This window comes from Microcebus murinus, chromosome 19 (assembly GCF_040939455.1).
Source record: "Microcebus murinus isolate Inina chromosome 19, M.murinus_Inina_mat1.0, whole genome shotgun sequence".
Lineage (NCBI taxonomy): Eukaryota > Metazoa > Chordata > Mammalia > Primates > Cheirogaleidae > Microcebus > Microcebus murinus.
This window is the reverse complement of record NC_134122.1, coordinates 38,088,416-38,195,063: the sequence shown is the minus strand read 5'-3', so window position 1 is coordinate 38,195,063 and position 106,648 is coordinate 38,088,416. Positions and strand designations below refer to the sequence as shown.

At 50.3% G+C, this 106,648-nt stretch overlaps 8 protein-coding genes and 1 long non-coding RNA gene across 25 annotated transcripts; 2 read left to right on the top strand and 7 right to left on the bottom strand.

Moving 5' to 3' along the window:
- Nucleotides 1–975: 975 nt before the first annotated feature.
- On the bottom strand, nucleotides 976–6,686 carry LOC109729591 (putative protein T-ENOL). Of its 7 annotated transcripts, none has more exons than XR_012913540.1 (7): nucleotides 6,187–6,395; nucleotides 5,836–5,920; nucleotides 5,353–5,503; nucleotides 5,045–5,078; nucleotides 4,796–4,853; nucleotides 1,731–1,841; nucleotides 976–1,166 (listed from the first exon to the last, which is right to left on the bottom strand). XR_012913540.1 is itself a non-coding variant. In XM_075995435.1 (7 exons), exons 2-6 carry the CDS (start codon nucleotides 5,914–5,916, stop codon nucleotides 1,763–1,765), a joined length of 348 nt encoding a protein of 115 aa, XP_075851550.1. In that variant the 5' UTR covers nucleotides 5,917–5,920; nucleotides 6,187–6,395; the 3' UTR covers nucleotides 976–1,166; nucleotides 1,731–1,762. The 7 variants fall into 7 exon arrangements, 6 of the variants coding, with proteins under 6 accessions (XP_075851550.1, XP_075851548.1, XP_075851549.1 ...); XM_075995435.1 differs by having other exon boundaries at nucleotides 1,731–1,786; XM_075995433.1 differs by lacking the exons at nucleotides 1,731–1,841; nucleotides 6,187–6,395 and adding an exon at nucleotides 6,465–6,686.
- A 254-nt stretch (nucleotides 6,687–6,940) lies between these two features.
- CDIPT (CDP-diacylglycerol--inositol 3-phosphatidyltransferase) lies at nucleotides 6,941–10,857 on the top strand. Of its 2 annotated transcripts, none has more exons than XM_020281538.2 (6): nucleotides 6,941–7,390; nucleotides 7,485–7,619; nucleotides 8,304–8,457; nucleotides 9,213–9,294; nucleotides 9,660–9,741; nucleotides 9,851–10,857. In XM_020281538.2, the coding sequence occupies exons 1-6, from the start codon at nucleotides 7,348–7,350 to the stop codon at nucleotides 9,994–9,996; spliced, it is 642 nt and encodes a 213-aa protein (XP_020137127.1). In that variant the 5' UTR covers nucleotides 6,941–7,347; the 3' UTR covers nucleotides 9,997–10,857. The 2 variants fall into 2 exon arrangements, with proteins under 2 accessions (XP_020137127.1, XP_012619716.1); XM_012764262.3 differs by having other exon boundaries at nucleotides 6,942–7,390; nucleotides 7,570–7,619.
- A 7,740-nt stretch (nucleotides 10,858–18,597) lies between these two features.
- Nucleotides 18,598–41,723, bottom strand: MVP (major vault protein). The gene is made up of 15 exons (XM_012764250.3): nucleotides 41,622–41,723; nucleotides 33,583–33,727; nucleotides 33,204–33,399; nucleotides 29,679–29,802; nucleotides 29,439–29,570; nucleotides 28,185–28,279; nucleotides 27,650–27,886; nucleotides 24,639–24,920; nucleotides 22,826–23,070; nucleotides 22,550–22,747; nucleotides 21,230–21,616; nucleotides 20,295–20,411; nucleotides 20,004–20,130; nucleotides 19,330–19,518; nucleotides 18,598–18,880 (listed from the first exon to the last, which is right to left on the bottom strand). The coding sequence occupies exons 2-15, from the start codon at nucleotides 33,705–33,707 to the stop codon at nucleotides 18,656–18,658; spliced, it is 2,679 nt and encodes an 892-aa protein (XP_012619704.1). The 5' UTR covers nucleotides 33,708–33,727; nucleotides 41,622–41,723; the 3' UTR covers nucleotides 18,598–18,655.
- A 306-nt stretch (nucleotides 41,724–42,029) lies between these two features.
- Nucleotides 42,030–44,853, bottom strand: PAGR1 (PAXIP1 associated glutamate rich protein 1). Its single transcript, XM_075995429.1, has 3 exons — nucleotides 43,995–44,853; nucleotides 43,704–43,786; nucleotides 42,030–42,453 (listed from the first exon to the last, which is right to left on the bottom strand). The coding sequence occupies exons 1-3, from the start codon at nucleotides 44,474–44,476 to the stop codon at nucleotides 42,254–42,256; spliced, it is 765 nt and encodes a 254-aa protein (XP_075851544.1). The 5' UTR covers nucleotides 44,477–44,853; the 3' UTR covers nucleotides 42,030–42,253.
- Nucleotides 44,854–45,042: 189 nt separating this feature from the next.
- PRRT2 (proline rich transmembrane protein 2) lies at nucleotides 45,043–47,932 on the bottom strand. Of its 2 annotated transcripts, XM_012764257.3 has the most exons (3): nucleotides 47,042–47,932; nucleotides 46,524–46,656; nucleotides 45,043–46,351 (listed from the first exon to the last, which is right to left on the bottom strand). In XM_012764257.3, the coding sequence occupies exons 1-3, from the start codon at nucleotides 47,930–47,932 to the stop codon at nucleotides 46,341–46,343; spliced, it is 1,035 nt and encodes a 344-aa protein (XP_012619711.1). In that variant the 3' UTR covers nucleotides 45,043–46,340. The 2 variants fall into 2 exon arrangements, with proteins under 2 accessions (XP_012619711.1, XP_012619710.1); XM_012764256.3 differs by having other exon boundaries at nucleotides 46,345–46,656.
- Nucleotides 47,933–49,870: 1,938 nt separating this feature from the next.
- MAZ (MYC associated zinc finger protein) lies at nucleotides 49,871–54,990 on the bottom strand. 5 transcript variants are annotated; one of them, XM_075995428.1, is made up of 7 exons: nucleotides 54,874–54,990; nucleotides 54,154–54,240; nucleotides 53,220–54,070; nucleotides 52,765–52,828; nucleotides 52,313–52,484; nucleotides 50,834–50,996; nucleotides 49,871–50,033 (listed from the first exon to the last, which is right to left on the bottom strand). In XM_075995428.1, exons 1-7 carry the CDS (start codon nucleotides 54,907–54,909, stop codon nucleotides 49,889–49,891), a joined length of 1,518 nt encoding a protein of 505 aa, XP_075851543.1. In that variant the 5' UTR covers nucleotides 54,910–54,990; the 3' UTR covers nucleotides 49,871–49,888. The 5 variants fall into 5 exon arrangements, with proteins under 5 accessions (XP_075851543.1, XP_012619709.2, XP_075851542.1 ...); XM_012764255.3 differs by having other exon boundaries at nucleotides 49,871–50,996; nucleotides 54,874–54,985; XM_075995427.1 differs by lacking the exon at nucleotides 54,874–54,990 and having other exon boundaries at nucleotides 54,154–54,433.
- A 667-nt stretch (nucleotides 54,991–55,657) lies between these two features.
- KIF22 (kinesin family member 22) lies at nucleotides 55,658–70,890 on the bottom strand. Of its 2 annotated transcripts, XM_012764251.3 has the most exons (14): nucleotides 70,795–70,890; nucleotides 63,394–63,589; nucleotides 61,906–62,033; nucleotides 61,662–61,816; nucleotides 61,229–61,438; nucleotides 60,914–61,144; nucleotides 60,658–60,811; nucleotides 60,393–60,528; nucleotides 58,074–58,242; nucleotides 57,393–57,561; nucleotides 56,944–57,011; nucleotides 56,018–56,230; nucleotides 55,864–55,923; nucleotides 55,658–55,781 (listed from the first exon to the last, which is right to left on the bottom strand). In XM_012764251.3, the coding sequence occupies exons 1-14, from the start codon at nucleotides 70,883–70,885 to the stop codon at nucleotides 55,734–55,736; spliced, it is 2,028 nt and encodes a 675-aa protein (XP_012619705.1). In that variant the 5' UTR covers nucleotides 70,886–70,890; the 3' UTR covers nucleotides 55,658–55,733. The 2 variants fall into 2 exon arrangements, with proteins under 2 accessions (XP_012619705.1, XP_075851541.1); XM_075995426.1 differs by lacking the exons at nucleotides 56,944–57,011; nucleotides 57,393–57,561.
- Nucleotides 70,891–71,005: 115 nt separating this feature from the next.
- Nucleotides 71,006–83,830, top strand: LOC105871101 (uncharacterized). Of its 2 annotated transcripts, XR_012913539.1 has the most exons (4): nucleotides 71,006–71,180; nucleotides 71,373–71,764; nucleotides 76,823–76,915; nucleotides 83,577–83,830. It is a non-coding gene; the product is annotated as an uncharacterized LOC105871101 (long non-coding RNA). The 2 variants fall into 2 exon arrangements; XR_001153891.3 differs by lacking the exon at nucleotides 76,823–76,915 and having other exon boundaries at nucleotides 71,008–71,180.
- A 3,901-nt stretch (nucleotides 83,831–87,731) lies between these two features.
- ZG16 (zymogen granule protein 16) lies at nucleotides 87,732–94,528 on the bottom strand. 3 transcript variants are annotated; one of them, XM_075995424.1, is made up of 4 exons: nucleotides 94,423–94,528; nucleotides 89,262–89,323; nucleotides 88,934–89,066; nucleotides 87,732–88,145 (listed from the first exon to the last, which is right to left on the bottom strand). In XM_075995424.1, exons 2-4 carry the CDS (start codon nucleotides 89,314–89,316, stop codon nucleotides 87,830–87,832), a joined length of 504 nt encoding a protein of 167 aa, XP_075851539.1. In that variant the 5' UTR covers nucleotides 89,317–89,323; nucleotides 94,423–94,528; the 3' UTR covers nucleotides 87,732–87,829. The 3 variants fall into 3 exon arrangements, with proteins under 3 accessions (XP_075851539.1, XP_012619714.1, XP_075851540.1); XM_012764260.3 differs by lacking the exon at nucleotides 94,423–94,528 and adding an exon at nucleotides 92,554–92,694; XM_075995425.1 differs by lacking the exon at nucleotides 94,423–94,528 and adding an exon at nucleotides 90,216–90,237.
- Between the last annotated feature and the right edge of the window lie 12,120 nt (nucleotides 94,529–106,648).

Genomic DNA, 106,648 nt, shown 5'->3' with positions numbered 1-106,648 from the left:
TGGGCTCGAGCGATCCTTCTGCCTCAGCCTCCCGAGTAGCTGGGACTACAGGCATGCGCCACCATGCCCGGCTAATTTTTTTATATATATATCAGTTGGCCAATTAATTTCTTTCTATTTATAGTAGAGACGGGGTCTCGCTCTTGCTCAGGCTGGTTTTGAACTCCTGACCTTGAGCAATCCGCCTGCCTCGGCCTCCCAAGAGCTAGGATTACAGGCGTGAGCCACAGCGCCCGGCCTTATTTTACCTACTTTTGAACACTATAAGGAATTTCTAGCCTGTTTATCTAAAGAGTCTTTCTCTAAATTAACTGAATTTTAGGTAATTAAAATTTTATATTTAAAGACAAATATTTTAGGACACTTGAAAAAATGTTGAAGTACTCAGAATGCCGTTGAATTTTAAAACGTGAGGCAAACTGATCTTGGTAATAGCTTATATTTTTTAGTATCCTATGCAGACAATGCACTAAGCACTTTGTATGCGTTATATTTTTTAACCCTCACAAGGACCCTGTGAGACAGGGACAATTTATTACTCTCATTTTTCAGATAAGGAAACTGAGCCTCAGAGATGTGAACTGACTTCCCCAGGAAGCTCCAATAAACGCAAAGCTGAGATTCCCATGCACACTCCACAAAGCGCACTGTACCGCTTTCTGGCTGGTGTGCCCATAGGCACAAGGTCACAACTCAGGGTCCTCAGTACCGACAGGGGTGGCAAAGGTGGCTCCTCAGAAGCAAGAGTGGGCCTTCCCTGATGCCAAAGACCTAGGCCTTAAGGTATTAGAGTTTGGCTAGGAGGCTGGGTTTGGATCCATCGACCTCTGCCAACAGGCTGACAGATAACTGCCTGAATTAAAATATTAATAATATGCCCACACCCAGCATCCACGTCTGGGAAAAAAAAAAAAAAAAGGCTCCCCTCCTCCCACACCTCCACACCAGAAAAGCCACACCAGAGCACTGCCTGAGTCGGTGAGAGGGGAGGATCCCTGCCTCTTTATTGACGCCTTTACTCCTGGCGGTGTCCTTGCTGGCTGAGGGTGGAGAGTGGTGTGATGGTTCCAGAACACTTTGGAGGCTTCAGGGTGATGCTGCCCATGACCAGAAGTCCCCCCCAAAACTGGTGTTTAACGAGTTGCAAAAGAGTTTTGAAGAATGCTCTAGGGACAAAATGGGAGAGGACATGAGAGACCAAGAGTAACACCAAAGAGGGTTGGGCTCATCCTCCAGATGTCAAGCTATTAGGAAGAGCTCCCCAGCAGAGATTAAGAGCCTTTTGACTCTGTAGACCCAAGGCTCACATTCTTTTATCCCTCCATCCTCCACCCACCCATCCAAGCCCTGTCCAACAGTCATGCATTCATCATCCACCATTCACCATCTATCCATTCACCCATATATCTACCCATCCACCCACCTTCTTCTATCCATTCATCCACACATCTATCCATCACTTCCCATCCATCTGCCCATCCATCTATCCCTTATCCATCCACCCACCCACTCACCTCTCTTCCATTTAATTGCTCACCCCCCATTTAAACGTCTTGAGCACAAGGACTCTATTTTTTTTCCACAGTGACACTCCACCCCTAGTGCAATGTTGACACACTGTGCTTAATACATTTTCAGTGAATTTATCCATTTATTCCCCCATTTACCTACCATCTCATCCACTCACCCATTCCCCCACTCAACATTTTTGACCAGCTACAATGTCCTACCATTCAAGATCTGTAGGCTTCCACATTCTTTCTTAAGGAAGGAAAAGTCCTGGGGTCTGGCAGGTGGATGAGGGGAAGGTGTTAACTCAGGATGAAATCCTCAATCCATTACTATTTGGGAAAGGGGGGAAAACGTACTGGATGGACAGACAAAGCCCTCACAGAGAGCATCCTGATAGATCGGGTGGTGGGAAGCAACCTGTATGATGCTATCAAGCTGATAGCATATTAGTGAGGCTGAGGCAGGAGGATCGTTTGAGCTCAGGAGTTCAAGACCAGCCTGAGCAAGAGTGAGACTCTGTATTTACTAAAAAAATAGAAAGAAATTAGCTGGACAACTAAAAATATATGGCAAAAATTAGCTGGGCATGGTGGCGCATGCCTGTAGTCCCAGCTACTTGGAAGACTGAGGCAGAAGGATCACTTGAGCTCAGGAATTTGAGGTTGCTGTGAGCTAGGCTGACGCCACGGCACACTACTTAGGGCTACAGAGCCAGACTCTGTCTCAAAAAAAAAAAAAAAAAAAAAGTAGCAGATTAGCTATTACGGCCCAGGCTTTTCTGCTACTTCAAGCTGCTTCTAATACCAAAACCCCATTGGGAGAGTTCAAATGTGCCAAAGGCACTAGAATGTCAGCTCCTTGAGGACAAGTACAGTGGTTTATTCTCAACTGTATTACAGTGGCACAAATCAGAGAAATGCCTATCCAACTAGTCCCAGGGCTTGATGGACCTGGCATGTAATAGACACTCGGTAAACATTTGCTGACTGTCAGTTTCTTCTCTGCCTTCGTGAACCCCTCTCTCCTCCTCTGCCAGCCTCTCACATGGAGAGGTTCTCTGGGGCTCCATCCTCAGCTTTCTGTTCCTGCTCACTCTATACAAACCCGCCCCCATGGGGCAACCACACACCTACTCTTCAACTGTCAGCGCCGCCCTGCTAACCTCCAGATCAGCTCTCTCTCACCAGTCCAGGCCTCTCCCTTGTTTCAAACCCGTATTTCCAACTGCTACAGGGTATTTCCACCTGGAGTTCCCATGAGCACCTCAAACCCAATGTGTCCAAAGGCAAGAGTATGCCTGCCACATGCCAGGAAGAATGAGAAGGTGGGTGTGGAGGAGTGGGGGAAACAGGAGAGCAGTTACAGACAATGAGAGCAGGGAGACAGTGGGCTGGGGACAGGAGGTGACCATATAGGGCCCTGTAAACCACTGAAGGACTTTGCCCTTTACTCTGAAATGGGAAGCAATTGTAGAGCTCTGAGCAGAAACAGGACATGATCAGACTTTGATTCTGCAGTCAGAAACCTGGCAGTCTTATGACTCCTTTCTCCCTCCTGCCATTTCTACTGTGTTTCCCCCAAAATAAGACAGGGTCTTATATTTATTTTTCCTCAAGAAGACACCCTAGGGCTTATTTTCAGGGGATGTGTTATTTTTTTTAAGTATGGTACAACAATCTACATTTATTCAAACATAGTTAAGTCATCTTCTTCTGGAACATCATTGTAACTCTCCAAACCCCGAATTCCATTCTGAATTTCTTGCGACTCTATTTCCTTTAGAACCATTGGCCCCAATCTCTCATGTAGGGCAATAGAGCTCTCATGGGGAAGATGAGAAGGGCTGCTCATCTTCTTTACTGATCCGTCACGAAATGCGTGGGTTGTGCAGTACACTGCGTAGCCACGCCCATCACTAGGTCTTATTTTCAGGGTAGGGCTTATATTGCACAAATAATTAGAAATCCTGCTAGGGCTTATTTTATGGGTAGGTTGTTTTTTTTTTTTTTTTTTGAGACAGAGTCTCGCTTTGATGCCCAGGCTAGTGTGAATGCCGTGGCATCAGCCTAGCTCACAGCAACCTCAAACTCCTGGGCATAAGCAATCCTTCTGCCTCAGCCTCCCAAGTAGCTAGGACTACAGGCATGCACCACCATGTCCAGCTAATTTTTTCTATATATATTAGAATTAATTTCTTTCTATTTATAGTAGAGGTGAGGTCTCGCTCTTGCTCAGGCTGGTTTCGAACTCCTGACCTCAAGCAATCCACCCGCCTTGGCCTCCCAGAGTGCTAGGATTACAGGTGTGAGCCACAGCGTCCAGCCTGGGTAGGTCTTATTTTCAGGGAAACATGGTATCAACTACCAAACTTGTCAATCTTCCTGGTCTTTTTCTCTTATGTACCCCCTCTACTATTACTGTGATAACCTAGGACCTAATCGTCTCTAGCTTGGTCTCTTTGAAATAATTTCTAACCAGCCTCCAGAGTCTGCCCTTTCCAGGTCACTGTCTTTACTTGCCACAAAAGTGACTGACCTAAAATTCCAACCACCCTGGCTCAAACTCTCCAATGGCTCCTTACCTGTAGGGAGATGTCCAAGGATCTTAAGAAGGCACACATAGTGGTCTGTCGTGGTCAGTCTCTGCCTACCTTGCCTACCAGCTCCAGCAGCTAAACTGATTTCAGTCCCACCTCTCCCTGTCCTACACACACATACACACACACACACACACTCACACACACTCACACACACAGGTTCACACTTTCTCTGTAGAGACTCATCTCTGCCTTTGCTCATGCAACCCCTACTGCCTGGATCCCCCTGCCAGCCCTTTCTTTCTGGAAAATTCTTTCTTTAGGTGTCACCTTCTTCAAGAAGTTCCATGATTCCTTTCCTTCCTTTCACATTCTTTTATCCTTCCATCTTCCATTCACCCATCCAACCCCTGTCCCCCACTCATCCATTCATCATCCACCATTCCCCATCTATCCATTCATCCATATATCTACCCATCCATTTATCTACCCTTCCTGTCCCAATTGAGGCTGGGATAAGTATTCTTCTCATTGTTCCCATTTCTATCATGGGCACGTGTCCATATTATCTTGTAATTGGCCATTGACTTGTCTGTCCCCACACTGAACTGTGAGGTCTTCAAGCGTTGAGACTGTATCATTTATTACTGTGTCCCAAGCTCCTAAGACAGGGACTGACACATAGTACAAACTTGAAAGGTTTGGTTACCACTGAGTGGCCTTGTCATCCATGGATCCTGTACATACCTTTTCACGAGAGGAGGGCAGAAGGTGTCCCTTGGTGCGGGTACGGTTTCGGTCGGAGCTGGAGATGGCAGAAGAGAGGAGAGAGGGCTGAGAACTCTGAATTTGAGCGTCAGGGCAGAATAGAATACAACTGCATGGTTCAAAATTCCCCCTACCCTGCTAGCATGTTGTCAAACCCTTGCTCTCTCCCCTACAGGCTTCTCATCTTTCTCCCGGGACAAAGGGCATAACCCATGAAGTCTCACTCACCGGGTGTCTGTGGCTCGGGTCTTGGTGAAGAACCCTGGAAGCGGAGGCCCCAGTCAGAGAAATGACTATCCCCATGGCAGAAAGAGATGTGGCTGGAGCGGGAAGGGCTGAGGGGATTCCTGGCCAGCAGTGAGGACTAGGTGCTGGGTTAGTGGGTGGGGGCTCTGCGTGGGGTTCAGGACTGGCCATGGGTTAGGTTGCTGGGCCCAGATTCCTGGACAGGTCAGCTAGGGTTAGAAGTGGGCCAGGGACGGGAATTAGGCACATGGGAGGGTCTCTTGACACAGTGGTCCTGAGGTGGGGGTCACCATGTCTGGACATCTGAGTCCCTTGGTCTTGTGTCTGCTTTTCCTTAATGGGCACAGGGTTCACATGGCGGCGGGCCCAAAACAAGGCCTCATCTGCAAGTTCAGTGCTGATCCGGGTCAGGAATTCCTCAGAACGAGATACTGAAACCTTCTGTGAAAGGAAAAGTCAGAGGGGCTCAGCCTGGGACCTGCTACATGCGGATCCTGGGGCTGGAAGTTTCCAGGCAGGGAGCTCTGGCTCCAAAGAGCCCTAGTATTAGAGGGTTGAGTCTTGAAATTTAGCTAGAAGGCCCTGGACCTGAGTTGGGGGGAGGGGAGGGCAGTCTTTGGGTCCTCATGGCCTAGTGCTGAGGGCTATGGGTCTGGGCCTAAGGGCTCAAGGTTTAGGGTAGATTGCAGCTCTGCCCTGGGATTGGGCGCCTCTGCCTAGGAGCTCCTCATTTGATTACGCTCCCTCCTCTAGAGCTCCCCTTCGGTTCTCACCCGACCTCCACTGGAGGAGGATACAGCTTGAGGCTGCCAGCTGCCCTTTTTCTCCTCATTCCTGGTAGATGTGGATGCCATGCCCCTGGGAACAGTCAAAGCCTGTGTCAGGCTGAGAAACCAGCCCACATCCTCCCAGAACCCATCCCCAGGCCCAGATTTAAACAAGGCTTTTAGATGAAATATCCCGCTGTCTCTGTTCTCTTTCTGGTGGGGGGGAAATTGTTGGCTCACATCTTCGAGAGGGAGGGGGAACCCCCACATCCACCTCTCCCCATTTCACCCTGAGGGCCCTCCTTCTTCCCTCCCAGGGCCCTTCCCAAGCCAAGGCAGCCGACTTGCCGCCCAGACCTGGCAGATGGGTTGAAATCTTGGGCTACTTGGCAAGGTGGGAGATGAGGAGGTCTAAGGGGCCCCGTTACAGGTCGCGGGGGACGGGGAGTGGGAGCTGGGGAGAAAGGCAAGGAAAAGGGGGAGGCGGTGCGGCGCGCTACCCGCTACCCGGAGCTATAAAAACCTTGCTATTTGTGGATGTTCCACAGCCCCGTTGCTAGGAGATTAGGGGTTCTAGAACTAAAGACTGGAGCATTATCCCTAGCGTGCCCCGTTCGCTCCTCCGACCTCTGTACCCCTCCAGGTCGCTTCTTGGGGGGCACTGAGCCAAGTGCCAGAAGCTAGAGAAGTCTGGGAAGATTACGTAGGCTGGAGCCTGGGACCTGATCCTCCCGCCACTAGGGGAACACAGGCAGCAACCGCGCCCTGGGCCGCTCTCCGGCCCCTCTAGCCGGCGCTTCGCAGCCTGGGGCTGGCAAGGGCAAAGGAGGCCGGCGACTTAGGGGGCGGGGACAAGAGCCGTGGACTGTACTAAATAGCCTCGGCTCTCGGGGATGCAAAGACTCAGGAGGGCAGAATCTTATCGCCTTATCTTTGTCTCCAGGAAGTCAGACCCTCCGTGAAAAGGAAAGCAGAGACTCACTCTTCTAGGTCTCTTTCTCTTTTGCTCTTTCCGTTTCGTTTCCTTCGTTGCTCGGCGTCGATCGTTGCTCGGCGTCGATCGTTCTCCCTCCCTCTGTGCTTGGTACGAGCCGACGGAAAGGGGCGGAGGGAGGAAAAGGAAGAGGAAGCGGGCAGGTCTTAAAGGGGCCGCAGCCATTTTTAAAGCTGCTTTTTCCTTTCTCCAATTTTGCCTGGACGATCGCAGAAGAGCAGGTGCCCGGAAGCCAAGCCCAGCTGGAGCAGCAGGACCGCTGCTGGGAGGCGGGAGCTCCCGCTGGACGGGCGGCGGGGAGGGGCTGCCCGCTGGAAGGGCGGGGTGTGCGCACCCTTCGCCCCGTGCATATCTCGGTCGGCCAATGCTCCGGCCCTCTGCGAGCTTGAACATCTGGGGCCCGGCCGGGGCAGCGGCGTACAGTGCGCAGGTGGCGCGGCGGCGGGAGGGTGAGGCTGCACAGCGGCGCTGGGACGGCGCTGGCACTTCCAGAGCGGGCCCGGGGTGGCAAGGTGGTGGCCGCGATGGCAGGCGAAAATATCTTCCTGTTCGTGCCTAACCTCATCGGTGAGTGCTGCCCGCGTCTCAGGGCCGGAGGGGAGAGCAAGGGGCCTTGGCGGGCTCCCTGATCCCGCCCTGTCTCCCCGCATCCCATTCTAAGGTTATGCCCGGATTGTCTTCGCCATCATTTCTTTCTACTTCATGCCCTGCTGCCCCCTCACGGCCTCCTCCTTCTACCTGCTCAGCTGCCTTCTGGACGCTTTCGATGGACATGCTGCTCGAGCCCTTAATCAAGGTGACAGACACCCCCTCCCAGCCAGCCTTGGGGTCCAGAAACCCTCTGCCCCCTTTTCCTGCCTTCTCAGGACCTCAGAGGCACAGGGCTGTCATTCCCATCTCTATAGAAAGCAGAACAGAATGGCCTGGTTTTGTAGCAGAAGGCATTAAAGCTCGCTTTTGAGAATACATTGCTTGGGAGGGGTGTGGGTTAGCCAAACTGGACATGGCTGTGGCACTGCTGGAGGTCTCTTTGAATAAAAATCTATTCAACAGGTGTTTACTGGGGACCTACTGTGTGCCCAGCACAAGCATTAGGGATTCTAGAAGGCATGTTCAAAGGGAGCATGGAGAGGGAATGGAGATGGCTTCTAGAGGGTTGACTGATTCTTTAATTTGTCCTCATGACCCACCTCTAAGACTTCTCCTAAGACATCAAGCCTCTTTGTCTTACCCTGGAGCCTTGGTTCTGGGGTTGTGATCAATTGTGGAGATAGTTTTCCTACCCCATCCCCCTACACTGTTCCCTCCACACTCTCATGCCATCTCATTTCATATCATGGTGACCCTGGCCCTATGCACATGCACATTTTGAGTCTTTTTTTAGATTCTGCATCAGAGCAATGTGCCAGATATGAGCACCTGTCCAGCACCCACTGTTCCCTAGCAGCCCCTTCCCACCTAACAGTCCCTGTTTTTTCAGGAACTCGGTTTGGAGCCATGCTGGACATGCTAACGGACCGCTGCTCCACCATGTGTCTGTTGGTCAACCTGGCCCTTCTGTACCCTCGAGCCACACTTCTCTTCCAGCTCAGTATGAGCTTGGATGTCGCCAGTCACTGGCTGCACCTGCACAGGTCTGCTGCAATTCTGGGGGTATTGACCAGTTAGAGACACTACAGTAAGGGGGAGGGGTGAGAATGGATGGAAGGGTGTCTGGGTGGTTTCAGGGGTCTTGGGAGGTCTCCTTTTTAGCTCCACTTTGTTGAAAGACCCTGGGCAAATCCTGTCCATCTCTGATGAGCTCCAGTCTTTTTTTTTTTTTTTTTTTTTTTTTGAGACAGAGTCTTGCTCTGTTGCTTGGGCTAGAGTGCCATGGCATCAGGCTAGCTCACAGCAACCTCAAACTCCTGGACTCAAGCAATCCTTCTGCCTCAGCCTCCCAAGTAGCTGGGACTGTATATTTTTATTTGTCCAGCTAATTTCTTTCTATTTTTAGTAGAGACAGGTGTCTATTGCTCAGGCTGATCTTGAACTCCTGACCTTGAACTATCCTCCTGCCTCAGCCTATTAAAGGCGTGAGCCGCCATGCCCAGCCAACCTTCAGTCATGGTTACGGTTGGATTAAGCAATTCCTAAGACCCTTCTGGCTGGATATTCTAGGATTCCAAATGAGTGACAGCACATAGCAAGGGGCATGGGGGCTTCTGAATATGGCGTTTGAATGCTGACTCTGCCCCCAGCTAGGTAACCCTGTGGCTTTCAGCAAAATACTAGTCCTCAGCTGTGCCCCAGTAGGGGCGATCCCAGCACCTGCCACACAGGGCTGGCGTGAGGATCAGGTGGATGGCAGTGGTCAGGAACGCTCATAGACCCCCGTTTCCTCCCCAAGTTCTGTGGTCCGGGGCAGTGAGAGTCACAAGATGATCGACCTTTCTGGGAATCCGGTGCTTCGGATCTACTACACCTCGAGGGTGAGCATTTCCTGCCCCGCCCTCATCCATTCAGCTTATGGGAAGTCCTGGGCATGGGGGAGGAGGACTGGTGGGGAGGGCTGTGAGTTGCTCCAGGCAGCAAGTGGGAATAGGTCCCTGTGCACCCAGGGAGGAGGAACTGAGTGGCTGGAGGGAGAAGGGAGGGAGGACGAGAGAAGCCAGAGAGGTCTGCAGGACCAGTGTGAGCTCTATTCCGGGAGCATAGGCAGCCTCTGAAAGGACTTTAAAAAGAAATAATTTGCTGAGACACACCTCTGCCCCCGCTTGATGGTGGCGGGTCTCATGGGGGTGGGGTGGCACGCCACCCTGTCTCTTGCTTAAGCAGCCTTTTGCTGTGTATGCAGCCTGCTCTGTTCACCCTGTGTGCTGGAAACGAGCTCTTCTACTGCCTCCTCTACCTGTTGCATTTCTCCGAGGGACCTTTAGGTAGGCGATGAGGGATGGCCAGGAGGGTGGGAGGGGGTTCTGGCCTGCCGGGGGGGAAATGAAGGTCCCCTCCCCTGGGCCCCTCACTTCCCTGTTGCCTTCCCTGCAGTTGGCTCCGTGGGCCTTTTCCGAATGGGCCTCTGGATCACTGCCCCCATCACCTTGCTCAAGTCCATCATCAGCGTCATCCACCTGATCACAGCCGCCCGCAACATGGCTGCCCTGGACATGGCAGACCGTGCCAAGAAGAAGTGACCCTGGAACCATTGGTCCCTGGCTGCCCACCTGCCCTGGGAGTCTCACTGCGCCACACGGCTCCCTTGCTCCTCGTAGGAGGTCCCAGTCTCAACATATTCCTAATGTGTTGTCCAGCCTGCTGGGATGCGGGTCAGCCTCTCTTGGGTGATGTCACATTCTCTGTAATCCCAAGGACCAGTCCCATCCCTGGGGTCCTCAAGGACTTTGGCTTCAAATCAGGATGGGTGCTCAGGAGGCCCTGCCCCTATAGGTAGTGCTCCTTGGGTGCCAGGAGGCCAGTCTGAGGACCAGGCACTGTCCCATCCTGCTGGCTCAGCCAGACCATGGCGTCTGGCTTGGCCTGAGTTTTAGGGACACTTGAGTAAGGGAAATAGTGTAGGGGCCAGATTTCCCCAAAGGCAGAGGAGTCAGACTTCTGCCCCTGGCTCGAGGAAGCCTGAGAGGGAAGGGGCAATCTGGATCCTTCCCTGTTGCGGTCTCCTCTGTCCTGTCTACCCTGGCCCTGGAAGCCTCAGTAATAAAGGCAGGCGCTTCATTATTCTGGACTCAGTTTCCTTTTGGATCAGGTCCTGGGTTGAATGGAGCTTGGGAGAAAGGGAAGATCCATCTGGATGCTTTTCCTCTAGTTGTTTGCTGTCTCACTTCTTCCTGTCACTACACGGTGACCTCAGAGGATTTCGTGCCACCCACCTGCTTTATGTCACTGGCTGTCTACATTTATTTGTATTCTTAATATTTTCTACCCCCACTAGAATGTAAACTCCATGAGCACACAGACTTTTCTTGTTTCCTTCTCTATCCTAGAATGAAGACCAGCCTTAACCTGGCATATCTGCTTAATAAATATTTATGAAAAGATCAGCTGGTTTCTCAACATGTAGTCCCTTAGACCACCTGGAGAATATTTCTTAAAAATGCACTGTCATTGGGGGGCAAGGGCAATATACGTAACCTTAACATTTGTACCCCAATAATATGCTGAAAAAAATAAATAAATGTTAAGAAAAAATGCACCTTCCTGGACCCTGTACCAGACCTTCAGAGTCAGAATCTCTAGGGATGGCCCAGAAGTCTGCAATTTTAATAAAGTCCAGGTGACTCTCCCTCCCAATGACGTTGAGAATCACTCTTCCTTCTTTGTGGCGTTGTTCTGGGCATCTGTCCTTAATAGCACCCCTACCACCTGAGCTTTTGAAACTACAGTGTGTTGGGTTTACCATATGCCAGACCCTGTGCCGGGGGCTATTTTGCAGATGTTACTCATTTTATCCTCATAATAGCCAAGAGGCACTCATGTCCAGGAGAGCTAAAATTGATCAGATGTGTACTGAGCCTCAACTCCTGCGCTAGGCCCAGGGGATTCAGTAAGAACTGGGCAGCTGGCTTCCCAGCCCCTTGGAGATAATGAGGTTGGCGAGGAGACAGAGGGAGACGGTAAGAGCATAATGACACACTTACGAAGGTGCTTGTTGGGGAGTGGGAGTAGAAGATGCCACAGCATCTTAAGTTTTGGTGAAGGGGTGGGCATCTCAAATGGAAGGTTGGTAGGGATTGGGAGGAAGAGGTCAGTGCAGAGGAGAGGACTGACTTGGCTGAGGGAACAGCACACAAAGGCAAGGAGGCCAGAGAGCACCCTGGGCAGTTGTAGCAATTGAAATAGATCTAGATTGATGTGGCTGGAACATCTAGTGCTGGGGAATTGCAGGGTAGAGAGCTGGTGGGAGATGAGGCAGAAGAAACCAGCTGGGGTGGTATTTGGACTCTATGTTTCTACATTTGAAGATTCAATTTTAGCCTGGCTCGGTGGCTTGTGCCTGTAACCCCATCTATTTGGGAGGCCAAGGCAAGAGGATCACTTGAGGCCAGGAGTTCAAGATGAGCCTGGGCAACATTGCGAGACCTAGACCTCGTCTCAAAAAATAAAATTTGGCCGGGCGCAGTGGCTCACGCCTGTAATCCTAGCACTTTGGGAGGCCGAGACGGGCGGATTGCTCAAGGTCAGGAGTTCGAAACCAGCCTGAGGGAGACCCCGTCTCTACCAAAAGTAGAAAGAAATTAATTGACCAACTAAAAATATATATACAAAAAATTAGCCGGGCATGGTGGCACATGCCTGTAGTCCCAGCTACTTGGGAGGCTGAGGCAGTAGGATCGCTGAGCCCAGGAGATTGAGGTTGCTGTGAGCTAGGCTGACGCCACGGCACTCACTCTAGCCTGGGCAACAAAGTGAGACTCTGTCTCAAAAATAAATAAATAAATAAAAATAAAATAAAATTTGGCCAAGTAGAGTGGCTCACACCTGTGATCCTAGCACTCTGGGAGGCTGAGGAGTGAGGATTGCTTGAACTCAGGAGTTTGAGACCAACCTAAGCAAGAGCGAGACCCCATCTCTAATAAAAATAGAAAGAAATTAGCCAAACAAGTCAAAATAGAAAAAAATTAGCTGGGCCTGGTGGCGCGTGCCTATAGTCCCAGCTACCTGGTAGGCTGAGGCAGAAGGATTGCTTGAGCCCAGGAGTTTGAGGTTGCTGTGAGCTAGGCTGATGCCACGGCACTCTAGCCCATGCAAGAGAGTGAGACTGTCTCAAAAAAAAATAATAAATAAAATCCATTTTCTGTACGTCCTGTTTTGCTGCTAACACAAGCTACTGCCGTTCTAAGTGCTATTACATACATTAGTGTGACTCTCACAGCTGCATTGTGTTGGGTACTATTCAATAGGACAATTCTATTATGGTGCCTGTTCTCCAGAGAGGACTCGCAGGCCCTGAGAGGCACAGCCTGGCTAGTTTGGCTCTGGGGCCTGTGCTCCTAACCTTTCCCATGGCAGCAGTTCCACCTCGGCATAGAGTGCCACTCATGATCGTTTTAACCAGGTCCTGCCACCATGAACAATGCTGCTGTAAATCACCTCACACTGCTTTGGGGGGCACTTGTAGGATGAACACTGAAGGGCTGGAAGCAGGGCAGCGGCAGGGACGGATTTGTGCTTGACGAAGATGCTGGTACACAAAGCCGAGGTGCGCTTCTGATGCTTCATGCAGCTCCCTGCCCCGCCCGCTCCAGGTCAAGGTGGGAGACTGGAATAAGGTGCCCTCCCAACTCCTGCTCACAGCCTTTTTCCTTCCCGTCCACTCTGCCCTCCACGAGATGTGTCCTCTGAGCACTGGCTCCAGCCCCAGAGCAGGTAGCCCTCTACCCAGCTGGCTCCCAGTGCCCGACTGGCTTCTGGACTATTTGGTCCTAACCATTTACAGTGACCTCGGAAGTCCCTAAGTTATGTAAACCCAGCTGTATGTGATCTCAACAAGAGAGAGCATTGGGGAGGAGAGTGTGAGCACCTTCCCCTCTCGCCTGAGGGTCCTGAGGCCGGAAGGACCAGCACTGAAGACACACAGAAGGGCTTCTGAGCCTCCTCCCCCTCCAGGACTAGTGCCAGGTCCAGTGGCTGAACTGAGCTCAAGGGGAACTTGCAGAGCACAGAGCCTGTGTTTGCAGCCCAGGACCAAGTAGCGTCTGAGCTGGTGGAGGTGAGCAGTGGAGGAAGTCTGGGCTGAACTGGGTCTTGCAGTCACTGTTTGATCTGGGGAATACAGTGGAGTCACATATGTGCAGTAAAAACTTTCTGGAATTCAGCTATATGCTTCCAGACTGAATGAATAGTCACCATCCAAGAAATCCCACGTGTTCATTCCGCTCAGGGGCAGAGATTCGGAGAGGGCACGAGATGGGCACCATGAATCTGCTGTTCCCTCGGGTGGTCGTGAGTCTTCTGGGGCTCTCGCACTGGGATTCAAGGTAACCCTAACTATTGTAACAACCTGCAAGATGTTCAGTGCCTCGCACAGGACAGAAATTTACTTCTAACTCATGTTAAATCTTAATCCGGTGCTCCTGACTGGCAGGCAACTTTCCTGCAAGTGGTGATTCAGGGGCTCAGGCAACTCCCATGTTGTAGTTCCTCTGTTTTCCATGTGTGGCTTCCAGGATTGCCCTGCTTGCTTGCACCGTGCACGTGGAAGGACGTGTGCATGGAGGATTGCATGGGGCAGGTTTTCATGAGAAGGCAGGGGATCGGCATTTACCACTCCCATTCCCACCCCATTGGCGACATATGAGTTGTCATAAGTGCAAGGGAGGCTGGGAAATACAGATTAGTTGTGGGCCTGTGAAGAAGAGGAACTTGACTTGGTAAACAGCATCTTACCATGCTAAGTGTGAGTTTGCTGTTGAAAGACAGATTTTTCTTATAAAAGGAGTCCTTAGGCCAGGTGCGGTGGCTCACGCCTATAATCTTAGCTCTCTGGGAGGCCGAGGCAGGCAGATTGCTCAAGGTCAGGAGTTCGAAACCAGCCTGAGCAAGAGCAAGACCCCGCCTCTACTATAAATAGAAAGAAATTAATTGGCCAACTAATATATATAGAAAAAGTAAAGCCGAGCATGGTGGTGCATGCCTGTAGTCCCAGCTACTCGGGAGGCTGAGGCAGTAGGATTGTTTGAGCCCAGGAGTTTGAGGTTGCTGTAAGCTAGGCTGACACCATGGCACTCGCTCTAGCCTGGGCAACAAAGTGAGACTCTGTTTCAAAAAATAAATGAATAAATAAATAAAAGGGGTCCTTAAATCAATGACTTTCACTGGTATTTACCCAAAGAAAAGCCATTTATTTGTTCCAGTGCTGGAGAAAAATAGGCTGTGCTGAACTTTATCAGAAAATCACACTCTTCTATATTTTGTGGGCAATTTAACCACTTCGGTACGGTGCTCACCGGCCGCAAAACCTTGCCCACAGCCAGCACTCATAGTCTGCACGATAGTTTGTGCTGTGCATTGACGCCGCATCCGTTTTGCTCTTGTGTGATGAGGAAAGCTTTAAAGCACTGAAAGCTTGTTTTACTTTACAGGCAGCTTTGCTTGTAATGTAAATCAGAATAGGTAACATATACATATATGTTTTTATTATGTTATTTTTAAATGTTCACAATTGTGTTTTGATAAATGAAAATTTAGAAAAGTCAATTCAAAATTGTAGTTTTATTTCACTCATATCATAAAGAAATAAGGCAAGTTTTTGAATATTACGATAAATTTTATTCTTTATGATAAATTTCCAAGCATGGGGCTACACATAGGCCAACATTACATTGTTTACAATAGTATCTAGTACTACGCCTTTTATTATTTTTGAGCATACAATACATCTTCTTAATGGATTTTTCCTTGTTTTATCACTATTGTAAGGTGCTGGAAAATGTCTTTCTCTAAAACGCATGAGATTTTCTTTTTTTTTTTGAGACAGAGTCTCACTTTATTGCCCAGACTAGAGTGAGTGCCATGGCGTCAGCCTCACTCACAGCAACCTCAAACTCCTGGGCTCAAGAGATCCTTTTGCCTCAGCCTCCTGAGTAGCTGAGACTACAGGCATGCGCCACCATGCCCGGCTCATTTTTTACATATATATTAGTCGGCCAATTAATTTCTTTCTATTTATAGTAGAGACGGGGTCTCGCTCTTGCTCAGGCTGGTTTCGAACTTCTGACCTCGAGCAATCCACCCGCCTCAGCCTTCCAGAGTGCTAGGATTACAGGCGTGAGCCACCACGCCCGGCTGCATAAGATTATCTGATGCAGTACAAGGGTTGTATTGCCTCAATTTGGAGTACTGTTGTAGAAGTTTTGTTATTAACGCTAAAGTGGATGCTCATCTGTGCGCCTTCATATCACGGCTGTCGGCTAAAGTCGCTGTGCACGTTCATCTGTGGCTATCCACTATAGTCAAAGCTCATACAGAAGTGGTTAAGGAACATTCAAGGGCAAATTTGGTAACTACTTAGAATCTGGCTCCAGTGAGCTGGGGCTCCACTGTATTTCCAGCAAGGCCTGTCTTCCCCACTGTACAGTTGTGCTGGGCCCATCTTCCTGCAGATAATTCTAGAACAGTTTCTAGAATTGTTACCTACAATCCTGCAAGGCACATGCAGTAGTCAGGCTAGGCTAGGTTATGCTATGGTAACAACCCCTCCAATCTGTCACTTAATACAGCACACATTTCTCATGTCTATTGTGGGTCAGCTGTGGCTCTATTTCATACCATCTCTCTGAGACCCAGACTGATGGAGCAGCCTCTGTGTGGATCATTGCTGGTCACCCTTTTATATGGAAAAGGGAAGAGTGAGTATGGTGGCGATGGCACTTCCCCTTGCATTTCACTGGCCAGAACAAGTCACATGATCTTTGTCTCCACATGGAGACATCAAATCGTCAATCGGAAATGAATCCAGAGCTCAGGGCTGCAGAAATGGATTTTGAAGTCAGTGGGAGAGAGATGATCTATGGTCACGAGGCTGGCTGAGCATGTATGGAGGTAAGAGAAGTGCCCAAGGAAACCCGCAATTTAGATAGAAGCTGAGCAGAGCAGCAGCCGCTGGCAAAGGAGAAAGGAAACTAGGTGGTGTTGGGGAGCCCAGGGTGGAAGGAGGGGTGCCCCACTGTGCCGAATGCTGGGAGAGGCTGAACCCAACTACTGGATTTAGCAACAGGACGTCACGGTGATGCCAGTTAGAGCACTTTCCATAAAGCAAGGGGTGGAGACAGAAGCTAACTAGAGTGGTTTGAAGAGGTAATGAGAGGTGGGGAAGGGAAGAGAGACCACAGAACTCTGGGGAAATTCTGGTGACAGAAAGGGAGGACAGGGTGGGAGTCAGTTAAGGAAGAGTTGTTTATATGGGAGAGAGGAAGGCACGGTTGTACACTGATGACGATGGTCCAGGCAGGAGAAAGAAGTTGATGGCTCTGGAGAGGAAGGCGGTCCATGGAGGAGTGCAGCCCTGAGGACTGGGGAGGAGTCCTCTGCATGAACAGGAAGGAGGACAGAGTCCAGATGCGGCAGATTTGTCGCTGGGAAGGGGAGAGTGTTCCTGCCCAATCTGCTTCTATTTTCTCAAGGAGGTGAGAGAAAGTGGGCGGGAATGTAGGCAGCTGAGAAGAGGGGAGGTGTGAATGGCTGGTTGAAGGGGATCTCACACAAGACACAGAAGCGCAGCCGGAGCAGTTAGGCCCCCCTTGAAATGTGCTGCCAGGTGTTTAAAATGAGATAAGTGTGGGGGGACTCGGGGTGGGAGGGCTCCTCCTCTAACTACACGCAGCTGCTCAGGGGCAGTGCAGGGAAGGAGGGGGCTTTTCCCACTAAATATCACAGGGGAGGGACAAAGCACAGAATCTAAGCTGGGCAAAACTGAAATGAAGAGGGGCAGGGGGTTATGGATGGGAAAGTGGCTGGGTCAAGGTCACCGAGGCCTCGATGGGAAGAATGGTTGGTGGAAAGCAAGGCTGAGGTTTCAGAGGTGGCGTGGGTGTTGGTAATGGCAATGTCATGGGTGGCCAAGACAATGGAATAGGCCCACCACAGACACTCTTGCCTGCTTGTCACTGGTCCCCAGAGGCCAGTAATAAACAGCACTAACAAGTAGCATCGAACGTGTGCCAGGTACCAGATGAAGAGCTTTAAATTAATTACTTCTCTTGAGGGAAGATGTAGGAGAGTTTGGGGATGCAGGGCTGACTCACTCGCCCATTGCACACACGCTGAGCCAGCACCGCTGAGCGCTGTGCACTAAATACAGCTCGTACTTGAGTCAAGCCACTGGCCACGTAAACTCAACTGGGGAGGAAACAAGGCTCATGGGGTCAAGCCCACATGGGGGAACAGGAATAAGACCCTAAAATAGTCATCATTACATTTGCACCTTGCACCAACCCAGCTCATTTCACAGATGGGAAAAGAGATCAGAGAGGTTGAGTTGCCTTCTCTTGCTACACAGCAAGGAGACCCAAGCTTCCCTCTGCAAACCTAGGATCTTTGTAACTTCCTCAGCAAAGGACGGCCTGGCACCTACAGCTCTACCTGGCCCCAGGGGGCTGGTGCATCCAGGCTGATTGCGCCTGAATCCTCTCCCAAATAAAGGCCCTTGGTGGTTGTGAGGCAGGGTAGGGAGAGGACACCCCTGTCCCTCAATCCTCCCGAAGAGCCCAGACCAGAAGTCTCAAGGGGGCACTTCAGTTCCTACTGCCCTGGGCAGAGTCCTCCCCAATCTGACACACCCCAATTTGCAGAGGGACAAGCTCACAGTACAGGGTGCAGGCTGGGCACACCCGCTGGTGCCAGCCCAGGAAGCGGGGACACACCCGCTGCGGCTGGAGGGCAAGAGGCCAGAAGAAGGAGCCTTCCTTGAACGCTGCTCTCAGGGAAGAGCTCTCTAGGCAGCGGGAACAGCCAGTGTGAAAGTTCCAGAACTCCCTGGCCAAGCTGGGCTCCTGGAGGATTTGGCAGGGAGATGTTGCTACTGCAGGAGCCATTGCAGAGGGGCTGGCCAGGCAGGCCCCATCCTCCCACCTACCTGGGCATCATCTCCCTACCCAGCTCTAGGACAGCTGGGTGCCAAAAGGACAGCTGACTCTGTGGGCAAGGCCATGGGGCCACGTCACTACTGGTGTGACTTTGGTTAGTCCTCTCCTTTTACAGATGAGAGTCGTCTCTACTCACTACTTCAAGATTTCGGGGTACCCCCTACCACCACCATTAACCTCCTTTGTGACTCAGACTTCAGATAAGTAGAAAAGGGTTTAAATGCCTAGAAACATCCATTCCATTTGTCAGGGATCAGTGCAGTACAGGCATAACGGGGATGTCCCCGGGAACTTGAGGGGCAGAGAAGGCCTGAGGAGTCAAGTCCTCCCGGGGGCCAGGCCCAGTGGCCACCTGTTTGCCCAGGGGAGCCTCAGACCCCTGCCCCAGCAGCCCCAGGGCTGTGCTGAAGAGGTTGATGGGAGTGGAGCCATCGGTGATGAGGGTTGATTTCAGGCCAAGGGACTGGAGCAGTTTTACCTGGAGGGAGTGAGGAGGAAGAAGGTAAGAGACAGGGCAGACCCTGGTTACCCTCTCATCTCCTACTCGGCTGCCTCTCTAGGGAGCCAGGCTTCACAGCGACTCTCCTTAAACCAACTGGCTTGCAGTGTCACCTCCCCCTTCATCTGAGCACTCTGCTTGACTTCCTTCGAAGCACTTGTCACACACACAGATGTCCCATCTGTTTGCTGACTCCTCCTGGAACTCCAGTTCACTACTGAGTCTAGCACAGTGCCTGCTGTTGATGCAACAGGACACTGCTTGAATGACACATGGCACAGGGACAGTTCACTCACCTCCTCCCCTAACCCCTCTGCCCCCAGCAGCTTTCCAGATGTTGTGTGTGCCTTCCTGGCTCTGCCATCTTGGTTCCAAGGCTGGGCCCAAAACCAACTCCCCCTCACCTCCTGCCTACCCGCGCCACTCACCTGCATCTCTGGCCCAGCCACAGCAAGGTCCCTGATGGTGCTAGGGCCCAGGGCCTCTGTCATCTGCTTGAACTTCTTCACCTCCACCTCGGCCAGCTGCTGGGCCTTGCTCACCTCCAGCTCCAGCTGGGCGCGGGCATAGACCAGTTCCATCTCTCGTACTTTCTGCACGCGCTGGAGTTCCGCCTCCTGGAAGGGGGAACACCCAGCATTTTTTTAGAGCATGTGGCCCCTGGGAACTGTCCAGCAACTCACCCTGGCCAGCAGGCCTGAGGGAGGCGTTGTAAACTCAAATCAGTTAGGAGTGACTCCAGGCTATGCCACTGCTTATCTAGCGACTCGTGGGAGCCCCTTAACCCTGGCCTCAGTCCCTCATCTGTGAAATGGAGACAGTGACCTTAATGGGATCCAAGCAGTAAATAAGGTCATGCCTGTTAAGCACATGCGGTACCTGGCACAGACGTGGCCAACATGAGCAGTCAGCTGTGGGCCTGCATGTGATGTCCTTACCTTCGAGGAATATGATAAATGAGTTGCTATAGGTGAAAGGACTTTGTAAACCAAGTACATGGATAGGGCCTTCTGTTAGGGTGCTTGGTATTCTACTCGGCCTCAAGGACTGGTGAATGGCCAGGCCTGGCCAGCCCCGAGGCCACCAGCTTGCCCCTGCTCACCGTCTCGATGGCCAAGGCCTTTGCTTTCAGCGTGGCCTGCAACACTGAGCCTTCTCCCTCAATCCGAGCTGCCTCTGCCCGGGACTCGGCCTCTGCCTTGGCGGTCCCAGTGCTCTCCACGGACATGCTGGAGGAGGAGGCAGAGTCAGGTGAGGCCCCCGAGAAAGCCCAGCCTCCCACGGCCTTCAATTTTGCAGCAGCAGCTTTTGCGAGCACCCTCACGCCCCACTCCACCAGCCGCCTTCCCGACCCCTCAGCCCTGCCAGCCTTTCCCTCTCGCTCTCGCCCCACCTCAACGCCTCTAGCTCCAAGAGCTCCCTGCGAGCTTTCTCGGCTTCTGACTGGTCCAAGATCTTCTGCCTCTCGAGCCGCCCACGGGCTTCTTGCTCCAGTCTCTGAGCCTCGTGCCTGGAGAAGAGGGGGCACAGGTAAGGCGCTGGCATGGGGCCAGAGGGAACAGGAGCACCAATGGCAGGGACCCCTATCTATCAGGTGCCCAGGACAGATCCTGGCCCCTGGAAGCACTCAACATGCAGCTCGAGGGAGAACAGCGTGTGTGCCGCAGGCCAAGCGCGGTTCCAGGCCCTGGAAGGCCGGCGCGCCTGTGGTCCTGCTCTCGTGCAACTCGCCTTCCAGCGGGGAAAAAACAAGTATGCAGAGGATTTCAATTTCAGATAGGGACAAGCAGTGTGAAGGTGGTAAAATGGGTGACTCGGGCAAGAGGATGTTATTCAGTGTTGGGAGAAAGAAGAGAGTTCTCCAAGGACATGATGTTTGGGCCAAGGCCAGAGGAGACGGCTGGGTGAAAGCAGCTCTCAAGGAAGAGCTTTCTGGGCAGCAGGAACTGCCTGTGCAGGAGGCCTCCAGGCGGGAACAAGCTGTGCAGAGGGAGTCCTGGGGCTGGAACACATCAGCTAGCAGGGAAGGCTGGAAAGTGGGGTCAAGGGAGGCCAAGCTGGACCCCAGAGTGCCTGGAAGGCCACAGAAAGAAGTTTGGGTTTTGTCACAAGGTATGAAGCCACAGGAAAAGGAGTGGCATCTGGTTCACACTTTAAGTGGGTCCTCCTATCTGCTGGGCAGATAGATCCCTGGGGGAAGGATAGCAGCGGGCAGACCATTACGAGACACCATGTTATCCAGGTCCTGGCAATGGCTGAGATGGGGACTCTGGAGAGGTCTGGCCTCAGGGGACATTGTGGGTAGCCCGACCCCCAGGCTTCACTCACTTGGCCGCTGCCTCCTGGGAGTTGGTGGTGATCTCGATGGCCAGCTGGACGCTGCGCTGCAGAGCGTCCCGGGTCCTCTGGTCCACGGGCTCCACGGACTGGACATCCACGCTGCTGACCACCAGCCCGTTCTGGGGGAAGACGGCCCGATCCCGGGCCCTGGGCAGGGCCACGCCGTCAGGGCCCTTGGCCTCCGAGGTCTCAAAGCCAAAGACAGCAGTGCGAATGATGCGGGCCGAGTTCTTATGGAAGTCATCGAAGGTGACAGAGGCCACAGCCCCCCGAACCCGGGACGCAATGGCCTTGCAGGCGTCACCCACAAAGTCAGGCACTGAGAAGAGCTTGGCCGTCTCTTGGGGATTCTTCCGGTCACTCAGCTCAAAGTGCCTGTGAGCAAAGAGGCCCAGAATGGGGAAACAGCAACTCTGTCTTTGGGAAGGGGCTCAACACCCACCCTTGTGGCTGGGTAGGGCCTCTTACAACAAGAATGCTGATTTGTGCCTGGTAAGGTCTCAAGAAACTTAGCACATCTTCCCATAATCCCCTCAGCCACTCTGTGAGACGGGGATGTGCATGATCCCCATCATACAGATGAGGAAGGTCCAGACAGGTTAAGTGACTTGCCCAAGGTCACACAATTTGTGGCAAGCCAGGAAGCTGAACGTAGGCAGCTGGCTCTAGGGTCTGCCCTTAACTATCACGCAATCGCGCCTGGGAATGTGTCAGCACCCATCTGCCCTCGTCACAGTGCAGGCTCCTCTCAGCCAAGAGGTGAGAGATGTGTGCTTGGGAGTTGAGCACTATTTCTGTGCGTGACCAGCTCACCTGACTCTTATAGCTGCCACTGCACTCCAGCCATAGGGGGGCACTGTTCTAATTCTTGTCGCATCCTTTCAACAGCCCTGTGGGTAGGTAATGCTGCCATCCTCCTTTTACAGATGGGGAAACTGAGGAAAGTGCCTAGTCCCTTGCTCAGGCCCATAGCCTGCAAACAGCAGGGCTGGGATGCAGACCCGAGCAGTCCCACCACCTGCTCACACTGTCCCCTCCCACTGGCTGTGTCTCACTGATCTTTTAATAACATTGCAGTTAAGCACCTGGCAGTGTACATGCTGGGCGTTTAGCTGGGGCAGTGTCCCAGTCCCAGGATGCGAACCCACACCTTCCCTGGGTCCCGTTGTGACCGTGGCATCAGGCCACGCATCCTGCCCTGGAGGAGGAGGAGCCAGCACTCTAGGAGGCACCGCTCTTCCTCCTCTTCCTCGGTTCCCAAGGCTGCCCCCGCAGGAACCCTCGCCGACTGCCCCCACCCTTGGTTACCAGTTGTAGGCGAGCTGCAGCTGCAGCCTGGCGTGATCTGCCGTCTCGATGGTGATGACATCTGTGAAGAAGTCAGGCCCGAGCAGCAGGCAGAGCGAGCGGCGGGCATGGGGGCGCTTGGGCCGCCCGGCGGAGAGAGACAACACTGTGAAGTGCTCCTCGGGACCCAGCGACACCAGCTCAGGCCCAAAGACCACGCTGCAGAGAGAGCCGGGAGTCAGAGTTGGGCACTCCGAGGGCCTCTCCCCACCACATCCGTCCCAGCCAGCCCCTCACCGAGCTTTCTTCTCTCTGTAGTCGTACACCTGCACCGCGGCATTGTGGGGGACGCGGTAGCTGACCACGCGGGTCTTGTTCCGGGGTGCAGAGGGCTGTAAGGGCTTGGTGGTGCCCTTCTCACCCCTGTCTGCCAGCGGGTCCTGCCTCTTGTTCAGCAGCTCCTCCACGCCGGGAGGCAGCTCCTTCTCCCACAGGACCTCGTCCTGGGTCAGCATGTAGGTGCTTCCGATCACAGCGCGCACCTTGACACAAGGACGAGGAGGGTCACTGCCAGCGAGAGTAGACGGGAGGGAGACCCACCCAGCGCTCCTGAGGCAGAGCCGGTCTCGGGGAGGCGCAGCACCGAGGTTGAGCACAGTCTCTGCCACGAGGCTGGCTCAGTCTTGTGTGTGCCATCCGCTAGCTCTGTCACCCCCGGCAAGCTATTTCACCCTCCGGCTTCACTCTCCTTCTCTGTCAAATGGACACAATAGTAGCCACCTCATGGGCTCAAGGGATGGATGACATTTCACGTGTCTAGTTCAAAGAACAGTACTTGGCATAATAGTAAGTGCTCCATGTTACTCCTTCTAGAATCATCCTTCATGGGGCAGCTTAGAGGGCTTTATGGGGACAGACTGAATCCTAGGAAGTAGGTAGTACACACTAACACCGGCTAGGGTTCTGAGCTGTGCTTCTAAGGTTGGATGCTTAGAAAAGAGGCTGGAGATGTGGCCCTAGGTCAAACTGAGGTCAAGGTTTTAGGTTGCAAAAGGAAAGATCCCACCAGGATACGGGCAGAGGGGAAGAGGTTTTTAATGTTCCTAGGCTACCCAGTCAGACCTTAATGATGCGGGCCAGACCTGCAGTGGGGCGCAGTCCCCATCCTAAAACTTGGCTCATCCTCTCTGTGGGAGTTTCCAAAATTTGAAATTAGATATTTAAGGTCAGGCCTGGTGGCTCATGCCTGTAATCCTAGCACTCTGAGAGGCTGAGGCAGGAGGATCCCTCAGGGTCAGAAGTTCAAGACCAGCCTGAGCAAGAGCCAGACCCCATCTCTACTAAAAATAGAAAGAAATTAATTGGCCAACTAAAAATATATAGAAAAAATTAGCCGGGTATGGTGGCGCATGCCTGTAGTCCCAGCTACTCAGGAGGCTGAGGCAGGAGGATTGCTTGAGCCCAGGAGTTCGAGGTTGCTGTGAGCTAGGCTGACGCCATGGCACTCTAGCCTGGGCAACAGAATGAGACTCTGTCTCATAAAAAAAAAGGAATGAGGCCGGGCGCGGTGGCTCACGCCTGTAATCCTAGCTCTTGGGAGGCCGAGGCGGGCGGATTGCTCAAGGTCAGGAGTTCAAAACCAGCCTGAGCGAGACCCCGTCTCTACTATAAATAGAAAGAAATTAATTGGCCAACTGATATATATATAAAAAAAATTAGCTGGGCATGGTGGCGCATGCCTGTAGTCCCAGCTACTCGGGAGGCTGAGGCAGAAGGATTGCTCAAGCCCAGGAGTTTGAGGTTGCTCTGAGCTAGGCTGACGCCACGGCATTCACTCTAGCCTGGACAACAAAGTGAGACTCTGTCTCAAAAAAAAAAAAAAAAAAAAAAAAAGGAATGAAATTAGATATTTAAGACAAAGAGATGGCAAATACTTCATGGAATGGCCTCATACCGACCAGCCAGCCCACCCTGATGCTGCTATCTTTGCTGCTGGAGTCCCTCCCAACCTCTACCTTGCACCGCTGCCCATTGGCATCTCCCTGCCTGCTCAGAGGACGCCGCCGCCGTGGCCACACAGCAGCAACACTGCCCACCCCTTGGCTGTTACCTTTCCCGTCTTGACGTCCTGCACGTAGATGCCTTCGTTCTCGTCCAGAGGGATGGCTTGACGCTCTTCAACCACCTCCACCTTGGCGGATGGCACGTACTCCAGGGGCCCGCGGATGAGCCATCGGTCCCCAGCCTGACGTGAGACCTTCTCCTCATCCTCCCCCTCCTCCAGGGGCTGCAGGGCCCTCAACAGCAGTCCCTGCTGCTCTGACAGCACGTACACATCTTGGATGCCTCGTTCCAGCCTCTCCCCTGGCTGGAGGAAAAAAGACTTCTCTCCCTAGTGGAGAGACACAGGGTTAGCAGTTGTCACCACTTGTGACTGCAGGTGCTTCTGAGCCACCTCCCCATCCCCATGCTGTCTTGGTGTGTGTCAAGGACAGGAACCCCAACAGCACACCCCCAACCAGGCACAGTGGCTCATGCCTATGATCCCAGCACTTTGGGAGACCAAGGTGAGAGGATCTCTTGAGCCAGGAGTTTGAGACCAGCCTAAGCAACATAGCAAGACCCTGTCTCTATAAAAAATTATTTAAAAAATTAGCCGGACAGCATGGCACACCCTGTAGTTCCAGCTACTCAGGAGGCTGAGGCAGGAGAATCACTTGAGCCCAGGAATTTGAGGTGTCAGTGAGCTAGGAATGCACCACTACACTCTAGCCTAGGCAACAGAGCAAGATCCTGTCTCAAACAAACAAAAAGCACACCCCCACCCCCACGTTATAACACCGTGAGGTATTATTTGGACACTCTAAGGCTCTATGCAAATGTGTGCAGAATCTCATCTGGTCAAACATGACCTTGCATGATTCTGTAAACTGTCAGGACCTGCATCCTCACAAGCTAAATAGTTAAAAACTAGTCTATCTAATTAATCTATTATTCCTCTTCATTTCTCCCATGCTTTGTTTTCTTGGGATGGTATAATCCAGGGGTTGGCAAACTCTGATCTTTCAATCAAATCTGGCCTGCTACCTTTTTAATATATATTTTTATTGAGCTATAATCTATATATAAAATTTACCTTTTGGGAATATACAAATCATTTTAATATATTCTAAGTTGTCTGTCCAACCATAACTAATACACATAAGTCTAGAATATTTTTATTTTATTATTATTTTTTAATTTTTTTTTTTTTTTTGAGACAGAGTCTCACTTTGTTGCCTAGGCTAGAGTGAGTGCCGTGGCATCAGCCTAGCTCACAGCAACCTCAAACTCCTGGGCTCAAGCGATCCTTCTGTCTCAGCCTCCCAAGTAGCTGGGACTACAGGCATGAGCCACCATGCCTAGCTAATTTTTTCTATATATATTAGTTGTCCAATTAATTTCTTTCTATTTATAGTAGAGATGGGGTCTCGCTCTTGCTCAGGCTGGTTTCGAACTCCCGACCTCGAGTAATCCGCCCGCCTCGGCCTCCCAGAGAGCTAGGATTACAGGCGTGAGCCACCGTGCCCAGCTTATTTTTTAATTTTTTTGAGACACAGAGTCTCACTTTGTTGCCTGAGCTAAGGTGCCGTGGCATCAGCCTAGCTCACAGCAACCTCAAACCTCTAGGCTCAAGCAATCCTGTTGCCTCAGCCTCCCACGTAGGTGGGACTACAGGCATGCACCACCATGCCCAGCTAATTTTTTCTATATATATTTTTAGTTGTCCGGCTAATTTCTTTCTATTTTTTTAGTAGAGATGGGGCCTTGCTCTTTCTCAGGCTGGTCTTGAACTCCTGACCTTGAGCGATCCTCCCACCTTGGCCTCCCAGAGTGCTAGGATTACAGGTGTGAGCCACTGTGCCTGGCCAGTCTAGAATATTTTAATCACCCTGAAAAGAAATCCTATATCTAGTGGAAGTTACTGCTACTCACATCCATCAACCACTGGTCTATTTCCTTTCTCTAGGAATTCACCTATGCTGGACACTACATATAAATAGAGTCATACAATATGCAGTCTTTAACGTCTGGCTTCTTCCACTTAGCATAATGTTTTCAAGGTTCATTGATGCTGTAGCACATATAAGTACTTCATTTCTTTTTATAGCTGAATGATATTCCATTTTATGGATATGTCACAATTTTTTATCCATTCATCAATTGATGGACATTTGGGTTTTTTCTACATTTTCTGCCTCTTGTTTTTGCAAATCAAACTTTCCAGGATGCAGGAGCTCTCTTGTGTGTTTATATATTGTCTATGCTGCTCCAACAATACAGCAGCAGAGCTGAATAGTTTCAACAGAAGCTGTGTGACTCACCAGGCCTGAAATATCTACTATTTGGCCTTTTAGGGGATTAGGTAGGGGACGGTGAGGAGGGTAAACCAAGAGATTTGTTTCATGAAAGAGGACAAAGGTTCCACACAGGGAACGTGACATACAATCATGCATCACGTAATGACATTTCAGTCAATGACGGTGGTCCCGTAAGGTTAGAATGGGGGTCTTATATCCTATTTTTACTGTGCCTTTTCTATGTTTCGATACACAAATTCTCACCATAGTGTTCCAATTGCCTCAGTATTCAGTACAGTAACATGCTGTACAGGTTTGCAGTCTAGGGGCCACAGGCCATGACACCTGGCCTAGGGAAATATTAATAGTAGGCTAGACCACATACGTTTGCGTAAGAACACTCTACAACGTTCTCACAATGACAAAATTGACCACTTCTCAGAACAGATCCCCATCGTCAAGCAATGCAAGACCATAAGAGAACGTTTCAGCATCCTGGGGCATGGTGAGGGCCGGGAGCTTTTCCAGAAGAGGCAGCATGGAACTTGAAGTCCGAGGGGTAAGTCAGAGGCTGCCCAGGAGTCAAATGGGACAGTTTTTCAGGCATAAAGAACTACATGTGCAAAGGGACAGAGGGTGCTTCTAGAACATGTACCTGGCATGGAAGGAGAAAAGGAAAAAAAAAAAAGAGAGAGAGAAAAGGGAGCAAGTACAGAGGGTCTCATGCCACTCAAGGGCACTTGCCTGCAGGGCAGGCCTCTAGGGCACAGGAGGGGCTCACCTTGACCACACGCTTTTGCCCCAGCAGGTTCTTGCCATCTGGTCCGACAGGGTCGAGAATCACACAGTAGTTGCGGGGGCCCAGGGTGGTGATGGGTACAACCCCCAGCACCTGCTCGTGGACGTCCGGCACGTGGGCCTCCGTGTCTTGCACAGTCACCAGCCACTCCTCCCCAGTGCGTCGGGCCACTCCCCTCGTGTCTCGGAAGTTTTGCCGAGCCCGGAGGTGCAGGGCGGTCTGCAGAGCAGAGGCGTTTGGTGTTGAGCAACCTACTTTTAACTTCATCGAGGGATCTGGGAGCCCCACTGGCCACTAAATGCTCCCAGGTCTGAATGACAATTTCTACCAACCCAGGAGAACTTCTTAACCCTTTCAGATGACCCAGAATATTCAGGTGATCTGATCTCTAAATTAATTTTTTGAGTGACCCTAGGAACAACAGCTTCTCTTTTACTCTCAACTCACCCGCTGCCATCCTCTGCACTCTGATGTTCCCTGGCCCCAGGTCCCATAACCCACACCCCCGGGCACAAACCTTTTCCGTAAGGACCACAGCATCCACCAAATCCAGAACCTCCTCAAACACTGCTGGGAGATATGCCCCCACGGAGGTGACCAGCCATTCTTCCCCTAGACCAAGAGTGGGAGGTAAGAGTCCAAAGTCACCCAGCCTGCTTCCCAGCCACCCCTGCCCAAAGCCTAGACAAGAGGGACCAGCAAGACTTTGTAAGTAAAGAGCTGCCACTGCCTCCACGTTCGAGGGCCCAACATAAGTCCTTGTATTCAATCCTTTGAGGCCAGAGGAAAACTAATCCCTTCCTACAGAGAATAAAAAAGCTCGTCTAAGATACACAGGTTGCTGCTGTGCCAACACCTTGCTATGTCTTCTCTAAGCTCCAAAGATGAACTTTTGTCCTTTCCCTAAAATGCACCGGAAGTGCCTATTAGAGTTGTATATGTCCTTTGGTTTACTGAAGAAGCCAGAGTGCCAGCATGCAAGTCCCCACTTTGCCTTGTCTGGCCACACACCCAGGGCAAGCAACCAGAGTTCTGTGCCTCAGTTTTGTCATATAAATGGGGGTAGTAGTACCTCAAGGTTGTTTCAGGACTATATAAATTACCATTTGCAAAGCACTTTTTTTTCTGAGACAGGGGCTTGCTCTGTCCCCAGGGCTAGAGTACAGTGGTGTAATCACAGCTCACTGCAACCTACAACTCCTGGGCTCAAGTGATCGATCCTCCTGCCTCAGCCTCCCTAGCAGCTGGGACTATAGGCAGGTACCACCCCACTTGGTTGATTTTTTTTTTTTTTAGAGATGGGGTCTTGCTATGTTGTCCAGGCTGGCCTTGAACTCCTGGGCTCAAGTGCTCCTCCCATCTCAGCCTCCCAAAGTGCTGGGATTATAGGCATGAGCCACTCTGCCCAGCCTGCAAAGCATTTTGAACCACACCTGGCACAGAGTAAACACTGCATTTGTTAATTGTATTTGAACATCTGCTTTGTTGATCCAGAACCAGATACGACACAGCCACTGCCTACAGCTCATAGTAAAGGTGGGGGTAGGGGGAGCCAGTCAGCATGGTCACCATCACAGACAGGGTCAGGGCCTGGGGAGCAGCAGCATGGGGGGGTGGGGAGGAAGTGGTAGGTAGCCTTCATCAGCTTTCAGGAGATACCAGGGAAGCACCTGCCCCGGCTACAAGTGGCTTACCCCCCACCTTCCTCTACTTCCTCTGCAGTCGAGGCCCCTCCTACCCACCCACTACCAGTGCCCCTTGGTGATCCCACCTGTCACCCTCTCCTTGCCGTCCCGGTCCCAGCATTCCTTTCGGGCCCTCAGCCGCAGGGCCTGGTTCTGCCTGATGACCGTGGCCTGAATGATCTCCACAACCTCCACCTCCTTCCGCGGGATGTACGTGCCTGGGGAGGGGAGGCAAAGTGGAGGCTGAAGGTCGCAAGATATCGTGGCCATGGTGGGAATGTAGGAAACCCTGATCCCGACTCAGGCCCAGTGGAAAGAGAACCTACCAGGTCCCTCGAATAGCCACTCGTCTCCTGCCACCACCTTGTCTCTGTCCTTATCCTCAAAATCCAGCAACGCCTTAAGATGGAGGGCGGTGTTGGGAAGGACCACCTGCAGGGGGGTGATGTCCTAGTGGGGAAGAAGGGGGACATGGAACATTCAGTGCTGTGAGCCCAGGGGTCAACCCTGACACTCTGGAGGTCAGAGTCCATGGCATCAATCCTTACATGTCCCAAAATAAGACTCTAGGAATGTGCAAGGCAGGGGTGGTCCCAAGACTATCTGTTCTGAAGAACTACGGACAGAGTTGAGCAAACAAGAGGACGCCATCGCTGATGGGCCAAGACACCCCTTCCTCTGCAGAAAGGGCCGGGGAGCTGCTCAGAGCTGGTAACCTATCAGCAGGGAAAATGGGTAGAGGGTTCGGTGGGAGAGGTAGAAGTATCCGGCAAGCTGAATAAATGAATATTTCCTGGCCTAGTGTGCACTGGGTCTCTCTAGGAAGTAGAAGGATGTGGGTGAGGCAGGGTGCTGTGGCTCACAGCTGTAGCCCCAGCACTTTGGGAGGCTGAGGTGGGAGGATCGCTTGAGGCCAGGAGTTTGAGGTTACAGTGAGCTGTGATCACATTGCTGCACTCCTGCCTGGGTGACAGAGCAAGACCGTGTCTCTATATAAATAAATGAAATACATACACTGGCAATGGAGACGTGCAGCATGGTAGACTCTGGGGAACAGAGAGCAGGCATTGGTGGTGGAGTCGGAGGACTTTACAGCCCCATGAATGTATTCTTTAAAATGAAAGCTTGTATGGGTAAACCTTTAAGGCCAGAAAAACATGGAAGCAACAGAGCACGTTTGCTGGCCGAGAGAAAGGCATGGGTAGTGGAGAAGTTAAAGATGGAAAGGAGAGAGAAGTGACAGGGGAGGAACCAGGTGTCAGGCAGTGGAGGAAGGGCAATCTTCTCAGGGCTCCAGCAGGTAGAAAGGAGGCGAGGGTAGGTACCAGGTAATGGGGATGGGACGCAGACACGCATCCTGCCAGATGGCCTCAGTTTTGAACTAAGTAGGTGACCAGGTTGTTGGAGAATGAGAGGGGCAGAAAATAGGAAAACAGCTGAGAACAATAAATATTTTGAAGCAGATGGAACCAAGGAAGAGGAAGCAGGTTAGAAAGGAAGAGAGCTGTTCTCCAGAGCTGGGTTGGAATGAACCACTTAACCCACCATTAGCTGCTCATTAACAGTGGCAGCTCTCTCCCCCCAGGCAAGGTTGTTCTAACTCTTCCTGCGTGAGAGAATAAAAGTGTAGGTGGGAGGTAAGATTAGGGTCAAGTGCAGGTCACTAACCACAGGAAAAGAGGCCAATGAACATCTAGAACCAAATCTGAAACAGCAGGAACTTGAGGTTAGGGGCTTTTCCTGGCCAGGAGCATGCATAGAAACTAGGAGCTCACGTCCAAAGGCAACTTTTTCCCCAGTAACATACATCAGCATAGTAAAAACCGTACCCACCAGCGCCATGACAGTTTGCAAACGTCATGGCAACCCCGGAAGTTACTCTATAAGGATAAAATTGGGGAGGGCCCTTAGCTCCAAGAACTCTCCACCCTTTTCCCAGGAAAATAATGACTATTGTGCCTACCATTTAGCATATCCTAAAGTATAGACATATAAGTGGAAGGGTGGTAAAACCCCAGGGTCTTCTCCACTCACAGAGACAGACCCATTTCCCCTCTGGAAACGTACTTTACTTTGTATACTGAAAGCCTGCAATAACCGCTGCTCGTGTGGAATCGCTAAGTGTCTGTCATCACTCAGTCACACCAGCCCTGCTTATGATTCTTCCAAGCAAAGAGTCAAAGAACCAGAACAACACCCCCAGAAATCAACACTGACAGTAACCGTGGTTGAGGACAAGGGCACAGAGGGTATGAGAAGTGTTAAAATGATAAGATCTGGTCAGGGTCAGAAAAAAAAAATCAAGAAGAGAACCTGATGGGAGAGAAAAGTAGGATTGTCACAAAGGAGGGAGGGGGCGGTGGCAGTGGCTGGAGTTCAGGCTCAGAGGGGCTGGGGGAGAATAGCGGTGTCCAGAGTGGGCCTGGCACCGGGCAGGGGCTGAAGCAGAACAGAGGGCCAGAGTTGAAATCAAGAAGCGCAAATGGGAAGGAATGTCTGTGTGGCATCCCTGCCCTTCCAGACTGGGACACGTGCACTGGGACTGCTGGGGAAGTTGAGGCTGACACAAGGCAGGGCTGAGGAAGGCTTTTACTGTCAACTTTAGGAAGCTTTAAACACTGGTCCCAGGCTGGGCGCGGTGGCTCATGCCTGTAATCCTAGCACTCTGGGAGGCCGAGGTAGGTGGATAGCTCGAGGTCAGGGGTTCGAAACCAGCCTGAGCAAGAGCAAGACCCCATCTCTACTATAAATAGAAAGAAATTAATTGGACAACTAATATATATAGAAAAAATTAGCCGGGCATGGTGGTGCATGCCTGTAGTCCCAGCTACTCGGGAGGCTGAGGCAGTAGGATCGCTTGAGCCCAGGAGTTTGAGGTTGCTGTGAGCTAGGCTGACACCACGGCACTCACTCTAGCCTGGGCAATAAAGCGAGACTCTGTCTCAAAAAAAAAAAAAAAAAAAAAAAAAAGTAAACACTGGTCCCAACCACTCTCCACCCAGCCACCCAGAGGAAGATTTAGGTACCACCTGGATGTGGATTTTAAAAAAACAAACAAAAAACCTTTCATTTGACAGTTTCACACAGAAAAGTTACAAGATAGCACAAAGACTCCATATACACTCTTCACTCAGATTCCTTAAGAGTCAGCTTTTTTTTTTTTTTTTTTTTGAGACAGAGTCTCACTCTGTTGGCCAGGCTAGAGTGCCGTGGCGTCAGCCTAGCTCACAGCAACCTCAAACTCCTGGGCTCAAGCGATCCTACTGCCTCAGCCTCCCGAGTAGCTGGGACTATGGGCATGTGCTATCATGCCCAGTTAATTTTTTTCTATATATTTTTAGTTGGCCAATTAATTTCTTTCTATTTTTAGTAGAGAAGAGGTCTTGCTCTTGCTCAGGCTGGTTTTGAACTCCTGACCTTGAGCGATCCGCCTGCCTCGGCCTCCCAGAGTGCTAGGATTACAGGTATGAGCCACCACGACCGGCCAAGGGTCAGCTTTTTAATCAATCCATAGTTCTTGTCCACTGCTGCTTTGGCACTGCCCACCAGGGTCTGACACCGAGCGCATGAAGTGCCTAACCTTGGCACGACTCATTTAATCCAGACTGGCTGGGTACTTCTGGCAGGGTCCAGAGCCTGGGAGATCAGGTGGCGAGAGGGACAGACAGTTCTCAGAAGAGGGGCGAGTCTGCTTGGGGCACATGTGAGTGGAGGGGCAATGAGTCAATTCTGCCCTTGGTAAAAGCCAGCTAACAGCCCTCCCCACACCGTCCCACTGCCCCATTTGTTTTCCCTTCAAAAGGCAGCACAGAGCTCAAGGCCAGGCAGGGTGGGGCACAGGAGGCCAGTACCTTTTCCAGCACCTCCCCTGGGTACAGAGGGAAGGGCTCCTGGGCCAGCCGGATCTCCAGGTCAGCGTGGCGAAGTCGTACTTGCCCTGTGACGTCTAACAGCACTGAGCCCTGAGCATCCCGGGACACAGGGTTGGCCACTGTGCAGTAGTGGCGTGGGGGCACGGTCACCATGCGCAAGGGGGCAAACAGTACCCTGTTGGAGGATGAGAAGAGGTATGAGGACCCAGGGGACCCAGGGCTCCATTCCCCAAAGAGGCACCACATGCAAGAGAAACCTCCCTGTCGCCTAAGCGAGGGCCACTCCTGCCTGGGAGCAGGGAGGAGGATGATCATGCCAGCAGAGGAACAGGTCCCATGGCCCAGGCTCCACACCCACCTCTCATTGTCCTGCCGGATGTAGGTCTTTGGTCCGACCTCCACTCGGGACACGTTGCTGTTCTGGTCCAGCACGTGGATGTAGTGGTAGGGAGGGATGCGGATGATGGACTCTTCAGTTGCCATGGTGACTCCCAAGCCCAGGGCTAACCAAAGGATGACAGACAGGTGAGGGAGAGGACACAACAGATGAGTGCAGGGCCTGGGACAAGGTGGGCTGTAGGTGGGGTACAGTCCCTCCTTCCCCAGCTCAGATTACCCCATCCTTCCCTGTCCCATGCCCGCCTCTCCCTTCCTTCTCCCTACCCAGGGGGACGCGGCCCATCCACACCTCACTTCTGCCAGGAACTGCTGGCAGCAGTTAGGCACAGAAGTCAAGTCCAAGGTTCCTTGCCAATTCCTTTTCCTCACTCTCATCAACCAGCTCCCCCTAAACTGCCTGCAGCCCTGGAAAGGGCTTTAGATCACAGTGTTCCTGGTCCCTAAGGTGTAGAAACACACGGAGCTGGCAGAGCAGGGAGCCCATGGAGGCAGCAGTGTGGCCTTGAGCAGCACACCGTGGGGCGGTGCAGCTCTCAGGCGCTCTGGCTCCTCCAGAGCAGGCAGCTTTATTTCAGGGCATACTGAGGACGGCCTGTATTCAAACATCAGCCCACAGCCCCAGAATATTTGCATGATCTCTGCACCCCTCCCCACCGCCTGTGCTTCCTGCAATCTAGGGGTGAACTTTATTTATTTATTTATTTTTTTTGAGACAGAGTCTCACTGTGTTGCCCTGGCTAGAGTGCCATGGCATCAGCCTAGCTCACAGCAACCTCAAACTCCTGAGCTCAAGCGATCCTCCTGCCTCAGCCTCCTGAGTAGCTGGGACTACAGGCATGTGCCACCATGCCCGTCTAACTTTTTATATATATAGTTTTAGTTGGTCAATTAATTTCTTTCTATTTATAATAGAGACGAGGTCTCACTCTTGCTCAGGTTGGTTTTGAACTCCTGACCTTGAGCGATCCTCCAGCCTCGGCCTCCCAGACTGCTAGGATTACAGGCGTGAGCCTCCGCACCTGGCCCGGGGGTGAACTGTTAAGACCTGGTCCACCTCTTGTGAAAGGGACTTCTGACAACTGACCTCCCATAGAATCAGCTCAATTAGTAACACCGCAGATCACTCCAGCCCTTTCTCCCCAGTTCTCTCTGGTCTGTTGTCACCCTCAGCTCCCTGCTGTTGGGAGAAGGGGTGTGGGCAGAGGAAGGGGAAAGGAGGCAGAGGACTATCATATTCCACCCGCCCCACCTTCCTTCTTCAGGGTCCTGGGTGGTTTTGTCCAGGGCTTGGCCTTATCAGGAGTGTTATACACCCCACCTAAGCCCCATCCCTGCAGCCCACACCCCTTGGACTTTGGACATGTCCCTTTGAGTCATATAAAGAGAACAAAGTTTACTAGGTGCCTCAGAACCTCATCCTCTGAGACCCTGGCCACAGGCTCGACACTGTTGAGGCCATCACCAGAAAGAAGTGGCTTCTCATCCACTCCACCATCCACCCAGCTCCCAACCTGGGTGAGAAATGGTGGAGAGAAGCCAACGGGAGTGGCTTGGCACAGGGAGAACAGGCAGGAGCTACAGATGACAGAATCAAGGCTGGAAGAGGCCCAAGAAAAGAGCTTTACCTGATCTACACGATCTGTAAAACTTCAAGTTTGATTTTTTTTTTTTGTTTAGAAATTGTGAGTTTTTACAAACTCCCAATTCCTGCTTCTCGTGAGGAAGTAGGAGACCACCAACACAACACTGGGCCCTCATTCCCGTGTGGCAGAATTGGCAAGAGCCAAGCAGCCGCCCCCTTTAGATGGGACACAGCTTCCCTGCTTACCACAGTCCCCACCACTCCCTACTGTCTTACACTTGGGCCAGCACACTCACGTCACCTGCCAGGCTCCTGTTTAAGACCCTCTAACTCAGTACTGGCCAATAAGGTTCCCGCACTGGCAGGAATATTCTAAACCTGCACTGTCTTTGGACTAGCCACATGTGGCTACTCAACACCTGAAATGTAGCTAGTGCCTCTGAGGGACTACATTTATTTTAATTAATTTTAATTTAAATGGCCAAGTGTGGCTCTAAGTAGTTGAGACCCAGATGGGGACAATGAGTCCTTGAGGGCCACACAGCGAGTGGGTGTTACCATTAGGACTAGCAGCTATGGCACGTATGGTGCCATCTTTCTCAAAAGGCAGCACTGCACAGTGGTTAAGGGCAGATGCCGACTGCCTGCACTACCACTCTGATTTGCTGTTTTCACGTCTTGTTTCCTTAGTGTCTTACATCATTTAAAAAGTTACAGTTTTGGCCGGGCGCAGTGGCTCACACCTATAATCCTAGCACTCTGGGAGGCCGAGGTGGGCGGATTGCTCAAGGTCAGGAGTTCGAAACCAGCCTGAGCAAGAGCGAGACCCCGTCTCTACTATAAATAGAAAGAAATTAATTGGCCAACTAATATATATAGAAAAAATTAGCCAGGCATGGTGGCGCATGCCTGTAGTCCCAGCTACTCGGGAGGCTGAGGCAGAAGGATCGCTCGAGCCCAGGAGTTTGAGGTTGCTGTGAGCTAGGCTGACGCCACGGCACTCACTCTAGCCTGGGCAACAAAGCGAGACTCTGTCTCAAAAAAAAAAAGTTACAGTTTTGATCTGTTTTCCCCGGTCCCCTTTCCACACCAGAGGGATATCATTCTGCTCCTCATGGTTCTATCTTGCAACGCTGTATAGGATTTGACCTTGATACGTTTTCTGTTGCTTGTTTTCATGAGGAACTTAACTTGTAGGACGGTGGCTTTTCTAATGTCACAGCTCCCTCTTCATTGTCTGAGCACACAGGGACTGGCTTTATGATCTCTTGGCTGTTCCCCTACCCACCCACCGTCATGCTCAGCTTCGCCTCCACTCCCCAGCTGCTCCACAACGTGGGGCCCTGTTCTGGAAGAGCCCCTTCCAAGCATCCACAGGGCTGGGACTGCCTAGATGTTGGCTCTAACCCTTATGTGATGGGCCACCTTAAATCGCTTCGCTTCCAGGTAACTGCTTCATTATCTACCAAACAGGACTGGATAACAGCGGCTCCCCATGTCGTCAGGACAGAGTTAATAAGCAAGCACCCAGAATAGAGCCTGGCTCTTCATGGCACTCTGTGCTTTACTGCACAGAGGAGGGAACAGTGCCTGAGGCCCAACTTTCCCAGCCTGCGAGGGACTAAGGAGTGTGACCAGCCCGGGAGGCTCCCTACCCCACCTGGCATCCTGGCTTAGCCCTCCCTTGTTTACTGGTCAGGAGGATGGCAAGTCTTGTGTCATCCCAGCTGTGGGGCTAGAACAGCAAATAGGGGCATCTGACAGCCAACAGAAGCATTTTCCAGTGGCCCCTTTGCCAGGTTCTCTGCAGGGTGGAAGCCTGGCCAGGAAACCAGATGGGGGAAGAGGAAGGGCTCGGGCTGCAGGCGGAGGCATGGACAGGGCTCTAAGGCCCCACAGGGAACACCAAACTCTCGAAGGCCACACAAGGCTCCAGGAACAGCCTCCATTGGCTCCTCGTTGGATGATCTCTGCCGCCCGCCCCCCCCACTGCTGAGGCCTCTCCACCATCTGCCACCCCAGCTGGACCCAGCTTGGTGACTCAGTGAGAGTCATCCTCATGGCGGGGCTCCTGCCCTGCTCTGAGGCCAAGCCCTTGCCAACTGTGTCTGCTTCAGAACCAGGCCCGTTTTATCTCCCTGACCACCCACCTGCCAGGCCCTAGCACTGGGCCTTCCGCCTAGACCTGCCAAGTTCACCCAGAACAGGTCCTGCCTTTCCACTCCTGCCATCCACGGAGGTGAGCCAGGGAAACCATCTGACTCAGGCAGTGTGTTGTGTGACAAGTCCCAGATTTAGACTTTTGTGGTTTTCAGGTGATGTGCACAGTTAGAGCGTTTTACTTCCAATATGGCAGGACCAGCCGTAGCCCTTCCTCTTCCCTCATCTCAAAAGATAATGGTTAAGGATGGTGTTGACCTTTGTAAAGTCCTGCACAGCCCTCAGGTTTGGTCTCGATTCTTCAAATTCACTCACCCACCCACCAACTCTCTTTAGTTCCTGCTTCTGAGATCTGTGCCCTAGTCAGCAGTCGGCATATACACCCCATCTTGTCTGATCACAGCTCCTTCAAATGTCAAGAGGCTCCTTTAAGAACCACCAACTTTCACCCAAAGTCTCACCAGTGTGCCCCTCCCCCTAAGAAGGAGGCTGGAAAGAGAACTTAACTGCCTGTCCAAACAGAAGCTGGGTTCACCCTCTAGTTTGAGGAGAGGCTCTTGATTCTAGACTCTTGACTCAAAAGTAAAATTTACACTACAGCCAAAATTAATAAACAAATGAGTCATAAATCATTACATATCTTCAGGATCAATTGAGTGGCTAATACAGTGACTCTTATATAGCAAATGCCAAAGTGACCATGTTGCGTATGTGGTCGGCAGTGAGCAGCACGGCACCGCCCAGAGCTTGTTAATAATGCAGTCTTGGGCCGGGTGCGGTGGCTCACGCCTGTAATCCTAGGACTATGGGAGGCCAAGGTGGGTGGATTGCTTGAGGTCAGGAGTTCAAAACCAGCCTGAGCAAGAGCGAGACCCTGTCTCTACTATAAATAGAAAGAAATTAATTGGACAACTAATATATATACAGAAAAAAAAAATTAGCCGGGCATGGTGGCACATGCCTGTAGTCCCAGCTACTTGTGAGGCTGAGGCAGCAGGATCACTTGAGCCCAGGAGTTTGAGGTTGCTGTGAGCTAGGCTGACGCCACGGCACTCATTCTAGCCTGGGCAACAAAGCGAGACTCTGTCTCAAATAATAATAATAATAATGCGAGACTCTGTCTCAAATAATAATAATAATAATAATAATCCAAGACTTTGGGCCCCATCCCAGAGCTGCTGAATCAATAAGCTTTTTTTTTTTTTTTTTGAGCTAGAGTCCCACTTTGTCACCCAAGCTGGAGTACAGTGGCACAGTCATAGCTCACTGCAGCCCCAAACTCCTGGGCTCAAGTGATCCTCCTGCCTTAGCCTTCCAAGTAGCTGTGGGACTATAGGTGCATGCCACTGCACTTGGCCAATATTTTTATTTTTGTAGAAACAAGGTCTTGCTATGTTGCCCAGGCTGGTTTGAAATTTCTAGGCTCGAGCAATCCTGCCACCTTAGCCTCCCAAAGCACTAGGATTACAAGGCAAGAACCACCAGCTCAAACATCATTTTAACTAGATGCCCAATAATCTGAGCACACACTGAAATATAAGCAGCTCTGGTCTAAATCAGACGCTCCCAACCCCATCTGAACATTAGAGTCACTGGGAGATTATTTTTTAAGCCACTCACCTCTGGCAATTCTGATTTGATTGGCCTGGGGTGGGGTCCCAGCATTGCTATTTTTAAAAACTCTCCCTCTGATGCCAAGACATAGCCAGGATTGAGAGCCAGTGGGGAAAGTGTCAATCCAGCAGTTTCTGTCACTGTCAGCATCATTGTGAGCATGTTACTGGCTATAAGCCTGTTTCCTGTTTCTAAAGTCAAAAGAGCTCATATGGTAGCCAGGAGGAGGAAGAATAAAGATGCACTCCGATTACAGATGACCCCTCAGTGCAGGGAATTTCATGTATTCTCCTCCTGCCCCCTCCCCAGGCCAAACCAGCCCTCTGTGTCCTCACTCCTGGTTCAGGCAGGCCTGGTGTGGAGGTGAGGTTAGTGACGAAGACCCCTCACCAGACCTGTGCCAACCTCGGGCTTAGGAAAAGGCTATGAAGTTCGGTATCACAGGGACTCGTCTTTGCGGCATTTTCCTTCACTGATTTTAGGTTAAACATTCCAGTCTTTGTTTAGAGAACGGAGAGTCACATAATTCAGGAACTGCCCACAGCCTGTTTTTCACCCCGCAGCTTCCAGGTTTATGTTTGTCTCACATAAAATACTTTTTTTTTTTTTTTTTTTTTTTGAGACAGTCTCGCTTTGTTGCCCAGGCTAGAGTGAGTGCCGTGGCATCAGCCTAGCTCACAGCAACCTCAAACTCCTGGGCTCAAGCAATCCTCCTGCCTCAGCCTCCCGAGTAGCTGGGACTACAGGCATGCAACACCATGCCCGGCTAATTTTTTCTATATATATTAATTGGCCAATTAATTTCTATTTATAGTAGAGATGGGGTCTTGCTCTTGCTCAGGCTGGTTTCTAACTCCTGACATCGAGCAATCTGCCCGCCTTGGCCTCCTAGAGTGCTAGGATTACAGGCGTAAGCCACCACGCCTGGCCTAAAACACTTTTTTTTGGTGACACTTTCTTCCTAAGAAAATCTTGTCTGAGCTCCAGCCAAACTGGGCTACTTGGTGGGAGGGGGGCATCGTGGTGGCCTCGAGGGGGCAGCATCTCAAGCCCAGGACTTGGCTCATCCTCCCTGCGGATGCTGCCACTTAATGCCAATCATCAAAGGCGAGGACTGCCTGGACTGGAAGTGACCCGGGAACCAGGCTTCAGGACCCCGGATCTACATCAGTGTTTCCTAAACTCTGCCAATCGTAGGACTCAGCTGGGATTCCTAATCCTGCTCAAGCTGTCTCCCAGGCCTCACTCCAGACCCACTGGGTCAAGGTTTCCAGCAGAGACACTCTGCAACTTGTATTTTGGGCAAGTGACCACAAACAACAGCTCCTACTTACTATGAACTTAATCTGTGCCAGGCATTGTGTTAAGTGCCCTCAATTAACTCATTTTATCCTCACAAGAACCTAGAAGTTAAGGAACTTGCTCAGGATCACAGGTTTTCAAAGGATGAAGCCAGAATTCCACCCTGGCTGCTGTGACTGCAGAGCCCCCCAAACCAGAAAACAGTGGCTTTTCAGGTAGAAACATCAGGAAGACTCTGAACTTAGAACAAGGACTTAAGGATCTGGATGAGGCTGATTACTGGCCTGGAGATAGTGCCTAAGGCAGTTCAAGGGTGAGTTTTCTATAATCTGGGCCAGTGCCCACCCTCTGTTTCCCCAGAACTCAGAATTGTAGCACCCAGCAAGGAAGCCTGAGTACCCTGTCATCACCTTGGAGCCCTCAGGCTATCTCCAGGCCATCCACTCAAAGGCCTCACCTGGTCATGGCTATGAAAAGCGGTCCCACCCAAAGAGCCCCACCCCAGGCTGGCTCGGTGCCCTGTGTGGCAAAGGCAGAAACCAACAAGTTTCCGGGAGTTTCCAGCCGGGCATCCCACATAACAGCTGCCTTTCCCCCATAACACAGGGGTCCACTCAAGCAGGAGGCACAGCACAGGGGACATGCGCCTCAGCTACCATTCCCCACCCCCAAGTGCTTCACTTTGGAGTGACAGCTCTAGGAGTCCCAGGGTCACAGAATAGTGGGTCCAACTGAGTTCCTATTTTTCACTTCCTTCTCCTAAAAAGAAAGAAACTTATCTAAACTCCATGCCTTCTGGAAATCACATCAACATTAAGATCATTCTCATGACTTAAGTGATCTCCCAAGGCCCTCAGTTCACACGGCCCTGGGTGGGGCCTCACCAGTTGGTAGAGTTTAGAAGTTTTAATGGGGACAAGGCATATTTTAGGTGCTCAAGGTGACAGGTCAGAGCCCAGGTCCCCAGGAGGAGGGGGCGGGTGAACACAGCAAGGACCAACCAAGCTTCAAGACAGAGTGTGAGTGGATGCTGTAAAGTCCCCCACCTTACTGCAGATGTGGGTCCCTGAAGTCAGAGAGAGAACCGAGATCTGGAGGTGGGAAGGGAGTGCTGTTGAGTTCATCTACCTTTGCTTTAAGAGCCAGAAAACTCCAACAAGGAAAGTGAAACCTCCCAAGGCAAAGCCTCTACCCCTCCTTTCCCCTCTGATTCAGAGAGAGCTCTTTCCTCCCTCAGCAGAAACAAGGCCCTAAAAAGCAGGACAAAGCTCAAGAGAGCCTGGAGGGGCACAAAGATTCGCCACAGGTTTGGACTTTGGGGGCCAGTATGACGTACTCACATCTAAAACTGCGGCTAGCTGCAGGCTCCTCAGACCGGGGAACTCTCTGGCCCAGCACTGGGGATCACTTCCCGGCAGGGCTGGGCCGGGCTGGGCAGGCCGGGGGTGGGGCTTAGGTAGTTAAAGGGCCCTTGCAGCTGCTTCTCATTTTCTCCTCCTGGCTGCTTCTGCTGCAGCCGAAGGCACCAAGGCTCAATCCACTTAGAGTTTCTGCCTCAGAGCCAGCTGAGCTGGAATGCGACTGGTAAGGGTCAGAGGGGGTGAAATGGGGGTGCGGGGGACAAGTGCCGAGTTCATCCCTGCCCCATCTGGCTTTGATTTTCCAATCGGGGTGAATACAATCTGTACAATCTGCCTCTCCTCTCAACTGTGGCCAATCTGTTTACGCTCCAGTTATAGGCCCTCCTCTTAAGAGAAAATAACTCTGCATCTTTTATTTTAGACTCAGAAAACTCAGTCCAGGTCTCTGATTAGAAGTTCAACAGAAAACACACACACACACACTCCCTCTTTCCCACGTGGTGCTGTGCCAGGAACTTGGGGTTTCTCTCTTCTTCCCAAGTTTCCCAGCATTCTGTGTTAGGAAAGGAGGGCCCAGGTACAAACAGTACACCTAGAGGCAGCAGTAGCAGTCAGTATTTCCGCTGCCGGGGAAAGAGACTACTCCCAGAGGACCGGAGTTGGGGGCTGGTGGAGTTGGGGTCCTCTGAGTCTAGGCTGAAGAGGTCCCTCCCAGTACGAAGGATCTGTTCCTCCAGCTTCTTATGTCGCTTCATGTCTGAAAGGACCTTGTCCAGACGGGCCTCTCGTTTCTGGCTCCGGGCTGAGCTTCCTGGAGAAGGGGAAGGTAAGGAATATGGAAGGGATTGAGGCAGTGTGCACAAGACCTCCCTGGATCTTACTCATCACATGAGGAATTTGTTAAACATACAAGTTCCCAGGCCTCTGTCCTGTAGGTTCTGAGGTTTGGGGTTGGGTCACAGAGTAAAGAGTGAAGGTCTTAGATTATGGGGCACCAGCCATATGAAGACCTGAAAAGAGCAAGTGCAAAGGCCCCAGGGCAGGAACAGAGAGGTCAGATCAAAGAAGAATGTAGGCCAGGCACGGTGGCTCAAGCTGGCAATCCCAGCACTTTGGGAGGCAGGAGGATCATTCAATGTCCAAGAGTCTGAGACCAACCTGGGTCTCAAACATAGCATGCATCCTCACAAAAATAAATAAGTAAAAAACAAGAGTGTAGAGAGCTGTGGAGGTGGAGGGATGGGAAGGAGGGGCTTGGATTCTCCCATGATGTGCTCTTCCCCGGAACAATGGAATCCTTTGGAGGATTTTAAGTGGAGAAGTGACATGATTTATGTTTTAAAAGGATCATTCTGATTGCTGAGACAGGAAGCAGGGAGATCAGTTAAGAGCTACTGCAACTGTCCAGGCAAGAGAGATGGTGGCTTGAATTCGGGTATGGTGTTAAAAATAGAGAGTCACAGATGAACTTAGAAATGTGGAGGCAGAGCTAGTGAGGGACTTGCTGCTGGTATGAATGCTGGAGTAAAAGAAAGAGAAATCAAGAATGGCTCCAAGGCTAGCTGGGTGTCTCAGCACGCACCTGCAATCCCAGCTACTCAGGAGGCTGAGATGGGAGAACTGCTTGAGCCCAGGAGTTTGAGACCAACCTGGACAACACAGCAAGACCCCATCTCAAAAAAAAAAAAAAAAAAGAATGGCTCCAAGGGTAAATCTAGGAAGGCATATGGGTTGAAAATTGAATCAGATAGGAGAACTACATACTAGTAGAGGGATGTGTATCTAGCTAATAATGAATGACCAGGAGGACTTGGATTTCTGGGGAGAATATGATAAAAGAAATGGGAAGCATGAAAGAATTATCTGTGATGGTCTCCTAAAAGAAGATAGAGTGTTAATCTGAGTCAGAAAGATGGTGCCACTGGGTAAATGCTTTCTCCTGCACCTAAACATTGTGTGGCAAGTGAGGCGCCAAGCAAAGGCCTCTTTAAGGGAGCCATTTTTTTGGTAACTGGGAGCAAGGGCCCTTCACCTCCCCCAGCTTTTCCCCTTTGTTTGTACCTGGGGTACGTCTCCGGTCAATCAGGGAGTCCTTTGGTGTCATTGGCTCGTCATCAAAGTCAAATTCTGTGGGCATGTGTGGTCTGGGACAGGTGGACATAAAGAGAAGGGTGAAGGTGACCCTCTCAAACACCCCCACAGGTGCTTCTCCCCAGCCTGCCACCTCTTCGTCTCCTGGTCCCCTTCCCTCCCTTCCCTCTCCTTGCTACTGGGTCCCACCTCTTTGCCTCCCCATTTCCTTCTGGTATCAGGGGAGTAGCCCCAGGGACAAGGTGTAAGGGTGTGCCTCACTTTTCCTCTTCCTCTTCTTTGGCTTCCGGCTCCTCATCGGATCTCTCCTCTTCACTTTGGGCCTCGGGCGTGGGCGGCCGGCGGGGCAGGATCTCAGCCTGAAGCTCCAGCGTTCCATGAGCAGCCAGCAGTTCATAGAGCCGCTGGATTTCTGAGGGCGGAGGCATCCAGGACTGCCCATTGGCGGGCAGCTCCACCTCCTCATCGCTGCAGGGCACGCACCAGTCCTCGGATTCTCCCACGGCATGCTCTTCCCCCCCAGCGCTGGGGACTTCTCCCTGCACATCCTCGGCCCCGGACCCCTCTCGCTCGGTCTCCTCCTGGCCTCCTTCCCCCTCTTCCTCGGCCTTATTGGCCGAGGCAGAGGGGCCTCCGGTATCCTCCACCGCCAGAGCCTGGAGACCGGAGGTCACTTCCCCTTCTTCAGACAGAGGCGCTGCCGTGGTGGCCGCAGTGTCTCCATGACCCCGAGCAAGGGACATAGACCACTAGGGAAGGGACCCTGCGATGACAGGAGATGCTGGAATACTAAGCCGGGTCCCTCCCCACAAGCAATCAGGCTCCCCAGGGGTTTAGGGAATGTCTCCGTATCCAATAGGGCTCCAACAGCTGTCTCCGAGGCCAGACAGCCCGTCCCCAGGAGGGGGCGCTCAGTCCCCTCAAAGGACCCCGCCCCAAGGATTGAGATCTGGTACTCCGGTGTTCCCGGGGCCCGCAGACACCACTTTCCGAGCCAAGTAGGGGAAGGAGAGGCAGTCCCACTCTTCTCGCCTTCACATCACCCGTCTCCACATCTGAACGCAGCTACCTCTCCCCAGACCTCGTACTTCCGGGCCGCTTCAAGCCAGCGGCCGTACGCACCAGGAGCTAAGACCCGCCTCTCGGGCTGCGTAGGTCACAATACGCAGGCGCACAGAAATGGCGCGTGAGGCTCCGCTCTACTCAAAGCTACTTGGAAGAGGAAAGCGAGGGAAGGCTTGCACATGCGCAGATAGGCGCTTGGGCATAACAGGATTCGGCCCACAGCAAAGATGGCCACCGGGACTGCGCATGCGTATATACCACCCAGAAGGTTCTGCCGGAAGAGAGGCAGTACCGCCGGCCTGGCGGGACGAACGCAGGGACTGAGACCGGAGGCGAGTCTCATGCAGTCTCCGTTTATTGGTGTTTCAGACTCATGCAGCATCCGGCATACAAAAAGGGAGAAATCAGTTTGATATATCCTTTTAAAAAAGAATTTTAGTTTTTTCCCCCAACCTTTTTTTAGGAAAAAAAAACAACCCGCCAACTCGGAATCTCCTTGTAGCTGGGTCCCCGCCTACTCTGCGGGCTGTCGCGTGCAACAAACCTCCCTCGTCATCTTAGAAAATAATTATAGAGCTCCCCGCCCCTCCTTCGCTCCCTGCAGCTGGGAGCTTTGGTCCTATTTTTTTGGATTCTTTCCTTACAAAGCACATGAATTGCCCTAACCTCAACACCTTGGAGAAAGAAACTCAGTCAGTGGCCGGGGTTAAAAAGCCCAGGTGGGGGAGGGTCAACTAAGGCTGACCAGGCAAGGGTCAACCGCAGCGCCCCTCACTTCTCCCCTGTGCACGTTAGGAACCAGTACTGGCCACCCTGGCACAAATCCCCAGACAAGGCCTGGCTTGCCAGCTTTGAAACCCGCAAGACACCCTGGGGGCGTCAGGGCCTGGGTGGTCCCAACAGAGAACAGTCGGAGCCCAGGGCTAGAAAGCCCCCTCCAAGACTACTCCCCCTCACCCAGCCTGATCTAAGTGCTGGAGTTTTTGCAGAATAAACGATGGCAGGAGGCTGGAGAAGAGGATGCTAAGGGGAGATGAAGGGGGCGGGGCCTGTGGAGAAGGAAGAGGGAGATGATAAAGGGAATGAAGGAAGGAATGGGAAAGATGCCAAGACAATGAAAGTTGGGAGGAGGAGGCCAGGGTTGAGTTCCAGAGAATTCAGGAGGCTGGAAGAATGCAGGGAGAGGCCGGGAGAGGTGCAGGGAAGCTGGGAGCGCAGAGAGTTTGGGAAATGTTCAGGGAGGTTTCCAGAAGTGCAAGGAGGTTTCCAGAAGTGCAGGGATGGGGGACCAAGAGGCTAGAGGGGATGCAGGCAGAAGTGCAGGAAGGTTGGAAACAGTGCAGGGAGAAGGGAGGCCTACAGTTGGCAGAGGAGCCTGGCAGGGTGCAGAAGCAGGAAAGAAGCTGTAAACAAGGCTGCTCAGGCTCCCTTGGTCCCTACGGGTGGGGGCCAGAGCCATCAATTGGGGTCCCCCCAGGAGAGGGATGGGCCCAAGGCAGCTCCCAACAGGAAGGAAAGTCTTGGAATGCAGGGCAGAGCCCCTCACTTATACACTGTGGGAGAGGAGAGGGAAGGGCAGACAGAGACAGGGGAGGAGGGTGGGGCAAGACAAGGAGAGACAAAGGAGAGGTAAGGACAGACAGGAGAGAGCAGGGGCAGGGGTTAGTAAAGCTGCCCTTGTCAACCCTTCCATTCCTCCCCTGCCTATCCCCAAACCCCACTCACCGCCCAAGTTGATGACGCAGGAGGCGATGATGATGAGGACCCCCCCAACCAGCGCCACGATGCTTAAGAGCTTGGCCACTCGGCCCAGACGCTGGGCCCCGTCCACATCTCCCTGCTGCAGGCTGTTCCGTGACTGGGTGGAGGCACCATGGCCGGGGTCAGGAGAACCCAGCCGAGCAAGGATCAGGTGAAAGTCGTCCAGAAGAGAGAGGCCAGACCCACAGATAGTGGTTAAAGGAGGAAGGAGCATTGGAGAGGCAGGGGGAGGAAGGCACAGGTCAGCCAGGCTGTGTGAAACCTTCGTCTCCATATCCCTCCCACCCAAAGGGCAGGGCAGTGGTGGCTCAAAGGGTAGGTTCTAGGGAGAGGCCAGCAAAGACCCTGTAATTGGGGAAGTGAAATCCATGCAGAGAGGGAACGAGGGGACAGAAGGCATGGTTACTTCTGGGGTTCTGTCCTAGTGCTGGTGGGAAGCTGGGAGCCACAGCAAGCCTGGGCCAGGGTCCCATGGGGCTCACCATGACGGCATAAGCGAAGGCCACGATGTTGACAGGCCACATGGGGCAGAAGCAGGATAAGATGGCAAGGATGATGTAGTCCCGAGGTTTCTGGGTGCCTTCACCCCCCTCCACTCCAGACCCCGCCAGCTGGGAGCTGGGGTGGCGGCTCAGGCTACCTCTGGGAGATCCTGGACGCCCACTGTGAGCCCTTCCTATTCGATCCTCTTCAACCAGCTGCTGCAGCACTCGGGGGGGAGCCCCATTGGCTGGGGGGGATTTTGTTGATGGTGGCAAGTGAGGCTGGGGGGCTGGGACCACTTCACCATCACCAGCCTGCAGTGGGACCACTGCCCCATTCTCTTGCTTTTCCTCTACCCTCTCAGTCAGGACCTCAGGGGTGGGGTCCTCCTGGGTAGGGGGCTCTGGTTGGGGAGCTGGCTTGGGGGTGGGCTGGGAACCTGGCTGGGGCTCTGGCTGGGGGTCTAGCTGGGGAGCAGGCGCTGAGGCTGGTTCAGGCAGGGCTGCAGACTCCAGCTGGGCCCTCTGGTCTGCAGTGGCCTCTTCACTCACTTCTGGCTTGGATGATGGCTCTTGGCATGCTTCTTTGGGGTTGCAGTTGGCCTTTGATTCCCCTCCTGGGCTTAAACTGAGATCTGTGGCCTGGGCTGTTTCTGGGGCCCCAGCCGGGGTCTCTGTGGTTTCTGGAGCCAGCCCAGACTTAGGCCCTGAGTCCACAGAGGTCCCAGTGTTGTCTGAGCCTGGCTCCAGGGCCTCTGGCTGGTGTGGGTCCCCTGCTAGGACCTGGAGAGGGCTAGTTCCAGTTTCAGAATGGCCAGGCCCTTCTCCCTGGGTCTCAGGACTCTCCTCAACCCACTTCATCTCGGAGACCTCAGCGTTGCTGCCTGCCATCTTGAGAGGGGTAAGGGCCCCTGGGGGGAGGATGGAATAATAGAGACAGCAGCAAACCCTGGAAGAGGAGGAGATAGACTTGGTGTGAGGAGAGGGCAGAGGGGCTTCAAAAAACTGTAGGCCCCAGAGGGCCAGGCTCCTGTCTCAGGCCAGCTTTGGGCTGCCTCTGAGGACAGGACGAAAAGTTGGGGTTTCCTTTGCTTTGGGTGGGACATCCCTGGGGGAGAAGTGCTCTACTCATAAAGTCTTCAGCTTGGAGAGCCCTAGGGAAGATTAACCCTTTGTAAACAGGACCAGGGTTCTTTCCTGTGTCCACCCAACAGAGCTAGACTCTCAGATCCCAGCAGATGGCCCAGCACCCCCAAATCAACAAGCTGTGCAGACCCCCAGACACTCCGACAGACAGGCAGACCAGGGCAGAGGACGCATTCCACCCTCTCCGCATCCTCCCCTCCTCCCGGGCCCAGGCGGTGCCGGTTTTCTTGCTGCGCATTTGGGGTGCGGACACCCCCGCCCCTCTCCAGGGGACCTGGTTATCTCTTCCGAGCCCCTTCTCAGCCCCTCTTCCAGGGTTTTCCTCGCCCTCGCTGTGCCGGCACCTCCTCCTCCCAATGGTGCTGCGTGCTCAGCACCACCAGCCAGTCCGCCAGGCGCCCGCATTCCCGTGCAACCCGCCCGGCGTCGGCCGTCGGTCCACTCCTACCCGCAGCCTCAGTCGGTCCCTGTCTCACCTCGACGCTGTCCTCCGGACCTCTCCTGCTGCCGCTGCAGCAGCCGCAGCCCGGGAGGGAGCAAGTCAGCGAGCGAGCAAAGGAGGGAGGCGGCGGGTCTCCCCACCTCTCCACTCTGGTTTGCTCATCCCCTCCTCTCTGATCCTCCCCTACGTTCCACCGCCGTGCGCGCCGCCCCCGCCCCTTGCAAGCTTCTGGCCCCTCCCGGCCAGCCCAAGGGAGCCACGCGTTACCCAGGCAACCAGTCCGGGGACCACTTGGGCCCCCTCCCTGCCCCTTCCCACGCGCGCCTCCTTGCGGGGCGCCCCCTTCCTAAGTCCCCGGCCCCTCCCGCCAACGGTCACCGGGGGTCCTGGCAGAGACAGGGTGTTGGGGAAAACGGAGAGGGGTCTGCGTGGAGAGACAGGACCAGTGAGGCAGGCTGGACAGCGTGAAGGCGCCCGTACAAGCAGAAAGAGGGCGAGGGAGATGGGGCAAAATGCGAGGAGGCTGCAGAGAAGCAGGGTGCGGCTTCAGAGAAGGGACCCTGCAGAACAGGTCTCCCCAGCCCCAAGAAAGCAGCAGCAGAAATGGGTACTGGAAGGCTCAAGAAACAATCCCTGGAAAGGACAGAGCAAGAAAAGGAAAGGCAATTCTAAGGGGCAAGCAGCCGCTGCAGGGACAGCCTGGAGCAGCAGGAAGGGGCTGGGGCAGACAAGCCGGTGTAAACACAGGGCGGACCATGCCAAGAATGAGGGGAGCAAGTGCAGCTTCTCATCGCCACCTTACTGCTCCCAGTCCCAGGGCTCAGACTCCCCCAGCCTTTCTGCAGCCGCTTCGTCAGCCACCACCGTTCAGGGCCTGAGGGTGTGCAGGTATCCGGCGGGGGTTCTGCACAGCAGCTGTGGGTGTGGATGTGGACGGGGGAGAGCAGCAGCTGTTTGGGTTTCTAGCTGGGTTTGTCAAACCTCCAGTGGCTATTCTGGGCCTGTCGGGGTTGGGTATTCCCCAAGACCTGGGAGTCCTGGAACTTGCTCTCCACAGCCACTGGAGCCTCAGCCCCACCCTACATCTGTGCTGCAGCGACTAGGGCTGCCCCTGAGAAGAGAGGAGCCAGAGCCCCAGAGCTACACTAGCTAGAGCAAGGAGGGGACAGACACCATGCCAGGAATAAATTCCTTGGTGGTAGGGACAAGGGGCTAGGTGAGGGCAATTCACTCAACCCAGAGCCAGAGACAGGTTTTATTTAAAATTTATTGTAATGGGGTCCGCGCAAAAGGAGGGGGCGGAGGGTGGGAAACATGCAGGGGACACAGGAACACGATGACATGGCCAGGGCCAGAGCTTCTGTCGTGGGGAAGAGGGATGAAAAGAAAAGACCAGGGCTGGAGCTGGGGTGGAAGAGGGAAGGGGGAGACACTGTGGCTGCATTCCCCCAACCCCCGGGAAGCACCTCTAGTCCCTGGATCCCCACATTTCCCCGGGCCCCCTAAGATTCCATTTCTTGTTCTGCCTCTGGCCCCTCCTGGCTCCTTCATTTGCTCCCCTTGACTTTTCCCCCTGACAGATTCTCAAGTAGGATGTTTAGGGCTTCACCCCAAACAACCCCATGTTATGAAGGTATAGCCTCTGCCTCCCTTGCTTCTGCCTGGTCTCAAATCTCACCTCACCTCCTTCTCTCTCTAGGACAGAGTCTTTGATTCCCCTCCTTCCTCTCCTCCCTCCCCCTGGGAAAAAAAAAAGAAAAAAAGAAAAAAAGAAAGCACCAACTCCCCAGAGAGGGGCAGCAGACAGTGGAGGGGGGGGGTGCTGAAGGAGGCCAAGGGGACCATTGAAGGAAAAGGCTCATGAATCCCTAGGAGGACAGGGCCGGGGTTACAGAGAGGAGAGGGAGTAAGGGCAGTGGCTGCTCCTGTCCTCTGCCACCCCTGCCCACTGTCCAGGGGACAACACAACCGAGGGAATGGTGTGTGTGGGGGGTCAGGTCTGATAGGAGGAGAGGAGCAGAAGAAACAAATCGTTAAAACCTAGTGAATTCCCCTAAGAAAACATTTCTTCCTCCTTTTCTTCTGGAGGCTCCTTGGTTGGTGGGGGAAGTAGTGAGGAACCGATGAGAAAAGAGGGGGAAGAGGAGACTGTACCAAGGGACTTTCCTCCACTCTCCCCTCTCCCCCACCAACTTGGAGCTCACCAGGGCTGGGAGGGAAGTGGCTGAGAGCTCACAGGCACCCCCTCAGCCCCAGAGAGGGAGCCCACAGCTGTGGGAGGGGCTGCCACTGCTGCTGCTGCCGCTGCCGCTGCTGCTGCCGCTGCCGCCGCTGCTGCTGCTGCCATTGGACAAACTTCACCAGTACCTGCACCGGGAGAAACACGAGATCACAGCGCAATCTGAATGGCAAGAGCCTTGCCCCTTACCCCAGACTCCTTCCCAAACTACTTCCCCTGGGACACAGCCGTTGCTCAATTCTAATGTGATTCCCAGAGGCTTTGGCCTGCATCCCTAGTCAGAGTTCTCCTGAAGGGCCCTCCCTGTCCCTTAAGCTGAGTGATAGATGGGCATCCCTGGCCTTCCTGAGATCCCCTATTGGGCCCTTTGAGCCCCCTTAACCCACATACCCCATCCCGCCCCCCAGCCATGCCCCACGCCTTGCCTGGTGGGTGCAGGGATCCCCCTCAGCAGGTGGGCTGTGGCTGGGGGGCGTCTCCCGGGACAGGGGGGGCGGCCCCCCCCAGATGGGTCTGCATGTGGCCGGCCAGCTGGGCAGGGGTCTTGCAGTGCACGCTGCACAGCTTGCACAGGATGCGGTCAGCCCGCGGGGCCTGGAGCCCATGGTCCTTCACCGCGTGGATGCGCAGGTATGCTGCCGTGGTGAAGCCTATTGGGGGGTGGATGGGGATGGGGTCAGCCAGGCGGAGACCCCAGAGACGGGGCTGTTCTCCTAGGCTGGGGACACCCTCCTCAAATGGCCCTGTCCTCCTCCCACATCCTTGGTAGCTTGGGGCCAACTACTCTGCTGGGGCAGGTTGGGGACACAGCCCCTCCCTGAGGTGGGGCCGGGTTTGAGTGGTGTCTGCTTCTCAGCCTTGGTACCTACAAAGCTCTGTCTCCACAGCTGGGAGATCTTACCTGGGATGACAGGACACTGATTCCTAGCCCCTTGAAGGGTTGACCCTCAGCAGAGCCGGCTGTGTCCCCTCCCTCCAGTGCCCCAGAGTCTCAGCCCAGTTACTCAGTGAATATGTGAGCCTGTTTAAAAGCAGCTTTGTCTGCTACTGGGGCAGGCTGCTTGCTTGCTAACCCCCTGCCAAGGCACTCCATTTGCCCCAGGAGCTGGAGACAAGAACTTGTGGCTGCACAGCTGAAACCTAGCCTCCTGAGTCTTGGGAACTGGCTTTCTTGACTATTCCCTTCCCCAAAGCAGCTGTGCCCCACTCCTGTTGTCCCATGCACACCCAAAAGGTTCAATCTTTCTGATAGACCTTCTCCTCTGGCTGTGACTTCTTAGAATTTAGTGATGTTCAGTTGTTCTCAGTTCTGCTGTGTTTACCTCCCAAAAGGCTCTAGATGCCACGAGCTCTTGGCTACAGCACCCTTAACCCGCAACTGTGGAAAGACCTCTGGCTGGTGCCCACCCTGGTCCCTGCCCTCTCGGCAGTCCTCAACATGTACCTTTGTTGCAGAGCTCACAGACATGGTGAGGGCCCTGGCTGTGCACCTTCATGTGGTCCGAAATATAAGCCGAGCTCAGCATCTTGCCACACACATGACATGGCACCTTCTCCTCGTGTCGTACTGTGTGCGCCCGGAGTCGATCCTTCGTAGCAAAAGCTGCCTCACATTTCTGGGGAGGGGGGAGGGGCGTGGGGGGTGTCACAGGAGAGTTAAAGCTTCGGGGAGTGGGGAGCGGGGAGCAAGAGGTTAAAGGAATCAGAGCCTTGGGGATCTTTGATCTGTAGGAAATGGGAGTGAGATGACGAGGCCTTGAAGAAGAAGGGATGAGAAAATGGAGTGAAAAGGCAAAAAGAAGAGAGAGAAAAAGGGGGTCTGAGAGGCTGAACTCAGACAGCTACAATGAGGATCAACATCATGAAAACCAGGACAGGAGGAGGCGGACTTCCTACCTCACATTTGAAGGGCCGTTCTGTTGAGTGCACTTGTCTGACGTGACTGTTGAGGTGATCCGGCCTGGGGACACGTTGGAGTTGGGGTTAGGGCTGAGGAGATGTGCCCCAAATCTGCCAAACTCTGTCCAACGGCCTTGCCAGAGCCCCTGCGTTTTCTCCCGGAGCCCGGGCCTTCACGGTGCCACTCGAGCAGGAAATCCCTCCCCTCGAGCCGGCTGCCGCCGCCTCCTCCCACACGAAGCTTTCAGTCAGCCCCGAGACCCACCTCCTCTGCAGAGTCCCACCCCCTACTCCCTGGAAACCGGGAGAGGCTTTCCTCCCTCCTCCCAGGGAGGGGCTACCCTGCCCCATCCTCAGAGCCTCCTCCCTCCCTGCCAGCCTTGGCCTGGCCACCTCCGCGGCCGTCCCTCCCTCCCCACCGGCCCAGCGGGCGGCCGAGGCCCCGTGCACACCGGGAGAAGCTCTTGCCACAGTGGGAGCAGTTGTAGGGCTTGTGCACAGCGCCGTCATGTGAGCGCACGTGGTAGCTCATGCGGTCCTTGCGCTTGAAGCGCTGCTGGCACACGGGGCACTGGTAGGGCTTCTCGTCCGAGTGCGACAGCTTGTGTCGGTTCAGGTGGTAGACGTCGCGGAAGGCCTTGCCGCACATCTCGCAGGCGTGGTTCTTCCGGATGCGCTTTCCCGAGGCGGTCGTGGTCACCACGCCACCGGCTGCCACTGCGGCCGCGCCGCCGCCGGCACCAGCCTCTCCCCCTCCCCCGCCGGCCCCGCTCAGCTGGGGCACACTCAGGAGGCTCAGGGGCACCATAGTGGGCATCTTCATAGCACCCGAGGGGACCCGGCCGGCCTTGGCTCCTGTGTGGATGGCTTCGTGCCTCCGGAGATTGTAGCCGTTCTTGAACTCCTTGGCGCACAGAGCACAGATGTAGGGCCCCTTACTCTTTGTCTTCTTCTCCAAGGCAGACGCGACAGGGGCCACGGCGACCGTCGAGGTTGGGGCTACGACGGCGGTGGCGGCCGCTGCGGCTATGGTGGCAGCAGAGGCGGGGGGCGCGGCCTCGGCAGTGGGAGCCGACACGGGCGGGGGTGGCGGAGGGGGCGCCGGCGGCTGCTTCAGGGCCGCTGTGTCCACTGTGGAGGCGGCGGCTGGGGTCGGGGGCGCAGCAGCGACGGCGGCCGCGGCGGCGGCAGCAGCCGCAGCTGCCGCGGCGGACTCCTGGGCGGCAGCGAGAACCGGGAGCAAGTCCACCTGGAGGGGCTCGGCCGCCGGGGCCTGGGGCGTGGGTGGGGGCGCCGGCGCGGCCTGCAGAGACAAGGCGCCGTGTGGGCCGCGGGCGCGGGCTAGCGCCCTCCCGGCCCGGCCAGCCACGGCCGGCCCCTACTCACCTGGAATGGACTCTGGGCGCAGCCCTGGGAGGCAAAGAAGCGGGACTGGAGCTCAGCCCCGACCTGCAGGGGGTTCTGGGCGTGACCCTGAGGTGGCGGGAAGGAGTTCATGAGGCCGCCCACCCCCCGGGAGTCCAGGCCCAGCACGGGGAAGGGGGGGGCCAGCAGCGTGCAAGGGAACACGGGGAACATGGCCTCGGCCACAGCGGGGCCCCCGGGGCTCAGCGGGGGCCGGGGGCGCGGGCCGCGCGGGGCCCGGGCTCGGGGCGCCGCCCCCGGCCGGCCGGGCTGGGCCGCGCCGAACGCATGGCCCGCGGGCCGCCCCGCCGCCCGCGCACCCCGGCCGGCGGGAGGGAGGGAAGGAGGGCGCCTTGCGGGCCGCGGAGCGCCGCGGCGACGGCGGCGGCGACGCCCCCTGGGTGGGGGCGGGAGGCCCCGCGGGGCCGGGGACCAGGGGCCGGGGGCGGGGGCCCGGGCGGCGGCGGCGGCGGCGGCGGCGGTTGGAGCCTGGCGGGGCGGGGTGGGGGGAGCGAGGGAGCAGCCTCGGCCCCCGCCGCGCGCGCGCCCATCCGGCGCCTCGGGGAGGGCGGGGGAGGGCGCGAGGGAGGGAGGGGGACAGCTGCGCGCGCACCGGGCGCGCGGAGGGGGGGTGGGACGGGAGGGAGGGCGGGCAGGAGGGGGTGTGGGAAGGGGGTGGGGGCGGGGGGAGGGGGTTGTTACCTGGAAGATGAAGCTGCTCCAGTTGCTGGGATCCATGGCGGAGGGAGGGAGGGAGGTGGCTCGCGCTCACCCTGGGGCGGGAGGAGGAGGAGGTGGCAGTGGGGGAGGGGAACCCGGGGAGGAGGCGCGCGGGGCGGGCGGGAGGGGAGGAGGAGGGTGGGGGGAGCGGAGCACACTGCGCGCGGGGAGGGCGGGCGGGGGGCGCGAGGACACACAAGAGGCTGGAGCGGGCGCGAGCGCGAGCGCGCGCGAGGCCAGCGGGAGGGGGAGGTACGAGAGGGACTCCGGCGGGAGGAGGGACGGGGGAGCCACCCAGCAGCCCGAGTCGCCCCAAGCGCGAGACCCCTGAGACGGCTGCTGATTGGCTGACGATGGTGCAGGTGGTGGGCGCGCGGGAGACAGGGCGGCTTCTCTCCTCTTTCCCCCTTCAACGATTTCACCCCCCTCCTCCCTCCGCCAGCGGCCGTTATTTCGCGCGCACGCGCACAATACCGCTGTCGTTGCTGAGCGGGAGAATAGGAGAGCGCGCGCGGGGGTACGGATGAGGCGGGGCTAATCCCCGAGCGCGCGCCCGCCTAACGGTCGTCGTCCTCGGGCTTGGGTTTGAGCTTTTTGCTTCCTTTCGGCCACCGTCCTTTCACTCCAGCAGTTTATTTACAATCCGGCGCTGGTTCACGGCCTCCCCAAGATGGCGCCCAAAGAGGTTGGACAGCGGAGCTCGTGGCCCACCCCCAGGGCGATTATACCCCGGCCCCGCCCTGCAGTCCCAAAAAACAGACGGAAGCACCGGAGTAAAAACTCTATTTACACAATACGCGGTTATACAAGGATTAAAAGAAACAAAATGCAGGAGACGGCAGTCAGGAGGGGCCACAGCGCTGGCCAGCGGCGAGACCCAGGATGTTCGCCTGCAACACAGAAGGGAAGGGGAAAGCAACGTTAGAGCTGGGCACAGGCCAGACAGGGAAGGGGGCACAAACAGGACCTTACCTTCAGGAATGACTCCATCTGTTTCCCGGTTATGCCCTCCACAAGTTCCAGGTCCTCCACCTGGCAGAACAGCAGCAATGGGGAAAAGGCGTTTAGGGAGTGCCAGGTCTCCCCTCCACCACACACACACTCCATGGCTGCCCTTCCCTGTTACCTGGCTGAAGGGGCCGTGGAGCTCCCTCCAGCCCACAATAAGCTGGGCCTTCTTCGGGCCAATGCGTTGTAGGCTGCGCAGATCCCTGGCTGAGCCTTCATTCAACAGATCCAATATCTTTTGGCGCCCATGGGCCAGTAGCTCCGGGCTGATCTGTAGCTCCCAGCAGTCCTCAGCCCTCGCCTCAGGCTCTGAGGCATCCAGGGACTCCAGCTATGAGGCAAGGGAAAGTAAGTGACAGAAAGCAGCAACGTGCTTTGGATTCCTCTGCCAAGACTAGAAACCTAGCACCAGTTACCTCCTCCCTGCCTGCCCACTCCAGCCTCTTTCCTACCAAGTATCCATCCCAAAATCCTTCCTTCTGGGCTAATGCTCATTAGATGCAACTTGTGAGAGTTAATACTAGTACCTAGTGGTAATACTAGTTCTTTTCTCATAGAGTTACTGTGAAGATCATATTAATAAGTGTGAAGCACAAAGGACACTTTTAAATCTGGTACCTCATCTCTAAAAAAGGAAAGAATAAGCTCTCCTTCACTGTTGGGAAAGTACATGTGAGAAGGCAATGAATGACCTCCCTTCCCCCACCCCTCAGTTTTTGGGTAGTTCTAGTGGTGTTTCATTTTCTGCAGGGGTGTGTTTGTTTGCGTGTGTGAGAGAGGGATTCTTGTGAGCTTCAGTCATATTTCCATAAGTTTTCCCTACAGGGCAGGAGCCAGGCTACACACTACCTAATAAGTACCTACTGAGTGCAGGAGCCATCAGGAAGAAAGGACAGTAACAGGCAGTAGACACCCACTTTGCTAGAACATCCTTATCATTCCTTTTACCCTAAATGTCCTGCAAAGGTACCATCACTGCAGGCAAGGGGTGAGCAAATTTCAAGACTTGTGCTAGGTGTAGCCTAAGCCTCCAGCTAGTCTCACCTTTCTCTTCCGGCCTTTATTCTTCAGGATATGAATCTCAGTATTTGGGGATGCTGCCTGCTCCTGAACTGGAAGTAGGAATTGAGAATTGGAGTCAGGACAGAGGCCACTTTTCACCCTCCCTGGTAGCCACTTGGTTCTCCCATTTGATTCCTCAGCTCCCCTGCACCCTGAGTTAACCTTCAGTTGTGTTTCCACATGCCCTTTCTTATACCTATATTTGAAAGTAATCTCAGTTGGTTTTGCATTAAAATCAATCACATACTTGTCTATGCCATCGTACTAAAAGCCAAGGGCAGAGCACCCAACTCTGCTTCAGATCCTCCCCACCCTCCCCTGGACTGGCATATGGTGGGAGAACACAAGTGATATGAAGACAGCTGCTAACACTTTTTCCCTTACGGGAACTCAGTTATCTGGACCCTCCTGGCCCCTGAAGCCAAACTCACTCAGTTGTAGGGGCATCACCACAGCCTTTTTCAGGGGCTTTGCCACTGTAACTGTGCGATGGGAAAGGGGTCGGAGCATTGTGGGAGAGCAATTCTCTTTCTCCTTTGGGTCCGCAACTTCCTGGGCCAGCACCTTGGCCTCCAGTTCTTTTTGTTTCATCTTAAGCCTCTGTTGGAAAGGATCAGGGAGAGTTGTGACCCAAACCCAACTCCAGGGCAGCTTGAAAGGTAGTAGATTAGCAGGGTGAATATGCAGAGTTAGGACCAATGGGGGAAGCTACCAGGAAACAGGTAAAGCCCAAAGTAATTAAGGGCTTTCTAATGATTGGGGGATTGCCCAGAGGTGAAACAAGCTTCTTTGGAAATACTGAAAGACTGTTCAAGCAGAATCCTCAATGTGGGCTGGGTTTTAGGAAATGCAATATGTAACATTTGTTCCTTTTATTTGGGACATTTTCCTTCTCACCTCACATCTAATCTCAATTATTTTTCTAAGTTTAGCTATGTTAAGGACATTGAAGCAGAAGCTGGGGAACTTCCAGAGTTGGGTGAAGACTGAACCCAACTCTGGACATAGCTTTTGAGTGTCTTTCCCTGTCTGAGGATCCTAGAATTGCTTCTCAAAGCCAGTAGGAATCCCAGCTACCACCTCCCATTCCTCCCCCACAACCAACACTTAACCTCAATCTCCAAGTCCTTCTCCTCCACTGTCTTCATGAGCACCATCCGCTCTCGCCTTGGGGTACTCAGCAGAGGGGCCCCCTGGCTTCCTTGGGAGCCCAGCAGACGGTCCAAGTTTAGGAGGCGCTCCAGCATGGCTGGGTCCATGCTACTTAGCTTCTGCAGGGGGCTGAGCAGACAAAGAGGTTACTCCCTACCTACTCTCTCATCACATTCTATACAGCAGGATTCCCCTCATCATGCCTTAACTTGGTATATCCTATGGTTCCAGAACCGTGATGGTAACTTGCTAGGCAACCCCAAACAAGTCATTTAGCTTCTCTGGGTACAGTGTCTTCCTTAGGTGAAGTAACCTCTCAGGGATGCCAGGAAAACAGATGAGAACAAGCATTTAATGAACACCTGAGTACCGTCAGGGATTTAAGACATTGCCCTGCTGTGGAAGCATTCACTGTCTAATAAGGAAAGAGACCATGATAAGGTGACAGCAAGGGCTAAGTGCCTATCCAATTGGAGGAACAGTTGGGGAAAGCTTCACAGAGGAAGTCATCTTCGGCAGGGATTTGACAGCCACTGAAGACCTCAACTGCCAAGCCTTTATCCTGCAGGCAGTAGGAAAGGCTTGTTCAAGCACAGAAATGCCTTAATCTGAGCATGGTAATGTCTAACATTTATTCCTTTCACCTAGAATATTTTCCCGCTCACCTTCTTACATCTGATCTCAATTATCTTTCCTATGATTCCTTGATTGTGCACCTTCCTTCCTCCACTGGGAACTAACTCTTTGAGGACAGGAACTGTCTCTCTTCTTTATGTACAACTGCCTCGAAGAGCAGGATCAGAAAATATGTGGACTTGAAATCATTTCTTCCCACTTGGCCCTCACAGAACAAGCAGCTACTCCCTCCCTCATTCTGGGTACTATCTACCTGGCATCATATACTGATGTTTTCGCCTCTCCTGAAGTGAGCCCCGCAATGTCAGGGTCTGTCTAGGTCTGGTGAAGTTCAGCTCCAAGTTTCCCCTTACTCAGAATGCTTATTTGGCAGAGAGCTTGCCTGTGTTAAGTTTCTCCGAGTTTGTGCATATAGGAGGAGACTGCTAACAGACAGCTTGGGAAAGACAAGACAGAGATGGGGTCATGAGTGAGCAAGCATCTTTTTGTGTGTGGCATCTTCCAATACAGTAGTCACCTGGAGCAGAGTGTATAATAGTCCTTGGCTTCTTCAGATCACCTCTGTTCAGTAATTTTTATTTATTTTTTTTGAGACAGAGTATCGTTTTGTTGCCCAGGCTAGAGTGAGTGCTGTGGCGTCAGCCTAGCTCACAGCAACCTCAAACTCCTGGGCTCAAGCAATTCTTCTGCCTCAGCCTCCCGAGTAGCTGGGACTACAGGCATGCACCACCATGCCCGGCTAATTTTTTCTATATATATTAGTTGGCCAATTAATTTCTATTTTTATAGTAGAGATGGGCTCTCACTCTTGCTCAGGCTGGTTTCAAATTCCTGACCTTGAGCAATCTGCCTACCTTGGCCTCCCATAGTGTTAGGATTACAGGCTTGAGCCACCGCGCCCGGACTGTTCAGTAGTTTTAGTACCTATACAATTTAGAGGTTTTATTAGGTCTAGGGGGTAGGAACAGGGCAAAGTTAAAACTGCATCTGGCTCCTTGGAATTGAAGAAGGAAAAGGGAGTCAAGTCACCAAACACAGAAAGTCAGTCCACTAAAGACAGGCGACCTGAGGATTAGTATATATTGGGTCATGAGGTGGAGCCATCAGAGTTGGGGTAGGAGGTACACACACAAGGGACTTGGTTTAGAGGCTTTGTCTGGATTGAGGGTAGAGGCAGGGCAAAATTAGGACAGCAACCAGCTCCTTGGAGAGTCATAGGCTGGGCCCTGACACAGATGGAGAGGTCTCAGTGAGACGTCTCTCTTCGTCTCTTCCACGTCTCCTTTGCTTTGCTTTTATCCTCTGGACCTGAAAGATCTGATCCAGATTATTCCTTGCTCGTCCTTGAAATAACTGCCCTAAAATTTGAGGGTTTGCTAATGGCTTAAAGGGATTAGAAAATGGAAAGGGAGGGGTCGGCTAGAAGCCAAGGCTCCTTAGGTCCCCAACACAGAAGCATTGAGGATAGATTGATCTTAGCACTTCAGTGAATTCAACAGAGTAGGATTTTGGGTGAATTCATTGGGAGAGGAACAAGTTCACAGCTGTCTCTGCTCAAAGATCTGACAGGCTAACCCTGTTACAGCTCCACAGCTAAGCCAGACACAATAGGAAGGGGATATACCCAAGGCCCCACTGCTCACCTGAGTTTCTGGGAGGTAGAGGCTGGGGCTGCTATGGGCTCAGGACTCCCAAGCTCTTCTTCCTCAGGGCCTCGAGCTCTCTTCACCTCTGATGGGCCTAGCAGTTCTTTCTGAGACAGCTTAACAGGTGCCAAGACTAGAAGATTGGGGGTGGGTGAAGAGGGATGGGAGGTGGTCAGCCTCTGTGCATATGCTTGGTGGCTTCAGCAAACTCCCTAATTTCCAGACCCAGTCTTTCCGCACCTGCCTCCCCCCCAGACCTCACCGTGAAGCTGTAGGCTCTCATTGGTAAAAGGCCGGTTGATCACCTCTTTGGACCTGGCAGCAAAGTTGAGTGCAGAGACTGTATCTAGGTAGAAGCGTCTCTCAGGGGCAATGTTGGCAATGAGGATGCTGTGGGCTGAGCCACCCAGAGAGTCCTGAAGGTTGGGGGTCAGGCAGAGTGGATGAGTGAGAAGCCCAGCCCTTCCTGCTCCTTGACTGCTATTCCCCAACCAGCCTAAGAGCCTCCTTCTCCTAACCTGCAGTAGGCGAGTGAGCTTGCTGTCCCGGTAAGGCACACGAGGGAGGCCCTGATTCAGTGCATCTACCACCTTGCCCAGTACAAAGAGGGAGGTGTTGATGGCTCCACTCTCTTTTAGTCGAAGGCCCTTGTTGCCTGTACGCCGGTTGTCCTCTGATCCAGCCAAGTCAATCAGGTAGAGTTTCCCCTCCCGCTGGCGAAATGGAGCCAAACGTTCCCGCTGGTCTACCTGGAGGTAAGAACAGAAGTCCTAGGCTTAGTTAGCTTAAGCTCCAGAGGTTTCCCAGGTCCTCACTCCATCAGTGGGCTTCACCTTGACCAGGAGCACAGCATGACTTCGAGAAGAGCGCTGGTTGAGCCGTGTGGCTCCGACAGTCCGGTTTCGACTGGCTGGTAGGAAGTGCCGCTCAAAATCAGCAAAGCTAGTTATGGGCTTCTGTGTGAGGCCAGGTATCAGGATGTTTCCCCGACAGTCTTCTCGGATTACCAGGTCTCCTGACGCAGGGTCTAAGAGGTCTAATACCTGTTTGAGTGGGGAGAGGTAAGGACAATTATCCATACATAGGCTGCCTGCTTCCTGGGGGATCAGTCTGCTTTTCTCTGCTGGATTCTGAGTTGTACTATCTGCTACTCCAACCTCTGTCTTTCCAGGTCTCACCTCTTTGCTAGAGCAGAGCTTTATGTTCTAGATCTAGGTCTTACTTAGACCCTTTGTTTCTTCCCTCTCAACCAGAATGGGGCCTTACCTTCTCCTGGTAGATCTCTAAGTAGGACATAGTGACAGAGAGGGCCCATGGTCGGCCCTCAGCTCCCTCCTCCCTTGTGAGCTGTAGGAGGTCCATGAGAGCCCGCGGAATCACTCCAGGTTGCTCTGGGCTTCCCAGCATTGTGTGGGTCTTCCCTGGGGAAAGAGTAGAGAAAGCTTTCAGAGTTTTCTCTCCATTTCTAGCCTTTTCTGACCCATAGCTGTTCCCTATCTGGCTCCCTCACCTGCTCCTGTGGGCCCATAGGCAAGCACACTGGCATTCTGTCCTTCTAGCAAGTGTCTTAGGATGGGCTGCACCGAACCTGCATAGATGTCCTGCTGAGTGCTCCTCTCCCCATAGAAGGCATCAAACCTATAGGCAGGAAGAAAGGAGGAAATTTGCAAGTTATGTGTGTGTGTGGGGGGGGAAGGCAGGGATTTTCATCCACACCTTGGATTTAAAAGAAAGTCGCTATCCCTTTTCTTGCACAAAGATCTTAAAAAACATCCACTGAACAGCTACTCTATCCCAGTCTCTGTGTTGGTAGTAGGAATAGAAACATGAATCTGATGTCCCTGGTCTTGGGAGTTTTGCAATCTGGTGGGTTAGTTACCCATACTTTGCTGTGATTTAGGAAACAAACATGAGAATACACTAGAAGAAGTAACTGATTCTGCTCAATGAAGGAGGATTTTGACAGAAAGAAGGGAAAGAAAGAAATTCTAAGTATCAAGAATAGCACATATGGGGGGGGGCAAAACAAAGACTAGCACATAGAAAAGACAAGATGTGAAAGAGCAGGGCTTCCCAATTTTTTTCACATGGCAACATGTATAGAACATTGTATTTATACACCATAATGGGGAAAACAAGAGGATGCTGCTTAGGACTGAGTAGATACAACATACCTGTAGCCCATTCACTGCACTCTGAGGGAGAAACTATGGCGTAGGCCATACCAGAGAGTTTAGTACACATTGAAGGGGAGGAGGCTGGAAAGAAACTGAAGCCTAATTGTCAAGGGCCTGGATTGGGAGTCAGCAAATGTTTTTTGTAAAGAGCAAGATAGTAAATATTTTAGGTTTTGTGGGTCATACGCTTCCTTTTTACAACTACTCAGCTCTGCCATTGCAATTAGAAAGCAGTTATAGACAATATATAAATGATAACATTTTATTTATTAATACTAAAAGACTCCTAGTCAGAGTTGACCTGTAGTCCCTGGTTTGCCACTCTTGGCCTAGAATAATAGGCTAGAGAGTTTGAACTTTAAATTCTCAATGGGATTTTAAAGTAGCTGTCCTTGTGAGTTCTGTCCCCAAACCTTGGTGGTCTTCTGACACTACCCAGCTGCAGCCTGGGTTGGCAGGCTGGTCTATGTTCCTAACCCTTCCCATATGGCCACCCTCCAAGGCCAGACCCTATTTGGGGATCCCCTGCTCACCTTTGCCACTTATTCCCCCCTTTGGGCCTATTTCCCCCACAAGACTGTGAACAGTAATGTGTGTCTGATTCAGCCTCTAGTCTTTCCCTAGAGTATCCTAGAAAGGACCCGTCACAGTGGGCACCCATGAACATTTCCTGAATGAACAAATGACAGGGGGAACAACGTGGTGCTGAGGAGGGAGCAAGGATCCTGGAGAGGCAGGTCTGAGAAACTCTCTGGGGAAGTGACAATGTGAGCAGGCCTAGGAGAGGTGATGGCATGAGAAAAGAGAGGCCTGAACCTTACTGGTATTTGAGAGTCTCCTGGTGGTTCCTCCAGTTGGCAATCTCTAGAGAGCAGCTGTCCATGCCCCGTACACAGGGGGGATCACTTGCTTCAGCTGTTCCATCCACAAATGGCCGCAGTCGCACAGCCACCCTTACTCGAGCCGGAGGTGGGCGCCTTCCAGCCCCTACCTTGCTTAGCCGACAGCGACCAGCTCCTGGAGAGAAGATTACTTTAGGCATGCAGTATAGTGGTAGCAGAGAAGTGGAGACCAACTTTGTTGGAAGGGCCAGGGGCCACAGCTAACTTCAGGGATGTTCTTTCCGCCCTGTTTGTCCTGTGGGCACTCTCAAGCTTAATCCCAGTTCTTTCTCTGCTGTACAAGTAGGTTCAGTGGCATGTACAGCAGGCTTCTCTGACTGCAGTGTATACACAAACAACCTGAAAAATCTTGTTAAAATGCAGATTCAGCTTCAGTCCCTGGGGAGATGCCTGAGATTTTGCATTTCTAAAGCTCCCTTGTGCTCCCGCAGCTGCTGGAACATGTTTCAAATTGCCAAGGTTTAAGTAGACCAGCACCTCACAAGGTTGTTCTAAGGATTAAAAGAGTTGATATTTGGCCTGGGGCAGTGGCTCACGCCTGTAATCCTAGCACTCTGAGAAACCGAGGCAGGAGGATTGCCTGATCTCAGGAGTTCGAGACCAGCCTGAGCAAGAGTGAGACCTCGTCTTTACTATAAATAGAAAGAAATTAGCCAAACAACTAAAAATAGAAAAAAATTAGCCAGGCATGTAGTGTGTGCCTGTAGTCCCAGCAACCCGGGAGGCTGAGGCAGAAGGATCACTCGAGCTCGGGAGTTTGAGGTTGCTGTGAACTACTGTGTTTCCCTGAAAACAAGACAGGGGTCTTATATTTATTTTTCCTCAAGAAGACACCCTAGGGCTTATTTTCAGGATATGTGTTATTTTCCTCTCAAAGCCTCAGCTTGCAGCACGCACAGGATGGCCAGGACCTGACAGAGGGAGCCGACCGTGTTGGTGGGGCTTCCCGCACCTTTCTGGTCACCTCTGGGATAGTAGCTGTCTCGATGGGGCAGATGAGAAGGGCTGCTCATCTTCTTTACTGCTCTGCCACGAAATGCATGGGTTGTGCAGATACGCTACGTAGCCACGCCCATCACTAGGTCTTACTTTCGGGGTAGGGCTTATATTGCGAAAATGCTTAGAAATCCTGCTAGGGCTTATTTTATGGGTAGGTCTTATTTTCCGGGAAACATGGTAGACTGACACCACGGCACTCCAGCCCAGGCAAGAGAGTGAGACTCTGTCTCAAAAAAAAAAAAAAATGTTGATATTTGACCCTATGTAAAACCAGATAATGAACTGCCTGACTTCTGTGCCTCTTATTTGTTGCCTGGGATTTATAATACATATTTAGATGTATGTACATATTGCCCCCCACCAACTGTTAACAATGGTTTTCTCTTGATGGGGGATTATGTGACTTTATTTTCTATGTTATTCAGTTCTGCAATGCTGTAATATTTGCATTTTTAAAAAATAACACTATGGACATCTTTGTTTGGAAAGGATCAGGTTGGGGAGTAGCCTCAAGCCCCTTCTGTCCCAAGTCAGCCTGCAAAAAGCACTGACATGTAATTCTTTTCTTGTCAGTTTTCCACTTAGTTTGCTTCTGATGATAAAACCTAAATAATTTGAAAAAAGTATGAATAATTTGTATCAGAAAATACAATGAAGATAAAAATTTAAAAAGCCTTTCTGAGCATTAAATGAACAAAAAATCTTATGAGGAGGATAGCATACTGTTGTAGCTCTCAGCTAATAGCAGAATTCAAACCTAGATCTCTTCCCTTCCAAATCTGCTTTTAATGATGATGCCATATTGTCTCCCTATTATGTACCAACTGGGAAAACTCTTAGCTCCTCCTTGTTGGTGGTAACAGCTAGTTGCTGGGAGCCACAGGCCTCACAGAAGAGTATATGCTGCCAACACAGAAACAACAAGAGAAAAATGCAGACGGATTCCCCCTGGAAAGAATCTTACAGTAAGGCATGCCCATAAGCAGATGGCCTGCTTCAAAAACTGAGCCTCTCTTCCTTCATCTGATAAGTGGGGCTAGTAACACCATTTTTTACTTACTGGTTTACAAAGCACTAGGACATCTAGTTCTCATTTGTTCCTGGCAATCCTGAAAGTCAGGAGCAAGCAGGTAAAAACCTACAGATGCACATGTGCAGCTAGAAAACTGAGCTGCAGAGAGGTTCGCTGATATGTGAACAATGTGTGCAGGAGCTTTCTCTGCCTCAATTTTTTTTTTGGGGGGGGACAGAGAAAGATAGCAGATATAGAAGCACTTAAGGAATCTCAGTGATCAATGTAAGGGAAAAAGGTAGGGGAAGTCTGTGATGAGGAATGGTGTAGATTCTGGTCAGACAGAACTGCATTTAAATTCCAGCTCTGGCATTTATTAGCTTGTGGTCTTGGGCAAATGACTTAACATCCATGTGCCTTGGTTTCCGGTCTTGAAAGGGCTTTATGAGGATTTAAAAAAAGTAACAGGTAAAATGTCAGCATAGTGACATAGTAGTTTCATTACACAAGATAAAATGGCCTGGGTTCAAATCCTAGCTCTGGCAGTTACAACTAATTAACCTGGGGGCAAAAGACATGAACAGAAGTTTTCTAGAAGATGGACAAATGGCCAACAAACATATGAAAAAATGCTCAACATCACCAGTCATCAAATTAAATGCATTTAAATGCAAATTAAAAGTACAATGAGATACCTACAACCTTACCCCTATCAGAATGCCATTATGAAAAGGTAAAAAAATGTGTGCTGGCATGGATGCAGAGAGAAAGGAACACTGTTGGTGGTACTGCAAATTAGTACAACCTCTATGGAAAACAGTATGGAGATTCCTCAAAGAAATAAATGTAGGCCTACCATTTGGTCCACCAATCCCATTGCTAGGTATCTACCCAAAGGAAAAGAAGTTATAAAAAAGATAACCTGTGCTCAAACGTTTGCCGCAGCACAAACCATAATTACAAAGATGTGGAATCAACCTAAATGCCCATCAATTCACGAGTAAAGAAAATGTGGGGTGTGTGTGTGTGTGTATATGTGTGTGTGTGTGTGTACATATATATATGTACACACACACATCATGGAGTAGCACTCAGCTAAAAAAAGGAACGAAATAATGTCATTTGCAGCAACTTGGATGGAACTGGAGACCATTATCTTAAGTAACTCAGGAATTGAAAACCAAACACCATATGTTCTCACTAATAAGTGGAAGCTAAACAATGGGCATACACGTGCACAAAGAGATATAAAGGATATTGAAAACCAAGAAGAGGGGAGAGTGGAAGGGTTTTGAGGGCTAAAAACTTACCTTCTGAGTATAATGAACACTATTCTGGTGATGGGCATACCAAAAACCCTGACTTAAGCATTACACAAGGTATCCATTTAACAAAAACATTTGTACTCCCTTAATATTCCGAAATAAAGAAAAAAATAAGCTGGGGAGATGATTTTCCATCCCTGTGCCTCACTTTCTTTACCTGTAAAATGGGAATAAATAAAAAACACCTACTTGTTTGGTTGTTAGGGAAGTAATGAAGGTAATCCAGGTAACATTGCTTAGAACAGTATTTGGTAAAAGCTCAGTGTTTTATATTCGCCCCCCCCCACACACACACACATTTTTCAGATGAGAAAACCTCAGTATAGAAGGGTTAGTTGACTTGACCATGGTCAACAGCTACTTAGTGACAGAGCTTCAAATGAAGCCCTTTAGGCAGAGCGCAGTGGCTCACGCCTGTAATCCTAGCACTCTGGGAGGCCGAGGCGGGCGGATTGCTTGAGGTCAGGAGTTTAAAACCAGCCTGAGCAAGAGCAAGACCGTCGCTACTATAAATAGAAAGAAACTAATTGGCCAACTAATATATATAGAAAAAATTAGCCGGGCATGGTGGCGCATGCCTGTAGTCCCAGCTACTTGGGAGGCTGAGGCAGCAGGATTGCTTGAGCCCAGGAGTTAGAGGTTGCTGTGAGCTAGGCTGACGACATGGCACTCACTCTAGCCTGGGCATCAAAGCCAGACTCTGTCTCAAAAAAAAAAAAAAAAAAGAAAGAAAGAAAGAAAGAAAGAAAAAAAAAAAACACCAAATGAAGTCCTTTATATGAATCCCCAGGCCTCCTTAGCCCTTTTGTCTTTATATCCTCATGGGACTTGGAGTCAGAGACAAGATCCGCCTACTAGTGTGACCTAAGCCTCAGTGGAGTCTCAAGCTTCCCTTTATAAAAATAACAGTATCTACCTTCATAAGAATGTGAAGATTCAAAGTAATAATGTACATACAATGTTTAGCACCAGGCCTGGCAGCAAGTGCTCAATGTTAGCTGTTTCTATTACACCCTTTCTCTTGCTACCCACTTCTCAACCCTTGCAACTTATTTCTGCCTTCACTATTCAGCTGAGTCACCAATATTGCCAGGTCCAAAAAGCATACTCAGTCTCAACCCTATGTGACTAACCAGCAGTATTTAAGACTCTTGGTAGACACACTTTTCCCTTAGTTTCCATGCCACTTACTTTCCTGGTTGTTTTACTGGTTCCAGAGAACTCCTCAGTTCTGCCAGTCTTAAATGTTTTTCCTAGGCTCTTTCTATCCTCCTTTAGACCAGGGTTTGTCAATTTGAGCACTACTGACATTTTGGGCTGGATAATTCTGTGTTGTAGGGCTGTCCTGTGCATTTAGGCTGTTAGCACATACCTACTAGATGCCAGTAGCATTACCCACACCCACTTCCCAAGTTGTAACAACCAAAAAAAGTCTCCAGACATCTCCAATGTCCAATGGGGGACAAAACTGCCCCCAGTAGAGACCATTCAGATTTATTTCTTGGGCATGGTCACCTACCCTTTTGGCTTCAATTACCATCTTAAAGCTAATGACTCCTATTCCACACCAGAGCTCTCTCCTGAAATGCAAACCCACACTAAGAGCAGCTGCCCTGGCATTTCCTCTTAAAAGTTTCTCAGGTACCTCAAACTCCACCTGTCCTAAAGGGAACCTTCTCCTTCTCTCGGCAAGCTCATCCTCCCCCTTTGCTCATGTAAATGAATGGCATCAACACCAAAGGTGGGACTCTTTAATTCTACCTTCTCTACCTCACATACCAGTTAATCATTAACATCAGTTTCATTAAATATCTTTTAAAATATCTCTTGAATGAGTCCACTTCTCTCCATACCCACTGCACCTTTGTCCAAGATCATCATCTCAACGGCCTGTGTCCCTGCCTCCAGTCTCACTCCCCTCCAATCATTCTCTCCCTACTTCCTTCTTTGCATTGAAAGTTCTCAGCCATAATGAATATCCTTCAGTTTTTACAAAACATGCAGCTCTCTCACAACTCTGGGCCTTTGTACAGGCTATTCTCTCTCCTTGGAATATCTTCTTCACTACTGCACCACCTACCCCAAATCCCCCCCCAAAACTGAGGTGAACAATTAAATCTTAATTCCTCTTAAGAAAAAAAATCACCTTACCTTGTAAGCATTACTACCCCACTCCCACTAAGGCTTTATCAGGTGCACCGGCAGCTCTCTTTAGCCCCTCCATCCAAGTATTCATCACACCCTACTGTGATTGCATGTCCATAGTCTTCCCCAGCTGAATTAACTCTGTGGGAACAAGCTTTACCCTGGCTCACCTTTCTATTCCCTATGCCTGGCATAGAGTAGGCCCTCAGGGAGTATTCGCTGAACAAATTTAAGATTTGCTGAATGAACTAACATAATCATTGGCTTGTTCATTTCCCATTTTCATCATAAAAGTGGCTCACTGCCATTCCTGCTCCAGAGCTCCAGTCCGTGGGAGGAGGGAAGAGAGGCATGCATACATAACTGTTTACAGTTTTTATCTCTTTCAACACAAAAACAGCCCTGGGGTTGGGCAGGGCTAGTACTTGCTTCTAATTTTCCCCTCCCACAATTCCCAAATTTCATTCACCTTAACTCTTCTCCCTTTTATTGATGAAGAAATTAAGCCAAGAGAGCATCTTGACCTCTCTTACATTATAAATAAGAAAATGCTGTTCTTTTCTTCCCAGCCAAAGCCTGGCAAACTCCTATCTAACCTTTGAAACCTACCTCAAATATCACTCCCTTAATGAAGTCCTCCCAGAACAGTCAAGGGTTAATTCAGATTTCACATGCTTTATAGCACTTTATACTTATCTCTCATTGTGTTTCATCACATTACATCTGTTTATGTGACAATCTATTGAAACAGACTATAAGCCCCTCTAGGGAAGGGGCAGTATTCACTCAAGCATTTTTATGATATCTACTGTGTACCAGACACAGTGGGTCTTGGAAGGGTGAGGGGAGGTTGTGCACAGCATGAACAGAAAGTGCTGGGGCATAATAAGCAGAATCTAGAATCAGATTGCCTGAGAACGAATTCAGGCCCCAATATGTATTAGCTGTTTTAACTTTAAGCAAGCTATTTAACCCATCTGTGCCTCAGCTTCCTCATGTGTAAAACAAAGACTATAATAGTTACCACCTCATAGCATTGTGTGGCTATTAAATGGTTCATCACTATAAAATGCTTACAACTGTGCTTGGCAAAGGCTCAAGAAATGTTAGGCATTCTCCTAAATGTCTGTTTCCCCACAGGGCCTGACAAACACTAAGGGGCTCAAATCACTGAGAAGAATTCAGTCTATAGGAGGAGGAGGGGACATGCAAACAAACACAAGACTTTGAGCGTCCTAACAGTCGTTCCAACCCTAAAATACCATTCACTTCCACGGTTAGAGTGAGAGGAAACAGTCCCTTATTAACTTTTTCTGTGATCTCAGCGCATCTTTTGCTGTCAACTCACACCCAGCTGCAGCCGGGTCTCAACTTCAGCCTGCCCTCCTGTATCTCTCAGAGTCCTCTCCGCGCCCAGACACCACGTCCTACACGAAACCCTTCTCCTAAAACATGCACCCATCTCCTTTCTGTTTATCCTTACAGTGAGAGCGTTAGCCACTTTTCTCTTGCTTTCTCAAATTTTCCCTAGAGATGGGGTAACTGCCCCTATTTTACAGACAAAGAAACTGGAGCTTGCAAAGGAAAAGTACGTCGGACTCAAACCAAAAGCTTGGGCCGGGAGGCCCTGGTGTACTGACCCTAGCGGTGAGGAGGAAACGGAGAAGGAAAGAGCTAGGCGGACTGACGAGTTTGTGACCCCCACACTCCCCTTCTCCCCGCCTCCGCCATTCCGGCCTCTCCCGGGCAACCCACGGAGCCCAGCCCAGACTCCGACGCATTACTGCACAAGGCTCCAGACCACTGCTGCCCTGCCTCGCCCAGGCCAGGCTCGCGTACCTGAGGTCGCTGTGGCCGCCATCTCGCGTCGCCTAGCTGCGCCTAGGCCCCAGCGTCTATTCCAGGCCCTCCTTTGGCCCGCCTCTCCCATTCGAATTCCCCGGTGCCCCGCCCCATCTCCTAGGCTCCACCAATCACGGCTAGCTGCTGCCGGAAGCCCCTGCCTGTGGGTTGCGACTATCCCGCCCTCTAGTGCTAGTCTCCGGGTTCCTCAAGAAAGTTTTCCCGGGCGAGGACGCATGCGCGCACGTTGGCTGCACAGCCAGTAACAGCTGGGAATGCGCTGTGGCGCAAACCACCGGCACTCAGACGTTGGCGATGGTGGCGTTTGTGGCTGCTGCTGAGCGCCGCCCGGCGTCCGGTTCCTTTTACCATCAGGCTTTCAGGTTTGCAGGCGTAGATTTGCATTAAGTGGCGGCTTTTCGCAGGCACTTCATCGATTCATCCAAAAATTCCTCTGCTACTGAATATAATTTGTGCTATTTGGGTGGCAGAAGAAGTGATTATATGAATAAGGGAGACGCTGCCTAGAAATGGTTTTATTCTAAACGATTGGTTGTGATCTTCACTTTCTACAGATTCTTGCCTCAGGAGTCGTTTGGCGCATCTGTGAAGCGGGGGTCGTTTTGTGGATTGTGGGACGTCATTGCCATTTAACGGTGCTGTCGTGTCTGGTCAGTTCTGTAGATCCGGACCACACTGGCTGGACTGTGGACTGGCACGTTACACTCACCTCTTGCTGAGACCACGCCACTGGATATCCCGTTGTGTCGCACATCTGAGCCGGGATGACCAACTCAGATGTTCCTTACTTTATAACTTAGAACTCAGAACGAAGGACAGTGGAGTGAGTGTTGAGAGCATGCTTGGTCTGATAAGTCAACCACGGTTCTGATTCCTAGTCCTTACAGGTTCAACGGTCTGCAAGTAGTTCCTTGTCCTTTCCAGAAGGACAGGGATAGAGCTCCAGGTAGGTAGGGCTGTGGTTTAGAGATTAATGTTCCACCCTATTGGAAAACATATAACAAATCTTAGATCAGTGTTTCTCAAACTTTTTAGCCCTTGGGATTCCATTACAGTCTTAAAAATTGAGGCCTTCAAAGGTCTTTTGTTTATGAGTTTCTATCCATACTTACTATATTGCACCTTAAATTTTAAAAAATTAATGCATTTAAAAATTGCAATAACAAACCCTTGAAGACAAAATAGGTTAGTGATTGCCAGGGGATGGTGAGGAGTTGGGGAATTTGAACTACTTCTAATAGACACAAGTTTCTTTTGGGGGTAATGAAGAGGGGTTCTGGAATGAGACAGTAGTGATGGTTGTGCAACATAGTGAACATGCTAAACATACTAAAAGCCACTGAAGTATACACTTTTAAAGTGGTAGATCTGGGCCCAGGCATGGTGGCTAATGCCTGTAATCCTAGCACTTTGAGAGGCCAAGGTGGGAGGATTGCTTGAGGCCAAGAGTTTGAGACCAGCCTGAGCAATATAGTGAGACCCCCCCCATGTCTACAAAATAACTTTTAAAACATTAGCCAGACGTAGTGGTGCACCAGTAGTTCCAGCTAATCTAGAGGCTGAGAAAGGAGGATCGCTTGAGGTTGCCCACTACATATAACATAACATTTTTTTTTTTTTAGACAGAGTCTGGCTCTGTTGCCCAGGCTAGAGTGCCGTGGCATCAGCCTAGCTCACAGCAACCTCAAACTCCTGGGCTCAAGCAATCCTACTGTCTCAGCCTCCCGAGTAGATGGAACTACAGGCATGTGCCACCATGTATGGCTAATGTTTTCTATATATTTTTAGTTGTCCAGCTAATTTCTTTTCTTTTTTTTTTTTTTTTTTTTTTTTTTTAGTAGAGACAAGGTCTCACTCATGCTCAGGCTGGTCTCAAACTCCTGAGCTCAAACGATTCACCTGCCTTGGCCTCCCAAAGTGCTAGGATTACAGGTGTGAGCCTCTGTGCCCGGTCCTGCTTTACATTTTTGCAAATCTAATATCTGGCTTAAGAGAAAAATAACGATTTTCATACCTGCTCCTGCATTCAGTTGTGGTGTCACACATCCAATAGTCTCTTGAAAACACCATATACTTGAGAAAAAATGCAAGGGAAAAAGTCAAGTGACAGTTTTATTATGAACATAGTTTTGACCTTGTAGATCCTCTGAAAGTGCCTCAGGGACTCCCAGAAGTCCCTGGACCACACTTTGAGGACCACTCACTTTGGCAATTGGCAGTTTGGTCTTCCTTACCCTTTAGAAAGGGCTGTTCAGGTTTTCACATTTATTGTCAATTCCCAGATATTTGGTAAAATACCTGCCAGAAATAGTGGAAAGAGCATAGATAAAGTAGCTAGGACTTCTAAGTTTGAATAAATAGTTTAGGTACAGGGTTTTGGTGCCAGGCCACCAGTTACCAAATTTAGCCTCTTTGTGCCTCCATTTCCTTAGATTTTAAAAGGGAATAATGGCTGACTCAACCTCTTAGGGTTGTTTTGAGGATCTGCATCTACCTGGTAGAAATTAGGGTGATTAAACACCTGATATTCAAAGAAAAAGAAACAGTTAATTATTTTAAAACTAACTTTCAAATAGATCTTTAAGAAGCAAAAGAGCAGAGGAGAGTAGAACATAGAGTTTATGCCATAAAAATTATAGAATAGTGGGTGAGGCAGATATTTCTGTTCTTCAAGCCTGGAAGAACAAATGAGGGTCATCTGGGGTGAGAGGCATAGCAACAGTGATGGAGAAGACAATAGAGGACCCAGGGTATCAGGTGGAGAAGAAGGAGTCCTCAGAGAGATAATGGAGCACCATGGGAGCCAGGAAGCCATGCCAGTCTGCCCCATGTGGACACCCTTTTCCTTCAGTTCATATGTTTTTATATAACAGCCATGCTGGCCAGGGCCTGGGCACTACCAAAAGGGACTCAGGTAGGTTCCTTCTCAGCTGGGGAAACAGTCTACAGGCAGCTGTCAATAGAAGGTCCTTTCCTGAAGTCACTGAGATCAGACTTTGGTGGCTGCTGTGCATGGGTTAATTCTGCAGTCCCTAACCCCCAGGCCGCACCAGTACCTACCTGTGGCCTGTTAGGAACTGGGCCGAACAGCAGGAGGTGGGCAGCAGGTGAGTGAGCCAAACCTTCGTGTGTATTTACAGCCACTCCCCATCGCTCCCGTCACCGCATAAGCTCCGCCTCCTGTCAGATCAGCTGCAGCGTTAGATTCTTACAGAAGCAGGAAACCTACAGGTAACTGTGCATGGAGGGATCTAGGCTGCGTGCTCCTTAGGAGAACCTAATGCCTGATGAACTGTGTGGAGCTGAGGCGGTGATGCTAGCGCTGGGGAGCGGCTGCAAATACAGATTCTCATTAGCAGAGAGGTCTGACTGCACAATAAATGCAATGCACTTGACTCATCCTGAAACCATCCCTACCCACCCCCATTTGTGGAAAAATTGTCTTCCATGAAACCAGTCCCTGGTGCCAAAAAGGTTGGGTACTTCTGGGTTAACTGATGTGTTCATTAGAATGGTGAGGCTTGCTCCTCAGAAGAGAGAAAAGTATATTAATTAAAACTGTCAACTAAAGAAAAACTCAGGATTTGAAAAAATTAAAGTTAGTTTTATTCAGAATCTTTCTGAGGATTGCAATCCAGGAGAGTCCTTCTGGGAATTTCTGTTGGACTGCTCTAAAGTAGTGTTTCAGCTGGTGGTGGTGGCCATTCTGCACATGCTCAGAAAGTATATCAAATGTGCCCAAAAGTTACATTAGAGCAAAATCTCATCAAAGTTTGGGTGTGAGAGTATATCTGGTTATAGATTACAGAGGCATAATCACTAATCCTTGTCAGGAAAACAAGTTCTGAGATCATTGACGTTTTCTAAAAATGCAATTATTCCAGCAAGCGATTTGGAAACCTGTGCTTTATCCTGCTTGTCGTCCTCAGGGCATTTCCCCAGTGGATGCACTGTCAGGAACCAGGGGCTTTGTGAAATTCCACAGATGAGGAATTTTCTAAAATTCTGCTGGTAAGCAGAATGAACAATCGTGGTTTCTTACATGTGCTACTTTGTCTCACAAAACAAAACAAAATGAAATCCCTAGCGCAAACATTTTCAAAACATAGTCTGGGGACCTTTGCCTCTGCAAAGTTAGAACTGTTTTCATAATAATACTAAGATGTTATTTGCCTTTTCACTCTTTATTTTCTCATTAGTGTACAGTGGAATTTTCTGAAGGCTACATGGTATGTAACATCACAACAGATTGAATGCAAAACAGGCTAGTCTATGGTTAAAAAAAAGTCAAGAGTGGTTGCCTCTTAGAAATTGGGGGCAGGAAGTGACTGGAAAGGGCTCAGAGGGAGTTTTCTGGGGTGATGATAATGTAATATCCTATATCTTGGTAGGACTTTGGTTTACACAGGTGTATACATTTGTCAAAACTCATATGATAGAAGCATGATATGGTTTTCCACTTGTGCTCCTTCCTATCTTAGTGGTTTTTCAGGAATTTAGGTGGGTTGCTTTGGGGGACAGATGGGAAAGGGAGGGGCAGAGTAGGTAGGGCTCAGGGCATTGTAATCCCACTTCACCCAGAACAGCTCTGCTTTTTTTTTCTCTTTGCATATTGGAATTCCTTGTAAGATTTTGTTTCTAAGAAGTTTGATAATCATGGATTCATAAAAAATGCCCAGGTGTTGACATCAGAAAGACCTGGGTTTAATCCTAACTCTGCTACCTACTGTTTGTGACTTTGGGCAAGTAACAGCATTTAGCTGAGTGCCTGACACATTATAGGTACTTAATAAATATTTGTAATATAACTGAAGAAATGTAACTTTTTTGAGCTCTGGTTTTACGCTAAGTCCAAGAGATCTCATGTTCTTTTCCTTTACCAACATTTGTAGGGTTTGTGGATGAGCTTCCTTTTGATGGCAAAGTGAAGCAGAGAATAGAAAAAAGATTTTTTTGCTCAATTGTTTTGTTCAGTTATTAAATACCGGGGAAAGGGCAGGAGTGTAAATTTGTTGGTGGGGGCAACAGTGGTCTCTGACATCTGCCCTGTGACTCTCATACCACCCACAAACATATCAACTGCTTTCCATCTTGGCAACTTCATTTGAAAAATGGGAATAAGAATACAACTTTCCAGTAGGATTCTTTTCATCATTTAATGATGTAGTTTTTTTTTTTTTTTTTTTTTTTTTTGAGACAGAGTCTCGCTTTGTTGTCCAGGCTAGAGTGAGTGCCGTGGCGTCAGCCTAGCTCACAGCAACCTCAAACTCCTGGGCTCGAGCGATCCTTCTGCCTCAGCCTCCCGAGTAGCTGGGACTACAGGCATGCGCCACCATGCCCGGCTAATTTTTTTATATACATATCAGTTGGCCAATTAATTTCTTTCTATTTATAGTAGAGACGGGGTCTCGCTCTTGCTCAGGCTGGTTTTGAACTCCTGACCTTGAGCAATCCGCCCGCCTCGGCCTCCCAGAGAGCTAGGATTACAGGCGTGAGCCACCACGCCCGGCCTAATGATGTAGTTTTTGAAGGGTACCAGCTCTTTATTGTTCAATAAATGTTAGGTGCCTTTTCCATCTTTCATCTTTTCCTGTTTTCTCTGAAATAACTCACCAAACATGTATGACTGCTAATATAGTCTTCCTTACCTATGTAATTCTTATATGTTCTTTCACATGCCTGATGTTAGTAATTGATTTGTATTTGCTCTCTTTTTCCAGCACATACAAAGCTTAAATTCATGATACTCCAAGGATTGCACTTTCGTTAGCTGCTGGGCTTGAACTTATTGGGCCCAAACTCTTTTCTTTCTTCCTTTCTTTCTTTTTTTTTAAGAGATAGGGTTTTGCTTTGTCACTCCTAGCTGGAGTGCAGTGGTGTGATCTGAGCTTACTGCAGCCTCGAACTCCTGGGCTCAGGTGATCTTCCTGCCTCAGCCTCCCCAATAGCTGGGACACAGCCATGTGCCACCATGCCCTGATAATTTTTTCTTATTTTTCTGTAGAGACGCAGTCTCACTATGTTGCCCAGGCTGGTCTCAATTTCCTGGCCTTAAGTGATCCTCCTGTGTTGGCCTCCCAAAGTGCTGGGATTACAGGTAGAAACCACCATGCGTGGCTAAAAACTTTCTTCAAACACTTGAGCTGTAGTATAAGGGGAGTCTTCTGCTACTTGGAAAGCTGGGTTGTGTTGGTGATTGTTGTTTTAGGAATTTTTTTTTTTTTTTTTTTTTGAGACAGTCTCACTTTGTTGCCCAGGCTAGAGTGAGTGCTGTGGCGTCAGCCTAGCTCACAGCAACCTCAAACTCCTGGGCTCGAGCGATCCTTCTGCCTCAGCCTCCCGAGTAGCTGGGACTACAGGCATGCGCCACCATGCCCGGCTAATTTTTTTTTTTTATATATATATATCAGTTGGCCAATTAATTTCTTTCTATTTATAGTAGAGACGGGGTCTCGCTCTTGCTCAGGCTGGTTTTGAACTCCTGACCTTGAGCAATCCGCCCGCCTCGGCCTCCCAGAGAGCTAGGATTACAGGCGTGAGCCACCGCGCCTGGCCTGTTTTAGGAATTTGACCTTAGCTGTCTCCTGGACTGACTTCATCAGTTTGTGCAGGTTGAGACTTCTCTATGCTAGGGGCTGCTCAGGAGACCTGGCTCCATGTTCCCTTGACATGGCCCTCCCCACTCTGCTTTGAAGTGGGAGCTTGAGGACTCAGTAGCAGCCACTGGAAGGAGTCCATGAGGGTCCAAATGAGGAAGCAGTCATAGTTATATCACCCAGTTAAGTTGGTGACTTCATGTGGGTCTAGGGGAGTTCTTTTTGAGAAATGCCTTTTAACTCCAGGTTATCAACAGAGGATCTGTGAACTCCCTTTGTAGCTGGTAGGTCTCTGGGCCCTTTGTTCCAGGCATGTTCCAGAGCACTCCTTGCTTGAGGAGGCCTCAGACTCGGGCCATTCCAAGGACGCCCCCATCTCAGGCCATCTCAGGCTGTGAGACCTCCTTACCCATGCACACATCCCAGTTATCCTTGTATAACAGTTAGTCGACAATGAGGCCAATTATTTTTATGTAACAATAAATTTTTAGAATTTAGATTTCTAGGATGTGATAGCTAGGTAGGTCTTAGAGAGCATCTGACTCAAATAAGCTCATTTTACAAATGGGTAATTGAAACCCAGAGAGGTTAAGAGGTTTGCTGAGGTCATATACAGCCAAGTGAAGCTAGAGTTAGGTTTCCTAAGACTCTGTGCAGCACTTATTCAACCTAACTCACCATGACCCATGCTAACTAGGTGCCTAACGTTATTCAGTAATCCTTTTTCCTGACTGTGGTCCACAAACTCCTTCACTCCCTGCCATTGTCTCCTGATTTCCCACCCCCATCCTCCTAAATGTTATCAGGTCTGACAGTTTATGTGTCAGCTTGGCTCCATTTTGTTAGGGTATGACATAAGTGATTCAATGTTGATGCTGATAACACAAAACTAATCTATAACTTTATTTAAATTTTCTTCTCTTAAAGTTTCCAACAACCACATAAATCATCCCCTTCAATCTCTTCTGAGGCCTTATTCTATCACTTTTCTCCTCTTTCCAGAATCTTCAGCTTCTTCCTCTACTCCTCCTTCCGCTTCAGCATATTAATATAAACATGCTCATGTCTCTCCAGTCTAGCAAAAAAAAAAAAACCCTCCTTCCTTACAGTCCCTCTAACTATGACTTACTAACCTATTTTCTGGTATTCTTGAAATATTAAGCATTGCTGCTTGTATTTCCTCACTTCCCATTCATTCTCTAACCAGTTGGAGCCTGGCTTCAGCTTCCCCCAACCCACTGAAACTGTCTTTGTTAAGATAATTATGACCTTCTGATTGCCAAAGCCTGTGGAAACTGAAATTGTTCTTTTCTTGACTTCTCAGTGGCATTAGCCACTCCTTCTTGACATTTCTCTCTTCCCTTCCAGTGTATCATTCCTTTGCCTCTCAGACCACTCCATTCTCTAATTCTTTAACTGATTCTTCTCCGCACCAACCATAAAAACATTGGAACTGGAACACCAGATCCCCAACCCTCTAACTTCAGCCTTTTCATTTTATATGCCCATAGTTTTCTTTTCTTTTTCTTTTTTCTTTTTTTTTTTTTTTTTTTTGAGACAGAGTCTCGCTTTGTTGCTCAGGCTAGAGTGAGTGCCATGGCGTCAGCCTAGCTCACAACAACCTCAAACTCCTGGGCTCAAGCAATCTTCCTGCCTCAGCCTCCCAAGTAGCTGGGACTACAGACAGGCATGCGCTACCATGCCCAGCTGATTTTTTCTATATATATTAGTTGTATGCCCATAGTTTTCTTGAGCAACTTCTACATCTATCACATGAACTTCATTGTGTTCATGTGCTGATAACTATCTCTTTTTTGTGTGTGTATGAGACAGAATCTCATTCTGTCACCCAAGCTGGAGTGCACTGGCCCAATCATAGCTAACTGCAACCTCAAATTTCTGGGCTCAAGCCATCCTTCCACCTCAACCTTCCAAGTAGCTAGGACTACAGGTGTGCCATCACACCTGGCTAATTTTTTACATATTTCTTTTGTAGAGACAGGGTCTCACTATGTTGCCCAGGCTGGTCTTGAACTCCTGGGCTCAAGTGATCCTCCCACTTCAGCCTACCAAAGTGCTGGGATTAAAGGTGTGAGCCACCATGCCCGGCCACTGATGACTCCTGAATCTAAGCCTCATATCAAACCTGTGTCATTCCCAGATCCTGTCATTTGTGACAACATGGATAACCTGGAAAACATTATACTAAATGAAATAAGCTAGGCACTGAAAGACAAATAGTGCATAATCTCACTTATATGTGGAATCTAAAGAAGTTGAACTTGGCCTGGCATTTAGCAAGTGTTTAAATGTTTGTTGAATTAATAAATTGGTTGGTTGAATAGATAAATAACACAGGATAAAAAACAAGTAGTAAAGGAGAAAGGAAGGAGCAATTTTGGGGAATATTTCTTGAATATTACATTTAAATGTTTTCTGTAGGCCAGGCGCAGTGGCTCACGCCTGTAATCCTAACACTCTGGGAGGCCAAGGCAGGTGGATCGCTCAAGGTCAGGAGTTTGAAACTAGCCTGAACAAGAGTGAGACCCCATCTCTACTAAAAATAGAAAGAAATTAGCCGGACAACTAAAAATATTTATAGAAAAAAATTAGCTGGGCATGGTGGCACATGCCTATAGTCCCAGCTACTCAGGAGGCTGAGGCAGGAGGATTGCCCAGGAGTTTGAGGTTGCTGTGAACTAGGCTGACACCACAACACTCTAGCCTAGGCAATGCAGTGAGACTCTGTCTCAAAAAAAATTAAAAAAATAAATATTTTTCCGTAATTATAGCATTATCACAATGTAAAGAACCTAAAGGGCAAAAAAAGAATTGTGTACAGGCTGGGCGTTATGGCTCACGCCTGTAATCCTAGTACTCTGGGAGGCCGAGGCGGGCGGATTGCTCAAGGTCAGGAGTTTGAAACCAGCCTGAGCAAGAGCGAGACCCCGTCTCTACTATAAATAGAAAGAAATTAATTGGCCAACTGATATATATAGAAAAAATTAGCCGGGCATGGTGGTGCATGCCTGTAGTCCCAGCTACTCGGAAGGCTGAGGCAGAAGGATTGCTTGAGCCCTGGAGTTTGAGGTTGCTGCGAGCTAGGCTGACACCATGGCACTCACGCTAGCCTGGGCAACAAAGCTAGACTCTATCTCAAAAAATAAATAAATAAATTGTTTACAGAGAACCAGAGAAGCTTTGAATTCACATTGAATATGCTACGTGTGTACAATATGTGAGAAAGGAAACTGGACTATTGGGAGTTGCAGTAATAAGAGTCATTTCTTTTATCTAGGCCTAGACTGAGTGGGACTGACATGATCTGATTCTATGATCAGAGGCCTGGCTTTCCTACCAACCATGTGCTAGACTTCTGTCCAACTCAGGTAGCACCAGAAATGTCCAGAGATGGACTAGGTTGTAGAGAGGCCCTTTGCTTGACAAAACAGTTAGTGCTAAATGCTAATATTTAGCATTCAAAAATTTGGGATTGTACTTTGGGAGGCCAAGGTGGGAGGATTGTTTGAGGCCAGGAGTTCAAGACCAGCCTGAGTAAAATCAAGAGCCCATCTCTACAAAATATAGAAAAATTAGCTGAGCATGGTGGCATGTACGTGTAGTCCTAGCTACTGAAGAAGCTAAGGCAAGATAATTGCTTGAGCCCAGGAGTTTGAGGTTGCAGTGAGTTATGTTGCTGCCACTACACTCTAGCTGGAGCGACAGAGTGAGACTCTGCCTCAAAAAAAATTGAATTAAAAAAATAAAACAAAGAAGTTGAACTCATGAAAGTAGAGAGTAGAATGATGGTTACCAGAGGCTGGGGCAAAAGGATGGATGGGCAAAGGAAAGAGGTTTATCAGAGTGCAGAGTTTCAGTTAGACTGCAGAAATAAGCTTTAGTGATCTATTGCACCAAATGGTGACTATAGTAAGTAATAATACATTGTATATTATAAATTGCTAAAAGAGTAGATTTTTAAATGTTTTCACCACAAAAAGATGATAAATATGTGATGTGATGGATTTATTAACTAGCCTATTTTACTCATTCCACATTGTAAACATATATCAAAACATCACACTGTACCCCATAAATATGTGCAATTATTATTTGTCAGTTTAAAATTTAAATTTAAGAAAAGCTTCATTACTAAATATGCTTCTGCCTAATGTTGGATCTCAACCAGGATGTACCACACATACATCAGAACTCAACAAGTCTAAAAGCTAATTCACTTTTCCTTGCTTGTGCCCCATCTCAGAGAATGATATCCCTCCCTTCTCAGTTGCCCAAGATACAAACATAGTATGAATAGTTGCCCCAGACACCCTCATGCATTCATTTACCAAGTTCTTGAAGTCTATTCTCCTTTCTCCCCTTTACCTCCAACCTCTCAAAGTCTTCCCTCTACTCTCTTCCTGGTATTACTCCCTTTGTTCAGACAGGCATCATTTCTGGTCTAGATTTTGTCCCTGAACTACTTTCTTCTCTCATCCTGCTTCACCTCCAGTCCATTTTCCCCACTTACAAGAGAAAAATGATGCTTTCATATAAATCGTGACAATGCAATAGGCAAAATTTTGGTTGGGGGACTCCCTGTAGCCTATTAGATGAAGTTTAAATTGTTTAGCATGAAATTCATGGACTCTGCCTTTTCATGGGGCTTCATCCTTTGCCTAGTTGTACTTTGCATTTTAGGTGTACTGAACCACTTGCAGTTTTCATGGCTTCCTATTTCTGCATAAGCTGGGCCCCACCACTGCTCTAGTTCTGCTCACCTACATGCACACACACCCTCCTGCCTTCAGAAAATCCTCCCTGACACCCCCAGAGAAAGTTAGCTGCCCCTCCTTTGTGCTCCTTAGTCTCCTATGAAAACCACCTTGTTACAGCACCAATAAAAAGCCCTTTGACTAGAGGGTGAGGAGAACCAAATCTCTAGTAGTCTTTATACTTCCAGCACCTAGCAGGGGATATTTGATAAATGTGCGATCAATTCAGCAAATTTTAAAACTGTTTTTTTAAGTAAAGGAAACGAAAATTTTCTTCAAATAAAATTTCCTGCAGAAGCCTAACATGGAATAGACAAAAGTTAGGAACCTGGCCAGGCGTGGTGGCTCACGCCTGTAATCCTAGCTCTCTGGGAGGCCGAGGCGGGCAGATCTTTTGAGTTCAGGAGTTCAAAACCAACCTGAGCAAGAGCGAGACCCCCATCTCTACTATAAATAGAAAGAAATTAATTGGACAACTAATATATATATAGAAAAAAAAATTAGCCGGGCATGGTGGCGCATGCCTGTAGTCCCAGCTACTTGGGAGGCTGAGGCAGCAGGATTGCTTGAGCCCAGGAGTTTGAGGTTGCTGTGAGCTAGGCTGACGCCACGGCACTCACTCTAGCCTGGGCAACAAAGTGAGACTCTGTCTCAAAAAAAAAAAAAAAAGTTAGGATCCTATCACTTAGCCCTCTTCTGCCACGGTGCCTCTCAGGTGCCCAAACCTCACTGGGTACAGTGTGAAAACCACTGGTTTAAGACAGGTGTGGTGCACCTGTAATCCCAGCTACTTGAGAAGGTGGGGCAGGAGGATTGCTTAAGCCCAGGAGTTGATGTCTAGCCTGGGCAATGTAGTGAGAACACGTCTTAAAAAAAAAAAAAAAAAAAAGACACCAAAACCCACTGGTTTAAAGGCTATCCTGTAGTGTCCCTATAGCTGACCATAAATGTACAATATGGATGAATCTTGAAAACATGCTAAATGAAAGAAGCCAGACAAAAGACCACATTATTGTTATTATTCCATCTATATGGAATACCAGAATAGGCAAATCCATAGAGATAGGAAGTAGAATAGTGATTACCAGGGACTGGGGTGACAGGAGAACAGGGAGTGACCGCTAATGGGCATGAGGCTGCTTTTTGAGGTGATGAAAATATTATGGAATTAGTAGTGATGATTGCATAACCTTATGATTATACTAAAAACCACTTAAGTATTAAGTGGTTAACCTTATGATTATTAACCTTATTATTATTAACCTTATGATTAACCTTATGATTATTAACCTTATTAACCTTATGATTATACTAAAAACCACTTAAGTATTAATTTCATACTTCAAATGGGTAAATTTTATGTTATGTGATTTGTATCTCAATACAGGTTGAACATCCTTCTGAAAATCCAAAATCTGAATTGCTTGAACATTGAAACTTTTCAAGCACCAACATGACGCCCCAATTGAAAAATTCCACACCTGACCTCCTGTGACAGGGCACAGTCAAACACAGGCTCACAACACACAGTTTAGTCAGCGTCCCCGAGGGAAAAAAGACCCTCCAGCCCCTCATCAGCTACAATATTTCTTTCCCACCCAGATTCCCACATTAAACATGCCCACAAAGGGTGATAAAATGGCATGTGTGCAGGCTGGATGCATTCCCCACAATGTCCCGCATGGGGCCAAGACCTATATGTGTTATGCACTGTTTTTTTGCTTATTCTCTGCTCTGTGGTATAAATATATTGTTAAGGATGTCAAAAAGGCTTCCAGGCCGAGCATGGTAGCTCATGCCTATAATCCTAGCACTCTGGGAGGCTGAGGAGGGAGGATCAGGATCAAGGTCAGGAGTTTAAGACTAGCCGAGCAAGAGCGAGACCCTGTCTCTACTAAAAATATAGAAAAGAAATTAGCTGAACAACTAAAAATATATAGAAAAAATGAGCCAGGCACGGTGGCACGTGCCTGTAGTCCCAGCTACTCAGCAGGCTGAGGCAGAAGGATTGCTTGAGCCCAGGAGTTTGAAGTTGCTGTGAGCTAGGCTGGTGTCACGGCACTCTAGCCCAGGCAACAGAGTGAGACTCTGTCTCAAAAAAAAAAGAATGTCAAAAAGGCTTGCTACCACTATTATCTCTATGGATAAAATACTATTATCCCTATGGATAATAGTAGTAGAAAAAGAGGAAGGATTCGTGTTTATCTAAAGCACAGAAAGTCAAGCTGATGGAGAAACTGGGCAGCAGTGTAAGTGTGGAACGTCTTACAGAAGACTTAGAAAGACCACCAGATATGACTTGAAGAAACAGAGGGTAAACTGTTGAAGTTCTGTGCTGAAAGTGATGGACAGAAGTTAATGACAACCAGAAACATGCTGCATCAAGCTAGAAATGAAGGGCTCGATTGTGTGTTGAAAGAGAGGCTCTGTCAGTGTCACAGTGAACGCACGCCACTCATTGGTATGCTGATCATGAAACACAAAAATCTATCATGATGAACTGAAAATTGAAACTGAATATTCACAAATATTTAAGCAAAGACAAAGCATTAAATTTTTAAAGATTTGTGGTGATAAAGTATCTGCTGATTATGAAGCAGTGGAGAAATTCATTGACAAGGTCATTGCTGATGAAAATCTGATACCAGAGTAAGTCTATAATGCTGATAAAACATCACTCTTTTGGTAATATTGCCTCAAAGATATCCTGACTCCAGCTGATGAGACAGCCCCTACAGGAATTAAGGATGCCAAGGTCAAAATGAATGTGCTGAGGTGTGCTAACGCAGCAGATATGCTTGAGCTGCAAGCATGGCTATTAAAGAAGGTTTTAACATAAATAATGGGGCTCCAGCGGGTCATTCATTCACCAAGGATGAAATGGCCAAAATGGTTCTGAATCAAGGTGATCGTGTTAATGGTGACAAGGAAGATGACATTGAAAACACTATAGAAAAAGTACCTATGGACAATATGGTGAAAATGTGATAGGCTTACTAAAGTGTGCACCCAGAACAGAACAAGAAGTAATGTCAGTTTATAAAATCAGAGAGCCTTCTATGACAAAGCACATCATTAATGAGGCAGGTGACTCTGGAGGAAACATTTTAAAAAGCTATGCAGCAGTAGGCCTCCTCATTTCTAGAGGACTCACTTCCAGGTCCCACAATTGTCTGAGGTTTCTTCTCATTAAAAAAATAAGATACAACTTTTTGTTTAATTAATTAATTTATTTTTGGGACAGCCTCTTGCTCTGTCACCCTGGCTGGTGCACAGGCGTCAGCCTAGCTCACAGCAACCTCAAACTCCTGGGCTCAAGCAATTCTCCTGCATCAGCCTCCCAAGTAGCTGGGACTACAGGTGTGGGCCACCACGCCAGACCAATTTTTCTATTTTTAGTAGAGATGGGGTCTCGTTATTTCTCAGGCTGGTCTCAGACTCCTGACCTCAAGCAATCTTGAGGTCCACCTCCATCTCCCAAGGTGCTAGGATTACAGGCATGAGCCACAGCTCCCAGCCAATGTACAAACGTATTAAAAATATTATATAATACTACTTTTGGGCTATGTGTATAAGGTGTCTATGAAACTTAAATGAATTTCATGTTTAGACTTGTGACCTATCCCCAAAATGTCTTATTATGCATTGAAAATATTCCAAAATCTAAAACACTTCTGGTTCTAAGCATTTTTGATAAGAGATACTCAACCTGTAAGAAAGCATTACAATGACATAATATTTTGTTCTATGGAACTTATTTTTTTAAAGAAAGGAAGAAATTTGTATAAAAAACAGGCTAGTCATGAGTTTGTTTCTATAATTTTTTTTTTTTTTTTTTTTGAGATAGAGTATCACTCTGTTGCCTGGGCTAGAGTACAGTGGCATCAGCCTAGCTCACAGCAACCTCAAACTCCTGGGCTCAAGTGATCCTTCTGCCTCAGCCTCCCAAGTAGCTGGGACCACAGGCATGCGCCACCATGCCCAACTAATTTTTTCTATATATTTTTATTTGGCCAATCAATTTCTTTCTATTTTTAGTAGAGACGGGGTCTCGCTCTTGCTCAGGCTGGTTTAGAACTCCTGACCTTGAGCGATCCTCCCGCCTCGGCCTCCCAGAGTGCTAGAATTATAGGCATGAGCCGTGCCAGGCCTGTTTCTATAATGTTAATATTTCTTTATAAAATGACATGCAGGGCCGGGCGCGGTGGCTCACGCCTGTAATCCTAGCTCTCTGGGAGGCCGAGGCATGCGGATTGCTCGAGTTTAGGAGTCTGAAACCAGCCTGAGCAAGAGCGAGACCCCGCCTCTACTATAAATAGAAATTAATTGGCCAACTAACATATATAGAAAAAAAATTAGCCTGGCATGGTGGAGCATGCCTGTAGTCCCAGCTACTCGGAAGGCTGAGGCAGGAGGATTGCTTGAGCCCAGGAGTTTGAGGTTGCTGTGAGCTAGGCTGACGCCACGGCACTCACTCTAGCCTGAGCAACAAAGCGAGACTCTGTCTCAAAAAAAAAAAAAAAAAAAACCAAAAAAAATGACATTCATAGGCTGGGCCGTGGTGGCTCATGCCTATGCCTATAATGCTAGCGCTTTGGGTGGCTGAGGTGGGAGGATCGCTTGAGGTCAGGAGTCAAGAAAATTACATGTATGTGATTGTTATCTTTGTCTAATTGGAAGAAATGTGACTCCGACATTCCCGTGACAGGAATAAATCTGTTGGGAGGAATGAGTACCTCCCCACTACTATCACACACACACACACACACACACAAACTGTTGTCAATATCTCAGAGCTGGGAACTAGAGTCCTAAAAATTATTTCCAAAGAGTCCTTATATCCTTATTGAATCTATCCATTCACCCCAGTGCTTCCCCTGAACTCTAAGCAACCCCTTATGTTCATAGCAACCCATGATGAAAATCTCCCCACCTTGGAATTTCCTTTTTGGAGCATGGTGTTGGCAGAGTGTATGCTGTTGAGGAGGTGATGGCTTCCAAGGGAAAGAATCTCAGTTCTGAGAGAGCTAAGCAAGGACAGTGGGACTTATGGGTGAGGGTCGGGGGTGGGAAAGGGCCCGGCTAGGGCAGTAGAACAGAGGCCTTGGGTACAAACTTAGGCCAAACTTCAGGAGTTTGGGAAAGAACAAAGGATAACAGTCCAGCCACTTCTTTACAGTGACTGGGTTAAGGTCAAGAGAGTGAGGTGACAGCCTTCTGGCAGGGAAGCACTTTCCCAAGCGGGTACAAGGGGAAAGGAGAGCTGGAGAGTGGGACATCTGGGGTTTGGGCAATCAGCCACAGCGAGGAACCCCAGTTTGGGTAAACATTCCAGGAGCTGTACTTGACAAGAGTTGGTGCAAGCCAGAAGCTTATCTCCTCTTGATAAATTACAAAGAAAAGCCCAAGTTTCTCTCACCTCTCTCCCTCACCTTTCTACTGTTTCCAGATTGATGTCTGCTGATAATCAGAAATGAGATTCATATACGCCTGCCGGAGTCAGGAGGCAGATCCCAGCTACAGATACCCACGTACACACTAGTGTTAGTCATATTCTTTTATTGGGCCATTTGGCTGGGGGTTAGTGATGAGGGCATTCTCACTCCTCACCACAGCATCCTGCCAAGAGCAGGTGGGGACTCAGCAGCTGCTGCAGTCACTGGGGTAGACGTCCCAGTGCAGCCCAATGGCGTCGATGACGGAGCCAGATCGGCCACTGATGAATCGGAGCACGGTGTTGGGGTGCAAGGGGACAGCACTGAAACTCGTGCCTGAGTCTTTCCCAAAAGACAGGTAGCGGCCCTTGTCCGTCACAAAGACCAGCTTTTTCAGGTAGCGCTTGTACTTGCCAGACACCTGGATCACTGATTCCCCGGAGTGCAGAAAGATCTCCTCCAGGTCTCCGCTGCTGCCACCCGAATAGTCACTCCACACCTTGCCATAGCGCACCTGGAGGCTGGGGGCAGGGGTGAGGAGGGAAGGAGGGGAGACACTCAGGAGTATTGTCAGAATTCGAGACCTCTTGGCCTACAGACTGAGACCTTCAAACTGGTGACAGGGAGGACAAGTCTCCAGCTAGTCCCACAGAATGCGAAGGCTGGGTGAGCCCTAGAAGGTCATACAGGGAACTCCAACTCCTCATTTTGCTGACAAACAGGCCCATAGACGGAAAACAACTTGCCCAGAGTCACCCCAAGAGCAGCAAGTATTGGGGCTTGAATTTGAACGTCCAGGCTCCTGCGGTGACCCCACACCCCGCTTGAAGCTGCAAAGGATTTTCAAACATCTGAAAGGCCCCCCCGTGTGGAAGAGGAAAGAGAATTGTCTGTGCTGTCCCAGAATGCAGACCCGGGATCAGACGGAGACACGTTTTGGCTCCGTATATGACGGAATTTTCCAGCTATGTGGACGGAACGGGAATATCTCAGGAGAGGCAACAAGCAAAGATGGAGGATGGCTGGTGGGAATACTGCAGAGGAGGTGGAAACCTCAGATGGGGGCTGAACTGAGCAACTTTCAGGCCCGGAGAGTTTGTAGTTATATAATTTGCCAAGGTCAAGTGTGTTGGGGGAGGTGGGGTTGTAACACAGATCTAGCGTCCAAGTCCTCTAACTACTTTTGACCACATCGTGTTATACCTGTGACTTGTTGATTGAAACAGATGTAACCCAAAGTGAATGAGAACTTCCCAATTTAGTATGGTCTTAAAGGGTCCCCAAATTACAGAAACTGAAAGAATCTTACCCCACGATGTAGTTGCTGTTGACTCTCACACGGATGGCAGTAATGGGGCCTTCCAGTTGGTTGCCAGAATGGGAGAATCGCTTTCCTCCGGTACCTCCATACTCCCCATTATAGGAGGAGGACCTTGCCTGGACTGAGGCAGGGGGAGAGTAGGAGTTGGGGGGAGAAAGCCCTGGAAGCTGTTTACCCCCACCACCCCTGTCCCTCCCACAACTCAGTTCCTATGACCCAAGCCAGCCTCTGAAAGCCTTGGCCACCACCAGTGCTGGGGCTGCCTTCCTGCCCCCCCCCCCCCCCCCCCGTAACCAGGCTCCGGCGTCTCACTCACTGGCATTGGCAGAGGCTGAGGCACAGAGAAGGGCTATGAGAGCGATGGTCAACATTCTGGGGCTGGAGTGGGAAGAAAGGAGAAAATGAAGGGTTAGCATTTTCCCTCTAGACTCTACTTACCCAGGCGTCCCCCACCTCTGGTGTAGATTCAGGCTTCTTGGTCCATCAACTCAGACCAAACAGACCAGATCTTGAGCTTAGAAAGGACTCTCCATAGTCTACAGTCCTGTTCCTCCCAGATACTGTCTTCTATGCCCCTAACCCTCTCTCTCTCCCTTGGCCTGGCTGTAGCCAACCCCTCCTCTTTCCTCCAAAGCCAGATCAAGCCTAACCCTCTATCTGAATTAAGCTGTGTCAAGCCCCATTTTATTCTGGCACAAAGCAAGAGAAGTTTTCTAAAGAGAAAGTAGAGGACGTCTCCAAAGCATAGAGATGTTGACTTTAGCAAACCATCTGAGCACAACCCAACTGCCTATAGTAGACTGTGGGGCGTCCGGGGCATGGTTTAAATCCTTAGTCTTCCCTTGGTCTCACATCAGAAGGAAAGGAGCATTTTAGAGGCACTTCTATATCCCCTGGGGAGTGAAGGTGGTGATAGAAGAGACTGTGCCCACACCAGTGTCCTAGCAGTGCTGGTGGGACTGGGAGAGACGAAGAAGTTTCAGAAGGAGTTGGGACCAGCTCAAGACGTCAGATCCCAGGTGCCTGGTCTATTATCATCATTTGTCTCCACTAACACAAACCTGGCCACTTCCATTCCCCTGATCATCCCAGGTGTCCCCAGTCCTCCAGCTGAAACCCAGAAATCTTTGCATCTAAGACCAGCTCTGATCCAGGAGCCTCACTCAAGTGACACTCAAGTCTCCCCTGCCACTTAGTCCAGGCATCCTCTTCTCCAGCTTAGATGTGAATTTCCCCCAACTCAGATCCAAGCATCCCTGTCACCTCTCACCTGGCAGTTTCAGATGCAAAGTAATCCCCCCAGAAACTTCCAGATCTTTTATACCAGGTCCAAGCCCTCCCCCTTCTCTTTATCATGTGAACCTCACCTCCTGAGCAAACATAGGCAACCTCTTAGGATCAGGTGTCTGGCAGGGTCTGGAACACCTTATCCTGCCCCCACCCTCCCCAAGGGCTACAGGTGGCAATGTGGGATCAACTCTGGGTCAAGTGACAAGCCTCAGGAGGGGCAGAATAAATTTGAGAACAGGTCGCCAACCAAAGGGCCAGCAGCTTGGGTGGATAAAGTAGCTAATCACCTCAACTAAGATGTAGTCATGAAAGGTTCTCTCTGCCATCTGTCAGGGTAAACATTGCCCTCTGTAGGCATTTGAAATGTAAGTTCTCCCAGGAAGGGAATGCATGCCCAAAGCCTCATACTTAGGAGCGCCTGCTATTTGCAGGCAATTTTTCCTCCTCCTCTGGTATTTTATTATGAAAAAAATCCAAACATATATAAAAATATAAAGAATGGTTTAGGCTGGGCACAGTGGCTCACGCCTGTAATCCTAGCACTCTGGGAGGCTGAGGCAGGTGGATCATTTGAGCTCAGGAGTTCGAGACCAACCTGAGCAAGAGTGAGACCCCGTCTCTTCTAAAAAAATAGGAAGAAATTATCTGGACAACTTAAAATATATAGAAAAATTAGCCAGGCATGGTGGTGCATGCCTGTAGTCCCAGCTACTTGGGAGGCTGAGGCAGGAGGATCACCTGAGCCCAGGAATTTGAGGTTGCTGAGAGCTAGGCTGATGCCACTGCACTTTAGTCTGGGCAACAGAGTGAGACTCTGTCTCAAAAAAACACACAAAAACAAAAAAAACAATTGTTTGGTGAACATCTGTATAACTGCCATATAGATTCTACCATAGTTAATATTTTGGTGTACTTGCTCCCTCCCCAGTCCCCGACTTCCATCCATCTATCCACCCTCAATTTTCCAGACCCTTCTCAAGCCTTTTCTGTATGAGAAGGGTGACTTGAGGCTGCAGGTGGAAACTGAATACCTGCAGATCCCCTTGCGCAGAAGCAGACAGAGTTGGCCCTCTGGGCAAGTGGAAAGCTAGGGAGGGTGCACGGGCCCTCCTCTGGGGGCAGTTCCGGGCTTTGGGACCTCAGGGCACCGTGGCTGGATCTTTCTGGGGCTGGAGCCCACACAAGGCAATTGTTCCTTTCCTATGTCTGAAACATCCCCAGGGTTGATATCATAGATTTCCTCTCTCACTCTCTCTTTTTTTGAGACAGAGTCTCACTTTGTTGCCCGGGCTAGAGTGCCGTGGCGTCTGCCTAGCTCACAGCAACCTCAAACTCCTGAGCTCCAGCAATCCTTCTGCCTCAGCCTCCCAAGTAGCTGGGACTACAGGCGTGCACCACCATGCCCGGCTAATTTTTTCTATATATTTTTAGCTGTCCAATTAATTTCTTTCTATTTTTAGTAGAGACAGGGTCTCGCTTTTGCTCAGGCTGGTCTCGAACTCCTGAGCTCAAGCGATCCACTGGCCTCAGCCTCCCAGAGTGCTAGGATTACAGGCATGAGCCACCATGCCCGGCCATAATTTCCTCTCTTTTTAGGCCCTTCTCTTCCAGGACCGATTTCTTCGCAACCTCAAATCTCTAGAACTGACTCCTGAGTCCTATCACCAGACCCCTCTAAGACCAGCTGTCTGACCAGTCTGAGTCAGCAGGTCCTTCCAAGGATAGAGAATGATGGAGCCTGGGAAGGGGCTGGAATAACTACTCTCAGTTATAAATGACTAGTAGCCGGACATGCAGACTCACCATATGGGGCCGATGACTCATCCCAGGCAGCAAAGGGAACCCTGCCCTAAGGAGCCGGACACAGGGCGGACTCCTGGGTGGTGAGCTGCCAGCAGGGCAGCGTAGACTGAAGCCACTGTTTTACCTCAGCTGACTCCTCCCCAGGTTCCAGATAAGCTCATCCTGGTGACTTAACATTTACCTCATTCCAGCCATTTTGTTTTCTTATGTCTCTTGCCCTCTCTCTATTTGCCTTTTTAAAAAAGCCAGTCAAATTTAGTGGTGGGCAGTTGTATACCAACTTTAGTGACACTAATGTCACTAAGTTCTGATGAGCCACTACCACTGGACCACCCTCATTCATCCTTCTGTCCCAATTTCTTTCCCCTTTATGTCTTGATCTTTTCCTGCATCTCCCACTCTGAGCTTTTTTCTGTATATTCCTTCTCTCCATGACTTTTTCCTTTGCCTCTTCTCTTCCTAGTCTCTACACCTCTCCCAACCCATCTCTGTAGCTCTTTCCTCTCCTCTCTCACCATTGTCTGTCTCTCCTCTTCCTTCTTAAGGGCACATCACACAGTCTGGGTTCAAACACAGGAAGTCAAAGATGGCAGCCGGAGAGGTGGAGGTGAGGACCTTGGGAAAACGTCCTCATGTTTCCAGGTGTGATGCCTCCCAGACCCTCAGGATAGAGGTTCCACGCTTACCACAGCATCACTCTGTTGCGCACACCCTACCTGTGTTGAGATCCAGAGTCTCCTCCAACACCTGGAGACTGGTCCCTATGTTACAGCCCAACCAGATTCATTGCCTGCTGCTCAAGAGAAAGCCAATACACTGAGACAGCAGGTGTTACGGTGGAGAAAGGTACCGTGTGAAGAGACAGGAGGAAATTCTCAAACCCATCTCCCTGAGATTTTGGGAGAAAGAGTTTTTAAAGATAGTGGGCAAAGGGCTAGGCAATTGGGTCTGCTAATTGGCTGGGGCTGAACTCATAGGGTCAGGAAGCAGAAATTGTCTTCTTGTGTTGAGTCAATTCCTAGGTGGAGGTTGCAAGACCAGTGAGTCAGTTCCTTGGCATGGGCCATAGGTCTGGATGGGTCAGCTGGTCCACAGAGGTGCAGGGCCTTGGAAGATATCTCAAAAACTAGTCTTAGGTTTCACAAGGATGATGTCATCTATGAGAGCAATGATGAAAACTAAGAATAGTAAGCAATTACAGGAAAGGAAGCTAGGGAACAATAGCTAGTTTTATATATTTTAACTACACCTATACCTTTGCAGAGTTCAGGCCCCTACCATGGTTTCCACCTTGTGGCCCTTTATTAATTTTATAAAGGGCAGTTTCCCCTGGGTCCCTTATAGCAAGTCCTCATTCTCCTCCCCAGAGGGCAGGAGATGCTGACCCTATGGTGAGAGGGGTCTCAGGGCCCATCTTCTGTCTTTCCCAGAGACGAGGAAAGCTACCGTGGAGCTTATGCTGCACCTCTAGGGGTTGCCATGATGTGGCGACCGAGGAGCTGGAAGGAGGAAGGTAAAGGTGTGGGGCGCGGTGACAACGCCATTACAAGATGGCGCCGATTTCCGGTGGCCCGCCTGTAGTAAACAAGTTCAGCGCATGCGCAGAGTAAGTCCTGGCCTGTTCTATAAGTATGCATATGAAGGATCTTAGCTTGGCCTATCAGTAATAACCCTCGCGCGCTTTTAACCTATCCCCATCACTTCCCTCCTTCCTGAGTATATAAGTGTGTGAGAGCTTGTGCTCAGGGTCTTCCGCATCATGTAAGTCTAAAGGGAACCCCATTAAAGCACTGTCAGAAGAACTCCAGTTGCCGCGTCTTCCTTGCTGGCGAGGCGGGCGCGACAAGTGGTGCCGAAACCCGGGAACCGAAACAACTTTGAGGCACCAGCGGAGACGACCTCGACAGAGGTGAGTTCAGAACTGACGTGTGGGACGGCCAAAACCCCCCGCTTCCATAATGGGTAATATTCCGCTGCGGCGCTTTATGTGGCCTATAAGAGATCTTTTATCATCACAAGGAGTGCACTGCGAGGAAAAGACCCTCATAAAATTTTTGAAGGAGGTGGACCCTGTAGCTCCTTGGTTCCTCCACTCGGGTTCTTTGACTATTCCCTCTTGGGGGAAGTTAGGACGGGACCTTCGTAGTGCGGGGACTCTGAGGCCAGGCACCCTCCTTGTTCACAACCTAATTATGGAGTGCCTGCATGATGAAATCTCAGGCCGCGCGTAGCGGCTAGCCAAAAAGCCTTAGATGACTTGCAAGACGCAAGTTCGGAGAGAAGCAGTAGGGGAGGGACCGCGGGAATAAGAAAATGTAGAGCTCTAGAAAAGGAAATGCAGGGAGGGAAAGCGCAACCCGATCTGCCTAATTGTGACCCCTTACCAGATTTTGACAATCTTCACTTGTCGGACACTGCTGACTCTTGAGTCAGAGTGCGGAGAGGGCCCAAGGCTTTCAGGAAGTAGACAGGAATGGGCGGTACCGCCCGCCTCCGTATGCCCCGCCTTATGAGGAACTAGGCGCTCGCCCCAGGCAGAGAGGCGCACGGCAGGGTGACTCATTCATCCACCCTGAAGAGCGAAAAGAGCTGTTCCTTACCTTTCCTGTCTTTGAGAATAATAATCAAAGGGGCTGGGAGCCAGTGAACGCCAAGCAATTGAAAGAGCTGGCGGAGGCTGTCCGAAACTGGGGACATGGGGCCTCCTACACCTTATCTTTGGTAGAGAGACTGGGCAATACAGCAATGACGCCCAGAGATTGGAGTCAGCTCGTCAAGGCAGTACTGACTACAGGTCAGTATTTAGATTGGAAGTCCATTAACCAGGAAGAGTGCATGGAGCAATCCCGGAGAAACGCCCAGCGCGGGCAACCAGCATGGAATTTTGACATGCTCACAGGGCAGGGGCAGTGGGTCAACAATCAGGTCGCCTACCCAGAGGAGGTATATGCCCAGATCAACTCCATAGCCATCAAGGCGTGGAAGAGCTTGCCCAATCGTGGGGAGGTCAAGGGTAACTTGACAAAAATCGTCCAGGCCCCTGCTGAACCATTCTCAGACTTTGTAGCTAGGCTAGTAGAGGCAGCAGGAAAGGTATTTGGGGATCTAGATACAGCCATGCTGCTCATTGAGCAGCTTGCCTTTGAGCAGTGCACTACGGAATGCCATGCCGTAATGCAATTGCCCCTTGGAAGAACAAAGGCCTTAATGCCTGGCTAAAAGCATGCAGAGAGATAGGGGGCCCCCTGACCAATAGTGGCCTGGCGGCCGCTGTTTCAACAACTCAAGCAAAGCAGGAACGCAATTGCTACAATTGTGGCAAACTTGGGCACCTTAAAAGGCCCAATGTAGAGCACCTCCTAAGCAAGGGAGCTCCTCTAACAAACAGCCAGGCATCTGCCCTACCTGTGGCAAGGGGTGACATTGGGCTTCTGAATGTCGCTCGATGAAGGATAAGGATGGAAATCCCATAGTTCGGGATCAAAATGGAAAACCTGTACCTAAGCAAAAAAACGGATGGCGGGGCCCCCCGACCCCAGGGCCCGCAAATATATGGGGCCATGCAGGGGAATACCCAGGAGAGGTCGCTCCTAGCGCCTCCGGGGAGCCAAGGAGAGCCACTAAAGGTTCCGCAGGACTGGACCTCTGTGCCACCACCACAACAGTATTAACCCCCCTCATGGGGTGCCAACCGGTCCCATCTGATTTTAAGGGGCCGTTACCTGATAATACTGTAGGACTCGTCCTTGGCAGGTCTTCATCAACTCTGCAGGGATTAATAATTCACCCAGGAGTTATTGATTCAGATTTTGAAGGGCAAGTAAAAATTCTTTGCTCTTCCACTAGAGGCATAGTTTCCATATATCCAGGAGACCGGATAGCACAGTTGCTAATTTTACCTAGCCTCCATTCTATATTCCCTAGTAAACAAAAAATCAGAGGAGAAAAAGGTTTTGGCTCCTCTGGAGGAAACTGTGCATATTTGTCATTGAATTTAGATGAACGTCCTACTATGGACTTAACCATACAAGGAAAGACATTTACAGGCCTCCTAGATACAGGAGCTGACACTAGTATAATTTCTGAACGCTGGTGGCCAAAAACGTGGCCATTGGCCCCCTCAGCTCAGACTCTGCAGGGATTGGGATATGCATCCTCTCCAGTGATCAGCGCCCAGACCCTGAAATGGAAGGATAAGGAGGGTAGAGAGGGTAGTTTTCAACCTTATGTCCTACCTCTGCCTGTGAATCTTTGGGGTAGAGATTTGCTACGGCAATTGGACTTCAAATTGACCAATGACTATTCTGTTCAAAGTCAAAAGCTGATGAAAAGCATGGGCTGTGTCCCAAGTAAAGGGCTTGGGAAGAACTTGCAGGGTAGAATTGAACCTATAGAGCCTGTGCCACGACCCTCTAGGCAAGGGCTGGGTTTTTCTTAGGGGCCACTGAGGATCCTCTGCCCATACCCTGGAATACAGAGGAGCCAGTGTGGGTGCCTCAGTGGCCCTTACCCTCTGAAAAGTTACTCGCGGCCCATAATCTAGTACAAGAGCAGCTCACTCTTGGGCATCTTGAACCCTCTCAATCTCCTTGGAATACCCCTATTTTTGTGATTAAGAAAAGGTCTGGTAAATGGAGACTGTTGCATGACCTTAGAGCAATTAATGCCCAGATGCAGCTTATGGGGCCTGTTCAGAGAGGACTGCCCCTTCTCTCAGCTTTGCTTAAACATTGGAGTCTGATCATCTTGGACATCAAGGACTGTTTTTTCTCTATTCCCCTGCACCCACAAGATAAAAGCAGATTTGCATTCACGCTTCCTTCCATAAACCACGAGCAGCCTGATGCAAGATATCAATGGCAGGTTTTGCCTCAGGGCATGGCTAACAGTCCCACTATGTGCCAACTTTATGTGGCCTCAGCTATCCAGCCAGTTAGGCAGAAGTTTTCAAAGGTAAGAATTATACACTATATGGATGATATTCTCTTGTGTCATTGTGATGATGGCGTACTTCGCCAAGCTTATGCGTCCCTTCAGGCTCACTTAAGGGAAAAGGGCTTGCTGGTCGCTCCAGAAAAGGTGCAAGAGGGAGAAGTGGGCACGTTTCTTGGTAGTAGTATTCTCCCTGACAAAATTGTGCCTCAAAGACTGTCCATCCGAAGAGATGCTTTGAGGACCTTAAACGATTTCCAAAAGCTGCTAGGGGATATCAATTGGCTTCGACCTTTCCTATGTCTTACCACAGCAGAACTGAAGCCATTATTTCAGATTCTAGAGGGAGACTCACACATCACGTCTCCTAGAACTTTGACTCCTGAGGCCCTTAAGGCTCTTCATAAGGTAGAAGAAGCCATTCAAAAGGCGCAACTAGTGCGCATTCAACACCATGATCCTTTCTCCCTCTGTGTACTCCCTTCTCCTACGCTCCCTACGGCAGTGCTTTGGCAGGATGGTCCCCTTTTATGGGTGCATCCTCAAGCCTCTCCAGGAAAGGTGATTGGCCACTATCCTACCTGTGTGGCCGAGATAGCTTTAAAGGGTATTAGTTTGGCTGTATCCCATTTTGGGCGTCACCCTGATAGCCTGATTTGCCCATATACTGCCAATCAGGTGAACACCCTATGTGCCACTCTTGATGCATGGGCCATATTGAGATGCACCTTCCCAGGGAGCATTGACAACCATTATCCCAAACATGCCTTGTTGCAGTTTGCAATGCGGAACGAGCTTATTTTCCCAAGAGTAACTTCACTGCTACCTTTGGTTGATGCCTTGAATGTGTATACCGATGGCTCTAAGACAGGTATTGGGAGCTATGTCATTCAGGACAAGGTGTATACAAAACAGTTTAACTATTCTTCTCCTCAGCTAGTAGAGTGTGCCGTAGTCGGTCTGGTTCTCAGTACCATCACTGAACCTATCAACATCATCTCAGACTCCTTTTATGTGGTCAACGCAGTTAAACAGTTAGAGAACTCCTTTCACATTCTTGCCAAGAGTACTGTCTTTTCTATATTTACAGAAATTAGGAATACTATTCAAAATAGGAAAAACCCATTTTCCATTCAGCATATCAGAGCTCATTCCTTGTTACCTGGACCTATGGCTGCGGGAAATGCTATGGCAGATCGCGCCACTCGCGCCCTCTGGGTGTCTGATGGCCACGCCGCCGCCATAGACTTTCATAAACTTTATCATGTGCCAGCTGAAACCTTACGACTTAAGTTCAACATCACGCATGCAGATGCTCGTGAGATTGTACTGCAATGTCCAAATTGTGCTCCTTTTCGCACCGTTGTTCATACGGGCGTGAATCCTAGGGGTTTGCGTCTTCTACATATGTGGCAAATGGATGTAACTCATGTCCCATCTTTTGGAAAGCTTCAGTATGTTCACATGTCTGTTGACACGTGCTCAGGCGTCCTTCATGCCACGCCTCTGGCTGGAGAAAAGGCAAGTTACGTTATCATTCACTGCCTAGAAGCTTGGGCAGCCTGGGGCAAGCCCCGGGTTATTAAGACAGATAATGGCCCGGCTTATACCTCAAAATCTTTTCAGCAGTTTTGCACTCGCTTGGGTGTGGAGCACCGTACAGGTCTTCCCTACAACCCTCAAGCGCAAGGCATCGTGGAGCGTGCTCACGGCATGCTCAAAATGTACTTACAAAAACAAAAAGGGGGAGATGCCCTACAGCTAGGGCTATCACCTAGAGGACGCCTCTCCTTTGTTCTCTTTACTTTAAATTTTTTAAATTTAGATGTCAAGGGACGTTCGGCAGCAGACAGGCATGTCACGCCTGCTCCGCCACAGAAAGAATTAGTGAAGTGGAAAGATGTGTTGTCTAACCTATGGAAAGGCCCGGATCCAGTAATAATGAGATCCAGGGGAGCTATTTGTATTTTTCCACAGGACCAGGACAATCCCATCTGGGTGCCCACGCGGCTGACTAGAACGTGCAGCAGCCTCTGGAGCAGCATGAAGACGTGCTGGCTACTCCTCCTGACGACAGTATGGATGATCGCGAGAATGGCAGCGGAGCCACGCTGGGGGATCCTGTCAGTGCTTCCCCTGCCGATGCCTGTGACACATGACACATCAGTTTTCCCCCGCTTCTTTTCTACTAATGTTTCCCTGGGCACTGCGTACCTGCCGTTGGACACGCAGAGTAGTAAACTGGAGGGAAATAGATCCTTCTCCTTGAAGGGGACTTTGTGTTTTGTGTGGGGTTAACGGAGGCTGCACAGACTTGGCTCCCCTGTCCATTGGTGGCTAGGGGTATGGCAGGGAATGCTAGTTTCGCATGGAATCTTAGCGACTCTTTTGAAGGTTTTGTGAGGGTGATTGCGGAAGGGCGAAACGCGACCTTTGCCCCTACACCTGTCTGTGTTTGGCCCCCGTTTATCTGGGTGGTATCCGCGGAAAAACCCTCTGGTACACATGTGAACTGTTCCTCTAATACGTGCCATTATACATTGTGTTGGAATGCCACGTCTCACCCCTCTGCCATTGTTACCCGTTTGCCTAGATATATTCCTGTTCCTGTTGAAGCTCCTAGCTCTATGACTCTGTTTCGGTCTTGCAGCCACGGCCGTCTTGCTGCTTGCTGCGGCTGGCGGCGGGCTGTGGTGCATCTGTAGGCTGCAGGCCCAGAAACGGAGGGATTGGCACAGGCATTTGCTGCGCTTGAACTGGGACAGTCTACACAGGTGTGGTTGACCATGCTTAAGGGTTAGCCTAGTTTTGGGTTGCACCCGCTCCTACCCCCAGGTATTTTAGCAGACATGGCCTTTACACTCTGAGGGATCTCTCCCATTGCACCAGATAAGGCATGTCTCCTATCCCACAGCCAGCCTTTGCACACCTCCGAGTTTTGCTCATTGCACGAGGTAAGGTGGTTGCTGGTGAAAGTGAGGCTCTGCAACCTTGATCGCACGGTCGAGGGACGGTGCTGAACGGTTGCTCAGCAATCATTAAATTAATAAAACAGGGGGAGATGTGGGGCGCGGTGACAACGCCATTACAAGATGGTGCCGATTTCCGGTGGCTCGCCTGTAGTAAACAAGTTCAGCGCATGCGCAGAGTAAGTCCTGGCCTGTTATATAAGTATGCATATGAAGGATCTTAGCTTGGCCTATCAGTAATAACCCTCGCGCGCTTTTAACCTATCCCCATCACTTCCCTCCTTCCTTAGAGTATATAAGTGTGTGAGAGCTTGTGCTCAGGGTCTTCTGCATCATGTAAGTCTAAAGGGAACCCCATTAAAGCACTGTCAGAAGAACTCCAGTTGCCGCGTCTTCCTTGCTGGCAAGGCGGGCGCGACATAAAGGCAGTAAACCACCAGGCTCCACCTCTGCCTCATCAGCTCTCTTTTGATCTGTTTTACATGTAACCCATGTACAGCTGGGGGCCTACCTGTCCCTTAAAATCTAGATGAAGTTGGCCGGGCGTGGTGGCTCAGACCTATAATCCTAGCACTCTGGGAGGCCGAGGCGGGAGGATTGTTTGAGCTCAGGAGTTGGAAACCACCCTGAGCAAGAGTGAGACCCCATTTCTACTATAAATGGAAAGAATTAGCCAAAACAACTAAAAATGGAAAAAAAATTAGCCAGGCACGGTGGCGCATGCCTATACTCCCAGCTACCTGGGAGGCTGAGACAGGAGGATCACTTGAGCCCAGCAGTTTGAGGTTGCTGTGAGCTAGGCCACAGGAACCTGATGCCATAGCACTCTAGCCCAGGCAAAAGAGTGAGACTCTGTCTCAAAACAAACAAACAAACAAATTCTAGATGAAGTTGCCCTTAATCCCTCATCCCACCCCCAGTCCTACAGGCATGAAAGTCCAAAGCCCTTCCAAAGCTTTCCACTCCTGCAGGGCAACTTTCTCCACTCCTCCCTCTGCCCCCTGTACCCCCTCTGTCCCTTCTGCCTCCTTGGCAAAGCGCCTCATTCAACATGTGCTTATCAGGCATCTCTGTTGGAGACACCATTCCAGATGCCCCAAAGATAGCAACCAGGAGGAGTCAACAGCCTTCTTCAAGGAGCCATAGGGGCCAAGGGAAATCTCTACCCCTCCTACTCTAGCCCTATGAAGGTTTGCTGAAAATGAACTGACAATAGGCAGATTAATAGGAGGAAAAGTCACACAAAATTTGTGTAATATGCATCTGCACGGGGGACTTGCAGGAGACTGCTTACCCAATGACACAGTGAGGTGTGGATGATTCCATACCCTTCTTCATCGGGGAAGAGGAGCTGGGGAGTGTAGTAATTTTGAGGAGTAGTAAAGAATTTTTAGGGGAAATGCATGAACCTGGGAGGCCGAAACTAACTTGTAAATGATTCTCTTTGGAATCTGAATGAGCCCAAGAGGCAGACTGTCCTGTGAAAAATTCTGTCCCTGTGTGGTTATAGTCTTCATTCAGTCTTGTCAGGAAGGGGATGGAAGGCATTTGTGCTCTCTTTGGCAGGGGCAAGTCTTAAGATGGAGGAGGGAATATCAGAGAAAAGCCTCATTCTGTGCTTTGGGAGAGACAGAGGGTTGAGAGACAGGAGGGGCGCAGGGAAGATCAGAGAGACTTGAGTCTGCTTCTATCGAGGTATCATTTTCTGAGCCTAACAGAGCTTTCACTCCAGTGGGGAAGGTCAGACAAACGAATATGTAAGTTGCTACACAGTATGTCAGGGAGCAGTGAGTGCTACGATGAGAGCACAGAGTGAGATGGGGAAGCTGCCCTTTTAGCTGGAAGCTTCTCTGTTCAGGTAACGTTTGGGAAGATACCAGATTGAAGTGATGAAATGAAATACAGATATTTGGGTAAAAAGTAGTCCAGGTGGAAGGAACAAGAAGTTCCAAAGCCCTGAGCTTTGTGTGTGTGCGATAAATTTGGAAACTGCAAGGAGGGCAGAGCGGCTGGGGGGAAGCGAGGGGAGGCAGCGGGAGGCGAGGTCTGGGCAGCAGCCGGCAGGCAGATGGCGCAGGTTTGATTTCTATTCTGAGAGTGAGGGCGGCCACAGGAGAGTTTTGAGCAATGGAGTACATAGTCGTACTTGCATTTTAGACGGAGTACTCTCCAGATTTTGGTCAAGTGGAGGATGGACTTGGACAGACAGGGTAAGAGCAGAAATGGGAGGCCAGGGCAGGAGCAGTGTGGTATTTCCCATGTCGCTGGCCCTCTCCTTCCCTCCCGAACTGCCTGGAAGGCTCCTCTTTCAGGCCAAGCAGCTTTGCCCTCTTTTCAAAGTCCTGGTGCAAATTCAGACCCTATGGTGGGGATCTGTCTCGTCAGCCCCACCCAGAATGTTTCAAAATATATTTCCAAACAATTGGGAAGATCTGTTTCCCCGCTCAGAAAAAAAAAATTCTCTGCCTCCTTATTTACACATTGGGCCTCCGCGCATGTTTTCATTTGAACGAAGGGTCTCGTTGCAAAAAACGATATTGGGTGCTGCTCCAATAAATGAAGTTTAAGCAGAAATGACTTCACCAAGCTGCAAAGGGGGTCTCTCCACTCCCCCAGCCCTGCCCCAAGAAAGGCCTGCAGTTGCTCATCTTCACTCTTTGCCTAAAATGCTGTGCCCCTTCTGTGCAACTAGAAGTCTCCAGAATATTCAGACACTACCACCACCAGCCTGCACCCACCACCAAGCCTTGTCTCACAAGAGTCTCAACTCTCAGCACCTCCGCTTCAAATAGAATTGTCATTCCCTTCTCTGGCCTCCCGTGCTGCTTCCTGCATCACTCTATTATGGCTCTAATTACCCTGCACTGCAATTTATCTGTTTACATGGAAGACTTCCCCACTAAATTGAGAGCTCATTCTAGGGCAGGGACCATGTCTTATTTGCCTCTGAATTCCCAGTCCCTAGCTTCACACCTGGCACGGAGTTGGCACTTTTAATGTTTGTCAAGTGACTAAGCGAGGCAGCGCCTTTGGTCTAGGCTGCAGCAAGACGTCTAGTAAATGTTCCACCTTCGTCTTTTCACATGTCTATGGCTCTCTTCTTGCAGGGTTTGTATTTAGGTTTTAATTTTTTCATTTGTAATTTGTATTTTTTAGAGGCAAGATCTTGCTCAGCTGCCGGGGCTGGAGTGGCACCATCATAGTTCACTGCCTCAAACTCCTGGCCTCAAGTGATCCTCCCACTTAGGTCTCCCAAACTGCTGGGACCACAGGTGTGAGCCACCATACCTGGCCAGGTTTTCTTTAGTTTCTTATTTATAATTCCTTTGGAGAAATTCTGTACTGGGAATAATACTGGACATAAGGACAAAATTCTGGGTGTGAACTTACAGAAGTCATTTCATTCTCTTGGAGCCTACATTCTTGCATTTGTAAAATGAGAAAAGTAAGTGAATTCTACCTCCCTCAAAAGGTAAGGTTCAAATACAAGTTCTGTATATAAACACTCTTTGTTCAAAATTGTCAGGCGAGGCGTGTGTTGGGACACCTCTAGGGTGGCTTGGGACCCTTGGAGAGGGTCCAGAGACCCATACTCAGGGCAGGTAAGTACACGTTGTTGAAGCCAGAGACCTGTAGCAATGTACCACGCATTCGCGGACAGAATCTTGTCTTACAAAGAGACGTGGGCTTAAACCCTGGCTCCAGCCCTTACCCAATAGGTGACCTACTGAGCTTCAGTTTCTTCATCTGTAAATTGGAGATAATAAAACCAACCAATTTTTGCCAAACCCCTGGCACAAGCCTGGCATGAGGTAGGTACTGAGTAAGTAAGTGTTTATTCTTTCTTCAAATTTTCACCAAATACTGTGGTCTTTCTTTTTGGTCCCTTTCAGACAAAGTGGATCTGGGCAGCTATCATCTCACTCGCCTGCCGTTAGCTGTGTTTCATGGTTGATCGTGAGCTCAGATACGAGCCTGTCAAACACATCCTAAGACTTGAAAAAGAATTTTCTGTCAGTTGGTTTGGACAACTGAAGCTCGAGTCATTTTTGATCCTGTTTTGTTTTGTTTTGTTGAGAGAGTCTCACTCTGTTACCCGGGTTAGAGTGCTGTGGCGTCAGCCTAGCTCACGGCAACCTCAAACTCCTGGGCTCAAGTGATCCTCCTGCCTCAGCCCCGGAGTAGCTGGGACTACAGGCATGCATGCCCGGCTAATTTTTCCTATGTATAATTTTAGTTGTCCAGATAATTTCTGTTCCATTTTTAGTAGAAACGGGGTCTCACTCTTGCTTAGGCTGATCTCGAACTCCCACCTCGGCCTCCCAGAGTGCTAGGATTACAGGTGTGAGCCACTGCGCCCGGCTGTGATCCTGGTTTTAATTTTCTTTGTTACTGAGGTCTAACTCACATGGTGACTTTGTTTAGCCTCTGAGTTTTCGCTTTCACAGTGTCCACGTCTTTTACTGAATTGCTTGACAACGGCAACTCTTTCTTTTCCTTTCCTTGATTTCCCCTTTGTTCCTTTTATTTGTTTTCCTCCTCAAAACAGTCATCACCCTCCAGACCATGTGACAATATGACATTCTAAGGGATGAAATTTCTGTCTGCCTGAAATGTTAGAATCAGCCAGATTCTAGTGCACAACTACACTGGATAAATCGCTACCACAGTGGGAAGGAGTTGAGGCTCTTCCGCTAGGGTGCACTTATTTATTGCTTTGTGTCAGAAAGAATTCATCTAAAAGATGAGCAGATTTGGTTTCCTTTGTAAATCGCATGCAGTTCAAGCAGTCATCTGCCCTAGTGCAGGAGATGTTTTGCAAATGTGTGAAGACAGAGGCAGTGGGGGTGCTCGTTGAAAGCAGACTCCGGTGTGCGCCTTGGGCACGTTACTTGCTTCCCTGTGCATCTGTTTTCTCATCTTAAAAAAAAAAAAGAAAGAAAGCAGGTGATGGCTGTAATTACCTCTCAGCATTGCTGTGAAAACCATATGGTTGGCCGAGGCGGGCGGATTGCTCGAGGTCAGGAGTTCAAAACCAGCCTGAGCAAGAGCGAGATCCTGTCTCTACTATAAATAGAAAGAAATTAATTGGCCAACTAATATATATAGAAAAAATTAGCCAGGCATGGTGGCGTATGCCTGTAGTCCCAGCTACTCGGGAGGCTGAGGCAGCAGGATTGCTTGAGCCCAGGAGTTTGAGGTTGCTGTGAGCTAGGCTGACACCACAGCACTCACTCTAGCCTGGGCAACAGAGTGAGACTCTGTCTCAAAAAAAAAACAAAAAAAAAAACCATACGGTTGCCATGGGCAAGGCTCCTGGGCACTGCATGGTGCGAGGCAAGTGCCTGGGAAGGGTCTCTGTAGGCATCGGTGCCCACCACTCGCGAAATAAGAAAATCACAAAAGTCCTAACTACCCCTCGTGTTTTAGTTATAAACCTAAATGATATATTCCTAGCATCCCGTACATAGGCTTCCATTTTGTTCTTTTCCTTCCCAGTTGAACGCACTGCAGACCCACCGGAGCCCAGTGCACGCCCAGCTGAAGCCAGTCACCGATTTCAGCGTCCGCTGTGCTTCGCAACTTTGTCCCAATTGCCCCAAGTTTAGGAGATTTGCATGTTTTCTCTAGTGTCATCACTTTTTCATGCCCACTCATTTTATGAAAGAAGCAGCGCTGGCTCCCCTCGCCCCTCTGCTGGGAGAAGCCCCCCTGCCAGCTGAGCAGTTTGTTCCCAGAGGAAGAGGGAGGTGTGGCAGGTCTCTCTAGCCCAGTAGAGGAACAAGATGGAAAATGAAAACATGCTGTCTCACTCGTTTGAGGACCGAATGCTCAACTAACCCTAGAACACTGTGACATAGGCAAAGACAGTTTGAACTTCAAGGAATCAAAGCCCTTATGAGGGCGCCAGGGAGATGGGAACGAGGCAAGCGCGTGTTTCCTGCCCGGGAGGGGCTCGCAGCCTCCCGAGGGGCAACATCAATGACTATGTCTCCGCAGGGTACAGTCGGGCATCCCTGAGACAGGAGGGAATGTGGCCCCAGCCTGGAGCCAGAGAAATGTGATCCCAGCTGCCAAAATTGCAGAGTGAAAAGATTTCAACCTTTAGTGTCAGAGTGTAGTGATTTTTATAATCTTATGTTGATTTTTATAATCTTATAATCTTATGTTGCTGCACCAACCATTTTGGTGTTTAGTTTTCTCATGCCCAAAGCAGCGTGGAAGCAACCCTGGACACAGTTGCCAGTTCTCTGCCTCCTCCAGACCCTCAGTGTGATGGATCCAGGTATCTACCTTATACAAGCGCCTCCTGTGGTCACCTCCCCCGGGACAGCTGGATACGGCCCACTCGACTCAGCCCACTGACACCTGCACCCCATGGGGACTGTGCACACGCGCCACAGTGCCCCTCTCGGGGGCATGGAGAGACCACCCAGAACTCGTGCCTGCTTGCCTTACATCCGTCAGAATTTCCTGTGGGGACACTCTGGACCCCAGTAAAGGCTTTGGCTCTCGGGTGTCTCCCCTCGCTGCCCTCTTCTCTCTGGGTCTATAACTAATAAGAAACTGTCTCTGTCATTTCATGTGTTTCGTTCTGTGGTCTCTGCTGTGTCTCACCTGACCCGCACACCTGAACCTGTCTCTCGTTCCAGGCAGGGCTCTCCTAGCAAGCGGCTGTCTTAGGTCATGGCCACTCTCCAAAGAGGGA

What these genes read in the sequence shown, in the direction of transcription:
- LOC109729591 (XM_075995433.1), bottom strand. Translation starts at nt 5,916, where the DNA reads ATGGCATCCACATCTACCAGGAATGAGGAGAAAAAGGGCAGCTGGCAG. An exon ending in CCTCCTCCAGTGGAGGTCGG is followed by an intron (nt 5,504 to 5,835) that starts GTGAGAACCGAA and finishes TTCCTTTCACAG; the next exon opens with AAGGTTTCAGTATCTCGTTC. An exon ending in ACCCGAGCCACAGACACCCG is followed by an intron (nt 4,854 to 5,044) that starts GTGAGTGAGACT and finishes TGCCATCTCCAG; the next exon opens with CTCCGACCGAAACCGTACCC.
- PRRT2 (XM_012764256.3), bottom strand. Translation starts at nt 47,932, where the DNA reads ATGGCAGGCAGCAACGCTGAGGTCTCCGAGATGAAGTGGGTTGAGGAG. An exon ending in CCTTCGCTTATGCCGTCATG is followed by an intron (nt 46,657 to 47,041) that starts GTGAGCCCCATG and finishes GCCTCCACCCAG; the next exon opens with TCACGGAACAGCCTGCAGCA.
- KIF22 (XM_012764251.3), bottom strand. Translation starts at nt 70,885, where the DNA reads ATGGGAGAGGCGGGCCAAAGGAGGGCCTGGAATAGACGCTGGGGCCTA. An exon ending in AGAAGGACTTGGAGATTGAG is followed by an intron (nt 57,562 to 58,073) that starts GTTAAGTGTTGG and finishes CCTTTCCAACAG; the next exon opens with AGGCTTAAGATGAAACAAAA. An exon ending in GGTGATGCCCCTACAACTGA is followed by an intron (nt 57,012 to 57,392) that starts GTGAGTTTGGCT and finishes TCCTACTTCCAG; the next exon opens with TTCAGGAGCAGGCAGCATCC.
- PAGR1 (XM_075995429.1), bottom strand. Translation starts at nt 44,476, where the DNA reads ATGTCCCTTGCTCGGGGTCATGGAGACACTGCGGCCACCACGGCAGCG. An exon ending in AAAGAAGAGGAAGAGGAAAA is followed by an intron (nt 43,787 to 43,994) that starts GTGAGGCACACC and finishes CACCTGTCCCAG; the next exon opens with ACCACACATGCCCACAGAAT. An exon ending in TGACCGGAGACGTACCCCAG is followed by an intron (nt 42,454 to 43,703) that starts GTACAAACAAAG and finishes CCCCTTCTCCAG; the next exon opens with GAAGCTCAGCCCGGAGCCAG.
- MAZ (XM_075995427.1), bottom strand. Translation starts at nt 54,345, where the DNA reads ATGTTCCCCGTGTTCCCTTGCACGCTGCTGGCCCCCCCCTTCCCCGTG. An exon ending in GCGCCCAGAGTCCATTCCAG is followed by an intron (nt 54,071 to 54,153) that starts GTGAGTAGGGGC and finishes TTGTCTCTGCAG; the next exon opens with GCCGCGCCGGCGCCCCCACC. An exon ending in AACGGCCCTTCAAATGTGAG is followed by an intron (nt 52,485 to 52,764) that starts GTAGGAAGTCCG and finishes CCCCCTCCCCAG; the next exon opens with AAATGTGAGGCAGCTTTTGC.
- CDIPT (XM_020281538.2), top strand. Translation starts at nt 7,348, where the DNA reads ATGGCAGGCGAAAATATCTTCCTGTTCGTGCCTAACCTCATCG. An exon ending in TGCTCGAGCCCTTAATCAAG is followed by an intron (nt 7,620 to 8,303) that starts GTGACAGACACC and finishes CTGTTTTTTCAG; the next exon opens with GAACTCGGTTTGGAGCCATG. An exon ending in GGATCTACTACACCTCGAGG is followed by an intron (nt 9,295 to 9,659) that starts GTGAGCATTTCC and finishes CTGTGTATGCAG; the next exon opens with CCTGCTCTGTTCACCCTGTG.
- MVP (XM_012764250.3), bottom strand. Translation starts at nt 33,707, where the DNA reads ATGGCAACTGAAGAGTCCATCATCCGCATCCCTCCCTACCACTACATC. An exon ending in TCCCAGGAGGCAGCGGCCAA is followed by an intron (nt 20,412 to 21,229) that starts GTGAGTGAAGCC and finishes CCTCTTCTCCAG; the next exon opens with GCACGAGGCTCAGAGACTGG. An exon ending in AGGCCTTGGCCATCGAGACG is followed by an intron (nt 19,519 to 20,003) that starts GTGAGCAGGGGC and finishes TCCCCCTTCCAG; the next exon opens with GAGGCGGAACTCCAGCGCGT.
- ZG16 (XM_075995424.1), bottom strand. Translation starts at nt 89,316, where the DNA reads ATGTTGACCATCGCTCTCATAGCCCTTCTCTGTGCCTCAGCCTCTGCC. An exon ending in CTCAGCCTCTGCCAATGCCA is followed by an intron (nt 89,067 to 89,261) that starts GTGAGTGAGACG and finishes CCCCTGCCTCAG; the next exon opens with TCCAGGCAAGGTCCTCCTCC. An exon ending in AACAGCAACTACATCGTGGG is followed by an intron (nt 88,146 to 88,933) that starts GTAAGATTCTTT and finishes CCCTGCCCCCAG; the next exon opens with CCTCCAGGTGCGCTATGGCA.